At 49.0% G+C, this 134,178-nt stretch overlaps 16 protein-coding genes across 18 annotated transcripts; 9 read left to right on the top strand and 7 right to left on the bottom strand.

Moving 5' to 3' along the window:
* Positions 1-17,154: 17,154 nt before the first annotated feature.
* Positions 17,155-21,095, bottom strand: LOC128277341 (homeobox protein SIX4). Its single transcript, XM_053015788.1, has 4 exons — positions 20,987-21,095; positions 19,227-19,415; positions 18,297-19,149; positions 17,155-17,383 (listed from the first exon to the last, which is right to left on the bottom strand). The coding sequence occupies exons 1-4, from the start codon at positions 21,093-21,095 to the stop codon at positions 17,254-17,256; spliced, it is 1,281 nt and encodes a 426-aa protein (XP_052871748.1). The 3' UTR covers positions 17,155-17,253.
* A 2,098-nt stretch (positions 21,096-23,193) lies between these two features.
* Positions 23,194-24,499, top strand: LOC128277346 (aldo-keto reductase family 1 member B1-like). Its single transcript, XM_053015794.1, has 3 exons — positions 23,194-23,354; positions 23,426-23,568; positions 23,631-24,499. The coding sequence occupies exons 1-3, from the start codon at positions 23,280-23,282 to the stop codon at positions 24,382-24,384; spliced, it is 972 nt and encodes a 323-aa protein (XP_052871754.1). The 5' UTR covers positions 23,194-23,279; the 3' UTR covers positions 24,385-24,499.
* Positions 24,500-32,083: 7,584 nt separating this feature from the next.
* On the top strand, positions 32,084-35,459 carry LOC128277350 (uncharacterized). Its single transcript, XM_053015797.1, has 5 exons — positions 32,084-32,347; positions 32,418-32,515; positions 32,895-33,020; positions 33,192-33,709; positions 33,779-35,459. The coding sequence occupies exons 1-5, from the start codon at positions 32,302-32,304 to the stop codon at positions 33,819-33,821; spliced, it is 831 nt and encodes a 276-aa protein (XP_052871757.1). The 5' UTR covers positions 32,084-32,301; the 3' UTR covers positions 33,822-35,459.
* A 2,793-nt stretch (positions 35,460-38,252) lies between these two features.
* LOC128277329 (uncharacterized) lies at positions 38,253-59,139 on the bottom strand. The gene is made up of 4 exons (XM_053015774.1): positions 56,644-59,139; positions 41,201-43,352; positions 40,941-41,121; positions 38,253-38,744 (listed from the first exon to the last, which is right to left on the bottom strand). The coding sequence occupies exons 1-4, from the start codon at positions 59,137-59,139 to the stop codon at positions 38,528-38,530; spliced, it is 5,046 nt and encodes a 1,681-aa protein (XP_052871734.1). The 3' UTR covers positions 38,253-38,527.
* Positions 59,140-61,889: 2,750 nt separating this feature from the next.
* Positions 61,890-63,065, top strand: LOC128277355 (40S ribosomal protein S12). Its single transcript, XM_053015804.1, has 4 exons — positions 61,890-61,942; positions 62,267-62,286; positions 62,461-62,794; positions 62,896-63,065. Exons 2-4 carry the CDS (start codon positions 62,270-62,272, stop codon positions 62,956-62,958), a joined length of 414 nt encoding a protein of 137 aa, XP_052871764.1. The 5' UTR covers positions 61,890-61,942; positions 62,267-62,269; the 3' UTR covers positions 62,959-63,065.
* Positions 63,066-63,112: 47 nt separating this feature from the next.
* On the bottom strand, positions 63,113-64,621 carry LOC128277339 (zinc finger MYND domain-containing protein 10 homolog). Its single transcript, XM_053015786.1, has 3 exons — positions 64,527-64,621; positions 63,257-64,462; positions 63,113-63,176 (listed from the first exon to the last, which is right to left on the bottom strand). The coding sequence occupies exons 1-3, from the start codon at positions 64,619-64,621 to the stop codon at positions 63,113-63,115; spliced, it is 1,365 nt and encodes a 454-aa protein (XP_052871746.1).
* A 525-nt stretch (positions 64,622-65,146) lies between these two features.
* Positions 65,147-68,811, top strand: LOC128277333 (uncharacterized). Its single transcript, XM_053015781.1, has 6 exons — positions 65,147-65,409; positions 66,237-66,563; positions 66,632-66,919; positions 67,575-68,072; positions 68,135-68,376; positions 68,446-68,811. The coding sequence occupies exons 2-6, from the start codon at positions 66,303-66,305 to the stop codon at positions 68,795-68,797; spliced, it is 1,641 nt and encodes a 546-aa protein (XP_052871741.1). The 5' UTR covers positions 65,147-65,409; positions 66,237-66,302; the 3' UTR covers positions 68,798-68,811.
* An 808-nt stretch (positions 68,812-69,619) lies between these two features.
* On the top strand, positions 69,620-76,041 carry LOC128277332 (uncharacterized). Of its 3 annotated transcripts, none has more exons than XM_053015778.1 (4): positions 69,620-69,725; positions 71,301-71,445; positions 72,567-72,639; positions 74,222-76,041. In XM_053015778.1, the coding sequence occupies exons 1-4, from the start codon at positions 69,655-69,657 to the stop codon at positions 75,889-75,891; spliced, it is 1,959 nt and encodes a 652-aa protein (XP_052871738.1). In that variant the 5' UTR covers positions 69,620-69,654; the 3' UTR covers positions 75,892-76,041. The 3 variants fall into 3 exon arrangements, with proteins under 3 accessions (XP_052871738.1, XP_052871739.1, XP_052871740.1); XM_053015779.1 differs by lacking the exon at positions 69,620-69,725 and adding an exon at positions 70,351-70,598; XM_053015780.1 differs by lacking the exon at positions 69,620-69,725 and adding an exon at positions 70,356-70,363.
* Positions 76,042-76,084: 43 nt separating this feature from the next.
* Positions 76,085-76,745, bottom strand: LOC128277357 (protein anon-73B1). The gene is made up of 2 exons (XM_053015806.1): positions 76,542-76,745; positions 76,085-76,462 (listed from the first exon to the last, which is right to left on the bottom strand). Exons 1-2 carry the CDS (start codon positions 76,704-76,706, stop codon positions 76,358-76,360), a joined length of 270 nt encoding a protein of 89 aa, XP_052871766.1. The 5' UTR covers positions 76,707-76,745; the 3' UTR covers positions 76,085-76,357.
* A 134-nt stretch (positions 76,746-76,879) lies between these two features.
* LOC128277342 (dynactin subunit 2) lies at positions 76,880-78,503 on the top strand. Its single transcript, XM_053015790.1, has 4 exons — positions 76,880-77,011; positions 77,074-77,901; positions 77,967-78,069; positions 78,132-78,503. The coding sequence occupies exons 1-4, from the start codon at positions 76,976-76,978 to the stop codon at positions 78,317-78,319; spliced, it is 1,155 nt and encodes a 384-aa protein (XP_052871750.1). The 5' UTR covers positions 76,880-76,975; the 3' UTR covers positions 78,320-78,503.
* Positions 78,260-81,082, bottom strand: LOC128277335 (mitoguardin). The gene is made up of 3 exons (XM_053015783.1): positions 80,501-81,082; positions 79,545-80,420; positions 78,260-79,474 (listed from the first exon to the last, which is right to left on the bottom strand). The coding sequence occupies exons 1-3, from the start codon at positions 80,546-80,548 to the stop codon at positions 78,857-78,859; spliced, it is 1,542 nt and encodes a 513-aa protein (XP_052871743.1). The 5' UTR covers positions 80,549-81,082; the 3' UTR covers positions 78,260-78,856.
* Positions 81,083-81,392: 310 nt separating this feature from the next.
* LOC128278545 (probable histone-lysine N-methyltransferase CG1716) lies at positions 81,393-89,463 on the top strand. The gene is made up of 6 exons (XM_053017274.1): positions 81,393-82,004; positions 82,074-85,202; positions 85,284-88,110; positions 88,177-88,400; positions 88,481-89,203; positions 89,284-89,463. The coding sequence occupies exons 1-6, from the start codon at positions 81,393-81,395 to the stop codon at positions 89,461-89,463; spliced, it is 7,695 nt and encodes a 2,564-aa protein (XP_052873234.1).
* Positions 89,464-89,785: 322 nt separating this feature from the next.
* LOC128277351 (transmembrane protein 126A) lies at positions 89,786-90,636 on the bottom strand. The gene is made up of 2 exons (XM_053015798.1): positions 90,190-90,636; positions 89,786-90,115 (listed from the first exon to the last, which is right to left on the bottom strand). Exons 1-2 carry the CDS (start codon positions 90,607-90,609, stop codon positions 89,873-89,875), a joined length of 663 nt encoding a protein of 220 aa, XP_052871758.1. The 5' UTR covers positions 90,610-90,636; the 3' UTR covers positions 89,786-89,872.
* A 288-nt stretch (positions 90,637-90,924) lies between these two features.
* LOC128277356 (60S ribosomal protein L27) lies at positions 90,925-92,258 on the top strand. Its single transcript, XM_053015805.1, has 3 exons — positions 90,925-91,032; positions 91,346-91,570; positions 91,648-92,258. Exons 2-3 carry the CDS (start codon positions 91,352-91,354, stop codon positions 91,837-91,839), a joined length of 411 nt encoding a protein of 136 aa, XP_052871765.1. The 5' UTR covers positions 90,925-91,032; positions 91,346-91,351; the 3' UTR covers positions 91,840-92,258.
* A 565-nt stretch (positions 92,259-92,823) lies between these two features.
* Positions 92,824-98,414, top strand: LOC128277334 (protein germ cell-less). Its single transcript, XM_053015782.1, has 4 exons — positions 92,824-93,035; positions 95,664-95,972; positions 96,042-96,414; positions 96,480-98,414. Exons 2-4 carry the CDS (start codon positions 95,836-95,838, stop codon positions 97,608-97,610), a joined length of 1,641 nt encoding a protein of 546 aa, XP_052871742.1. The 5' UTR covers positions 92,824-93,035; positions 95,664-95,835; the 3' UTR covers positions 97,611-98,414.
* A 1,649-nt stretch (positions 98,415-100,063) lies between these two features.
* On the bottom strand, positions 100,064-120,610 carry LOC128277336 (protein unzipped). Its single transcript, XM_053015784.1, has 7 exons — positions 120,212-120,610; positions 102,801-103,143; positions 102,487-102,732; positions 102,264-102,410; positions 102,085-102,196; positions 101,665-102,014; positions 100,064-101,587 (listed from the first exon to the last, which is right to left on the bottom strand). The coding sequence occupies exons 2-7, from the start codon at positions 103,068-103,070 to the stop codon at positions 101,153-101,155; spliced, it is 1,560 nt and encodes a 519-aa protein (XP_052871744.1). The 5' UTR covers positions 103,071-103,143; positions 120,212-120,610; the 3' UTR covers positions 100,064-101,152.
* Between the last annotated feature and the right edge of the window lie 13,568 nt (positions 120,611-134,178).

Raw genomic sequence — 134,178 nt, 5'->3', positions numbered from 1 at the left:
AACCCCAATGCAACCCCCGTGTATTAATGGCAATTCTTGGAAAAGTCTTGTTCCTGCGGGGGGAAGAAACGTTCCCAATTAGGCTGTATTTTCGCTCATTATTCGAGGTCTACTTAAGGGTTTGATGATGGTTACAAAATGTAGAATTGAAGTGTACATGGCCCGGCTGTACAATCAAGAGACATCCAACGCAATATCCAAGAATTGAAAAATGACAAGTTTCTTTTCAATCGGGAAAAAACCTTTATAAAATCTGACTTAAATATTATTCAAGTCAGAGTCGGGCAGCACATTAGCTAGAAAATCCCCACAATTTATTGTTCATCACCACAACCTAGCTAAGCCACCGAGAAACTGAGAAGTTGAACCATTAAACTCCACAAATACGAAAAGAATCTGCAATATCACCTAAAATGCTTATGAAAATAAGATTGCCGCTCGAATAAAATCCTCAACTATGCGCAAATCAAATGTCCGGAAGGATCTGGGTTCGGTGTGTGACATTCGTCCTGCGACCTATGAATACAGCAACAATACTAGGCAACAAGTGAATGGCAAGGCAACGCGATGCAAGGTAAATATTGCTTAAAAAAATATCGGAAATTTGAAATCAAAATTACAACCAGCTGGAAGCAATATAAAGCGAAAAATTCATTAGCGATTTCAAAAGTGTACCTCCGCCACGGGAGACCACCTTATTTGGCGACGGTTGAAGTACCGTAAAAAATCTCAAAAGGATCTCACAAATATGTTCCTTGGTACTGGTACATCAAACATGCAGACGGTTGACTCCGAACGTTGCACCAGAAACCTGTCGGAATCCTCTGTCGCATCCATGGCTTGCTGTAACAGCCATCGCCACAGGGCATCCCGTTTCCATTTCCCAACATCCCAACAACATATGACGTACCATTGCGTCGCGTCACTGCATCATTTCGGTGCCTGGGAAAACTGTCAGCCGTCGACGGCGTCGGAACCCGGGGCCAGCCAGCCAGCCAGCCAGTGGCGTTGACAACCGGTTTGAACTGACAGTTTATGTTGCTACTGAGCGCTTCAGCTGCAGCGTTCTCGTCCCGGGCGTTCGAGCCATTAAATTTAATGGATATTGCTTTGTTTCTTCATTGCTCTGGCCAGCGCCGGTCGGTGCACGAAACTGGTGCAGAGCTTTCTCGGTCCTCGGGATCGGCATCGGGACACATTTTGTCGTTCGCCTGAGCGCAACCTGGTACGTTCTGCATCCTCGGTACATAATCACAAATTTGGAAGCACCCTCCGAGAATGGCGCAAAAATGTTCTCGGGCACTGGCTGTGTGTGTGCACTTTTCCTCCGGATCATATTAAGTACAATTATCAAACATGTTGCCAGTGATTGTTCACTGTTTCGGTTTTTGTGGTAAACACGACATTAAACTTTGATGGCAGTCACTTCAACACAGCTTCAGCCAGGTGCTGTCTCTCCTGCTGTATGCTTTGCCAAGAGTTTTGACTGCAATTGTGACTTCAAAATACAAACTGCCGCTGACTCAAAGAATACACAAAAAAACGAAAGAAACCGTTCGGTTTCCAAATGAAAGACTACAATAAAGAATGAGCGCAAAAAAAGGTGCGAAACAGAAAAACGCAAGAAGCGGAAACGCAAACTCTGGCCACAGTCGGGCGGCCGATTCGGCGAATCATGTTATCTCCGTCGCAATGATCGCTCCATTTGCCGGATGCACACCCCGGGAAGGAGCAAAAACTCGGACCCCGGACCATGGATCGATCGATGGACTCGAGGAAAAGCTACCAAACCCCGACCAGGGCGACCTGTTGGACAAAAGCTTCGCCGGAATCGCTATTGCGGTATCGGGTTTCAGTTCCGAAACCACACTTCCGGTCAAGTGGTTCCGGAAGCAGATGCACAGCACAGCCCGCCGGACCAGTGAAGAGGAAGAATCGGTCCGCTTTTCCTGTTTCCGGTTCGCTTCGGACAGTGGATAAGCTAGGGTCCGGCGATTCTCGAGTGACGTTTCCGATGCGCTTCAGAAGCCGAGACGGTGCGAGAAAGGAGGACTAGAAGAAGACTATCTCAGGCCAACGGCACCGAATCGCATTCCAATAAAAACAAAATACCACTTAACGTTGGATCGTTTCAACGCTTCGCCTCCCATCACCAACAATCAAAAGTGCGACCGAACTGTTTTGGGGTTTCCTGCTCGGGAAATGGAGTTTTCTTTTTCCGCCGGCCTCCGGAATGGACCCGGATCGCGGCTGATGGCCGGCGGATAGTGTGCCGAAATTTTAATGATTATATTTACGATTACATTTATTGCTGTCCGATTTCCCGGGGAGAACCAGAAAATGGGAAGTCCCCGAGGTACGAGGCCATAAAATCGAAGCCATCAAACCGGTGGCACCAACTTTTAAGAGTTTTTGACTGAATAAATGATGTCGTGATTCTTCCGTTCGCGGTTCGGATTGGTACCCGATGGAAGGAACGTCTCATTGTCGGGAGAAAATATCCGTTTACCTAGCGCTAGAGGCAATTTAAGGTTCCAAAATGACGCTAGATCCTACTTTGGCCCTAAGCTGCTGGTTCAAAACTTACAAACAGAAGCCGACACTGCACAGCAGTAGCGGCCCCGCTTGCAGCTGCGGAGTTAACGCTGTAACAATTAAACCGAATGAATTTTTAATCTTCCATGCCGGCCCCGGGTCCGGGCTAGCCCACGCTAAAGCCCACTTAATTATAAAATCTTGACGCGCCCCCCGCTCCGGGTTGGCAAACTTGTTGACAACTGCTGCCCATTTGCGGCGCGTTCGTGTTGTGTCTCATTAAAAATTTAATTCAAAACAAAATGAGAGACTATTTTGGGACCTCGTCACATCGGACCGGATTTGTCTTCGGGGCCTTTTCTTAACATGGCCAACCCCGGGGGCACCGTGTGATGTTTCCGGCGATGCTTCCGTTGTCTTTTGCCGGCCCGCGGCACCCAAAAGAAGCTTCCGAGCGCCAACGAAAGGAATCCCATTAAAACGAGATTTTGGCCCCGCAAAAAAGGCCCAGAAAAACGAAACGCCGGCCGGACGCCTCCATCCGCGACGACGACGATGACAACAACGACGTTGTGTGTCGCGCCCTAATGGTTCCGGCGGCTCAACGGTTCGCCGCATTCGCAGAAGTAGTACCGACCAACAAAGCGCCCGGCCCGGTGGAGTCCGCGAAATGGGAGCGCCAAAGGAAGTTCATCGTTTTCCATCCATTCCATCACCACCAGAAGACATTACAATACACATCGGCACGGGACAGCATGCTTTCGTTTCGCTCGAAAAATCAGCCAGCCCGTTGTCGGGATGTTGTCGCTCGGCATAAAATCGGATTGCTCGCGCCCGACCCCCGATCAACGTGGTGCCAAAAATTGGAGCCACCAAACAGCACACAAAACAATCTGTGGCGCCCGTGAAAAAAGCGTCCTCGGCTCACTCGGCCGGCGGTTTCGGCAGGAAATGGGACGGAAATGAGGACAGCAAGCCCTGACAGCAAGAAGGTTGTCTTAAATGACTGTGGGTTTTTTTCTGCTTTGGTCCACCGGTTTCGTCTCGTATTCATCCTGCTAATTTACTGTTCCAATAAAACAGAGAAAAAGGCACAACGCCTCAAGGGCCATCGGCCGAAAGGCTGCCAACGATCGGGATCGAGCAGAAAGTGGGCCTCTAATTTGACTGCGAAAATATGAAGTGTGTGTCGTTTAGCCAAATCTACACAATGTGGTACCTTATTTGAACATTCAATGTTTCAGTTAACAACATTAAAATGGAGCTTTTAAGGTTACTTTCAAAGCTTACTTTACTCAAAAGCATACTTGTCCTGCAAAGTGCGACAAATATAATTCGATACTTATGCTAAAAGTAAGCAGCAATCTAATCGAAATCTAGTCAGTAGAGAATAAGTAGGATATTGTATAGAATTTTCTTTTTCCCATTTTTGTTTTATTTAACACACAACTTTTTGAGTTAAAAAAGGAAAACCACAGTATAAAAAGCCGTCAAATTTAGTATGAAAAGTGCAAGAATCCAAGGAAAATTTCCATTCCATTAACTACGCCATTTTCCTTACTGAAATTAGAAAATGAATACATTTAAGCAAAAGAACAGGACAATCCGCATCGTTTGGCGATACCTTAGAAGAATATTCCCACTTAGTGGTGTACAATTCAAAAATTGCGAATTAACATTTATGTTCTAGGGCCTTAAACTAGACAATGTAGGTGCGGGCCCTCAATTTTGCGTTCTAAGCTTGCATCAGTCGTATCGTGATGCAACGTGCAGCCTTAAACTATCGCCCCCTTTTAACCAACTTACAGACAAAAGTTTCGGTTCATCTTTTTCCCTACATCACGTCCTTTACCACGGGAGCCAAGAGGGCTCCTGCCCGGCCAAACGTTGGGTGGTTATGTTGTCACGGAAAAAGAAAATCATAACATCGAAACAAAACCCTCGTATAACTTGATTCCCACGTGACCCGCCGTAAAGGAAATTGCTGCTCTAATGAAAAACACACCAACTACGTGGCCATTCGCCCGAAACGTGCCGTCGGTGGCTCGGACCTTTCGCAGTCAACCCTTCAGCACCGCCACCCGAAAAGGCACCGGGCTTGGCCTTTTTTGTCCCCGAAACATCTCCTGCAACAAGCTGTGCGCAGCACCAACGCAACGATGATCCTGCTGCCGACGACAACGACAACGGTGACGATGCTGATGATGATGATGATGATGGTGGTGGTGCACACGAATGCATGAATGGTTCGAATTTTACGATCTGCTAGCCAAAAATTAATGGCATCCATCATCATCACCATCATCGTTGTGTTGCGTGGCGTTGTTTGCCATAATTTTCCTTCTGTTCTTTTTGGAACACACTACCACACCCGCGAACACACTTCACTATTTAAAAAAATGCATTTCGAGTACCAACGGTGCAGCGGTGTTGCATTCATAAAAATCACACCGTACCGTAAGCTGGCACGTCTGGCTGCATCACATCGCGTTACTGTGGCCTAAATGTGGCCCCTGTCTGACGTAAAGGGGTTCCGAAACTATAAATTGTCTCCCCTATCGCTCCCCACTGGCCGACGGTGCTGTGTGCATAAAACATAAACCTGTACGCGTATGACACGGCCCCTTACACGGGACCAACCTGCTTCTATGCTTCGCCGGCCACAAACAAATAGAAAAAGAAAACAGCAACACATTTTGCCGCTGACGTGCCTCAGCACTAGCGTGGCGTTGGTTGGCAGGAGCAACACAGCAACAAATGGTAACATACTTGTTCGTTTCGAACCAATCCCAATCTGTAGCGGCATCTTTCATAAAATATGGCCTTTGACCCTGCGTACGAGCATCGCGATTTTCGGCAAACTTTGCCGGCAAACGGAGACAACCGACGATCAACTCTGCAATACAGGGGTGGAAAAACTGAAAAATATGGCGACGGCCACGGACTGGAACACTTCATTGATAGGAGAGTAAAAAACGTCACCCAAACCGGTGGCCGATTTTAATGGAGCACGGAACGACCGGGGCTCAGTAAAACGTTAAAACTGTGAGATACGTAAGAGTGGTCGGACTTTCTTTTTTATCACCCTCTATTAAATGAATCGGATGAATAGATCCAGGGCGAATAACGAATGCTTCTAATTGTGAGGGAACACCGTGTCCATGTGACTGAACCAGCAGAACCATAAAATATTACATACGTCAAAGGGGTCCAAAGTCTGTCTAAGTTACGGGACAGAATTTTGGGTTGCCCATTGCGCGTTTTGCTTCCACGTCAATCAGATCGGACAGATCGTAATCGGAATCGGAAAAAAGGCGGGCGCGTTCCAGTCACCGTAAATTGCATCCGTAGCATAACTTTAACTGGAATGAATATCCATGGAAAGAATATAAGTAAATAATTTTTTGTATTGAAAAATGATAAAAATCTACCACAGTAACGGTAAAATAATTTCAGGCACCTTTTTCATGACTGGTTTATCTTCACTCGGCAGCTACACACAGATACGATCAATCTCTTCCGCACTGCGCGAGGTCTGAATATGATGGATGGCGAAGGCATGATGCGTAAATAAAACACCCGACCCCAGCTGTCGTATCGGAGGAACTGGTAATAAATTAAAATTGCAAAAACGGCGAATACAACGGAGCCCGAAAAAGGATACATTTGCCACCATCCCACACGGTAAGTGCTTTCGGTCACTTCAGCTGGGGAGTGAAATTTTATGCTTTTAATTAAAATCAAACACACTTCAATTCATCGCGCGTCCCCGTAATACCGTACCGGCGCGTCGCGGGTCGTATTTTCCACCGATTTTTCACACGATTAACGGTGTATGTGAGCGGTGCGACGAACAGTTGCTTCCGTATGATAATTTCAGTGGAAAAGCCCGGTTCACGGACATTCGATTTCCGGCCGATGGAGACGATGGAGGCGCCTGGTGTTTTACGTGGTTTCGATTTTTTCAACTACAAATGGACGTTTAATTAAAGCAAAATGGTGCGATTAGGATAAGACTAAGCTATTGATGGATGGATGGATGGATGGAGATTACGATATTCAACAATCGCAACACTCTCATTTATGATTCGGTATTTATAGAGAGTATTCTCTATACAAAGTGCGCACACACTCAACCCTAGCGCCAATGGCGTTCCGTGACCGCTCTACTGCCCAACAACAAAACTTCTGCTTCAAGCGTGACGATTTGCCAACGAAGCGTATCATCGCCACAGGAAATCACCGCCACTCCATTCATTCGAGAGCACCTTTCACAACGCCGTTTCCGGTTGCTCGAAATGGCAATTGTGATGATAATTTTCAACATAGTCCGGCTTCCGGGTGCGTTCCATTCATATGACAATTTATTCAAAATGTTCATATGTCAGGCACCGAATCGAAGCTTCGAACTGAAACGAAATCGACACCACACACGTACCATCCGAGAATGGTGTATTTATTCAGCAACTTAACTATTTATCCAATCAGGTGCCCTTCCTGTCGCATCGATCCGCCTTTTATTTCGCCCGCACGAGTAACGGAGCTGTGCCCGGATATCCGTAATTTGCCATTTCCGGAATCGATGTCGATAAGGATAATGCATTATACCTGTAGGAGGTATTATTTCCCTTTTGACTTCCCCATGGATCGTACGCTGTGGCGGTGACTTTTGGTGGCCATTTTACTTCACAGCACGTAGAAGAAAAGCGGCAGACCCTTACAGGCGCAAGGCTGAATTGCGGATTGGACCTTACACGGTATTTCTTTGTTTTCATTTCTGAATGCTCCGTTCTGCGATATGTCCCGATGGGGTTCCAATCTATTTAGACCATTTCCGGGTTGTGCTTCTTAAGGCTGTTCCATTTCCACGCATAACTTTCACACAATCTTCTTTAGAATCGAAAAATGAGTGAATCTATCTATATGCGAAAGCGAAAATAAATTGCTGAAGTGTCAAGACGGTTAACTTATAAACTAAACAACGAGAAAATTTAAACTCCACTCCATAAATTAGTTACTGAGCATTGAAATATAAAAGCCATTTGAGTAGTTTACAAGTTTAATCTCGGAGTACTAGCGGCGTTAGATATGAACAAGAGTGGCCCAGAGAAGAGGATCGAGCTCAAAGGTTCAGTTTAGTATTTAGTATTGTTAAAATTGCTTAAACATAACTCAACTGCAAAGAAGCAAAAGGCCACCGCACGCGAAAAGTATTAACACTCCATCAGTTACGAAACAGATTTCACAATTGGCCGGACGTGTATTCCGTGTGTATTCGAATCCAAAAAGTGTTCGGAAGGCACCATAAGATAAGGCCATAGGCACCACCGGAATGATGATAGTCGAAAAATGTCCCAACATGAAATGCACCCACCACCCAAGGTGTGAAAATGTGTCATTTTATAACGTCAACATCAACTTCTTTTGCACCCTCGGAGTGCTCGGTTTGGCGACCACTCACAGAATGCTAATAAGCCGGGTTCTTCCGATGTTGCCGATGCTCCGCCAGTCGATTGCCGTCGGTGACCGAGCCAGCCCGGAGGGCTTCAAGTCCTGTGAAGTCCAAGTCCTTCCCGGAGCCGTCATATTTCCGGAGGCTCCGTCCGGGGGCCACGAAGGAACGAAATGCACAAATCAAAACACCGGAAGCGAATGGCGCATATCAAGCGATTTGTGTGGCGCACCGGGACTGGCCTTTGATTTGTTATGCTGCCGTCCTACACACACACACACACGCGCGGGCGAGACGTGTCGGAATTTGCTTTCTCAAAGCACCACCGACCTCTCTCTCTCTCTCTCTCTCTCTCTGTTGCTTTCAGCCGTCACGACGCCGGAAGCCGGCAAGCAGTTCACCAAACGCCACGGTCCTTCGGGAAGTCCTACTTGGCTCACGGAAGTGCCGCAATCCGGGAGCGTGCGTACGATTTCTTGCTCGTTGGCAGCTTGTTAGGTAGCGGCCACCCCACATGGACTCCACGGGGAATCGGAAATTTTGTACATACATCCATCTCGACAGGGAACCGGGAGAGCGAAGGCGCCCGACTTTATGCCAGACACGTGCGCCCGCTGTCGAGGCTGAGGCGCACGGCGTGCGAGTGATTTATAACGTCTTCGGCTGACGCCTTGGGGCGCCTCCCTCTCGAGCCTCGCGGCACCGGCGATTCGGTGTGGGCTGGTGTGAAAGTATCGAACCGATAGCGATTCACAGCCCACAGAACAAAGTGGTTCGACTCGACTTTGGTGACGCCATCCGAGGGCCCATTTGTGGTGACATCACTCCCCCGAGGGCCACACACAAACGATTTGTGATTAATAAACATAAACTTTAAGCGAAGCGAAAGTGTCAACCTGGCGCAGGCATCACTTGTCGACGGTGCCTTCGATCTGTCGTCAGTTGCAGGATTTGTGAAGTTGTTCCGTCCTAATTGTTAACTGCGACGACTACTGAAGGGTTCTGTTTAAGTAAACGTCAGAAAGAGTAGCGTTCCGATGTATCTAATAGGCTGTTCCAGGCCTATTACCAGGCAGCAGTAGAGCCTTTAATAAGATATGCATCACCAGTTTGACAAAAATGTGCCTTAGAAAGGAGAAAGAAACTTCAAGCGATTCCGAACAGGTTCAGTCTTTAAAGCTATCGCTACGGTACAGTCCACGGTTAACGTCCACGAAAGTTCCGTGCATTTACGATCCATTATCTGAACACCCTTTAATTCATAAGCTTCATATCGTTTAGGCTTAGATTTACATTTAGATTTAGATTTACATTTGGTTAAATGCAAAACCTAAGTTTAGTTCGGTAGAAAACGGCAAATTTTAGTCAAATTTGGATGTGTCAAATTTTAGTTAGACTTCGGACTTCACTGTTGTTTTTGTTTTGTTCTTTCAAATACATTGCAATAGCTAATCAATAGAAGCTGCGTTTATGTCTCCAAATCGAACTCGAGCCTAACATTCAAATTATTAATTGAAAAGAGTAGTAAAAGCACCGTAAAAGCACAAAATGTCCCTGGCCTTTGGAAAACAAGATAATTTATCCTCTTCTGGTACTGCGAACTCCAGATTTTTGGACCGGTTTAAAATTCTTAAACTTGGTACAACTTTCAACCAGTTCCTATCCCGCTCGGAGGAGGGACAACTTATCAGACAACATCACCCGACAACGATCGCCGGAATTAAATCCATCGCGTCTCGCGCAAACACCGTTTTCTGGCGAATGACTGTGAGTCAAATCGAGTGACGACATCTTTAACTTTATCTCCCGCCACTTGGCCGTCGCCATCGTTCAAGGTCATTGTTTTATTTGTTTCGTCCGCGAACGGTGAATCACCATGGACAATATGGCGGCAAGATTTATGACTCCATCAATCGAAAGTGTCTTAAAGTGTCCAAAGCTGTCGGTGGCCAGAACGAAAGTCATCCTCCCGGCACACGACACGACACCCAGCTGGGAGGATAGGAGCGGAAGACGCTGATCGTGACCGTGACAATGATCTGTTTGGGCACGAGGGCTTTTCCGTAACTTTTCGGCGGAAAAGTTGTGAAAGTTGCGCTGTTGGTTCGAAGGAAAGGGAAAATGTAGCCATTTCCGGTCGTCAGTCGTTCGTTCCGTCCGGTCGTGGTTAAAGAAAGTCTCTCGGACGAGTCAATGTGCCTTTGTCCGAGGTAGTATTTTTCTTCTTTGGACGTGCAATTGTATAGTATTGTTGGGAGCGAAAACACAACTCGAAGCTTATCAGCAATAAAAGGCGGAAGGCATGTTGGTGGCGCGGCGGCACAAAGGAAAAACACATTACCGGAAGCGGCCCGCTGCCTCGACGACAACGGGACCAACGCAGCCCACTGTCCCGAAGCATAAACAATCGCCCGTGGTCGCCCATCTTGAACCGGGTGCACAAAGGATAACAATGAAGTGGTTGTAGTTTGTAGCCCGCACTCGCCAAAGGACGAGCCCCACCCGGTGCCGGCTGGCAAACGGATAGTGATGATTCGATAAACATGGCGTTCCCCATAATGGAAGCGGCTCGCAGTAAATGCAACATTAAAGGGATCACGGGGAAAACACGGACAATGCGAACCGAAGGATAATGGACGGCCCTTTGGACCCATCCCGACGTTGAACTTCTTCATTATTTGGTGTTTCGAAACGCAAAGAAAAACAACAACGAGCAAACAACGGTCACCCGGCGTTATCGGAAGTAAGCGGAGAAGCCAAAAACAAACCCATATCTTTGATCGACTGCGGATCGATCGAACAGGCCGGTCCCCGCAACAAAATCTTCAGCCTGCAGCCGGATTCGTTATCATCCAGCCAGAAAAACAGCACCCTTTGCAATCGCTATTTTATCTTCCAACAGTTTTGGTTCCCATTTTCGATCGAACGAGCGGCTACCCCAAATGTCCCTAGGCAACCCGAACGAAGCGTCTGCCCTAGCATGGCCCAAACCGATGGGGTGATGTTGTGTCTTATGGCACCGATAGTAAGTAAAGTTTGGGCATCGCATGAAAAAAGAATAACCCCGGCACAGCGAAAGCGGTAAGCTAACAGGACCAAACAGGCAATTCCAACTCGGGAATCCGGGACCGCGTGAAGGTTGAGATTGTGTGATTTGAGAACAGTTTTTCGATTTGGAGTACTATTTTTGCGATTTTTCTACAGATAAACACAAAATAACTCGGTAGCGGATGGGTTGCACACCCCTTGTACTCACGGCCCCCGGGATCAGCCCGAGCTTCCGGTCGCTGCAGCAAAACACTGAGGCACTAACGGTGGCTATGGGTTGGCTAGCAACACTTTCGGGGCTTCCGGTTCGATTGCAGAGACAGGCGGCCGACCGAGCCAATCCGAGATTTGCATACCCGATTTATCTGTCATCTCTTCATCCGGTTTTACGATTAGCTTCAGCCCCCTTCGTCGTCCGTGTGAGCTTCTATCTGCGGCGCTTAGACGTGCCTCTGGCGAATCTGGCCTTTCGCAATCGAGGTGCCTTCTTTGGCATCGTAAGAAATTCGCAACAAACACCGCGCCGACCGCGGAACGGCTGTTTGACAAATACTAATGCCATCTCGGGGAGCGCGGTCGGCGCAATCGAAATCTAACGAGACGTCGCCACGGCATCCGCAGTTGGTGGCACCGGCATCGGTTGCATGTGGGATTCGAAATATGGAAATATGGTCCCATAAAGTAGAGCAGGCAGGAAGGCCATCGATGCAAATCGGTAGACGCGGGGACAAAAAACACGTCGCACTTTCCGTAGCTCAGTGCTGCAGTGCGGTTTGCATTTCGATGCAGAATCATGTGCATGTGTTTCGAGGATGACAGTCGTTCTTCGGGTCGAAAGCTGCCTCCGGAAGCTGCATTATGCAAGGCAATAATTAAGCCACATGCTGCAGATATAGCATGTCGCCGTTCAATCTATTAAAACACAATCTGTACGGTTGGTTAAAAAATATAGGGATTCTCTATCCATAAGAAAGCTCTCCATTCGCCTAAAAGCAGGGACAAGATTAAGAAGAGGTAGTATTTTAACTTTTACGTTCAATATTCTTTTAGTTTCCGAATGTTTCGATTTTAATATTCTGTTTTTAGTACGCACTTTAGATTTTAGTTCAACATAAAGTTGGTGAATTATTTGAGGAAATGCACTAAGGCGTATACCGAAAAGCTCTTCCAGAACCTCATCTATCGCGACACATCAATCTCCCTTTAGATTTTAGTTCAACATAAAGTTGGTGAATTATTTGAGGAAATGCACTAAGGCGTATACCGAAAAGCTCTTCCAGAACCTCATCTATCGCGACACATCAATCTCCCTAACCCTAACGGGGGAAAACTGGCCAATGTTTTTTCATTACAGTATTGAAAAGGACACTTTTATGATTCACTTAAAGTTATACGATTACACTTCATCGTAAGTCGTGAAGGAAAACGTAAACTAAGCACGGAAACACGTCACGCTGATCTCGTAAATTATCGCAAAGTGCACACCATCAACACCCCGGCGCATGATGTGCTCGCATTTTCCAGTTTCTTACGAAACAATTCATGTTTTTTTTCCTACTTTACAATCTCCTCAAACGGCATCAACAAGCGAATCAAACCCCAAAAAAAAACCTCCACGGGCCATCAAAGGGCCACGTTCGATCAATCCGGCACTGGCGTGGCATGTATTGGGCTAATCAATCTCACCAATAATTGTTCGCGCGGGCCGTACAACAAATTTACGACATCGCAGACCGTAAACTTAGGTACCCGCGTCCTTAAAATCAAGATTCGGGTGCTCTGGCCCCCGTGAATCACGGTCGCAGTGGATGCCGAGACGAATAATCTTCTCGCTAGCATTAGCGCCGATAAAAATCGGTCCACTTTCCGGAGCGTCGGAAGGAAAACCGGGCGCCGCTTTTAAAATTTATTGTCACCTTTTGGCGCAGCGTACGGGCACGTAAATAAAGATAGGTCACCGTCGCCGTGAAGCGATTTTTCCGTTAAGAGGCGGTAATCTGATCGAGAAAATAATCATAATAAAGCAGAGAGGAAAAGATCGGGAAAAGTGGCGAACGGAAGCTATGCGCGCGTCACCCGACCGGACTTTGATTTAATGCACCTTTTTTCACCATCGCACCCACTAGGCCGTGGATTCGAAACGCGGATTATGGCGGAGTTGCGAAAACACACTCCAGAGTACAAAAAAACGTACGAAACTTCGAAAACGATTACAGTTCCGCGCTTCATTCGCGTTCCTGCTTTAAAAGGCCCCGCGCCAGAAGTGCAGCTGCGGTTCGAGTGCACCGGAAATGCGCGATGAAACCTGCAGAAACCCCACAGAAAAATCCATTCGATCCGCGCGAAGATAAATTCTCTTAAAAAGCACGATTTATCATTTGCTTTCGGCTCAAAGAGGACAGAGGACGTTTGCAAAATCCGGTGTTAAATAGACATTCGCGGAATGGGACGGCCCGAGCCGAACGGAATGGTACCGAATGCCAGCCGAAAACCAATCATTTGCTGTCAGCCCACATTTCCCTGTTTGAACGGCGTTCGGAGAAACGAACAAATTAGAAAGCACCACCGAAAGAAACTAATTTTTATGCTCGATGCGCTCCGGTGTGTCGCATTCATTCATTCGAGAGTACCCTCCTTTATGCTTCCGAAAGGATAAAGTTCAACAAAAACCACATCAAACAACGGCGACAGGAAACCGAAATGTCCCGGAATGTCCCTGCTGGATCCGGGGTATCCTGGAAATGTCCTGTTCCCTGGATGGAGAAATTATTGGGAGCTCACAAAACGAAAAGGCAGCCATCATAAATTTAATTAAAAACTATAAGACACTGGGGCACCGGAACCAGAACAGAACGTTTGCCATGAGCCAAGAGCAAGGCATAATTAAATATACCTAGAAAACCCCGAAGGACCCGATTATTGGACTTTCGATTCGAGCAGCCGTATGGCTGTGTTCTGTGCCGGGTGCGATAATAAATCCTTCAGCGCGCGGCAAAGGATTGTGTCCGCGGCGAAAGGCACTGTGTTTAAGACACCGGCTATCCGCAATTCCATTGTTTGGGCTTTCCCGGACTCGGGTCGGTGCACATCGCGGAAGCCGACGGTGTCCTGTCGGGATGTTCCGCACGATGTGAATGGGTTGTTTCGTTTGATTTATGGGAACAGCGCGTTTGTTGTGTGCCCGCTTGCGGAACCGTGCTTCAATCGTCAAATAGCCAAGGTGGGTCTAGCTCAACACAATGGAAAAGGAAAATTAGAATTAATTAGGCAAAGGACACCGCCATCTAGTTTTAAAATTGAACCAAGCTTAAGAAAGATTGCTTTTTGATCTGGATCCAAAAGCAGATTTTTCCCATATTTAACGGAAGGAAGGAAGGAAGATACGCTGAGTTTGCTAGTGGACGATAGATGACTATACTAACTTTACTTTCTTGGCACTCAATTTCCACATTCATCATTACCTTTCTTCGGGGAAAACATTTTAGCACAATCCGTTGGGCGGCACCACAAACATCTTCATTCGGAACTGCCCATCTCCATTATCACCATCGGTATGGTCTTCGTTATGGTCAACGCCATCACCACCATCACTGAGCGGCGGGTTTTGTGAGGTGTTCATTATCGATTCCGGGTTTGAGCCTCTGGCAACGTGCACTCGCGGGAGGGGGCCAAGACTTCCGGGTTTTGTTTCCGTTTCCCCAAAAAATCCCGGAAGCTTCCCGGGGGCTAGCAGAAAGGGCCTTGCAATTGGCAGACCGTAAAAGTGGGCGAATGGTTCATTCCCCTTTTTGGGCTCGTAAACTGACCCATCCTCTGAAATTGGTGGTGGGGAGGTCAATTTTATGCCGCCTTTGTTGCGGGCCACTAAAATACTGCTCCCCGAGTGACCAATTTGGAGCTGGTGGCCAGCATGGGAATGCGGCCGTCAGGATGGAGCGTTACGCTTCGTAGGGTACGGTCACTCATTTGTAGCCTGTTTCTTCGCCTCATTTTATTTACTTTCGCGCTGCCGGGTGTTTTGTCTTATTGTCCCTAATATCGACACAATAACCCACCGTTAGCCGTCCGGTTTCCGCCCAAAGATCTTTCGGGCCGGGATCTTCCGGCTTTTCCCCGAAGGGGAGTCCCCAAAGTCGATCGACCCGAAATGGGCAGTAAAACATTTCGGTTTCGGTGGTTTGGATTTGCTTTCTGGTGCCTTCGGTGACGCGTTCCTCGCCGCTTCGTTATCCCAAGGAAAGGTGCAAAGGCCGTAAAAACGAGCGACCGTAAGGTCGATCACTTCGTCGGTTGGAAAGATTTCCCGGACCCGGAGTGAGCAAAGAGGAAATGTATCCTTTGGTTTATCTAACGGAAAAATAAAGTCAAATAAAGTGGTGCTAGGGCATGTTGAGAAGCAACAGGAAGCTCTTTCCTAGCCGTTTTTGGTCCTCCTTTGGTTGCCCCTTCGAAGTGACGTTGAGTCCAAATAACAATAAGTCAATAAGTCACTCGGCCGTCTGCAGTAAAAGTTATAGTTTTATCAAGCAATGAATTATAATCAGCTACAAAAACGATTACATTAAAACTGGAGAAACTATTTCAAAGAACAAAATCAATATTAATGTATCAATTGCAGTCTCCAAACTGAAATACAATTCTGAAACTGATGTTCAAAAGTCTTTCCAAAAAACGGACAACATTAAAGGTGAATTGCTACAAAAATCCAAATCTCATTCAATCTACAACTGGACCAAGCCTTCCGAGACTAATGATCCCTTTCGCTTATTAGCCTCCGCGAATCTCTGGCCGCCGGCTTAGAATCATACTTAACCCGCCCAACCCGGTCGAAATGCTGGCAATGATTGTAGACTTCGCAAAAAAAAGCACAAAACCTCGTCTGGATCGTCCTTTGTCGCGATGGATGCGAAAGCGATCGTCCGGGCTGACGGCAAACGGACTGCATCACCAGCAGTTGGAGACGGAGCTTTGTTGCATTGTTAATGAAACCTCATTGTCGAGTGCCGCATGGCCAGATTTGCATGGCCAAAGCGAGCCCGTTCCCCTTGGACGCTCAATTCCTCGATTGCGCTGTGTAGAAGCTTTGATTTTAATTTAGCTCACAATGAACGTGCTTCGACGACCCTCCTGAGGTTCGCCCGGTGGTACCTTGTGTAAATAGAAATGAATGAAACCGTCGGCGAATTGAGATGCCAGAACCGTTGCTTACATTCTTGCCCAATATTCGAATGGATTCTGTTCGTTGGACTTATTGTTCCTATTCTCTTGAACAGATGCTGCTGTTTATGTACTGTAAATCGCACACCATATCCCAATTGCTGCAAAACTATCTATCATCTTTAAAATGGATTGAATCTGAAGACTATAAGCCGATTTCTTCTAACATTCGTTTCTTACACCGCCGCTTAACGGGCGTTTGAAACTACACGTGAAATATTTCATGAAATGTTTCACTTCATCGAAACGGGCCAAATCAACTGTGAACCGGTTCAACGCAAAACGCACACAACTTGCTCAGTGCAGTTGCATGCAATCTATTGAGAAATTTTGTTTCAAATTCTTTGTGTGTTTTGTATTAAATAAGTGTTTTAACTTATTTGAAAATATCTCGTTTGCTACAATTAAGTAATAGAGCAAATATGTGAAATTAACAATACAAAGAGACTCAAGGTGCCGAACGGAGCGGTATGTTAGTTTTAAGTCGTAGAAATACTTTTCTCAACCATTTTCTCCGATTTCTGTGGTCTTAGGAATCACGTAATTTCACAGAGTTCCAGTAGAGTGCCCTATAGTAGTCGTTTCTCGTGTCCTGGTTCGAATCAGTTCAGCCGAAAACAAAACGAGTTCATCCGTATTTTGCACATTTATTCGTCACATGTTTTTACACATCACTCACTGGCTTACCGGTTCGCCGGACAACATTTAGCGTATTTACATCCGAGCCCGATCAATTCGGCCTCATTTGATTAGTACTAAAAATCAAAATCAAGAGAGAACCGAGCATGGAACAACCATCTTTCGCCTCATATGTACAGGATTCCCGTTTTTTCCCACCGGGTGACGACGGCGCGATGAGGCCGGGAACACAAAAACACAAACACAAAATTACAACCTATCACAAAGTGATCCCATCCCGACCCCGGGGTACAGGGGGCGCTATCCTTTGGCCACGCGAACGCCTCCGGCCGTTGCCGCTCCGACCCCCGTCGAGGGCCCTCCTACTGCACCGCGTACATATCATTTGCGTGATAACCGTGCGCGGGTCCGTAATTGGCCACATTAAACAGCCGCTGGTAGCCACCGTCCATCTGGTCCGGTCCGACGGGGAGCACCGACATCATGAGATCGCTGAAAGAGAGTGAAACCGAGAAGGACACGCGGTGAGAAGTGCGAAACGCCACCTGAGAGTGAGAAAGATTGAGCCCCCGGGTCGCCAAGTCAAAAACAAAACCGCCCCATCAAATGAAGGATTGTGCTCTCTGGAAGTTCATTGATCGGGCGGGTCGGCCTGATCACCCATCATCCGGTCGATCCGGATGGCGGATAATTAGGATGAACCGCCAAACGCACTTTCGGGATGCACGGCACGGCCGCGGCTAAAAGGTACCACTTTGTGCGCTTTATTTCACGCCTAATGGCACGGCACGGTTGGACTGTGCCCTTTCGGCTTCGGGACGGTACCTCGGGACGTCAAACGAACGGAGGGCCTCCTAATTACTAGCGGCCGTTCTTCTTGGGAACGGGGCCCCAATTGCTCACGGTTCGTGCTCTCGTAGTGCCATATTTAAACTATGTCCTCCCTACCCTTAACTGGCCATCTTCGGCTACAAGTGCTTGTGATGCATAAAAAATAGTTTCGGGAATGTTTAAGTCTCTCAGGACCTTAGGCCCGAAGCTCGAACAGCATCCTCTGAACCCAGCCCGTGGGCTAATGAGCACAGAGAAACATTTGCCTTTCGGTGCCCATTACTCATCGCCCGAGACAGCACCCGACTGGTCCCTTGCGCAACAGATCCCGCGCAGGGGCTTTAAGGACCTTTCAGAAACCGTTAGCAGAGTTAGCGCTTGGAATACATTAACTCTCCGGTCCGCAAGGGACCGGAGTGGTAGGCGAGCGAAAACATGTGTTCCGGTGGGCTGCTGGGCTTGGCCTCTGGCAGGCTAGTCCAAGCGTTACATCAAACATGTGGCGGACTGGACAACCAGCAGGCTCCCGGACGACGGATTTCCACCGAAATGTGGACCCAGACTGGACACTTACGGTCGGCCGCTCTGCGGTGTCCGGTCGCGCTGCCGACGGTTCTTGAACCAGTTCGACACTTGGGTGAGCGTGAGGCCCGTCTTCTTCGCCAGCGTCTTCTTCTCGTCCGGCGTCGGGTAGCGGTTCCGGGTGTAGCAGTCCTTGAGCGCGTTGCGGCTCTTCTCCTTGAAACAGTACACCGTCTCCTCGCCGTCCCAGATCGTCTTCGGCAGCGGGTACTTCTTGCGCAACCGATACTTGTCGACCGCGCCGAGCGGCCGGCCGCGCACCTTTTCCGCCTCGCGGTAGTGCGCCTTGAACCAGAGCGTCTGCAGGTCCGGGTGGTACTTGGGCGAGAAGAAGTGCGACTCAAGCACCGCGTACAGCTCATGGTAGAGCCCCCGGTGGTACGCGACCAGGGCCCGGGCCCGCAGCAGGCTCTCGTTGCCACTGATCAGATCGCTCGGCGACAGGCTCCACAGGAAGGTGGCCAGCTTCTCCAGGTCACCCTCCTGCTGCAGTGCCTCGCACATACACTGGATCTGGTCCGGGCTGAAGCTGAAACACTTGCGCTCCATGTCGGTCAGCGGGCCGCCGACGTGCGCGGGGACGTGTGAGCTGAGCTGAGGCACTGCTGCTACGGCGGCCGATACCGAGGCCGGAGGTTGCACCGGCGGTTGAAGCGATTGCAGGTAGGAGCTGTTGTTGTTGTCACGCGCCATCAACACGGTCCCGGTAGCGCACACCGGAACGCCGGAACCCGGCGCCGCCGAGAGCATTCCACCGCCGGTGCCACTGTGGACGGAAGTGGCACTACTGTTGGTGCTACTACCGCTACTAACCAGTCCACCGTTGACTTCACTGATGGGTTTATCTGCAATGAAGTATCGTGGAATCGGATTATGGTGGGTCTCTTCTTCCAGGAGAGTCGAGGTACGGGACGGAACTCACTCGCATAGTAGATAACGTCCGTCTGGCCCGGGTGTCCCGACTTCAGCGGGTGATACTGGCTGGGCTCGTGGTACTTCCGCTCCTGCTGCTGGTGCTGGTGCGGCTGATGGTGGTACTCTTTGTCGCTGAACTCTTGCAGCTTGTCCGAGAAGAACAGTGTCTTGATGGAGCTGGGATTCTCGCGGTACACTGCGAACGATGGGAAGATGTGAATAAGAGCCCTGGTTCGCGCAAGACAGCCACCTCTTGGGAGCTTTCCTATGCCCCGTAATTCCCCGAGTTAAGTTGTGGACACTAATGTGCCTAAAAAGTGATGCAAGTGCCTTCTTCTTTTTTTGCCCTCCACCGTCACCGACGGCTTCGATGGTGAATACCTTAAAACAATGACGCCTGGTGACCAATTTTTAGCATCGCTCTTGTGATGTACAGGATCAGTCAGCTAATTTCTAAGCACAAGGCGTAAATCGTGATCGTGGACTTACTTTTTAAATAAAGACCTCGTCACACGAGCGATACGAAGCGGTCCAGGGAACTGTGTCAGATTTCATTTCTTATTAATTACGCCATGGGCAACGTGAGTCGTCGTCGCACGGAGTCCACGAGACAGAAATTAAGTAGCACCATTCTAATGGCCAACAGTAAAAGTCCACCGAAGCGGGCGATTTCTCCAGCCCAGCCGGCCAGGCGGCACCAGGCGGACTCACATTTCAACGCCGGAAGCCATCGTCAACCCCACACGCGCCTGGCGGAAGTCTCAATGCCGTTGGTCACGATTGCGCTTTGCTTGTTTGTTTTTATTTGCTTTCTTCTGCCGTAACACGCGGTCCGCGTTCTCGGTTGCGGTCGCGAGCGGCCAGCATCTTCGAGCGAGAGAACATTGTTACGCCGCTGGCCCCCACTGCCTGCCTGCCTCCGCGAACAATAACGGCAACGGTAGCAGAAAGCGAAACATAAACGAAATTATGTTGTATGTTTTTTTGTTTGCAACTTTGCACGCTGCTCCGCGCTGTGGTGTGGTTTTGCGTGGATGACTGTGGCTAGTTTATTGGCAGATCGAACCGCTCGAGAGCCCGGGAATCTCGGCACCCTCACGGATGAGCAACATCGGAGCATCGCATTTCAAAGTCGGCGGGCTCATTAGAAAACTAAATTTGTCCCGTTCACCGGACTACAAGGGCCGATCGATGCATCGACGCAGCATAACGAGGAGCATACTGTTGACAAGGCGGACCGATCATCTGTCATCGTCCCCGTCGCGGTCTTCGCGCTGAGCACAAATGAAATCACAAACGCAACAATCCGTGACCCGCCGGGGTTTCGGTGGGGCGCAACAGTTTCCCGAAACTGCTTCGTCGGTGACTGTGGCCGGGTGTAAACAGATTCACACTTTAGTTTGTTTCGTTTGGAACTTTATGGAAAATCAAATAAATAATTATGATCATGAAAGATCGGCGAAAAGGCAATTGAAAATTTAAAAAAACAAACGGGGATCTGATCGACAGATTGACCGATGACAAACAAGGCCAATGAATAGTGAGGAACCACAATCACGACAAGAAGAAGAATGAAACCCAAACAATTAGTTGAATTGCGTAGGAAACATAAGACAAATGCAAACGAAAACCACAAACATCTGACAATCAAAAGGACAGTTCGATAAAATAACTTAAGACAATCTGTTTTATAGTCCGCCCAGCAAAACAAACCCCAAAGCACAAAAAGACGCATTAACTAACTGTTCCGCCGCGCCAGATACTGACCACTTTGGTTCATGTAGATTGGCTGACCGTGGCCGAAGCTTCCGACACCATCCGATCCACCGGAGCTGGAGTCCAGGTCGGCCAACGGCGACAGTCCGGAGGTATCCATTGTAAGTCTGCAATGCGTTGCCGTAATCTTAACCGTTATTGTGACACAACAATGTTTGAACACTTCGAACACAGCTGAATCAAATCAAGCTCATTGTATCACACTGACACACGCACGGAAGGATCGCTCGACACTCGCTTCCGCTTCGATTTCCTTCGATTGGCTTATCACACTTTTTCCACTAATTATTGTTGAACTAATTGTTTCACTGATTCATGATTATGTAAATCTCTTTCTTCTCGTCTAATGACTCGAATCGGTACGACCGGCTCACGAACAGTGCGCGTCCGAACCGCTCCGATCGAAGGAAAATTGCACACTGAGAACCGCACGCCCGAAAGCCGACTCCGGTCTTAGAAGGACTGCCTTCATTCATAAACCTGCGATCCGCCCGTGCCCGGGACGGGGCCGCGGGGATTGGCCAGGCCACGCCAGGCTAGCCGCCAGTCTGCCGTTCCGTTTCTTCTCCTCTTTTTTGCAAACCCTTCGCGTCCCGCTTTGTCACCCAAGTGTCGGCCGTGAGGGGAATTTTTTACGACTTCGTTTCGTTTCCTTTTTTCCCTTTTCATCATCTCGGCTCGGCGCGGCGCGGGATCAGCTTACAGCGTTTTTAGGGTTCCTCAGCATAAATGATGTTGATCGTGCGTGCGTCGCGAACGAAAGGGAGAGTTGCTGGGAACCGAACGAGCCAGCACGGGACAGCCTATGGTGCGAAAATGCTCAAACGGAGCTTTGCGGTGTTCGAACGAACTGAACAAAGCATATCGAAATGAATAAAAAGGCCAAATTGTTTGCCTTATGCTTCGTCGCCTCGTTGCGCTATGCTTTCCGGCACCACGTTTCGGAACCACCCTGTGAGCCGTTGCTAACCGTTTTCACACCTCTGCCGAGAGCATCAGGCGCAGGCTCCGTCCGGTATGGCGACAGGAAAAGGACAGACGATAGGGCGACCCTAGGAGAATGGCTGCTCAAGCTCCGCCCACAGAGAAAGGATTTATGCTGCCGGAATTGTCCCTCAATTTCCACCGTTTGGCGACCGGTGCGGACAAGCAACGCTAAATGTTTGCAATTTTCCGCTTTTATGCGACCTTTTGGGCACTCGAACGCCCGGGAAGATGGCTACCGGGCGTTGGCGAGCCAGAGGCCACTGAACAGCTGTGCCCTCGGAAAAGGATCGATGGACCCCAATGCGAGACACGCCCAGGCCCAGAGGGTGATTAATTTAATAATGGTAATTCGGAATTCTTATAATTTGTAATCGTTGGCGTATGGTAATGATACGGAAACAAATGCCTCCGGGGAAACGGATGGCCAGGTGGCTCCTGCAGAGAGTTTCGTTGTTCGTGCCATAGATTCCTTGCTAGGTCCAAATTCCAATCTCATGATTAAACAATTAAACTCAGCTTAATTCTATTTCTTCCACCACGCGGAGCCATCGGAACCATTTTATTGGCTTTAAAGCCGTCGTATTGTATGATTAGATTGAACTAATGAAATGTAATACATACGGCCTCGTCGGTTCCTTAGAAACAATAAATGGTGTGGAAACCGTTGAAAACGTGGCGATAAAGAACTTTTCTTAGAAGATTTCAACAATCGCTCTGACGACTTAACGGTTGAAACATAAATGGCGCAAAGACCGTCGGAATAAATAAACACTGTTTCTCTTGCTTTTCCAACAAAAAAAATGTGTTTAAATTGCTATTTGTTGAGTTTAAAGAATGATTAACGTTGCTGTCGTCTAGTGTCGACTGTCGTTAAATGTTAAATTTAACCCAAGGCTTTATTTTTCCGTAGTCTTTATGTAAGAGAACAAACTTTTTCTTCTACTGCGACATTCGGCTGTATGAGAAGCAAAATAAAATAATAAACGAACGTAAAGGACATATAAATCAAAAAGAAACTAACACAAACATTCGAAACTAAGATTTGTTGGGCTCAATTAAATATTTCGTAGTGTCCTTCATTTTGTAGCCGACTGTGGTTGGCAAACTACCCAACTGATAGCTTCTTTATGATCATGGCAACCATCCAATTCGTTAGTCGCTCGCACCTTCACAACCAACCAAGCAAACACTGCTCAGTCTACAGTCAGAAACTGGTGAGTGCGGAACTGCACTCATCTTCAACTGAATCATCTGTTGAAGGTGTTGAAGCTGTCGCCGCCTCTCGCTCTCCCGCAAGATGGCCTCGAAAGTTCCGAAAATACTGTTTAAAAATGGAGCCTCCATCCCGACGGTTGGTCTAGGAACATGGAACGTAAGTTACGCCGTATTCGAGATTAGTGATCGCACACCAAACCATATTAACCGGCGCCGTTGTGGTTGTAGTCACCACCGGGGCAGGTGGCACAGGCAGTCCGAGATGCCATCGACGTCGGCTACCGGCACATCGATTGTGCGCACGTCTACGAGAACGAACACGAAGTGGGCGAAGGGATTGCTGCCAAAATCGGCCAGAATCGCGTCAAACGGTAGGTACTGCCCGTGGTGGCCAAGCGGACAAGCGCCTCCCGTGATACGGCTCTAATTTTAGTGAAGATCTGTTTGTGACGAGCAAACTGTGGAACACGTACCATCGGCCGGACCTGGTGCACGGAGCGCTACAGGTGACGCTGCGCAACCTGGGACTCAAGTATCTGGATCTGTACCTAATCCACTGGCCGCAAGCCTACCAGGAAGGTGACGTACTGTTCCCCCTGCGGCCTGATGGTAAGCGGGTTCACTTTTCCGATGCCGACTACGTCGACACCTGGCCGGCGATGGAGAAGCTCGTCGAGCGTGGGCTCGTCCGCAACATTGGGCTATCGAACTTCAACACCAAACAAGTGCAGCGCATCCTGAACGTGGCGCGGCTCGCACCGGTCACGAACCAAATCGAATGCCACCCGTTTCTTCACCAGTCGGCACTGACGGCGTACTGCCGGCAGCAAGGCATCACCATCACGGCCTACAGTCCGCTCGGTTCACCGGCTCGGCCGTGGGTGAAAGACGACGATCCGGTGCTGATGGACGATCCGGTCGTTCAGAGGGTGGCCAAGAAGCACTCCAAGACGGCCGCCCAGATTCTGATCCGCTACCAGGTGCAGCTCGGACACGTCGTCATTCCGAAGTCGGTCAGCAAGCAGCGCATCGCCGCAAATATGGACATCTTCCGCTTCGAGCTGGACGATGACGACATGAAGAAACTTGGTGCTCTCGAGCGGAACGGCCGTATCTGTCCGGAATCGTTCAGCTTCGGCCATCCCCACCACCCGTTCGAGGAAGAGTTCCGTAAGGCTCGCCGCTGAGACCTCGCGTGAACATTCGAAATCGTAATTTGTTAGGCAGCGTGTCAGCGGTTGAATCCAATAAATTGCGCGCTCGGCACAACTCCCCCCGGGGCCGAAAAATGCCAGCGGGCCAGAGGACTGTAACTGTCTGTCTCACAAACTCATTTGCTGTCGACGAGTAACGGCAATGGCTTCGCAACGACTTCGACGACTCATATTTCGCCAATGATTTATTTCACGATGGCCCCACACTCTGCAATCTCCGGTCACAGCATCACCAACACCAGTGCTGTCGAACGCACTGTGTCCAGTCTTGCGCAGTAGAGGTCTGCATTGCTGGAGTCCTTTCGGTTCCCCTGTTGGCTAGATTCGCTGGGTGTGGCCTAACAAAGCGCCATTGATCCGACGAGAGCCCTTGGAGACACAAAAAGGGGCCCGGCAGATCTCACGGACCTTCATGGTTTGAAGGAAACGGAACACCGGACACCACCGCCACCGGCGCTGCTCATTATTTGGGGGGGAACATAACGGCCCAATCGCAGTTTGGGCTCCCGAAAGTACGGAACGCGGCAGAATTGGCTCAAAACGCACACAGTTCTTCTACTCCGCAGCAGTACGGTCAGCGTCAGCGTTTGCCAGGCAGGCAGTCTGGCCTCGATCCGGGCCCCGATTGAGTTCATATTGCGCAACGGAAGCGTGTGGGCAATGGGCATGTGTCCCATAAAACTCCCGTTATCCTGCCTGCGCTGATAACGCAAAAGGGTGACCAGGTTTTACGACTATGTGCCGGGGTCCGGAAAAGCGACAGCTCACCGAAAACTCCACCGGACAACCGGACACCGTCGGTGCGTGCGGGACCTGGAGAGTCTCATATTTTTGCGTAGTTGGCGCATGGAGCGCCCATCAAAGTTTGGTCCGAGCGATTACGTTCGGAACCGAGGAAGCCGTTGCCGTCTGGGGCGTCTTATCTCACGAGTCGAATAACGACTGTTTCCAGTTAGTACCCTAGTAGTGGCCTATTAATAGCCTGTGGCCAGTGGCCTCTAGCTATCTGTGACACTTTCAAGTCCAGTGTCTAGGATCGTCGTTGGCCCGTCAGATTGTTTTGAGAACCTACAATGGTGGACCCGATTCCACCGGGATGGTCTAGGAAAAACCGACGATTCTAGCCGGCTGGTGCCTGCGAGGTTAAAGACCCAACCCGAAGGACAGGCGGGGCGCAGAAACAGTGCCATTCTTGGATCCTGTGGGAGTTGCGGTCGAATCGCAATTATGAAACTCGCGTGGCAACGGCGAAGACGAAACAACGCGACCGTATCCGATGTCCGCCGCCGGGACCAGAGATCTCAATCGTGGGACCGAGCGCGTCCGAGTGCAGGGAATGCAGAAAACCTGGAGCAAAGCAACGGGAAGCATTGTTTATGTTATGTGCCGTCGCCATCCGTGTCCGTCCAGGGTGTTTGTCTACACAGATTGACACTGTACACGCCACGCCACGATTTCGCTGACGGAGACCGATTTGTCCGAAGGCCGGCGAAGTCTTGGAGGAATGGAATTCAACACGTTATGACGCGATTCTCGCGTGAACTTCAATTGCCAGAACCATCCATCTCTCCGCTGGAGGAAGTAATAAAGTTGTTGGAGGAACTTCTGGTAGATGATACTGGGCGAAGCACATCCTCTGTACCCTGGTGGCTTGTTGTAGTGTACATATTTTAATAGTTAGAATCTAAACTGGTAAATACCGTAACCCAAAATGGTAGACCACCAGCTCTATGCCTCCGTTGTTGTTCTAGTCTAGTCGTAGTTTAGGCCAGGCGCACGATTTATGGCGTATCGCGGATGAAAAGTATCGCCTTTCACGGACCCAAGTCAAGTGGCGCTACGTTCGCTTCCAGCGGCCGACACCGTAGAGGTGTTAGATTCCCAGTGTGGCGCACGGATACGATTTATGGCGCTTACTTTACCATTTTCCCAAAAATGTACATAGCCTCAGCCTGCGCCGTTGGCCGTTCCCGCCGTTCATTAAACGCTTGGCCCTAACCTCAACCGTAACACCCGTTTTGGCTGCCGCCGTCGCAAGTACGCAAGGGGTACTCGAAGGGGTTCCGAACAGAGGGGGATGACAAAAAAAAAACATGCGGTCCATTACGGTACGGTGCGCGGTTCAAAACATGAAAACGGACGCTCGGCCCTGGCCGCAAGTTGGTAGGCTCGTTCGTGATTTATTGCTCGATCCAATTAATCATAAGCCAACCCGTGGCGGTGGGACCCAGGCTACGGACCAATTAGTGGTAAAAAGCACACTTCACGCTCCGTAATGAGCCAAACACTGTTCGTGTGGGGCAAGGTGTTAAGGTCCTTGCGATCGTTTTATGTAAACTGTTGTCTTTCTTTAGTCTTTTTTTATGGGAGTTTCTAAGAAAAAACAAATACGATCTCACGAGGCAGCGAGACAGCCTGGCATGGGACACGTGGTGCGGTAGAATCCTTGAACGTCCTTACGGATCTTGCACGGCTTGCGTATTGTATTCGATCATCTCCCACGACACGATCCGACACCACACAACACTAGAAACAACACTCCCAAAACCTGAAGGCAAGGATAAACAGTAAGGACGAACCAACTCACGGCAGGAGTCGGCCCGGCCCAGCGTGCGCTCTCCGGGTTGCGTTGCGCACTTTTGCGCAGTGCAACATTACAACATTATTCGCTTGGTAAAACCCTCGCGAAGGACGACCACGAAACACCGAAAAGATCAACTGACAGCGCTACGGGACGCGCCTCATAGCTCGATGAATCGAGCTCGAGTGGGGTCCTGCTGCCAATCGGTGGCAAATATGCTTGTTTCGGCACAATTAACCATAATCCCCGTGGGCTGTGAGGACATGCCCTGGGGGGTGAAAGTGCACCGTAATCCGCAAATTATGCGATCATCGCTACCCATCACCTGCTGCGAACCGAACCGGGAAAAGAGGCCAGAGGCCTATGGGCAACAATGGACCAACGACAACAAATGGGACCACCGAACAATAATGTGTGATGCACCGTGTGAGAAATCCTGACCCGAGTGCGGGAGTGCCAACATTGCCGAACAGTCGAACGCACAGGATGCCGAAAGAAAGGACAATTCAGTTCACATTTACGCCTGTCGGTCCGTCCGAACCGACATTTGTCAAATATTTGATTTGCATTCAGCTCGCTGCCGATTGAGGCACGACAAAAGGCAATCGATCGATCGAGGTCCTGGCGTTCGGCCTAAAGTAAATGTTTTGGGTTGCCTCGAATCACGTCACGCACAACAATGCTTCCATTGCGTCCGGTGTCCTTTAAACGATGTTTTGTGTTTTTTCCTACTATTTCCTTTCCTCGGCTTCTACCCGCCCAAAATAAGACATCACGGATCCTTCACGTCAAGCATCGCTTTTTATCCTTCTGTGTGTATGTGTGTGTGTGCAACCTTTCCCTGGGCAGGCTGTTGGCATCCGGGACATTCCCTTAAAAGCATCAACCCCGGCGAGATGTACCACTTGAAGGACCGCAGCCTCGGGACCTTTAAGGGATTAAAGGCAGCGACTGGCAGATTAACATTCTTCCCGGGGTCTGCTCTAGTTTTGCCTCAATCTTCAAGACACCAAACCTAAAGGCTCTGACCGGGCCGTTCCGGGCAATATTTTGCCACTGACCCATAAACAAGGCAGACCCGTGTCCTGCTCTACTCGCCCGCCCGACGCTCTGTTCCTTTTCCCTGGAAACGGCTTAAGACCGCGCGAGGTTCCTGTTTCGGGTTGGGCCGAATATATCTGCGAATAGATAAAGTGGTACTTCCCGGTCGAGAGCTAGACCAGGATCATGATCCTTATCACTAGGCGATGTGCAAACATTCACGCTGTTCCGAAAGGTGCGAACACTATCGGCCCAATCGGGCCCACGATGCCTGCACCATTTCTGGAAGGACGCTAAGCCAACACACTCCGATCGGTAGTCCCGATTTAGCATTCAAACACCAACACCAACCGACGTCAACCGAGTGTGTAATCTGATTTCTGCCCAAAAAACAAATCCCAATCCTGACCCCATTAAACACTCCGATATTCCTGCCGTTCGCCCGGCCTAGTAGGGCCAATTTTTCAATCTCTCCTCGCTCGTTCGTTCCACCCCAGAGTCCCACGAGACGACCCGCCGGAGGGATAAGGATCCGCTTTCCCGGAAGCACGTCCCTTTTCTTTGTGTCCCCTCTGTGCGCGCGCCGTGGCCACTTGAATTTATCTATTAAACTAAGCAAATAATCACCTCTCGAGGGAGTTTAAATGTTGTCGGCGCCTCGACCGACTACCGCGTTGCCAGTTTGCCTGTGGTGAAGCCCCGTGTCGCTCGGCCTAACGCGGAACGGGTTTAACACATGTACCAAACTACCAATAATTGGCCATCCAATTAATTCAATTAACAACCTCGGACGGTGTCGACATAGACCGGACGGCTGGCAGCGCTTAATCCACCCAGACGTGTGCTCCGGACTCCCGTCTAGCGAGGATATCGTAGGATCCGCTGCGATCACCATGGATACCGCACCACACGGTGTGCCTTTGGCGGCCGTTACTAATGGCGAAGGAGTGAAAGCCAATTTCTGTGTTTCGATCGAACACAAACGCGCTCACGTGGCACACGCAGGTGAAACGGATGTAAGCAAACACCGTGCCAGGGATTGCTAGACCTATCGAGGGTGTTGTAAGTCCACCAGCCAACGTAAGCTTATTTGTAATGCTAATCAACCATCATCTTATTACTTTTCACAACATTACGTTAATTTAAAGTTTCGGTTGAAAACCATTTGCATGATTTCTCCTTTTTTAAATCATTTTCTGTATGGTCATTCATGCTAATTTTCGGTGACTTTAAAATTTCTTCTATTTTCTCCTTTTTCACTCTACATATACTCTATTTTCCTTCTATTTTTATTTTCCCGATTAAGTTTTAATATCAAATAAATCATTTATTTTGAAGCATTCAAACATTGATGTTATAAAAAGCCAAATTTGATGTTAGCCAAAGATTCATTTCAATTAATCTTACGAATCACAGAGCGGAATGAAAATGAAAAGGTAAATATAAAGATACCAAACCGATGCTGGATAAAGAGATCAACCGGTCGATGCTTAATGTTATGATCTAAATTTATTAAATTAGTAATAGGCCAATTAATGGTTTTTTAATCTGAAAGAAATGCAAAAGGGTATCGGAATCCAATGCACGAAAACTCCTTTATGAAATGCAGCTTCGTTTCGGAGAAAGTTATGTCCAACACTTTACAATTTTAAACGTTTACGTTTAATGTTCGTATCATTGTTGCGTTTAATGTTCGTATCACACTTCCGGCACTTTTCGATTGAATTAACTATTTTGTTTAAATATGTTGAATTTCAAACTGTTTACCAAACACCACAATATTTATGTGGTTTATTCCACACAACTTGACCAACATTTTTTCGAATTAAGAGCAGAATTCTAATCGTGTAGAGGAAGTGATTTTGTACTCTTCGCAGTGAGCCCCGTGAAGGTGTTGAGTGATTTTTGAAAAATGCACGTTACCCCCAGCAACCGCACAACGCCCCGCTGGGTGCTGGTTTCTTTGATGTTTACTTTGTCCCCCTTTTACGAGCCACAGCCGAGTGGTAGAGAACCGAGCGAGGCAGTTCTCAGCGTCACGCGGAACATTGGTCTCCCACGTGACGTGACACCGCCGCGGCCGCCGCCACCGACTCCGTTGACAGACGACCTGTTCCCGTAATCCGAGACCGGAACGACCGTTTGTGCACGTCTCGCTTTCCCAGCCCAACCCACCGCCAAGGCCATCGGAGGGACGCGGTGTTCAAATCATGGAATTGTTTAATTAAAATCGGATTCATCCATGGTGCTGGATTGCTCTTTTTAAGGACCCTCTCCATTTGCCAGCGCAGACACAGATGAAGTACCGGCGGCATTGCAAATAACATTATTAGAAAGCACAAAATGTGTCGTATCCAGGGGCCTCACTTTTCTAACGTTTAATGGGTCCTTTTAATTTGCTTCCTTCAATTATGTAACACCTTCTCGAGGTCACAACGCGCTAGATCGTTCCACCGCAACCAGCGCACCGTGATGGCGACACTGTGTGTGTGTTTGTGTGTCGGAAACGACCGTCAACTTCCACGAAATCGGCTCGGCACATTCTGCGCCCAGGTTTTTCCCGGTCCGTATGACTAGATTCAGCGCCAAGCGTGTGAAATGAGGTGTTAAATTACGGGCGAAATCCTCTTCAAAAGCGACAACAACAACGACGACTACAAACGGCTAGCGAACGGTGACGCAGGGACGCGCAAGGACGAATCAAATGACAACGAGGCAAAACCCCTCCGGGCTGCACGTCCTTCGGGGACGTGCACAGTCCTCTCGGTGGCGACAAATGGCGACCGGGGCCGGGCTTGTTTGACTCCAGGTTGTCCAGGTGAATGAAATGGCAGCAGAAAGGCGATTTGCTCTGAACCGTAGACCGGATGTGCTTCTTTTTCTATTCACGAAAAAACCGGCAAGTTTTGGTTGTAATTTTTTACTTTATTAGAATATGGCAAATGTTTTGCAATATGGGTGCAAAGCTGAAGAAAAAAGAAGGATCGAGCCATGCAGATACCAACGAGAATCGTAATCAGCAGCAATGCGTCGCCCGAGAACGGTTTCCAAAGGATGGTCGGCCGATCGAAGTCCGAAACGGAAAAATCTATCGTAGTCGAAAGTCTTGGCCGACGAAAAGGACAAGCTTGCTAATTCAAACATCAGACATCGCGTCTCACCCTGGGAAGATTGAAAACCCGAGTAGTTGCATCGATACGGAGTAGTAATTAAAGACTGATTCACCCGAAACTTAGCATCGGTTCGCCCAGTCCGTCGATGACCACAAGTGATCGGGTTGCAACGAACCAGTCAGTGTAACGTCTTTGGTTTGTAGCTTGTGGTCTCAAATCGCCACGGAGTCGAGGAACATAAACTCTGCAGGTAGGCTGAAGAGAAGGTTTTTCGCTGGGGCCTTTTCCAACCTCAAAATAAACTACATACACTTCCGATTTACGGAATCCTTGTTTGATCAGACTATGGAGAAATGTATGCTGAGCAGGAATCGCCATTTGAGGTAACACGATTTATAGATGGGCTTTGCGTCAAATAAATCTAAGCGGAATGCTGCAATCGATGGACGCTTGGAAGGGTTTCAAATATTACCTTAAGCTGTAAGTGTTTCACTTCGTCACTTTCAGCGGGCGCTATATGTTTATTTTCTTTTCTTTTAATTTAGTAGAATCTATGATTTTCTCTACATACATGAACAATGCTCCACTTGCCTGAAGCATAATAAAAATGAGCATTGCACTGCACTAAACATACTTTTTCTATTCCACGAACGTCACCGTTAAGCTTTCGTTTTCAGGCTACTTTGTTGAAATATGTCACCATAGCCTTTTAATGTTCGTAGCACCCGCGAACTCGAGTCCTTTTCGCAGACCAAAACATTCCGAAAGCTTCCAGTTCCAATCACAGCGAGTGACCAACTCGAAAGCTTTCAACACGTGAGTTACCCATCGCGAAACGAAGGTGCCGTCATTTGCAGAGGCGTGAGATCGGAAAATTTTTACCCATTCAAGGACTGGCTGTCGGACGGGCAAGGACCGTACTTCGGATCCGCGGACTAGTCCAATCCCGTAATCAGCTACTGTGCGGTTGTGCTGGCCAGCAAGTGTTGCAGGGGTTTCGGCTATGTCGAAGTGTGCACCGACACCTGTCGCTGCGGTCCATCGTGTACGTGATTGGTGAGCCGTATCAGCAGATTGAGCAGAAACGCAGAAAACCAACCAACCTGCTGAACACACAAACCCAAAAGAAATCAAAAGACTACCAGGGGCCCGAAAATGTTCTCTCGAAAGGAGTTGCCCTGCCTGGGGGCACTGTTTTTCGGTAAGCAAGACTCTAAACTGCGATTCGTGTGCGTGGACCAACTTTGTGTCTTATTTTATCCCGTTTTTAGCGACGTTGCTGCACCTGAGCAGTGCGCTGCAGCTCGAAGGACTCTCAACAAAGAAGCCACGCGTTACGAAATACACCATGAAGCCAACGTTCAGCTCGGTACGTATCTCGTTCGGTGGTCTAGCTAAGAAAGGAAAATTAAGGAAAAACGACTTCTGTCGCCGAAACTGGACCACCTTTCGTCCACGTAATGATTGCAATCCATGCGACCATCGTGCGCTGGGAAATGGTTCGTCGCGACGAACGATATCGATTTTCATCGCCTTTCCGTGTAACCAGACACACACACGCAGCCTTTACACGGCCAGTAGGAAAAGCTTTCCGAGCTGAGCGCCGAACGGCACTCAAAGTGTTCGTGCCACTCATTTTCCAGCAGCGCGCGCGTGGGAAACTCATCTGCTATACTAACATTTGACGTTTCTAACGTTTTTCTTTTGTGTTTTTCTGGTCGTTGTATTTATTTCCACATCACACACAGGCTACCGCCGTGCCGTCGTCGCTGTCCCTGTACCGCCTGAACGCCCCGAGTGGAGCGACGTGCATTCTTATCCAGACGGATGCGCTGCTGAGTATTCAGTATCGAGACAAGTACAACGAGGATAAGGTACGTTGAGTGATGCAACAGGCATAATTAGTGGGTTGTTGAAAGTATTGTGAACAGCGCTACTATAGTGTTGAGGTTATAAAGTGAAAGTCTCAGTGTTCAACCATTGCGAAAGACAGGACTTCTATTCGAGTGTGTTAAGTATAGTCTTATCTTTGCATCCTTCAACAGGAAGCGGATTCGTTCCTGCCCGATCAGATGGACGTGTCGGGTGAGTGCTGGGAGGACGAATCGCGCGTTACGATGGCCTGGAAAGGGTTCGTAGTCAGCATTTTCTTCTCGAAGACGCCAGGCGGCGAGCGTTGGTACGTGAACAGTGTGGACCTCTCGTACTCGTCCTCCAACAAACTGTTCGAGCATATTGACCGTCCCGGGCTGGACGTGAAGCTGTCCACCCCGCCCGGCACACTACTCTTCCCGACACCGGTCGGCAAGTCGTACACCTGTGACAAAGAGCTCACCATCACGATGTTCGCACAGGACGAGAACGACAAGTCGGGTCACCTGGCCAAGCTGTACCTGCGCGAGCTGCGGATGCAGAGCTTCATGTACAAGGCGGGCAACAACTGGGGACCCACGTTCCAGTGCAGCGCCACCGGCACTTACCGGGACGAGACGGCCCCGATCGCGGTCGGCTCGACACTGGCCGTCGCCACCGTCTGTACCGTCGTTGGGTACGGCTTGTGGAGGTACACCGCCGGCCACTGGAAGGTTGCTTCCTCCGAAGGGCTAAAGCAATCCTGTTCTCTTCATTTCAGATACTTCAAGGTAAAGAAGTTCCAGTACGGAACCATGGCTTAAACAACCCGTTATCACTGTAAGCGGAACTGTTCCGGATCGTGGCCAAACAGTAGAACGCACTAGGGCAGCACACCGTAGCTGGAACGAGCTGGAAGACGCAACAAACCGCAGTTCCTGAAAATAACACACAGACACTAACCCACACACACAGTAAAATTTCCTCTCTTTTCCTCGACTTCCGTTACTACATTACGACATTCGTGTACTGAGTTGACAAAGCAACTCCCTCCGCGTCCCAAACCGCCATACCAGATCGAGATTGTGGATCGAAAAAGGGAACCAAATCCTGCGGAATTTTCAAAAAATCAACTGGCACACGTGAAGCGAAATGAAATGTCGATTGGAACTGGCAAACAAACCGAAAAACGAGAGAACCGTATTGAGGAAAGAGAAAAGGCAACAGCTTACCAATTACAGCTACCAATTCCACCATACAAGCAAAATCTAACATATTTACCGACAGTTTTAGATGTAAGGGAAAACCGTAGCCGTATCGAAATACACATAGTACATATACATATATACATATATACATTTACAAAACTTAACTACGATGGATACGATAAAGAGGAGGAATTGCTAGAAGGAGCGAAAATGAAAATAGGCCAAGAAAGCCAGCATAACGACAAGGAAACCGATGGCAAACGAAACGGCGGGAAAGAAAAGCAAGTAAACTGCGAGCGCAGCAAAGCGTTTAAAAACAGTCTTCCATTTTCATTTAAATGAAATAATCGTGTGATTGAATGATTAATGAACAAACCAACCAAACTAAGAGAGAAACAAAAAGAAGCAAAATGAAAAACAAGTAAATAGTTAAGCTTACGGTGTCATGTAATGATAGGGCTACTGGCGCGAGATCGCGATCGCGACCAGAAGAAAGCGGCTAAGCAACGTAAAAAGTTAAGGAAGAAGCGAAGAATGTCGAATCGATCCGGGCGAAGATTACAAATGAAACATTGCATCTTTTATCCTTTTTTTACCATCTCCAAAACTGCACAACCTCTGCAAGCGGATATTTGCACAGTAACTCTTCTGAACGTAACGGAACTCCTTTTTGCATTGCACAGATTGTACATAACGCACGCTCAACGGTGCCGAAATCGCAAAGTCACTTTCGTATTCGAAATTCTTCTCTTCTTCGAACTCGTCACGTTCCGAATAATTAAAGACGTAAATAACGTAAAATAAGGTGCACTCGCGTGCTGACGGCTTACTAACAGACTGGCCAAACATACCGCACTCCCGTAAATTACACAACACGAACACGCGTCAAAGCTGTGCCTAGGAGAACGGCGTTAATGGCGGACCCCATCAGGCGGTCCGTTGTGTTCCCTACCAGTCGGCAGTCGGGCGTAGAAGCTTCTAAATCTCTTTTAAACCATCTGTATGTTGTTGATCAAGTATATCGCTAACCGTTTACACTATCGAACCGTTTACACTGCAGTAATAAATTTACTATTATTTGGAAGTTAAAACCAAACAATTCGGTTTAGCCAGTGAGCTCACTAGCGCAAAAGCGAGCGAGCAGAAAGGACAGCGAAATACTCTCCATACGTTATTTAAAGCTGCAGGGCGAGAACCGCACCAGACATTGTTTCGGTTTTGTGTTACTGTTCAATGTAATTAGCGTTAAAAGGGAATAATAAACAATAAAGCATTAGTTCGAGTGAAACGAAATCGTTGGTGCTGTTATATATATTTTTACAAAGCACAAGTATCGAATTGAATTAGGGGGGAAAAATATCGATCATTGAATGTACCTTTAACAGATGATTGTCCAGTTTCTTTCCTATCAAACAAAACACAACACACGTATACAGATTTGAATTGAAATAATATTTCAATGTTGGTATAACTTTATATACTGTCCATTTTCAAATCGGTTTCGAAAAGTTAGCTACCCTTTTCACATTTAAAGATCACCAAAATACAGCGAACTAAACGGGCTGTCCCTCGGAGACCGCATATAAAAATGCAATCGAATTACGCTTGTTTGCGACAGAAAGATGAATGATACGCACCGAGAAAACTATTGCGCCGGTTTACCTGTTGCTTTAGCTAAGCTTATCGATTTTGATATTAAAAGTCGATTACACACTATCGAATCACTCGATTCGTTTGGCCGGTATATGGTTTTGCGTGAATTTTGATGGCTATGTCTGGTGCGCGTTGAGGTCTTTTCTATTGCATTTTTTGGTATAATTTGCTTTGACTTTATGGGTCTACGTTTTGTTCGCACACTCGGCTAGCATTACACGGTTGATGAATTGCACCAAAGCAAGAGCCCTATTTCGGAACCTGCGAACAAGCTAAGCGTAAACTGAAAAGTACTCATCGCACTGCTCTAGGGCTACGGATATATGTGGTTTATATTGTGTTTATAATAAGAAAAATGTTCGCCATTTGATTGTATAAGTGGGTAGTTAATGTTTTTGAATAATGGTCACTTCATCGCTCCGTTCGTTCCCGCTATGCGTCGTTCCTCTTCTGGTGTATGCCTTTTGTTTTCGATCATTCGGTAATCAGTTGTTCGTATGCTTATCATAGTTGTTTTTCGCTTCTTCCGCCAGTGGATCCTAATTACTTACATCACGGTTGAAACGGTTCAGTTCTAAAGTTTAGAATAAAATTAAAACTCTACAACACAAAGTGTTTCCTGCCCTTAACTATACCCACATTGCTAATTTGTTCTACTGTTCATTCACTCGTCGGTAGCAAAAAATCACATTCGTCTAACAACAGAGAGACATCCATCACACGCGGAGAAGATCGAATTTCAGACACGCACCATTCGTTTTACTTAATTTCCTCGTCAGCATCCTCGTGGCCTCTATAGGTTGTCTCTAATACTCTCCACATCCTCTTGCAAGCTCGCCGTACTTTCCCCAAATCGTTCGAATAAGGACTAATGGTATTAAATTGGTTTCAGTTCGTTTCGAGTGTCGTTCCTCGTCGTTAAAAATCATCTCGGATCGGCCACACGACCACAGTAGTAGATCGCAATATACCACTTGCCCCTCACGTTCCCTTCCATGGACCGCGCCTCGAGGGCACGCAATAAACTGGAACGATAAATTTGATCTACGAATGAAATGAAGCAAGTAAAGCACCAAACACATTCGCTTAAGCAATGTTCTTGTGCGCCACTTGATGAACTACGTGCGTTAACAAAGTATATGATGGACAGAAAGTATCTAAAGTATGAAACGGTCTAAGAGACAGGTATAAAACTAGTCCGATTGATAACTAATTTCAACAACGTGATGTTACAAAGTCTAACACTAAGAAAACCCATAGCATAAGGCATCGTTAACGTCCTGTGGCAAGACCCACGCTTTCTGGAGTGTAACCATGTTGTGTACAACCATAAAACAATGTCTGATTGTTTTTTGAGATGAACCAAACACTGAGGCGTCCTGCCTGTTTCCATCGCTGCTCTCCAACTCATTATGATTCACTCGTGACACATCTAACACCTTACAGAGCATTTTAAAACATTCTTAAAGCCTTTTAACCTATCAAAATGGACCGCGTTGTGACATCACAACAAACATATACTCTAACCCGTTAACTTGCGTGAACTTATAAATCTTCCAAAAAGCTAAATAAATTTTCCTCTTGATAACATTATGCAAATTAATCTACTGTACAACTACTCAACGGTCACTTAATAGCAAGAAAATACTAAACACGAACTGTACACGAAGCAATGAAATCATCAACCATCCTCGTTGCCATAACATTGTTACAATCCAATAGAAGCGTAGTCAAATTAGGTTTTACTCTTCGGTTCCAACATTTTCTAGACAAACGTTCCCCAGTGTATATTCGAAATGTCCTCGGTCCTATATGCTTCGCTCGCACCCCCTTTTGGTGGGCATCATTACTAGTGGTTCGTTATTGCTCGCTGTCGAGCTTTCGGTCCGACGAAATTTCCTTCATTTTTTAGTGTGTAACTAAACAAGTGGAAATGTTCGCCGTAGGTTACCTCAGTCGTACTACAGATTCTAGCGTGCTCCAGAGTTTTCGTTCGTTCGTTATATCTCTATTATGGTAAGAATAGAATAGATGATGATTCGAATACCGGTCCACTATTTCTATGGGCTCGGTAGCGCGATAAAAACTAATCTCTGAATCGTTGTCCTTGTGGCTGGTGGCAGGTTTTTTTCTTTAATATAGTACTAAACATCGGTGGACAGCTAGCTTCTAAACTTAAGGACGCGCAGAACTGCTCGGAACATAAAGATGAGCCGTTGCTCAGTGTTGGTCAGATCTTGAAATCTTGCATAAAGTACAAACTTACAAACAAACGTATAACAAAACCCTAACGATATCTACAATTCACCTCGTCTGCTAGTTTCTAACACTGCAACGCAATAGCTACCGATCCTGATGTCGGTATTTCGGTTGCAGTAAATGGTGGAAAATCAAACTAGATCGATGCATTACTTGTCACCACACGGTGCGTTCCCTAAACACGTTGTTGTTGATTGTGTTCAATAATTAAAAATGGAATATTACAGTTCGCACATCCCAGCACTACCGGTTACACTGATGTGGGTTTGCATATCTAAAGCATTTGGGCGTATTTGACAAAACATGATAAATGGTACGGTTGCAGAAGTGCAGCTACAACTAATGCTGAACGATGGAATCGATTTCTAGGCCTGATCCCCTGTGCGGTTTTCATTTGCCGTCCCGGTATATTAGTTGATGTAATCATCCCCATCGAGATCTTCGCTCGATTCCGTGGATGTCAGCGTCCATCGGTTGTTGGCGTCAGGGTCCGTCGGGTCGCCTAGAGTCTGATTGTAAGCACCACGCAGGTTCGCGTTGCTACTGTTGCCGACAGTACCTTGATACAATCGTCCGCCGCCAACGTTGCCAACGCCACTGTGATACGATTGGGACCTCAGAACGGAGCTGTAAATGGTAAGAAGCGTTGGAAACATTATTCAAAATCAAATGCAACAACACGCGTTCGTGTTACCCGCTGCAACCAACAGTCTGCCATCGATTGTCGTTATAAAAGCGAAAAACCACACAATCTTTGTGATGTTTTATACAGTGTGAAAAAGTAACAGAAGCACTTTTATCAAATACTAGCTGATCCCGGCGCGCGTTGCCACGCCTCATTTCATCCTCATTTCTCGATTATCCGACGTTTTAACGGACTTCCTGGTGACGTATCCGATCAGCTTCCCTTTGCATTTCCCGTCACTTCTACTTTTCAGACGATCGGGCTTCCCGGTGACGTATTTGTTCAGTTTCTCTTTCCTCCTCCCGTTACTCTGTTCCGAATGAAAGGGCTTCCCGGTGATGTATCCGATTGGCTTTCCTTCCCGCTTAACGTTGGATACATGGCAAAACTCGCACCTGCTAAATTTGACTCAAATTGTTTGAACACTTTTCGAATTTTGGTGAAATTTTCCCAAATTTAGTATGGGAGCCCCCCTTTGTAAAGTGGCGAGGGGTTTCAAACATTCACCAGAATATTTCCCCTTCCCAAAAACTCCCACCTGCAGAATTAGGTTCGATTTGTTCAAAAACAACCCGAATAATGCTAAATTTTATGTTACGTTTGCAAGGGAGCCCACTCTCCCGGAAGGTTTGAAATGTATTTTTTCTATTATATGATCCTAATTGAAATCTAGAAGGCTGTAGCAGTCCGTTGCTATCTCTCTCTCTCTCTCTCTCTCTCTCTCTCTCTCTCTCTCTCTCTCTCCCCATCTCTCTCCCCATCTCTTTCTCTCTCTCTATCCATCTCTTTCTCTCTCTCTCTCTCTCTCTCTTTCTTTCTCTCTTTCTTTCTTTCTCTCTTTCTTTCCCCCCATCTCTCTCTCGCTCTCTCTCTTCCTCTCTTTCGCACCTTCTTCAATAATTAAACGCAAACTATGCAGTTCCCCCCAACATCACACTACTTCAAGAAGGGTGGTGATAGGTGGAAGAAGGAAGGAAAAGGCTTTTAAGTGAAACCAATCGATTTAGAGACCACCAAAACCTAAGAAACGATACCCATATTGCCCTAGGGCGTATTTTAAGGATTGGGGTTGTATGGGGACCCCCCCTTCCCCTCGTCCTGCAAGGACCAAATTTTGCCACATGGTTTCTCAGGTGACCAGCAACCACTGTGCAAGTTTTGATGAAATTCGATCCATAACTTGTGGAGTAATTGATGTTTTTAACAGTTAGTTGTATGGGAGGGCAAAGAAAGAGGGGGGTGAGGGGTTTCTAACCTTGACTATTGCACTCCCCGGCCCCAAAACCCCCTGTATACCAAATTTCGAGTCAATCGGTCCAGTAGTTTCGGAGTCTATAAGGGACATACAGACACAACTTGATTTTTATATATATAGATACACTCTGGCAACCTATCTATAACATTTCCTTATTAATGTTTCGTTCGATTGATCACCTAATAAATTTTCTCTTGAATTTCAATGCCAAGGCAATGCAATTTTCGATTATCTTTTTTGTTTGATTAAAAATACCAGAACCTCGCCAACGAGTTGGATATTACGGAGCAGAACATACGTCTCTGTCGTGTAAGGCACATCCGTTATCAACAAAGGCTAACAAAAGCGAAAAATAAATAGACGTAAACCGATAGATAACACCGACGAACCTTCGTTCATTTCCTTAATGCGAACGTCATGAACTGAATGATGTCTGATTGTGGACCAGATACGAAAGTTACATAACTAAACACACAGCAACGCCGGTGAGCATTACACGCTTCGTTCGATTGTTTTTTTACGTTAAGCAATAAAAATCGCCTCTCCAATAGACTCCACAAATTAAACGAATAGACAAAATAGACAAAAGATAGATAAAAAAAACTCAAATTATTCCAAGCATTATACAATAGCACACACAGAAATACACTTCACACATTGTAACGCGCTTTGCCGCTGAGTGCGAAGGGAAGGATGACACGGATAGAGCCAAGGTACGGTAAAGTCAAAAACGGAACCGGAAACAGTCAAAGAAGGTTCCGTAGGGAAAGATATCGAAGTAACGACAGTGGCAGAGAAAGATAGGCGATAGGTACACAGGAGTAGCACGAAACAGTCGGTGTTGTCGAAAGAGGTGGTGAAAGAAGCAGAAAGCGGGGCAAACCTTTCGTGCGATTTACTTTGCCGTTCCGAGTGCTGTTGCTGCTGCTGCTGTTGTTGTTGTGCCGCCAAACGTTTCGCTTCCTCCAGCTGTTTCTTTTTGCCCTCGAGCGCCGCCTTCATCGGATCGTAACTAGCCCGCCGGCGCCACATTTCCAGTTCCTGTTCCTTGGCGATCTTCACAGCTAAAAATCACCACCAACCACGGAGAAGTACAGTTTAGAGCGTGTTTAGAGAGATGGTTTGCCATGTAAATCAACTTACGATCCTTCTTGCCCGCCGAACCTGGGGTGCCGCTCGACTTGCTCGCCGCATTGCTGGCCGATTTGATGCTCCGGGCGCTCATTCGAGTCGGATCGGTACGGCTCATGGCCGACGCAACCGACGCACTGCTGGGGCTCTTGCGGACCCCTTCCTGCCGCAACAGGTAGCTCTTCGTTTCGTCCTTCTTCAGAAAGTTGGCCGCAGTCGAGGGCTTGTACTTCGAGATGTCGAGATACTTTGGCTGCACCTTGGCGCCGGATGCGGGAGTCGCTGACGAAACGGACGATGCGATCGATTGGGTAGACAGTTGTTGCTGCCCCTTGCCACCGAGCAGCGATTCCCGGCCGGCAGACGTTTTACGCACATTCAGATCCTGCTTCATGCGATTCAGGCTCGAGTCGCGCGGCATCGAAGCACGATCACGAACGAGCCCCGCCGACCGTGGTACGGCTCCTCTGCGGGGTAGTTCCGGTGTGTTGGGACAGGCGGCCGCTCCTCCACCGCTTTGCTTTGCCGTGGTCCCGGCACCGCTGGCAGCCGTCGTGCCCGAGGCAATCTTCTTGTTCTGTTCCATGCGCATCAGAAACGTTTTGTTGTAGCGTGTGTTCGTCAGCGGTCCCTTCTCGATTCGTCCTCCGGTTTCGTCGTCATCCTCGTCGTCGTCGTCAACCACTTCCCCGTCATCGTCAATCAGCAGCAGTTCGCCAGCCCTTTCGTCCTCATCATCCGTCAGCGAGTTCGACGAGTAACCGTGCTGCTGCTGTTGGTGTCGCCTATCGCCACCACCACCTCCGCTGTGACCCGATATCATCTGCAGACCATCATCGTCCCCATCGTTGATGTACAGCATCAGCTCGTCCGGATAGTTCGGATCCATCACCAGCTGGTGCCGGTGGTGCGGTGGCTGCACCGCGTGGTGGTGATACTGCTGTGGCTGTACGTTATCCATCGCGCCGATCATCTTCTTGAAACTCGTACTGCTGGCCGATTTCTGAATCTTCGACCCTCCCACCGACCGACGATCGGTGGCCAGCAGCCCACCGGCAGCAGTACCACCACCCTTGCCGGACATGGTTGGCGTCGACGGTTTGATAACGGTCTGTTTCACCGAAAATGAGCTCGAACGTTTGATGGGCGATGTGAGATGTTGCTGCTGCTGTGGCTGAGGTTGATGACCCCCAGCCGTAACCAGAGGCGTCCGATGAACACGATTGGAGGCAACATTTTTCGTTGCTCCGGACACGGTCGCGTTAGCATCCCTCATCAGTCCCGCTAACGCTTGTTTGGCACCTGTTGATTGTAAATTTTGTTTGTGAGATTGCACCGCCGTGTGGCCACCAGCGACCGGAGCTCGCCGAGGTCCGAGCGACATTGCCCTTGGCCTTGGCATATAACTGGTGGCCGTGTCGTTCAGATTCTCCCTTCTCCGCCGCAGCTCGTCGTAGACCTTCTGCTGCACCCGATTCTGCTCGTCCTCCTCGTCATCGTCAATGTCATCCTCGAACTCCTCCTCGTCGTAATCCCGACACTCGCCCGTCTGCTCATCCCCGTCGGCAGCACCAGGAGCACCGCCGGCAGTGTCTTCATCGCCATAGTAACCGACCACGTGCGATTGATCAAACTGCTGGAAGCATTTGAGCGGTTTCGGTGGCAACGAGGACATCACACCCTCGTACGAGTTATGGCGCATGTGGTGGCGCTTGGCAAAGTCCATCTTGGGGCTCCTTTCGGAGTTGGTGTTTAGGCTTCGGGTCATGTGACCGCCCCCAACGGCCCCATTCGCCAGGTACGGTGACCCGGGAGACGTGAGCGGATCCGCTCCATCGAACGAGTGATTCCGCTTGTGGCTTCCGACGTTTTGGTGCAGCTGATGGTGCTGCAGACTGCGCTGGTGCTGTGGCGAGTAGAGCGGCGAGCTGTTGCCATTGTAGTTGATGGCCTTCTCGTGGTACGGGGAGTCGAGCGGCGAGTGGAGCGAGTTCATCGGCGACATTTTCGGTGACATTTTGCGTGAGGCCGGGCTGAGCGGACTCGACGAGGGATGAGATGAGCTGTTGTTGCGCAGCGAGTTGCGCCGCTGGAGATTTTGCAGTGTCGAAATGGCTGCCGCCGTCTTCTGTAGATACATTTCCGTTTCATTGCCGGATAGATCCTGGAAAGAGCGTGTGAAACGAAACGGGTCGTTAAAAACGAAACAAACGATAGCCGACAAATGGCCGCGTGTTGCAGATATGTTTACAGCGTCAAGGACAAGTTTACTGCAGAGCAGCCCCGCCACGTGAAGCGGCGTTCAGTCATCCGAATATCAACCACATGCATTCAAGGCCGTACCCAACGCCGCATGCACAGGTTACCTCGGAGCTTCGACAACTACGAGGCGAGAGATTCGATCACACTATTTGGTCGGCACCGGTGGTGGTACCCGATAAATCCTAAAAATAACTAATTCTGAGTTTCCACACCGACCGAACCGTTGGCCTAGACACACTGACGGTGTCGCGCAGCTGACTGACGGTTCGCTGCTTTACGTTGCCCCGCGAGCGACCAGCAACATCAAGACCTAACATTCAGCGGCCACCGTGTTTTGAAATTGGAAGTCTTCTCGTTTTTGGCATTCACTTCACTCGTTCCCCTTAAGTACCATTCACTAACATCATCTTTTTGCTCTAGCGTTTGCTTGATCACGATCGTCGCGATGCTCCTACCCGCCAAACGAACGTTAAAAAATCATGCTCTTGGCACCTTTCACGGTGAAAGAGCGGAAAGTTTAATGCTTGTGGCCCGTTAATCTGACGGCAACGACGGAACCGCCAATCAAGGTAATCCAATTTTGTAACCAGCCCTTGAAGTACATCAATCGACCTTTTAGAAAAAGAACACTCCGTCGCAAACATGACACCCTCAGGGAATGGGAAGATCGCGAAACATCAACAACTGTCCACACATTGATTGGAACTGAAGGACTAGTTTTTAATTAGAATATTAGCTACCTCTGGCAGACAGATGTTCGTCAGCTTAGGGGAGGGTTTTGAATCATTCTCAAAGATAGTTCTCATCTAAATGGCGAATAATTGAAAAAAACAACACGGTTATGCTAGCCACACGCCCTGGTTTGCCCTTGGACATGGCAATATCCAGTTTGGAGAATGAAATTGAATATTATTGCCCATTTTACTGCCGTTTCATAAGGGCAAAGGCATCGTGCTTCCTACTATAAATCGCGTCTAATATGGCGATGGCCTTCCTTCCTCCGATCGGATGCCCATTACAGTCCACCGATGGACTTTACTACAAAAACATCCCCATACGGTGAATAATCGCAAAGAAAGAGCCACGCGCGCAGTCTTTCGCCATCATTCGCCACCGGAGATCCGTGTATGGTTCCGGAGCCACGGCATCGAATATGCATAAAAATCCCATTATCACAATCCTGCCAAAGTCAAGAAGTGACCAGCACCAGCACGAGGAACGCCACACACAGGATGACCCTCTTACGGAGCGGGCTACGAGAGACCTTCAGCTTCTGTCAACGTAATGAGGGTGTTGCGTACAGCAACTTTGAATTGAAAAAAACTAAGACGGTTCTTTAAACTTGTCACTTTATTTGCATTCCCAATTCGCATCCAGCAGCTTTGAGCGTTTGGCGTTCTAGCGAATGAGCGTTCTAGCAATTCGTGGTGGGGTTTAAAAAAACCCGTCTTTCTTCCGTAACGTTTTCACTCCAACTCCTCGTTTTTTCGGTCTCTCATTATCGGGGTCGTGCACCCCGGTCCAGGTCGCCAGCTGATCGGCCGGTGCGCCACACACACTATTCCCGGGCCGGGTGCCATTACTTGTCGGTGTTGCCGCCGTCGAATTCGCCGTGTCAGCCGCCCTTGTGTGCACTGGCGCTGAACACGGCTTGGCAGTCTGTCACGTCGGCTGTCGTTCGCGACAGAGGGAACAGCGGGCGCGCACCCTGTGGTGTTGGTGTTGGTTTTAACACCCCTTTAAGAAGGTTGACAACAAGTCCTTGGCATTTCTGAGCGACGTAGACGTCCTGAGGGGGGGGGGGGTTGCTTCCCCTTATAAATTGCTTCCCTTGAAAAAAAAACGCTGTATCTTTGGGTCTGAAAAGCCCTTGATGAATGATGTATTGAAGTGTCGCTAGTAATGAGCAAAGGGGCAGCCAATTAGTCGCTCATTCTTATCGTTGTTTCGATTTGGCAAGAGTTTTATTTTTGACGCTCTACTCAAAATCAATCAATTCTAAACCTTTCTTTGATATTTGATAAATTAATTGAAGTGTCCAAACTACGGAGCTAACTTCGTGACGTGTCTGCGGGTCTTAGTGTCTGAATGACGTTCCTTTCAAAATTGTGTTCATCTCGTTAATCCTATTCAAATGGCATGCAGCAACCTTCAATGGCATCCCGGAACAGCATCCACAACCCCACGCAACAGTGAAGCGCCGCAGTTCGGTGATGTTTCATGCCTATTGCTGGCGCCAAAGAAAATAAACTGCTGCTGCAAGGTGATGGTGTGAACATTGCCAGTTGATGGTGGCCTAGGCGCCAACAACACCGCCACACCGTGGCAATCGTTTGCGCCACTTCCGTTCCGTTCATTTCCGGCCACCAATAGCCGCATTACTAGTTTGGAGCATGGAAGTTTCGCTCTTGGGAGATGATGTGCCCATTTTTTCCATGATGTGGGAGATGATGTGCCCATGGGCCAGGCAGAGCAGCGAATTTTCGACCAATTTTATGCAAAACAAAGTAAATAACCTTACAAGAAGTTTGTTGCGAATTAAACGGCTTCCGAGCCCGGTCTGCCCTGCCGACGGGAGCAAGTCGGTTAATTGGAGGCATCCAACAATTCCTCGAGACGCTGCTCAGGAGCACTAATTTAAGTGTGTGACTTTCGGGTCGGCAGCGGTCGGAAACAAAAGATCGCCATGTTTTTAATTAACAACTGAATGGCATTTCCCAGGCATTTTATGCTGCGTTTTGTCACACGTGTACGCTAATTTCACTTTGCTCCTATTGGCGTCCATTAAGCCATGGTCTAACGATCTGTTTTACGCCTTTATAATTTGGAAGTGATTGCAGAAAGAGAGCGCTGTATTGGCGGTTGGTGGAAGAAATTGGTAAATTGTATCGAATTTGAGGGAGACTTGGAAAATGTCGACCAGGGAAATGTCAACTTGCAATTAATTGCAAAAAATTGATACATAAATTGCAGGTTTTGCTTCCGCTAGGCACTGCTACTGCTTCCTGCTCAATTAAACCACGCATTAGGAAACCACACCATCGCCAATCGCCATCGTTTTTCACTGTGTGTTTGCCTATAATTTCCGATAAATAACGTTGTGCCCTCAGTAGCTATCTGTCTATAATTTCCACAGACAAGAACCACAAACAGCCACTAAATGTCGGACCGATTTTCTCGTTTCCTTCCGCGAACTAACACACGTTTTTCCACCAGCATCGAATCGAAAAAACGCATCGATGAAGACAGGCAGTGGTTTTGCTCAAAATACAACAGACCGTCAGCGAACGCGAAGACGAGATTGGCACCGACACGGCACGAAAGAAAGAGTTCAGCAGATGATGCGGAAACTAATCGAATTCGCCATGTCGAGTAAACAAGAAGAGAAAAAGCAAACGGAGGAAAACACATCAGCACCGGACTCCACGGTGGTGCAGCACCGCCGCCGTGGACATAGGCCAACCGGCCACGACGAATGCATTTATATCAGTGTTTGCCCACCGCTGGTCATCGGGCATCGTTTTTTACAACCTTCAAGACACTGGACAGCTGGAGCGGTTGAAGCGGAAAATCATAGTGAACAAACACACAACCCCACGACTCGAAGCCGGGCGAACTCTGGCTGCCGATATGCTGCGACCGTTCCTAGCGATGAACGGAATAGTGACGGAAAAGGTCCCAACCGTGCGTTACAGATGAGAGAAAATGAAAATAAATTACACCCCAAGCGCGGCACAGCGCGACACATCCGCGCGATGCAACTAATCAAAGCCCCGCGACGGGAGCTCGGAAGTTTTTTTTTTTCGACTAATAGGCGACGGAGTTGCAACCCAAAAAAACGAATTCTGCGGACATTTTATGAGGCGAAATTTTGATAACATTACCTGTTTTTTGCGCGTGCGTGACCCAAGTCACTTGTTTAACATTATTTCAGCTCGCGTCGAGCCAAAATAAGGCACAAATTAAAATGTTAAAGACGCACCAAGCGAGTCATTTTGTTTGTTGTCTGCCGGTGCGATAAGAACCTTAATCAGAACAAGAATTATCACCCAATTCATATTGAGGCTAGTTTCTAAAAACACAAAGCGAAATGCCAGAATACCCAAAGTGGGCTCGGTGCACGAAATCTGATGCCTAATGGCCGTCCCCAAAACGAAGCAAGTTGTGCATTTACTGGGGCTCCGTGTGAGAGGTATTGCTCAGTCAGTGAGTCATAATAAGGCATCGGCAACAGTCGGGGGCTTTTGAAAATGGCCTTTAAAGGGAACGGTTTTCGACGCATAAGTGGCGGGCGCTTGTTGTGGGCGCGCAAAAACCCGTTCGCCGATGGCCGTCTACTATGAGCCGTCGCTACATTCATCTCTCGTAGCCCGGGGCAGTGCGTAAGCGGCCAGCCGGCTTCACGTTCTATCTGTGTGTCTGTGAGGTTTCTAATGCGTATCAGTTTCTTTGCTTTTCCAACAGTTTTTAATCTCTAGACAACGGGGCGCGTTAAGCTGACGTGGTGCTACACGTCATTATTGTCTATCTTGCGCCTTTATCTTATTAGAGCATAAATTAAGCATTAATTATAAGCTACGCCTGTTAGTGTTTCTTAACTCCAAGATTCGTCAAGTGGTGCTTATAGCGAGCCTCTACTAGGTTTCAGAATTGGCATAACATCTTTAGTCCCCACTTAAATGTCTAATTTTTACCCAAGTTCCGATTTTTCAGTCTGACCCAGAAAGTGCTCCACAAAGAACTTAAAGAGAAGACGAGTTTTTTTGCAATATTTTGGTTTGTTGCTCCCGTCGTCGCTGACACAACGTCGCTGAAATGCCCACCGTCGAGTTGTACGCATCATCCGTCGGCGAGCAGCAGCATTAAACGGTTGTTCACACCAAAAACCGTTCCACAACTCGCGTCGTTACTCCGTATGTTTACTCATTGGCGAGATTGTGTGTGTGATTTGTTTTACTTTCTGCGAACCACTTCGGGGGCTGCCTGGCACGACGTAATTATTCTTTACTACCTCCTTTCCTGCCGGAGAGCGAGGAGGATACATATTTGATTCATTCCGCCGTTGCTCGACATACTTCCAGATGCAAAGCATGGGACGACAAATCCGGCCCCTTCAGTTTTTACGATCGTCAAGCAAGCACAAGGATCAGCCCGGTCGTTCTCGAAAGCGTCAAAGAAGAGACGGTGACGGTGGAGTCTTGACACTCCAGTGTCTTTGTTCGAACACTGAACGACGCCACGCACCATAAGACGCGCACCATAGAAATACTGTCCAGGCATGAAGGCATTCGAAAACTTTGTTTATAGTAATAATAAGAGAGTTTATCATGAAATTTAAATAAAATCAAAACTCTTCTCGGTAAGTGAAGAAAGAATCGTTCAAAATTTCGTCAAAACCAACAAGAAACAATCTGGCGGCGGACCGAAGTGAGGAGAAAACTAAGACAAGTGCCGCATGTGAAAGTACGCCGTCGTACCAGGCGCTCGCGGAGTAGTGTATTAAAAAGCGGCATATTAAATAACTTTCCGAACCGAATGCGAACTCTTTTCCCAACCTCGGCGCCGTGTTCGATTACATCAATCATAAAATTCCAAATTTCACTTTCACTGATTTGCTCTCTCCCCGCCGCCGGGGCTACCGGAAGGTGCGCCACGAACGTGGCCACCGCACACGGCGAGAGTGTGTCTCCTTTTGGCAACTTGGCCGCACTCTCCTCCGACTCATACTTAATGCCCAATTCAAGCGCAACTGTTACACTTTATCATCGGGTGCGCGGTGCAACGAAAATTAAAACATCTGATCGTTAACCAGCGACCCGTGCGCCAAAGTTAGACGAACGCGCGCGGCGGTGCTGCTTTTCTTGCGCTTTTCTATGCTGTTCCGGCACGACGCTTAATACGAGATGATCGCGAAACCGTGACGACCACCACACAGACTCTTTCTTTCCGGTCGCCGCCACCGTCGCACACACACACAGTTTCGTCTTCATGTCCGGACATCAAAACATTCCGACGTCAAGTTTCACACTTTCGGTACATTACTTTGGGCATTTTATTTACTACCCACACGGGGCGCCACGATCAGTGCTCGTGTGGCCTGACGTTGCATCGACGCGTACGAGCATTACGGGAGCTGAAAGTGGGATTTGGATGAAAGAAAGTATCTACGGAGCGATATTATTGGACGCACATTCACATTCCTGGCAAACAAAGATGTTGTTGAGATGAGAAAATGTTCAGTTTTGGTTCTGGGACAAGAAACGCTCTATATGTTTTAGTTGATGCGTTTGGTGGGATCAGCTGAGAGTTACCCACTACGAATTGGACATTGGACAAGTACCAGACCGCCAACGAGCACCTGACAAGCGAACGTGGAAAACAATCAATCCTTACAGGTCGTTCGTCTTGTTACTTGTGGCACACCTGTGCGCAGTTCTTATCGCGGCAACGAATTATCAGCCGTAATCCGTTGGCGTAAACGTTGCTGGCAGCAAGTGCATCTGCATTCACTCTCACTTCCGACTACTGCTTCCCCTGCACTGCACGGTCGGTGACCGTCGCCCTCCGCGCCATTGACGGGCCGTAAAACCATGACCAAGACAAGCATTATCTCGGCCTTTTTTCATTGTTTCTTTTTCCCACAAGTCTTCGTTCGGCGCCTGTTGCTGGCTGTCACACTGTCTGTCACACCTGTGGCTACACCGAACGTGCCACGAACGCACGGCGGCCGACGAACCGTGCCAATGAGCGCAGCAACCCGCGAGCACCGGATCAAGATGATCGTGATCTTGATTTTCTCGACCGTAGAAGCGCGCTCGGTGCGTCTCGCGCCGTGCTGCTTTTATGGGCCGTTTATTTTCCATCCAAGACCAGCCAACCGCTCTGGCGGATTGGGATTGAGCAACGTGGTTGTAAAACGCGGTCAACCATCGCCAGAGAGACGAATACGAACGGATGATCGTTTGGTTTTTTTTTTTTTTTTGGGGAGTAAACTACGGAAAACTAACATTTCCAAACGCACAGACCTAAGCCCTAAGAGTGTCTGGTTGAAAGACCGCCCAAGATGTTCTTCTTACGCTGGATTGCGTTTTTCTTAGGCCGGTACATTAGCGAAAGCCCATAATTATTTCCTCCTTCACAAACTGGGCCAACTGGCGGCCGAATATGTTGTTGGAGTGGTGGCGCAGTTTATTATGCTCCTGCCGCCGAATAGAAGGGAGCATCGACCCACATGGTTGTAGCGAACAGCCAGAGTCAAGAGGAAAGTAAAAATCATCTGGCCTCAAAATTGCAATCCGTAACCGGAGCCGCCAGGTGGACAGAGACGGTTGCCAAAAAAAAAGGAGCTAGTTTAATTAAAACTTTACAACCATAACTGCAACCAGTTTCTTCTCTTTTTGAGGTGAATTGGGTGTGTTTTCTTTGCTGGCGAATTTTTACTCTTATTCGCAACTCTTTCTGTGCTGCGCTTTGGATTTATAATGCTTTCTCCATTGCTGCGTTCAACATAATGTAGCGTTATTCCACAATTCGATGCTGTAATTTTTGTGTATTTTCTTACCTCTTTTATTAATCACGGACGATTACTTAATAAAAACAGTTCCCCAACCACCGGGTATCTTGTTCGTATGGTGTATGCACGCCCCTCGCAGCCCAATTCCCACGTCCTCTAAATTCGATCACCGGCCTCCCACCGGACGATGTGTGGGTATCGTTGTGGTTCGTCCAAACCACCACCGTCGACACAACAGAGCGCGGCGTTTGGCCCGTTTTGCCCGGATGGCTGGCGTGTAAATCGTTGTAAAACCCAAGCCCATTCGCCAGTCCTCGTTCTTTCTAATGCCTATCGGGCCCACATCCCGCCACCCCCTTCGGGGCCCATGATCGGGAGCATCTTTTCTGCCCGTTCGCTGCAAGATGCACCGTTACAGTGATCGTTACGTGCACAATTTGGTTTCGGAAGCGTACCTTTCTTCATCCGAAAAAGGGCGCAGTACCGTTGGGGCCGATGCAATGGGCGGTGAGTGAGGCAGCCAATGAAACTTGTTTCACTCAGGCGGCACACGGGCACCGTAACGAGGAAAACCGGGAACCAGGTTTCGTTTTCCCTTTTTCGGAAAAGAAAGCCACAAAGAATGAGCACACCACCGATCGGGCGACGATCGAGTGCACAGTGTATCGAGAGCGGGTGGAATATGTGTTAACAATTTAGAGAATGTAGCAAACAGAACATCCACCAGTTAGTGGTTCATTACGGTGGCCGTTTATGACGTCATTAGGTGCGCGTGCGGTGCGCAACGGGGAACCACATAAAATTAGCATAAAATAATTAAAACTACCAATGTTAAACCGTTGCAGCGGGCCATTCACAGCCAGCAGTGTGCCGAGCGCGGCGGGCAGCGCCATGTTTTCGAACATTAATTATTAAAACAGCGCCACAAAAAAGGGCTCCCAAGACAACAACCGAACACCTCTTTGGAACGCAGGGGCGCCGCCGCCGCGCGCTTTTAACGGTAAACCACCGATGAATAAAAACAGAACCGACCACGAATTATTTTCCTCGACATCAATCTTCCACGGCCTGCGGCCGTCACACACATACTTGCCCCAAAATGATTCATTATGCCCACGAGTGTCCAGCAAAGAAAAACAAAGCCGGCGCCCAAAATAAGTGCAACGACCGCGACGCCACTCATCTTAAGTTATCTTTCTGATTTGAGATGGACAGAAAGTATGCTCCAAAAATTAGTCGCCACATGAATAAAACATTTACGCCGAGAAGATAAGATAGGGCTAATTATGAACTCTGGGCCGTATTTGCCATTACGGTCCCAGTCCCTGCCTGAGAATTCCAGCTTTGACACTTGGGATTGCTTCAAATTAGATCGGCATCCACGAATGATAATGCCATAAAGAGAACCGGTGATGCCAAGGTCAGACCAAGGAGCCGGAGAAATCAGTTATGGCGCTGTCTAAGTTTCACGATCAGATTTTACGATGTTTCGGTACGTCAATCATGCCACACCCAACACGGAGACAGTGTGGCCGTATCTAATGGCTCTTCCTGCCCCGTTCAAATGGATCACGACTTAAGGACCTTAGGATGCCCTACCTTCGCGCTAAAAAGAAAGAGCAACAGGTCAGGCGCTCCAACATGCCAAAGGCCAAAGGCTGTGGTTGGCATCCAAGAGGATAACACTTCGGTCGCTCCAGTCGTGCAGCGTGCCGGTGCCGGCAGAAGCGTAACCCGGCACCGGTTCGTTTCCGGGCGGAAGAAATACATCAGAGTACCGGTACCGGCCGCCGGAGGTGCAATAATACAACAAAAACTCTATCTCCCGCCTGGTACGGACGGGCTATTTTTGGTTCAGCAGCAACCAATAAAAATTCCTTCCGAGCGTGAAGAATGTACGTTCGTTCCCATAAAAACGAACCCGGACTGGAAGTTAATTAATGGCCATTATGACATGCGACCGTAAACCTACCGATGGGATATATAAATTCACACGGAAAGGAATTGGAGCAAACCATTGCGGCGAATGTTTTATGAATTTATTAAACTATTTGGCCTATTTCAAGCCAGCAAAAAAATGGCCATAAAAATGTCAACCAATGAATTGGAACTCAATTTTTGGACCAAAAATTAGTTTGACCAATTAGAATTAATTAAATTACAATAAACGATCGCTTAAGAACCTGTTCGTACGCGGTCGAATGGAAGATTGGATCGAGCACGGAGCGGGCCGATTAGTGTGCCCCTCCGGTCCGGTTCTAATCGGTGCATGCATCTATTCAATCCACGTCCTGCCTGCCCCGTCACGAAGTGGTTTCTCGATCAGCCTTGAGATTCCCCCGCTTGGCTCATAACCTTGCTTTCTAGTTTTCAAACAGCACCACAACAACGGTGAATCCCTCCCCCGAAGGGGCAGGGCCTTCAGATCTAACCTGAGCCCAAAACCTGAAACACTCGTCGGCCCTGTTGGCCAAGGGGGCTTGGGCCTTGGGGCTATGCAGGGCCTTCATCGTTTGCAGTTCACAAACATTTATAAACTGTAGCAGAGCATCTGTATCAAACAAAAAGGAAAAAGAGCGCCCCCCCCCCACCCCACCAAAGGGGTCGCAAATTGCTGCAAACGATCATGTCAATTCGGTCCGAAAACAGATTGGTTCCACGTTTAGACGCGCAATTACACCGGCAACCGCGACCGTCAAAGTGTTACTTTCTCTCTCCTCGGCGCAATTTGCTTAGTTTTTCCGACGGGTTCTCTTTATTTTTTAGTTTCCAAACACCACTCTGGGATGCGCGTGGTAACCCCTTTTGCCTGAGGGCACAAAAATCAAGCAAAACTGGGAAACTGAAGTCTCAATCAATACAACCGAAAGTACAGGGAGAAAGAAACATAAACTCAACACAGATCAACAATGATCAGTTAGCCATAGGAAAGAAAGAGTGATCGATGAAGCGCAATTGAGCACGTTGACGAAAATACACCGACGAATAGCAATAGGAACCGTCCACTTGAACGGTCGATCAACTAAAAAGAGCGCAAGCATACACAATCCCCTGGCGCCGGATTCGGAAATGGGATCAGAATTTCAATTCTTTCACATGCAGAGCAGGGCTGTTTACACTACTCCAAACACAGGGTGCAGCTTCTGTTTGAATAATCGAACTTCAATGGGAGGGACGGTTGGTGGGTTGGTTGATGAGGCCATTTTGCTACTACAAATCGCGGCCCGGCTGTCTACTGTTTACGTATGATGCATCATAGAGCAGCTCTTGCTATCTCAATCTAAACACCGCGATCGTGGAGATCGAAGAGAAACCGAACCCTCTCACGTGGAGCACACATTCGAAGCGCAAACCGCGGGTAATTGGTTTTAGGGCTCCAGAGTGTTTGCATTCCGATTTTGCATTCTTCTTTCCATGACACGGTGGAGGGCCTTTCTGTGGCGCTTTGTTATTCCATCACTATAGTACCCCGACTGTGTAGCAATTTAATTTTTGGCTTTCATCGCAAAATTTGGTTAAAATATGCGCTCGATAAAAGTGCGCACGAGGCGAGAAATTGCTGCGATCGGTAGTGGATCAAAATCTCCTGCATATTGAGCATGGTTATGGTTTCGTTTCGTAAGTGACCAGCGGCAAGCAATAATTATCGCTATCTTAAGAGATCTACCTTATGGACTCGATCGAAAGCAGGCAGGAGACTACTGCGGCACGTACATTATTATTTTTCGCAGACCATACCAACCAGACTGCCCGAACCCGAGCAGCACCACGGTGCTCTTCCCGTAATGAGAGATGAAAACAAATAAATCTAATGAATCATCACGAAAACCTGGCCGAAGTCGAGAGTGGTGGGTTGCACCGGCGGTCACAGTTGAGCGTTAGCAGAAAATTGCGGCATGCGCCTAGCCCAAAAAATGGGCGTTAGAAAAGTGCCGGTGGAAAGTGTGATCGCGCGCGCCGAGGAGAAAGTTTCCCGATCCGGAAAGGCTCGAATCGAATCTGATTTCATGCAGTTTACCAAGGCAAGTGTTGTTGATGATTTTGCTCTCGCCGGTTGTCCGCAAAACCCATTCACTCCATATGCCGTGTGCCTTTGGCCGAACCCGAGGAGGAGGGCCAGGCACCAAAATATCGTTGGGTAAAAATAGAGTCTCGATCGAAGTCTGGTTTTGTTTGCTTTTCTCTTCGGCAGCGATTCACTCATCCACCAGGGAGAATCAAGTGGTGGAAAACTAGCACTTCAGCGGATTGTTTTCCCGAAAGGCCAACAATTCCGATCACCTAAACCGAGTTTTAACGGAACCCCAGACACAAGCAGCGCGTCAGTTGTTTGGCGAGTTGCCAATACTCAAAATATGGAGATTGATCGGGCCCCCCGTGCGATCATCGTGCCACAAACGAGAGCCACTTTATGTGAAACAAAAGAGCGAGAATCGTGTGTGTGCGCTCGTTGAATTTGTTTTTAATAGCTACACTTACATTTCCCTTTTTTCTAAGTGAAATGGAAATTCAATCAAGTGAAATTGAAAGCGAAACGTTATGCGTGATGCTGTAAATCATTTTAATGCCCGAATCGGGTCTTGTTAACTCCTGCTCACTTGTTTCCGGTGTAACGGGTGGCTACTTACACTCCACTCACCGTCATTTCGAGTCGAAACGAATCGAAGCAAAAATGCAATCTTTTTTGCAACACCTTTCCCTTGTCACGCGAGAATTGAAAAACAGAATTACATACTAAAGGATGATCTCATCCTCAAACGATCGTTGTGACAACATTCTGGATTGACGGCAAAAAACAGTTACAATCGCATAAACGTTCCAAGCGCATCTTGGTTCTCCAGCATCTCAACGGGCGCCCATCGATGGCCCAGGCATCCCAAGACCGCGAACTATTTTTGAAAAAATAGTTTAAAAAAAATAGTTTTTTTTTTAAATTCTAAAACACGTAGTTTTAGTCTTCGTTACTAAGACGTCAAACGACGTCTAAGACGACACGTCAAACAACACGACGTTCGGGGTTGCACCTGCGCTTCTTCTACGACCAGTTTTTTGTGCGTTAACCGACACCAGCACCGGTATTACATTACGTTTCTGCGAAAACGTCCGAAGTGAGGTCACGTTGGTGTGAATCATCGCTAGGTGTGAATCATCACACAAAAGCGCCACTCGAAAACGTCGCTCATCATCAACGACCAAACATAAACTGATCTTTACTTATTGTTGTTACTTTTACTTATTTGAGTTTGAGTCCCAGCTGGATAAAATCGGTCATTAGCCATGTCTACGAAATTTGAGCTTTGGTTTAGTGAATCACTCCGTTTTAGTTCTCCTACGACACTATTTGGACTTTCTACAACTTTTTTAACCGGTCCGGTTAAAATCTCTGCCCTTCATGGTTAACCTATTTCCGGCCCTGAAACCGCAGCCATTTATGACTTCATTTGCGCCACCAAACAAACGGATGAGTGACACTATGTGGCCCACGCCCCTGGAGAGGGAATCGGGAGAGGAGCCCCACTGTCGGATACCCGATTATGGAAATCAAAAAAGAGGCCGCAACGACGGTCCCAATTTCTAAACGAACCCCGCTCCAAAACGTGTTCCCGTGTTCGTGGGACATACTTGCAACGTGATATGAGGTGTTGGACAGGGAGGGAGCCCCGAGGGGCCCATTACTTACCGAATTGCTGCCCTGTAGACTCCGGTTGCGGCTCACGCTACGTGCCCGTCCGATCGAACCGATCGGTGACGGAATTTTGCTCGGACTCATCGGAGGTTTGGTGGCCATCGGCGCTACCGGCGACGGATTGCTGCTCCCGCCGTACCTCCGCATCGAGCCCCGAGATCCGGCGCGGGTAAATTCGTTCAACCGCTCCTGTGTGGCCGGCAAAGGGCCGCCTCCATACGCCTCATCTGGCGACGCGGTTACGGCACCGGCGACTCCCCTTTGCGCATCATAACCACCTTCCGGGAGCCGGTTGAACTTTCGCGATCGTTGCTGCTGCTGCCGGTGATCGAGATTATCGCCAAACTCTTCGTACTTTTTCGCCTCGTAGTAATCACTTTTCGCCAGGTCGATATCAAAATCGTACCCGAACTGGTTGCGGTCACGGGCCCTCGTCTCCCCGCCGTAGCTACGCACCATAGCCGCACCGGCTCCTCTTCCATAGGCGGGAGGTGGTGGCGGCGGCTCGTGTGGATGCACCTTTGGGCTGGTGGATTTCGAAAACTCGCGGGCATTCTTCGCCCACTCCTCAATCCAGTCATTCTTGGTAGGCACCGACGTCAGGGCGGCCACATCGGCGGACGGTGTTTTCCGCCGGGGAACCGGTGCCGCAGAGGCCGCACCAACCGCACCGTGCTGTTGGGCCTTCTCAGAGTCCGTGTAACAGTTGAGGATTTTGTGCTCCGTCGGGGCAACATCGGCGCCGGCACCAGCACCACCAGTAGCTTCCGTTTCCGTGCTGTGGATGTTTAGCTTGGCCACACCCTGCACGTACTCGGAGCTATCGATGTGCGACTTTGTGAGACTGTTCCGCCGACGAGTAACGGTGGCGGCCGCCACCTTGGGATGATCGTCGAGCGTTGGCTTCATGCTAAGGATGCCACTCGTCGTGACGGACGTAAAGGTTCCCTGGTCGGGTGATTCCAATAACGCGACCACCTCCTTCTGCTGCTGCTGCTGCCGTTTGGCGCCACCGCTGCCACTCCGATTCTGCGTAATGTTTTTCATTCTCGATTTCAGCTTCTCCATGTAGGACTGCTTGCTTTTCGTGCGCTCCGGTTGTGGTGCACAACCTTTATCGGGAACCGGAGACGATTCGTGAAAGTACGAGACCTCCAGAATGTTGTGTTTCCGCTTCTCCGACAGATGACTTGCGGAACCGCCACCCAATCGTTCCAGATCAATCACCTCTAGCTCGTCGCGGAAAGCTGTCGGCCGCACGGGCACAGGGCGCTCCATCACCACCTCCGGCACCAATCCTCCACTACCGATCCGATCGATGTTCATCCGTTCCTTCTGCTCCTCGGTGTAGTTGTCGCCATCCAGCGTATAGGTGCCCGTTTCGCTCACCTCGTCCTCATCGCGGTCCCCCTTATTAGGACGAAAGTTTTCCAGTGGGGCCTCGAGGCACGGTATATCCACACCAGCGGCGTTAAATTCCGAGCTGAAATAGGACGAGTCTTTGCCGGTGCTGGACGTAACTTGTTGCTGCTCGAGCGCCATGGCCAGTGTGGCCGATTTCGGTGCAAAACGACCTTTGCCGCCACCTGCGGCCGCTTTATTCACACCTTTCCCGGGTGTTGTTCCTTCCGGTTGCTGCTGCTGTGGTTGTTGGGCGCGATTCACACTGCCGACGACCGCCGCGGGAGCGGTTTCGGTCAAACTCGTCCGAGGACTCCAGCTGTGCCGCTTCCCGAGCTGATCTCCGCCCCTACCGACATTCCGTTGATTCTTCTCCCTCAGCTTGACCGCCACTGGCCGGCCGGAAACATCAACCAACACCATCGCATCGCCGGCGGTCGCCGCCATGGCCGGTTCACCAGTTTTGTTACGTCGCGGAAGGTTCACACTTTGCGGTGCCCGTTGCGTCGTCTGCTGCCTAGCCGTCGCCGAGGCCAGGACCGACCCGGTGGGAGTCCCGGATGATGACTCCAGCTTTGAGAGGGATTCGCCGCGCCGGTGCCGTGCCTGAAACCGTTCCAACATTTTCTCGTGCCGCTGCGAATCGACCACCCTTCGACCGTCGCCGAAATCGATCGTGAAAGCGAACGCATTACGCACGGAATCGGCCACAGATTGGGGCGTGGAGCACGGTTCCTCGCTAACGCTCCGACCCCCGGGACCAGCACCGCTTTTCAGCATCTCCTGCAACGATACGCCTTTCGGTGCCTCGGAGGCTGCCCGGTGTGATAGGCACCGATAATCTGCCGTTTCCGGTGAATCACCGTCGCTTTTCTTCGAGTTTTCCGGCGTACAATCCGTTTTCTCGAGCTGCTGTTCCGGGTCGTTCGGCGTGCTGGGTGAGACCGGCTTGAGCGGTGGTCCTGCTGGGGGCGATGACATTCCACTGGCCATGGCTCGCGGATGACCCGGTGTGCCCGGCGTCTGGTGACCCGATGCTATGCTATCCGCACCATTCATATTGCACTGCATTTCCCCGAACGGATCCATGGCAAGTTGTTGCACGGAAACTAACGATTCTACTCGCTCAACTTCGAACACTACACACGCCGGCGAAACTTTGCTTCAAGAAAAATCATTTGCACCACACCGCAACCAATGGTTGCTTTGACGACACGACCGATAATTTGTGCTGCTCTGTTTTCGGTGAGAAGAAAATGTAGAAACAAATCACACAACCACTCAGACACCAGCTTTACATTTGCTCACTCTGCGTGCGAAAAACATCTTTGTCTGTGTCTTCGGACCACCCTTGTTTTGACGGGTTTGACCACATTCCTATGCTTGCGGGTGATGATGCATCGGAACGAAACCCAGCTGATGTCATGGTTTCCAAAAATTCACCCCTTTTTCTGCTCACTTATGGCAAACTTTGGGAGCAGCACGCGATCACGGGAGAGGCACAGCGAGAGAGACAGAGAGAATCCGGAAAGAGCACACGCGTTGCTCCGGTCCTGTTGCAGCGATTGTGCAGGATGTGAATTTTCGATTTTATTTCGAACCCCAAAATAACAAGTTAATTGGCATACACAGGAGGTTAATCATGTGCATCACGATTGGCTTCTATCACTTATGCCCCACCTTATTATACATGTGAAGGGGACATCTGAAAAATCCCTGTTTGCTGCACTCTCCCCCGATCACACACTTGCATCCCGTATGCACGTCACGGATGGAGGCACTTGAAATTGGTCGAGAAACCTTCTCCTCGCCAGGAACAGGAAAGATGAAAGGCAATTAAGAATTATTATACTCGCTTCACGCATTTTCCATTCCGCCGGAATGTTGCGCTGTTTTTGTGCAGGCAGAACTTGAAACACTATTGCCGCACTGTCGGCAAACACACTCAACCCTTGAACCGGGCGTAGCACGAACGGAAACGGAGCTATTGTTTGCGCTCAATCACACTCTCAGTTAGACGGCTGCTATAGAAACGGAACGCGTATTTTACGGCTGTGTGAAAATCGCCATAAGTGAGACATAAAACCAAACACGAATCGAAAAGCATAACTTATGCTTGCAGCCGTCCGAAGGATTATTGTTCCGGAACCTGCCAAACGAACTGTCAAATCAAGTGGCAACGCAGAACAACAACAAAAACACAATTGAAACAACGAGTGACCGATTGAACGGGTTACTTTCTGCATTGCTTCTCCGCGGTGTTAATTCGATTGCAATCCGAAAAGTGCATTACCGCTGCTTACACCGATGGGTGATGGGGGTGACAAAAACATTCTTGGAGAGACCCTTTTAGTTTCGCGCTTTGATGACGGTGCTGGGTGAGCGAAGGCTACTACTATCTACAAATAAAGACAACTTTTTCGCGGGTTCAGCGCTTTGGAACCGAAATAATAATGACAATCACTTTCTCTGCCTTCAAGCCACCGTTTTGGTCGGTTGGTGTTGACACTTGACTGCACAGGGAGCGCGGATTCGTTCGCTCGGACTTGGGGATACATTTCTCGCCCCCTTCTGTTTTTTCATAAAACTTTATCCAGTTACGCGGAACAACGGACTGGCAGAAGCTGCATTCCTACACAGCCGAATGACTCACAAGCGAACAGCGCTCCTTCACAAGCGAAAGATTCGATTCCACTGTGTGAGCAGAACGTTCGAATCGGAAACAAATCGCACACAGAACGACGGACGACGGTGTACCTTTACGAAATCACTGTTCACTATCTGACGCCCATTATCACAATCAACAAACAACTTTTTGTTTCCTCGCAGACGCGACTGGGGTAACTTCTGTTGTGTTTTTTATGTCCTTTTCCTATCGCTCCTATAAGCACATCGCGCACCGATCGTAACACTTTCAGCGATGGAAACGAACAACTCTGAAGAACATCTGAACTCCGAGACAGCCAAACAAAAAATGCACTCATTTTTTTAACCCGCTCAGACTCACTCACTAATACCCAAAGTCAGGTTAAACACGGTCCACACGCTACGATAATCGTTTACGATGCGTCGTAGCATGTGGACAACGAAATTGCACCAATTTGGTCGTTTACGACCATCGTTTCAGATAAAAAAAATCTGAAACATGGAGCATTAATTCTTTCCTCGCCTTTCCTCGTCTTTCTTTCTTTAAAAGCCAATTCTTTCCTTTCTTTAAAAGCCATTTCCTCGACCACTGGGACTGATAAATACTCTTGGCTCGTTCAATTTTTTTTTATTTTTAACCAAAACGCACAATGCAAAGGCAGACCAACACAGTGTTACTTCCATGGCTGTGATTGCTAATCGTAAACGATGCATCGTAGCGTGTGGACCGGGCTTTAGATATTTGGGACACATTTTGGGGCACAAACTGACTGCGAAAACAGTATTTATTTAGCAAAAGAAAACACATTAAAATCTTCATTGAGTATTTGATAGATTCTCATGTTTTGAATTGAGGGAATTGTATAGTAAAATAAATTTGAAATACATTTTGGGCGCTATTCTAAAAGAGGATACTGAAATGTACGGAATGGCATGTGATGTGCATATGTTGCATGCTCTTTTGTCGCCACATTATTTAATTTGTGGAAACATTTATGAATGTTGAAAAATATTCCATAATTAAGTCTGGCGATTCGTCGGTTGCTATCTTGGCATAAAATTTCTTGTATAATATTAACTTCACGACGTTGGTGCTGCAATCCGGCTGTCAGCTGTCAACCGTCAGGCCATCATCAACTTCCGCTTTCGCTGTGCTCCGTCCGGCATCCGTCTTTTTCGCTCTTTTCCGTCAAACGCAGCCATCGGCAGTGAAACACATTTCGTGTCGCTCAGCGAAGAAATATCCGTAAGTGGCCGCAAAAAGTGTCCAGCCGGCAGTAAACCACATCGAAACGGGTTGCCAAACCGCTGGCCAATCGGTGCGCTTGTGAACGAGTGTTACAATGTCCCGGTTGCGCTAGAAAATCGAAAGAATATCTCGCACAACTGTGTGTCGGTTACCGATGACGGCGGGCGAGAGGGAAAGCTTTCTGTGATGTGCGGCCAGTGGCCGGTTTCGTTGTGCAGTGCTGTCTGGTGTCACCATAATTAAACTAATGAAGTTCTGTTTTCTTCTTTTCTCCTCGGTCTTGTGTCTTCCGCCTGGTGTGTTTTGTGTTCCGTGCAACAGACAATGTCCGACGTTGAAGTGTAAGTATCGATATCGCAAAGGATGGTCCCTCGGGGCGGGCAACGTCCTGCCTCGGGTGTGGAGGTGCCCGAAAGGGTTCTCCCGTTTGCGCGACAAGCACAAAAACAAGCGACTTGATGCGATGTCTCTACTTACGTGTTTTTTTGTTTCTGTTGAATTGTTTCACTAAATAGTGAAGCCCCGAGCGCGCCCGTCGATGGCACCATGGACGTGAACACGGCCCTCCAGGAGGTGCTGAAGAAGTCGCTCGTTGCCGACGGGCTTGTGCACGGCATTCACGAGGCGTGCAAGGCGCTCGACAAGCGTCAGGCGGTGCTGTGCATTCTGGCGGAGAGCTGCGATGAGCCGCAGTACAAGAAGCTGATCACGGCGCTCTGCAACGAGCACCAGATTCCGCTGATCCGTGTCGACTCGAACAAGAAGCTCGGTGAATGGTCCGGTTTGTGCAAGATCGACAAGGAAGGCAAACCGCGCAAGATTTGCGGTGCTTCGTGTGTCGTGCTCAAGGTAAGCGGATAATCTCAATAACAATCGGCCATAAACAGTTGATAAACAAGAGAACAATATCAAGCCCTTCAATCGCACATTTCTCCTCTTTCGTTTTGCAGGACTTTGGAGAGGAAACGCCCGCTCTCGATGTCATCAAGGAGCACCTTCGGCAGGCGAGCTAAACACACATAACGCGCTACTTTCTTTAGCTGGTTATACATTTATTTGTGAAAAGTAAAGGGAAGAAATATGAATGTGAAGGTGTCGTAACCTTCACGAAAATAACAAATGTGTCTCAGGTTCTACTGCAAGTTAAGCACGCCTGCTTCAGGTTGATTAGTTCAGTTTCAGTTGATGACAAAGTTCTTTGTGGTCCGGCCAGTCACGCACCTGACACTCGCTGTATCGTGGGGATCATAAAAACAAAAAATTAATTGGCAATGTGCAGATGTTTGCATGTTTTCGTTACTCGATACGTACCGTGAGCAGTAGAAAACGTTCAAACATTTAGAGCACTTCTTCTTCGCGCGACATCCACACGCTCCACACGCTTTCTCAGCTCGCTCCTGTTTCGGTTCGGTCACGTCGGAAAGATGGCTTTCGAGGCGATCCAAGCTGTAGGCGGAATTCAGTTTGCTCGCCATTTTTGCTATATCAGTTGGTTCTAGGTCGACGAATATTGTGCGATGTTTCTCTACGATCACGTCGATTCCATCACGTTGCATGTGGCGACGTAGGGTTTCGTACACTTCGGGAAGCTCTTCGAGCAGCAAAACTCCAGGCGAACCTGTTGTCCGGGTATCTCGGGTTACTTGTAGCGAACACAGTTGTTGCTTAAGCACTGCCAACGGTGGCAGTTGGTCGAGAACGTGTTCATTCAGTAAACCGACACATTTGCTGATCACACCCTGTCTATAAGCGTTCATTTCGTAGCCATGCATTAACTCACGATTGAAGACGAGCTTGTGCAGACCAAACCAGGTTTGGGCTTCAGTTTTGCTTACTTTCAAAACTTCTTCACCATGCACCGGCCTCCAAACGTCGTCGAGGTACTTTTCGAATTCTCCTTTCTTGTTACGGCGTAACCATGGTTTGGAATGGAGAACTTCCGCCAGTAGACAGGGAAAATCGTGTACCCGGACAAGTCGCGTTGGCACACTCAGTGGTAAACCGTCCAAATTTGAGAGTAAGTACGAAGCAATGTTGAGGCATTTCATTCCGATGCGGAATTCCATGCCACGCTGCATCCGCACCACTTCCTCCCTGGTCGATTCGTTCAGCAACTCCTCCGGTGGTGGATCATCTTCGCGGTCGTTATATCCGTTGGCCATCAATCCAATCAACCGTCCAATGGCTCCGGCACAGTAGTCCACCAAATCGAGTGTCACGCTGCCAAGTGCCTCGACCGTATCTTTGTGGTAGAGGATGATTTCAAGCATCGAAGCAACATTTGCTTCGTGGTACAGTACGCTGTACAGGACGAAGGTTGTGTCGGGCTCTTTTAGGGCCAGCAGCAACGGAAGAATATGTTCCCGCCAGACAACTACACTGAATACTTCGCGTACCAGCACTGCCAGTTTGTCCTCCATTATTAGGCGCTCCTTGACCACTTCCTCCTGCTTCGTAGACGCCTCTATGAAGGCCTGCTGGCAAAGTTTCAACAGAACATTGTGCTGGTCTATCCAGCTGAAGGAATAAAAGTGCAGCAATAAGTAATTAACTAGTAAAGAAAATCCTTTCGGTTGCTTACCCTGCACTTCCAATGTCTGCCACTTCAAACGGCCGAAGGCTCACGACGAAGGTTTCAATGTCCTCCGGAAATACTGCATACGGATACGACGACATTTTCTAGACCAGTCGTTCTTTGGAAAATGGAATAATTGCTTCACGCAGTTTTGTGCGCTCTTTATATAAAATTTTCAACGGTTGCCTAGCAACAAATGCAAAGTTTACTACAGATTCGCTGCGGTAGCAATCGCTTAAGCTGCATGGCAATCGCGTAGCGTTGATCCTCTGAACACCAACTCTAGCTGTGAGTGAGTAGAGAATAAAATTAAAAGAAAATAAATCTTTTCACTTTAAAAATATTTTTCAATTTCCCTGTACACCCTGTAATTTAAAATGTCCCTGAATATAGCGCTTCCCGGTAAGTATGTCTTTTCTCAGCACCATAACCATAGCACCTTAACCGGTTGGCCCCGTTATTGCATCGGTTTGTATTTCTGTTCTTTCTACTGAAGCATTGAACTATTGGTCGTTGTCGTCCTGGCCCTGTCAAAACAATATGTTCCGTCGATCGGAAAAGAGAAAATTCCACCTAGTTTTTTTTTGCCAAACAACGTAGTTTCTCGGGTTGTCGTCATCTAGAAGACCGTTTCCGTTTGTGTTTGGCGCTGTGTGGCAAAAAAGCAAACAAATATGTTTCAGCTTAATCGTGGCGTGAGGTTGGCATGCTAAATTGTCCGGCGCTAGGGATTCGAGAACTGTTGTCTTCGAGTCATCTCCAAGCCTCGTCATTGTCCAAACGTCTAGACCACAACCTGTGTGGCTGTGTGCCGTGTCTATTACCGTTCCAACCATTATTCTCGCGGCCTAGGGGACAGGGATTGATTGCTTTGGCGGCACGCGATTAGGTAAGAAAGTAAAACAAAAGCACCATCACCGACTGCGTGGCTAAAGACGGCCGCTTTGTATAGTTGGTTTTTCAATCAATGTTAACTTCGTAGGCAGAAGTGCAACGCTGTCGTCGATTCAAAACTCATCTCCATTGCCATTAACCTACGGCCATCTCTCTATCGATTGCCACATCGTTTAGGTCTTATCATATCGCCTTCGCTGTGAATGGGAGAAACACCAGACACACTATGATTGATAAATTCTCTGTAGGAGATCTTCCAATTGAAATCTGTTACGGGACACAGACACAGACATTAAAGCAGTCTAAAAATTCGAATTTGAATACTCAGTGCACCACGTTGATTGGTAGTAGTTGTAGCCATGTTTTCGCACATATTGTGCGCAGCTTGTGATATCTTCTTTCTTTCCTTAATCTCTACAACTACAGTGTTTCATCGGCGGTTCTCTGATTAGACATACCGCACCAAAGCACACTGCTATGTGCAGTCGTACACTCGAGATCGATGATAATTGAAATAAATGAAATGTCACCCATTTCCAGAAGTCCCACATATGGCCACCCCACCAAGGTAAACGGGTTGCTGGTGCGGTTCGCTTAGCGCGTTCTCGCGAACGAAATGCAGTGTTTTCCTTTTTTAAACTGAAACCGTTTACATAGCGCGTTTCCCTTACACACGGTGGCTTCATTTGGTTTATGCCCCGAAGGTGAACTAAGTTTGCCGAGTAGATTTTGAAAATTGGGTGTTCTTGTTTCAAATTATTATAAGTTCTATCATGACTGCCTGCATGAGTTTTCAATAGTTTCCATTTTTTTAATTCACAGTGATAAAAAGGTGCTTAAAAGGTGCTCGCGGTGATAGCCTAGAACTGGAACTCGTAGCAAGCCAGCATGGGAAACCATCACAGTTCCATCTCGAACGGCACAAGTAACCCAAAAACGAAAGCCATAGGAAACGGAGGAGATCAAGCGCCTGGAAATGGCCTGGCCACCGCTGCTACCCGTGGCATGACGCGTACGGCCAGCGGGGCCGATATTCAGGATCGTTCGCAAACGCAGTTCGCACCAATCGAAAAGCTTGGCCGGATATTAGCGAAAAAAAGCGAGGAGCAACATCGCACACACCAAGGCATTACCGGTGATATATTCGCGGTAAGAGCTCCCCGGCAGAATGTAATGCAAAATGATGTGAAACAACTCATATCGTCTCGCTCTCCCAGCGCCACGTATTTCCAAAGTATCCGGATTTAGGTCTAAAGCTGTTTCGCTACCTGCGCCATATGAGCCACGCCAAAACGGAACACCTCGGGCTGGTGGCGTTCAGGCAACAGTGTGAAAAGTTTCTCGGCCTTCTCGACGATTCTGTCATCCTGGAAAGCTACGTGCGTATGTTTGGCGATCTAAACGAGAGCGAACTGATTAAGCCGGAAAATCTGAAGAGTTTACTACGCACTTGCTACAACCTGGCGATGGCACACTATTCAGATGGGCCGCAAACATGTCGTTTGGTAAGTGTGCAAAATAAAAAAGCTCGTCTCTTGGTATAATAACTAAATGATTAAAACAAATATCTCCCACCATTCATATCCATGCCGCATACTCTCAGATAGATGACGACGACGTTTCGGTATGAAAAGAGTACTTTAATGAAATCCGATTCTTTTAAGTTTATTTTAGAGTTTCTTATGTTTTCCTAAAAAAATAACATTGTAGAAAATGTTGAACTTTTTTAGTAATCGTTTTACTACGCTACGCTATACTTTGAGCAATTAATTTTAATAATGCTTGTGATTCTCAGTTGGCGCTGAGTTTGTTTTGCTAGGAGATTATTTTATTCAAAAGTAGCAACGAGATTGGAATTAGCGATAACTGTTTGATGTTACGACTTGAGTGCATTCAAATGTTTTGTCTTGAAGTTGGCACTGACAACGACGGTTGAAAATGCTGTTTATGCTTTTTTCAATTACTTTTTAATTAGTGTTTGAAGACCTTTCACCATGAGGTAGAGATTACGAGTTTCGATCACTCTTGATAATGCCAAACAATGAGTAATTCTTTTTGTGTCTGACTTTTTTTTTTCTTTAGTTCAGTACATTCTAAACGAAATTCCATTCTAAATTAATCATAACGAAACAGATAACTTAAGTTTTTCTCTTATTTCAGCTTAACCGTACACTTGATTCCGTGGTGCAGTCCTGTTTCTTTTCGAAAGAATCACTCAGCCCTGGCTACATATGCCGCTGGTTGGAGAACAACGTACCACGGTTGGTACCTCCGATTCACAAGTACTGTGTCCATGTTCTCAGCACGTCCCACCGGACGATCATCGACAACAGTATGACGAGTAACAGTGAAACAGTCGTCTCGATCAGTGCCATCAATGCGGGCGAAGCGAGCTACGGGCTCGAGCTGCAAACACCCATCCTTGAGAAGGTGAATCCTTTCGCCAAGGAACATGCTACGGGATCGGTAACCGGCGGCAGTGGACCGGCGCCAGGAAAACCGCTCACCAACGACGAGCGAGAACGGTTGAAAAACCAGCAACCACTGTTACCACTGTCCGAGGCGTGGCTGCTTGCCGGTTCGTTGTCCCCGCTCTACAGCAAGCCCCAGTCCGTCCCGGCACCGGTTAACCCAAATTCGGCAAATCTGACGTCACACGTAAGCGTAGTAATTCGGAAGACAAAATGTTGGCTCTTACATATGCGTGTTGTGGGATACAGATATTCCTCGCGAAACTACTGTCGTTGGTGCCGTCTCACTGGACTTCGTTGTACGACTCGCGCCTCGACGGTGCTGGGACAAATCGCTTCCTGCACCACGTGCTCGGTTATCGTGGTCCGAATCTAATCCTGTTCCGCTGCGAGGACGATCTACTGTTCTGCGTCGCTAACCCGAACGAATGGCGTGAAACGCATCTCTACACCGGAGATGAAGGTAGCTGTTGCCTGCAGTTGCTTCCAAAGTAAGTGGTCGAATCACAATTTTGTGAATAGCTCTAGCATTTTAATTTGCATACATTTCGTGCGTTCAGATTTCAGATGTTGGAAAAGAAGCCGAAGAGCCTCTACCTTAATACGCATATCCGCGGCTATCCAAAGGGGTTCCGGGCTGGTTCCGATCCGCGGAAGCCGATTCTTATTGTCGACGAACACTTCGAGCGGTTGGAGTATCGCTCACTGCTACACCGCATACTGTCGATCGAGGTTTGGGGCTGCGGTGATCAGCAGCAGCGCGACGTACAGCTCGATATCAAACGGTGGCAAATCCGGGAAGCGGAAAGGCAGCGAACGGTCAAAATGACGGCCGCTGACTGGATGGACCATCCAGATCGCTATCTACTCGAGCTGGGTGGCCGTCAGAACTACAACAATTCGTCCACGTAGTAGAGTAGTGGACAGTCGCTGTGTTAGCTAACAGAAGGTTTCGTACATTAAAAGTATCAATACTTTTGAACGATGCGGCATACGGTAGTAGGGGACGAGGGTACGAGTAATGTATACACAAGATTTTGTTTTTCATTTGCTGGAAAGTATACCACTTAAATATTGTTCGCGCGACCAGAGGCAACAAGTGTAACAAAGTACTTAGTATTTTATTCGATTGCGTTTTCCGTTTCCCAGATTCGATGATGATCGGACCGGAAGCGCGTCGCGTTTTCTATATTCAGGGTGCGTCAAAATTTTACCTAATTAGACAAAGACAGAGTTAACGATACTTAAGGCAACGTGTTTGCAACGTGCAAACAATGTGGCGGTTACTTTCAAAATGGTCCTAAAATTGAATAGGTAAATGCGCTTCAACAAGTTGGCCACGTTAACGAAGGAGATTTTGTCATGGCGTTCACCGCTCAGTGTACTTACATTTGATTTCGCACAATTCTGCTCGGCTCGGGGTTTACTCTTACCGCAGGAGGTAAAACGAAACGGTGCTAGAATGTGGTCCGTTCCCCGCTTCTTGTAGACAAATATAAATCGATACTATTGGACACGGTACAGATTCTGATGGCGTATGATGGAAGCAGTTGGCGAAGGTGAAGGCACTATTTTTAGGCAAGTGTTGTTTATAAGCAGCCTATTTACGAACGTTGTTAGTTAATCGTGTCACTATGTGCGGTATCTAGTGTTTTTTGGTGCGCATTTTGCTTTTCATATTATATTTGTTTATTTGTTTGTGCACGGTGCTCGTGTGAGGCGCAGAGAAAATTAATGGTGCGGCCATTACTGAGAGAATTGACAATAAAATGGAAGATGCAGTAAAATCACTTGGTTTTGTAAAGAATAAGTATCGTCGTCGTCGTCACAGCTGTTTCTGGTAACGAGGAAAATATTTTAAAGTAATTTATAATCATAAAATTCTTTTCGATATTTTGAAACTGACAGCATTTGCACGCAACACTGACAGTTCTGTGAGTTTCATTGGCAACAATTCAGTACCACTCCTTCTAACTCTCGCTGTCTCTCTTTCTTGCTCACGCACAGAGCCTTATCCATTCAAGACAAGTGTCAAAACCACGTTGTCGGTTGTACGGTGGAGAAGGTGCTGCCTTAACCCGTTCAGCCGTCCGGATTGACCACCGGACCACCGCAATGTGTCTAGGGTCATACCTCAGTTTCGATTCGACAGGTAAAAGAAAGTAACACAGTGAATTTCAAGCTCTAGTATAAAGATAATAACAACAGTTCACAGTGCTTCAAGTCCGGTCTTTTCGAGCCCTCAACACTCAATTGTAGACGCTACTGTCTATCTTTTCCCCTCTCCCGTTTTCTTGTTCGGGATTTTCGTAGGTTGACTCGGATTTGTTCGGGATTATCGTAGGTTGACTCGGGTGTCAGGTTCGTCATCAAAGTTAGGTTCGCAGTGTCTTAGTTAGGTTCAGTTTCATAAAAACAACATTCATACAATTTTGACGTTTCGTGTTTTGATATTTCGTGTAGGACAAATCAACAAAAGTAGGATAATACTTTATTCAAGATAGTAGTTTTATAGTTTATACTTTTGTTAGAGATAATAGTAGTTAGTTTAGAAAAAGAGACGAATGTTAAGCTATTGCAGCTCAAAGTATCTATAATTGAATAGACCCGGACACCGGACCACCCAATTGTTGGAGTCCGCCCGCGTAACGGGAGTGTAGTGCACGTTGTTGGTTGCCTGAGTCTCTCCAGAACCACATTGGTCTAGGCACCGGTTCGTCTTCCTAAACTACTTCAATCGCGTAATCATTGCCTTCATCTTGTGTTAAAATTGCGCGAATGTTATGTAAACATGGGTGGCAACATTTAGCTCCGTAATCATTGTCTACCAAATAAGTGAACGCATTCGTGTGTGTGTGTGTTTGTGTCCCTGTTTATGCAATTCATCAGATCAGCACCCCGAATGTTTTTTGGGTGATAAGCCAAGGCACACGGCGGTGCACAATAGGTTGCATTCTCCAGTTATCTTCACCTCCGGTGCTGCCAGCTACGGCACACTCCATCTGTGGGCGCCGCGAGTTACTTTCTCACGCTACCAGCCCAATCTAACGGGACCGAAGATCCGGGAGTCTGTGGGTCAACCGCCACACAAGACTCCATCATTACCGGGCCAACGACGGCAGGCGATCGGAATGTGAAGACAAATCCACAAAACCGCCCGAGGAACGTGAACGTGGTTACCTTAGTCTTCAGCAAAGGGACAGAGAGACGCATACAGTGGCCAGTGCTTGAGAGGTTTCATGTTTTACGCACGCCGCTGGAACACACTTTCACCTCGCGACCGGTTACGTGGTGTACGAATTGCTGGCTCCATGCGGTGACCTAAGATCGCTCCAATTCGTAACCATTACACAACCCATCGATCACCGCTGGCCTAAACACATAGCACGGACCAGCAGTAACCTTTCGGCTTAAGTTTTTGTCAAAGGTGCCACCAAACAGCCATCGAAAGTCACTGCCATCACCGAATTAGTGCGAATCCTAGCGACAAACTGTCTACCATGAGTGGAGATCTGGAGAGCGCGAAAAAAACCATTCGCGTCGGTTCGCGCAAAAGTGAGGTAAGTTAGTCATTGGGGCCGGCCATTTCATTTATCCTCACAATCCCTGTTTATGACCGAACAAACATCTAAAAGCTGTTTGCAACTGAGTGCAATTATTTGTGTTACAATTTGCGATAGTAGCTCATATTTGAGCTGCGTTTGTCGGATGTCAGTTTAAACACGTTTTATTACTTGGAACGCTTGCAAGTGCTTTTGGTGTCAACACATGATTTAGTTCCCTAAAGTTTTGTTAAAGTTTTATAGTTTCGAATGTCGACCTTTTTATCAAGATAACTTTCACACTCTTTTTGTGCTTAAATAAGAGATATCAAAGGTATCCCTAAATGTTACCAAATATAAAGAGAATGTCTCTAAATTTGGCCTGAAACCTTACATGTTTTAGGAACAAATCAACGGATATCATTGACATGGCTTCGATTAGGGAAAACTAGTTTCTTTCGGAATGTGGTGTCGCTTCAGGACCCAAAAATAAGAAAACCAGAAAAGATGTTGTTAATCTCGGTCATTCTTCAATTAAAAGCAATGATATGGACTTCTCTCTCTCGCATAACTCAAAATGCAATTTAGTTGCCTCAACTTCTTGCAGGGAAAATGAGAAATGTTTGTTAATGTGGAACATGCTCGAGGTTAAAGTTTACCTCTTATTGTGGGTTTTTTACTCAACGTTCCATATTGTTCTTTGAGAATGCGCTGCGTGCAAGAACCAATTAAAGTAAAACTGTCTTTCTAACGATGTTTGATCACCCGCAGGCTGCAAGGCAAACGGAAAGGAAACATAATTATCAATCGTTCCCAGGCATCGTTAGGACACGTCACTAGTCATTAACATTCTTCAGTTCGGGAGCGTCACGATAATACATTAAGTGAATATTGTCCCATCGTTCACATCATTGGGCATGGGGTCCTCCCCACGGGGAAGCAATTAGAATTTCAAAACCGACATTTGACCCTGGGCATTCGATTTAGAGTGGCTCAAAATGGTACTCTGCGTTTTTAATGTACTGAACACGCTCCGACACTGTGAGCCAAACGCTTTTTGGAACCTTTGGAATGTTTTACGTAAACCGAAACAGACTTCTTATGTATAGTGTATGGTTTTGTTTTCCATTTCATTTCAGCTGGCCCTCATTCAAACGAAACACGTCATCGCCCTGCTGCAGAAGCTCCATCCGGATGTGGTTTACGAAATTCGTAAGTACAAATTTGAATCGATTGCTAAAGGAAATCGAATGCACCACGAAGATCAATTAAGGTTGTGTTTGAGGGACGCACCATCGTGTGGTAGTGATATTTAAATTTTACAGCTTAAGCGATCCATTTCGTATCGCGAACAAGCTCCACGCTGGACGAGGAATCGTTTTTCTGAAAGTCATCGTGTCGTTCGCTTAATAATATCGTGACTTAACCAGAAACTCACTCACACTCGCGTTCACTGAACACGTCGTCGTGGCTAGGCCGTTCGACGATAAGTCTTGCGTGGTTAGATAAGTTCGCGATGTTGTTGAGCAAACAACAACCCTTTAAGAACGGGAGCTATCGGGACGATCGGCATCCGGTGAGAAACTCCTTGAAGGCTTTCTGCTTCAACCCCGCACAGTTTCACGTCAAACGATAGTGAATCTTAATGATAGCGTTTCACAAGCTGTTACTTGAGCACGATTTGGCTCTGATAGAAACGGCACGTATTCAATCGTGAGTGAGACGAATGCCATCGATTGGAAAATTCGTAATGATCGTCTTACCGATCAGACTTTCACTATTTCAAATGAAAAGTATTGATAGAAAATTATTACGCCATTAAATATACATAGAAACAAAGTTTATTCTCTGACAAATGGAGAGTTATTTGATTTCAAGACCGTTTTGCAAAAACACGCCTTTTGATGTTTACTCAATGCCCCGACCAGGTGAACCCAGTACCATCAATCATTTCTCACCAACTTTTCAAAAATATCTGATAAACTCAAAAGTCCTTGAAACTGTGGGCACCTGTTGGCCCTAGTATGGCCACCACTACTGAGTTGAATGTGCTCACATTTCTATCGTTGTTGTCTACAAAGCTGCTTCTTTCACTGTAGGTCGGTAATCAACGTCAGTTGAGGTCTTAGAATTATTGAGAAACATTTGATTGCCCCGTGGACAACTCTGGTCAAACCGTTGGACATAGTTTATTGCTGTCCGGTTGGGCCGGTTAGAGTGTCAGTGGTTGGCTTATTATGCAAATGAGGCAAAAGAAGAACATTGCCACACTTGCAATTTGTGACGTTGCTTCTTGGCCAAAGTTTGGGGTATAATAGAAAATTGGACCGAAATTAGAATATTTTTTTATTTATTTAAAATAAAAAAACTTAAACTAACCTGAAAAGGATATATTTTGTAGTAAGTTTCATATTTTTGTTTGCTAACGTTATCTACGTTAAGTGCCGCAAGTTTATCGCCAGAAGAAGGCCCCTTGTTGCCCTCTGGATAAGGATTGCATGCTGCCACATACTCCCTATCTCACAAAGCACGAAACCAATAGCGTGCGATATTTCGCAACTGTCTGACCTCTGTGAGATTCAATAAATTTAAAAAACTTTATGCGCGCCTTCGATCGTCTCGCAAGGTGCATGATGCAATGTATTATTGAAGATTAATTAAAAGTTTCCCAATCATGCCATGGGATGATGTATGTTCATGTGATAAAGCTTCGTAGCGATAGTAAACCGATCGTTTGCAAATATGAAAAATGTACTAAATTTTCCAAATTTTCTTCTTTCTCTTCACTCTTCAGATACAATGACCACGGTTGGCGATCGTGTGCTTAACAAGTCGCTGCCGAAGATTGGTGAAAAGTCGCTTTTCACCAAGGACCTCGAGGACGCCCTTCGGACCGGAGGCGTCGACTTCGTCGTACACTCACTGAAGGATCTCCCGACGGCTCTGCCGCTTGGAATGGCTATCGGTGCGGTGTTGGAACGGGAAGATCCGCGAGATGCACTCGTTCTTAACGAACGACACCGGGGGCGTACGTTAGCCACTCTTCCGCGGGGTTCTGTCATCGGAACGTCCTCGTTACGGCGGTCGGCCCAACTCTCCCGTTACCACCGCCATCTGGTCGTGAACGATATTCGAGGTAATCTCAACACGCGGCTTGCCAAGCTGGACGCAGAGTCGTCAAAGTTTGCGGGCATAATCCTGGCGCAAGCTGGCCTTGTGCGGATGGGTTGGAACCAGCGGATAGATCAAGTGATCGAACCAGATGAGATTTTGTACGCCGTTGGGCAGGGTGCGTTGGCCGTTGAGTGCCGCTCGAACGATTCGTACATTCTGGCGATGTTGGCCAAGCTGTGTCATCTCGAAACGCAGTGTCGAATTCTGACCGAACGCAGCTTCCTGCGGACACTCGGTGGGGGCTGTAGTGCTCCGGTGGCGGTTCGGACGGTGCTGAAGCGTCAGAATGGAAGTCAGCAGGAGGGGGGCGATGCAACGGCGGATGGAACACGAAAACGATCATCGAACGAGAGCGACGATTCTACATTCCAACTGCACGTCGAAGGTGCCGTATGGAGTCTCGATGGTAAAACCGAAATACGGTCAAGTAGCGAGTGTGAACTGGATCTGTCAGCTCCAGGTCACAATGAAGAAACGCCACCGAAGAAGCTCAAACTAACGGAATCGGACTCGGTGCTGGATAGTGGCAACGGAAAGGCGAACAATGAGGCGAAAGGCAGCCCAGCTGGGTGTCCGATCAGTCACCAAGAAGGGAAAAGAAAAAGTCCTGAAATCATCGCCGACAGCGACGTATTGTTGCTGCCTGGATGCTCCAAAGATGGTTCGCGCTTGAATTTAAGCAAGTTCATTGACATCCATGGCGAGCTGTTTAAAAAGTGTCCTTACTCGTCGGAACTGACGAAGATTGTGTCGGAAGCGAAGAAGGCCGATAGCAACGGGAACAATCTCGAGGGAGAATCAAAACCGCGGAAAACAGAAGAACCAGATTTGTGTCCCAGTGCGCGGTTCCCGGTTGGCCAGGAGGTCATGGGTGACTGTCCGTTCGTTAGCACCGAAGAAAAGGTGGATCTGCTGCTGGCAGGTGCGATAGGTGCCGGCTGTCCGATGGCCAAACCGAAGCCAGTGGAGAAAAACGAACAGGCGGTCGACAAGGGTGTCATCGATGGAGAGGAGCCAAGTGTAGCGACACCGGCGGACAAATGCCCATTTCTGGCAGCCAAAGTGCTGGATTACAACGAAAATCTCGACGGGAGACATCTCGGGCCGGAACCGAAGCTGGAGGACAATAGCGACCTGTTGTTCTGCGGAATGCACCGGATGTCTTCCATCAAGCAGACCGTTTTCGAACGGTGTGAAAAGCTTGGTTACGATCTGGCCCATGACCTCATTGCGAGAGGTGCGCTAGCGGTGATGAAGTGCGCGCAGAACGAAATACACTCGAAGGTGTAGCCACGTAGTTCCTAGATCAATCCCCTCCAAGCGGTGCTCTCATGTTGATTTTCTACTTATTTTTGCTTGTTTTCTCTCTTGTTATCTCGGAAAAGGTTGATCAAAAAGGGATCAATTTTTGTCCTGATGGACATTTTTGCAATAAATCAATGTTAGGAAATGAATGATAGAAAAGAAAACACTTTAGTTATTTTCACAGAAAGAAACCCTTGCGGGTAACGCGCTTTAATAATAAATACCTCTACAACACAGAGTTACATTTAAGCGACATATTTCTACCGAGTATTAATGCGGCGGACTAGCAAACGGTCCACCGCTTTCCCAAGTACTGGATTGAGATCACTAAGGAATGGGATTGCTTGATGGTTAATTTTAAATACGTCTTCTACATCGAACGTCTTTATAGAGTTTCGGAATGTCGGAATGTTTAAGTAGTACAGTGTAGCCTGTCCACAAGTCCATTTATCTATCGACGCTTCTTTTTGTCCTGCTTGCGGCTTCGGTGGTACGGTCTTCTCGGAGTGTTCTGTGGCGACGAGTGTTCCGAACTGGAATCCTCACTATCGTTGTTCTGTTCCGAAGAAATAAGGTTTTAGTTCATACATTGTACTCTCTCATAAGGCCTAGCCTTCGTCCGTGACCGTCCTCACCTTCGGTGACCAGTTGCCCGAATCCCCGGTAAAGCTGGTCGAGTCTGGCAGCACAATGCATGCGGCGAGACAAACCATCTGAAAAATGGCCCCAACGTACAGGCCATACCGGATAACCGTCCCGAAGAAATCTTCTTCGGCAATATTCACCAAAGTTGCACTCATATTGCACCGAAATAGAAGTTGTTTTGTTTTGATTGCGTCTCAGACTCTGGGATTTTAGAAATATTGATCGAAAATGCTCGCCCTACAAATTTCTGACAGCTTCTGAAGGTGCTGAACACACTCATGTAAACGAAACTGTACTACAATTGACAGCGAGAAAGCAAATAAATCAACTAAAATCTTGCTTGCTTTGATCGAGAATTTCCTGCGTTCCTGCGTGAGGTCATTGCCGTATAAGTAATCTTTCTACATTCCCGTCGTCGTGCAGAATGGCCGATCCCAAATTTCAATATCTGCCGTATATCGTAAGTGCCGCTACGTGGCAAACTTACTTTAGCTAACAAATTCAATCCTGGTACTCTCGTAGGCCCACGACCAGCCGGATGTGTACGAAACGGCGGACGTAAACGAAGCGGAAACTTCGGATTACGATGAGGAGGAACCGCTAAATGATGCCATCGAACGGTTGCACCTATCGACGAAGGATTCCATTGGCAAGTTCAAGGGCAAATACCTCACGGGCGATGTGGACTTTTCGGACGGCATCGGTCGCAAGAATCGGCTCGGGTACGATGCGCGAAGTCTCGAATACGAGCTGGCCGGCGAAGGGGAGCACGAAACACCGCTGCAACGGTGCCACCGGCTAAAGTGCGAGATGAACGAGCTGATGGAGGAAATCGAAGCATCCCGGTCGGACACTCGGCGTACGGCGGAAGAGAAGGCTTCGTACGAAACGGTGTTTGGGGTCGTAAGCACCGCGAAGAAGGTGCTCGACAGCTTGAAACTGGAGCAGGTCATTGGGTCGGAAGCAGTGTCCGGAGGGGGTGAGGCCGAGGCCAACAAGTTGATTGCACAAATCGAAGAATACAAAAAGACGGGTACGGTCACCAGTAGCGATCCGAAGGTGGTTGCCACCGAGCTAAAGTACTCGGCTCGCGTGGCTCAACTCGAGCATCGGCTGCACCAACTAGAGGTGGCGGTCGGTGCCAAACCGGAGCGTATCAGCCGGCTAGCTGGAACGACCGGCACTGGAAATCTCATCGAAGCGGTACAGAATATCTCCGCTAAGGCTGCGCTGTTGCAGCCTTCGCAGCTGGACACGATCGAGACGAGATTAAACAACCTACTGCAACAGATGAACACCATTCAGGAGAAATCGAACGCCACCGGACAGGATCCCAATCGGGAACAGAAGGTAGGGAGATCGCTGCAACAGCAAAACATTTGCTTTAGCTTGACGGTTTTTCTATCGATTGACAGATTTTGGAATTGTACGAAATTGCGAAAGGGGCGGAACCGATCGTTCAGATACTTCCCGATATGCTGCACCGCATGCAGACCCTGGAATCCTTGCACAAATACGGTAAGTGTCGGCACTTCTCGCTTGTCAACGGTTCGTAATGTCACAGAATACGTCCCTTTCAGCAACCAACTTCAGCAAGCTGTTCGCCGAACTCGAAACGACCCAGGTATCCATCCTGAACGGTGTGGCCGTTAATAAAACGTTGCTCACGGGTGTCCAGGAAGCGTTCGCGCAGAATCTGGAGAATGTCAACAAGGAGGTGAAGAAACTGGAGGATCGTATGAGCAAACTTCAGGCAACAATCAAATAGAAATGCTTTCCACACTCAAGAGAGTCATACAGTGGCCGCTTAAGCTTTGGGTCCCCGTCGCTTACAGTGTAGCTCATCCACGGGAGAAGTTATATTTATTCAAAAGGAAATTCTTAATTTCTAATCGCAATGAGTAACCATAAGATATTCGGATTAAATTGCTACCCGCAACCTACCGCTTTGATCGTGTTTACTTTTGATTCGTTAGCTAATGATTACCCCATTTAAACTCCGTTTGACAGTATCCGCTGCAGGATAGAAAGAGTTTTCGTTCATTTTATTAAAGCTATGTCACTACCTCTACGTCTCTCGAGCTACCGCACACTTTGGGGCCAGTAGGGTTGTACCATTACACTTGGTGTCTTCTTCATTTTTGATGCCGCCTGATTGAGCACTTACCGATCCTACTGCTAACTGCGTTCCCAAACGCAACATCCGTCGAACCCATATACATAAATAAATTGGAACTAAAAGGTTGGATCCACCTTTCGACAACAATTTCGTGTGACCACCACCGGAAAACGTGGTTACAAAGGATTATTGATTGAACTTAACGGCAATGTTGTTGGCGCGCTTATGCATACAGTCCAGTATGTCCTCGGCCAGCTCCTCGACCGTGGTGAAGCGGCACTTCTGGAAGTTGTAGATGTCGCAGAGGAAACCGATCGTTTCCTCCTTGAAGTACTTGCACACCACCTTGAGGGTTTCGTTTGGCCCGAAGAAACCCCACACCATCAGCGGGGACAGTTGCTCGGTGATGCAGTAAAAGTGCGACATAAAGCCATTCGGGAACTTGAGCAGACGCTTCTTGGCTTTCAGCACTGACCATACGGCCGTCGTAAGGGCCGACTCTTTGAAGCTGTTCGACAGGAACCGATTGTTGATCACCGCCAGCACACTGTTGGGTGGTGAGTCGAGATCACGAAACGCGTCCAGGATGATGAAGTCCAAAACCACGTCGTAGAACGTCATCGCTTTTACGTTACGCGACTCTAGCTCTAGCTCGATGTCCACCCAGTTGTTGGCGTTCTGTAGAAACTCGAGCATCGCTTCGTATGCCACTAGGAAATCTTTCGGATCTTTGTCGCCCAAACTAAGCAGATCGGTTAAGATTTGTCGCCCCGTATCCGCTACCCAACGGCTGTTTTTGGTATCCTGTTTTTTGTAGAAAAGGAAGTGTTATAAATTGCCATTTTGGAAGAGGATCCTCGGTAGCAGCGCGTACCTTAAAAAGAAGCTGGAAAGCTAAGCGAATGCAGTGAAGCTTCGCCAGGTACTCGGTATCCGATGCACAGCCGACCATGTCGGTTCGTAGCGTGCGACACGGAATCAGTCGTTCGTCGATAATTTCGAGCGCACTGGAGTAGAGCGGATAGCGCTCGATATCGGAGAATGTTTCCGCGTAATCTTCAAACTCGCGCAAATCGGCCACTTGATCGAGGGCAGAAGCGAAACTTTCCGCCGAATCAAAGTTTGGATCCGAGCTCGATCGGTGCCCATTGGTCAGCATTCCCAGGCCCATTCCGTTGCTTGTGACGGCCTTTTTGCGGCTTTCATCCCGGTAGAGCACGGATCGTTCATCGAGGAACAGCAATTCGCCCTGCTCCTGCAGGGTGTAGGCCGCATCGAGCAAGTTATGTAGTTCCTGGCAAAACTCTTCCTGGTCGCCGTTCAATCGTCCCGGTAGTCCCGTTTCGTCACGTCCGGTCAGAGCATCCTCCCAATAGCTTATTACGTTCTCGAGCGCCTCCATGCCCATCACTCCGAGCTGCTGCGGCGTCAGGGGGGACGCGTTACCGAGAAGCACTATAGAACCGGGTGCAGCGCCGGATGATGTTCCGGCGGCCACGAGAGACCCGGAGGCAAGTGACATACGATCGGAAATGGCATGCACGGATCCGCTTGGACTGTAGGACCGAGCTGATACCTTAGAACCTGCCACCGATACTATATCGTTCGGACTTCGCACACTGTTTCTCGGTCGCCGACTGCACGGTTTGCGTATCCGGCGCTGCGGTGGCAGTGGAGTTCTCCGACGACCGAGATACGCTGCTAGTGCCCCCAGCAATGCCACTCCGGCCGATACGGAAAGAATGATCATCTGCGGAAAAACCGGAGAGTTCGGTTGATTAGTGGAGCTGCAGTTTGGTGGCCATTAGAGGTCATTAGAGTCAGTCAAACCTTTTGCGAGGTAAGAGCGTTCAACGTAAAAAACTTTGAAACGCTCATCTTGATGATTTCGAGGTTCCTGCCCTGGTTCTCAATCGACTATTCGATCAGATTACAGTCCACGAAAGCTCACGATTTCTCTACTGGTTACTGTTAGTTTGTCCACATGGTCGTAAGGGGATTCAATGGGTTTTTGGAAATCGCCTCCGAGGATTATTGCCAATTATTAAAACTCATAGAAACAAAACGATAGCGCACATAAAAACGAATCAACATACAGCGAAATGTACACAAAAACGAGCGCGAGCACTTTCTACTACAGCTTTCTCTTTCGCATTACGCCATTATTGCGGATGATGTTTGAGGGTCCTCGGAGATCGCCAACACAACCGGCAGGACATTCGTTCTTACGTGGGAATTCACTTTTGGCCACTCTTTCCAGAAGAGTGCGTCCAAGTGGTTTTTTGGGGGCAAGGATAGTGCGTAACGAGCCGCGAAAGGAGGCCACAGAGGCGGCAGTCTGTCGGTGTGCGTTTACGTCACTTGTCCGTCGGTAAGCGGGCGGATTGGCCCACTTTTTGTCCGCTGTGTTTACGTTCCGAACGCTTGTTTTGTATGATCGTCTTTTAACTCGGAGGCTCGATTGTCAGATTGACCATCATCATCGTCGACATAGTCGACATCGGCATGCGTCATTGCATTGGTGCTGTCAAATAGAGATTGTTTTGTTTGCACCGACGAAAAGATAAGCCATCTTCTTACTATTCTGTGTGCGGTAAAAAGTTTTACGAAATCTCCGCCATCGAACGTTCCGTTGCGACGCAGTGAATGTCCGGACTCAGGGTGAACTGCCCGGCGGAAAGGGGATAACGTGACAAACTCGCAGCGGACAGCGAAACTCAATATGGGACGAACCAAGCGTGGCGGAACGCTAGCTGGCGCGGCGAACAAATTGGCCGAATCGTTGCTGGAGGAGTCGTCGGACAGTTTAAGTCGAAGCAGTGATGGTGGTGTAAGATCGACCTCCGTAACACCGGTGCAAGAGGTTTTGGTTGGCCGTGGCCGTGGCCGCGGGCGTGGAAGAGGTTTCGGTCGAGGAGGTCGACGGGGCAGAGGTAGAGGCAGGGTTGCTATCGTGGAAACGCCGGCAGCCGGTGTCGAGGTGCTAGAAGAGGTTCGCACGATCGACCCGGATGTATCCGGAGTTGTGGAAGACCGAGAAGAGGAGGTCGAGATTATCGAAATATTGGACGAAGAGTCGTTGGATTGCGGGGATGGGGTCTCCATCGAAGCAGAGGACGACAGGAATCTCGCAGAAGAGTCCTCCTTTCCGGAGGAAGCAGAGCGTTCGGCGGCTGTAGCGAATGAGATGGTGCTCGCGATGGAAGGGGCCGACGGGGAAACCGTCCTGCCCCTAGAGGGTGATGCTGGAGCAACCAGAAAATCGAAACGGCAAGTAAAAGTAACAAATAAGTTTCGTGACTATGTGGTCGATGCTCCGCTGCCAATGTCTCAGGTAATATTAGCATTCTCAGTTTCCAAGCGGTCAGAGACTAATAATGCAATTGAAATTCTTTTCCCCTAGCCTATGCGTACGTACGCGAGCAACAGATCACCCAAGGGAATGGCGTTGAGCGTGGGACCGAGTGCCAGCACTAGCAAACAGATTACACCCTGCTGGAGCGTACCCATGGGAGCGACAAGGGGCAGAAAAAAGCGGTCTACAATCAGCACCATCTTGGATATAGCGGGTGTTGATCCGAGCGATGAAACGATACAACTTCCCTGTCCGGAGGAACGCGACAACTCTTTGATTACGCTCAGGTTCGACGGTACCATGTTTGGGGACGACGACAGTCTGTCCTGCACCCCCGCTAGTCCTGTCTGTAGTCAGCTAGAAGCGTACGAATCTTCTTCGATAACTACCTCGAAACCCACCAGCTCCGGGCGGGGTCGAAAATCACGTGGTGGTGGTACCACGATCACTGTTCCCGAACGTCCCGCCGGTTCCACATTTATTCGTAGATCATACAAAACAACAAGTGTCTCGAACGTCACACAGGAGGACACGCCGTTTCCGGAAGAACGAGCAAAGGGACGACGGGACCGACCGAGTTCAGGACCGGACTGTGTTGGAAGTGATGGTGCGGAAGACGTCGACATCATCGTTCTGCAAGCCGATGAGATAATAACGGATTCCCCGGTCGCGGAGGCATTCGCTGCCGTGGGGCCAACGAAATGGAGAGGTAGAGGAGGTCGTGGCAGTCGCGGTGGACGAGGAGGACGGGGAAGTCGCGGTGGTCGGGGCTCGCGAGGAGGCCGCGGTTCCCGTGGAGGAGCCAGTGCTCCCGTAGCGCAACCTGCTGACAGCGGTGAGCGCAAGCGACGGAGCAAAGCGAGTGCGGACGAGAAAGAAGAGTCTCGGACGGAAATGGAGGTTTCCTGCGAAATGGTGGAAATCCTTTCGCACTCGGATTTGGTGGTCGAAGAAGTAGTTGTGGACGATGAGACGAAGGTTGTAGAGATTGAGAAGGAAGCGATTGTGGAGGTGCCGGATGATGTGCAAAAAATGGTTGAAATACTGACCGGCAAATGTAAAGAGAATTCATCCGGAGGACTATCGTCAATTCCGGTTATTCCCGAACCTTCGGTGGCAAACCAACAGAAGGACGAACAACCAACGGAGGCTAATCCTGTGACGGGTGAAACGGTCATCACCACCACAGCTACTGCCACCGGCAATGTGGATGAACCGAAAGACCGCCAAGATACGTCTCCTGCCGTAGAGATCCCTCAGTGCGCTGCTGTCGTTGCTACTGAAGAACTGATTGAGCATTCTTTCAACCCACCGGAAACACCCGAGCTGCAAGCCCCACCAGACGAAGTACCTGAAGTCGCCAGTGAACAGAAGGAATTAATTAGAACACCTACCAAGTCGGTTTCATCTAAAACGGAAGAAACTATATCCAAAATCGAAATGCCCAAAAAGGATCGACAGCATCAGGCAGAAAAATCTGTCGACAGTCCTACGAAAAAATCTCACAAGGATCGATCATCGAAAGATGATCGTTCTGCATCGAAGGACAAACACAGATCTGAAAGAACTTCACGAGATGATCGCAAGAAGGAAAAAAAGCGCCACGATGACGATGGTGTCCGCAAACGCACGGAAGCGAAGGATCGATACACCGAAAAACACAGACAGCACAGTGAACATCGAGAGAGCGCCTTGCAAACGGGCGATCTAAGCACCGATCGATCGTCAGAGATCGGGGCCGAACAGGACCGCACTAAAAAGAAACAGGAAAATGACAAGAAGAGCGAGGGCGGAGTAGAAAAAAGTCCCGCTGCTGCATTATCGACGTTTATCGAAAATCGCAGGCGATCGCAGGTGATGTTACCGATCCGCCAGGATAAACCTAAAAAATCCTTCGACACAGAACTGCAGGCTCTGGAGATGAAACCGATTCCGCGCAAACCTGCCGACGAATCGCGCCGTCGCGATACGAAAGAACGGGAAGATTCAACGTCCTCTTCTACGTCTTCTTCGCACCACCGGAAGGACAGCCATCACAAGCACGGCAAAAGTAGTAAGCACGCCAGACCCGATTCGGGTTCGGTCCGATTGTCCGAGTCGGTTGGCGGTTCCGGACACAAGTCGCGCCGTTCCAAGGAGGAGGATGACAAACGGCGTAGCTGGGAGAGTTCGAAAGGAAAAAAGAGTACTTCCGGAGACTTTCCAAAGGGCGACAATCAGCGCGATGGGTTAGCGGTGGTGAAAAAGTCTAAATCGAAAGATAAAAGAGAATCAGAAAAACCTAAAGATGTAACGCCCAGGGAACCAGTATCGCCTGTGCATCGCGTTGAGTCTGCTCCGAGTGGCTCCGAGTGGCTCCGGGAAGTGGCTCCGAGTGTTTCGCTAGAATGGCACGAGAAGAAACCGACCGTTGAACCCGGACCCGCGGAACCGATGGTAGAGAGTGCCGTCCATATTACTCCAGCGGAAGAACCCACCCCGGATCAGGTACACAAACCATCTCCGGATGCCCCAAAAATTGTCACAAAAGCCTCACTGAAAATGTACAAAATAGAGGACGACTGCCAGCCAATCATCGATGTTCCAGCGTTACTGCCCATGGATCCAGCTGTTGGGGATCTTATTGCACCCCTAGCAGAACAGGTGAAAGTCGAACATCCGGAATCCGTAACGATGGAAGCAGCTGTAGCGGAACCGTCGCAGGAAGCTGGAATAAAAGCGGAATTGGAGGATATAAAAGTCATACTTCCGAAGCCGGATGAGGAGGATGGAATGTTTAGCGAAACCGAAACGATTCATTCGGAGCGCAGCTCGGACTACGGGTTGGGACTCTCGGATGGCGAAGGCACACTGAGCGGTCTTGCTTCGGAGGATGACTCTGGGCTTCGGAGTGACTTCAGCACACCCTGTGACCTCTCGTCGGGTGATGAAGCGGAACCGGCGAGCGTGTCGGAGGTTCAGGGCAAACCCGCGACAGGGAGTGGACAGGATCCTCACTCGCAGCGTGTCGACTTGGTCCGCTTGATCGAAAGTTACACCGATGATGGTGTGATCCGTCGCTCGACACGCATCAAAACGATCAGCTCACAGAAGCAGCGCACCAGTGGCCATGGGCTGGTGCGGGACAAAGATCGATTGCTGAAGAAGACCAACGTCTCCGTAGGCATCGATTCGAAAGTGCTACGGGATGCGATCACCGGAAACTTTAATGTGACCATTGCCGGCACTTCCCAAGAGGCTCTGGCGTGTGGTGAGCAGCAAGTAGGGGCAGCAAGTGGTACAGCGGCCTTTCAAACAGGGCCGGCAGGGGCGGTATCCGCCTGCGGCGCCAATTGGCCCGTAACAGCGAACGAGGGCGAAAGCGTAAACATTGAGCTGTCGGAGGAGTATCTGCGCGACATGGAAGACAAGCTGAGCCGGTTCGAGACGATCCGTGAAAATATCTACCACTGCGATCGGATCGTGAGCCGCGAGGCGAAGAAGATGACGTGCGATTGCTTCCTGACGCACGAGGAGTTCGAGCGAGGCGAGCACGGTTGTGGCGAAGATTGTCTCAATCGGTTGCTGATGATCGAGTGTGGATCGCGCTGTGTCGTCGGAGATCGGTGTACGAATCGACGGTTCCAACGACAGGACTATGCGCACTGTCAGGTGTTCCGGACGGAGAAGAAAGGTTTCGGCATTCAGGCGAGTGCACCGATCGTGCCGGGAGAGTTTATTATGGAGTACGTCGGGGAGGTGGTGAACGGGGCGCAGTTCGACGGGCGAGCGGAGGCTTACTCGCGCGAGAAGAACAAACACTACTACTTCATGGCGCTCCGAAGCGATGGCATTATCGATGCAACGACGAAAGGCAACATTTCGCGATTCATCAACCACTCGTGCGATCCGAACGCGGAGACCCAGAAGTGGACCGTGAACGGTGAGCTGCGGATCGGGTTTTTCAGCACCAAGTTCATCCTGCCGGGCGAGGAGATCACATTCGACTATCAGTTCCAGCGGTATGGCCGGAAGGCGCAGAAGTGTTACTGCGAGGCGGAGAACTGTCGCGGTTGGATCGGGGCCAAACCGAGCGGTGGCGAAGGCGATTCGGACTTTGACGAGGAAGACGAGGAATCTGATGGTGAGGAGGAAGAGGAAAGCGAGGAGGAGAAGGAAACCGGTCCGAAGGATCCCCGTGAGATCCCCGTTGGCCAGGAACCATCAGTAGGAACGTCGAAAGCGATCGCCGATGATCGCGCGGATTCTCCGGAGCAAGAGAAAGCTTCCACGGAACAGGCCGCGGTCACGGCGACCACGGTGGCGGCGGTAAGGCGAAAGAAAACTCGTAGGCGTCGCGCAGCGGCACGGCAAAAGCGCCACATTGAGCTGCACGAGGACGCTGACCTGGAGGAGGAAATCAACATGCTGCTGAAGACGGGCCTGAAGAATCAGGCCCACACGCTGAAGCTGTCCCGATTGATGGTGCGTGCGAAGGACATCAAATCACGCAGCCGCCTGCTGACGTTGCTGCAGAGTGGTGAACTGGCCTGCCGCCGACTGTTCCTCGACTACCACGGGCTCCGGTTGCTGTACGGTTGGATCTGCGAACCGGCGGAAGCGATCGAGGACCTAAAGTTCCGCATCCAGATTCTGGACACGCTCGATCGGTTGCCGATTCCGAACAAAACCATGCTGAAGGACAGCAAAATTTTGCACACCATCGAAAAGTGGTCCCGGCCGGAGAAGGGGAAGCATGCGGCTCCCAGCGTGGTACCACCACCACCACCACCGACGCCACCGGCAGCCTTAACAGTCGAATCGTCGAATCTCGGCCAGGACGCGGTCGAAAAGGGGGAAAAAGAAATATCAAGGACGAGTTCTCCGAGTGACAGTAATGGTGCCGGGAGCGATAGTAGCAACGCGAGCCAGCGTGCGGACGGGCAACAACAGTCACGGACGAAGGACGTTCTGGGGAGTGTGGACGTGCTGAAGAATATGCCGGAACTGTTGAAGCTGGCCGATCTGGGCAAGCTGAAGGAAATTATCAGCACCTGCGACAAGGAAGTTGAGAACAAGGAGAAGGCAGCGGCTGCCGCTGCTGCAGCGGCCATCAGAGCAAAGGCGGATCTCTCCAGCACCAGTGGTCTGCTGTCGGACATTCAAATCCCGGAACCGGAAGACGAGAACGCTCCCGAGGAGCAGCGGCTTCTGACGCAGATTCGTATACTGTCCTGCAAGCTGCTGATCAGCTGGACCAACCTGAAGGAGGTGTTCCGTATTCCGAAGAAGGAGCGCATCGAGCAGATGAAGGAACACGAACGGGAAGCGGACATGCGGTACCATTCGCTGGGACTACTGGAAACCGAGCACGACGACAAGCACCAGCATCGGCATCGGGATAGTGGGCGCACCGGTTGGGACCGGTCAAGGGAACCGAAGCGACGCCGTTCGCTCGACGATCGCAGCGAACTGCCGTACGGTGCGAGCAAACTGAAGAGGCCACCGTTCGTGCCGCCCCACGGTAGCACGCTGTATCCAGCGGTGAAGCAAGATAATCTGTCGAAACAGGAGCGCCGCCAGCTGTTCGAGATGAAGGTGGCGCACGAGGAGGCCGAACGGCGCAAGAAGGAGATGTGGATGATGCACGAAAACGCATGCTTCCGCTTCGGGCTCAATCCGCATCTGACCGCTCCGATGGACATTCCGGTGCGAATGAATCCGGCCACCAGCGAGTACTTTTCGGAGGACGATCGGCTGCTGCCGACGCCACCGAGTCACGCGTACTTTAAAATTCAACCACCACCACTATCGACCAACCCGGAAGATTACGAGCTTCCGGCGAAACTGAAGTTGCCGGCATACTGGCGCTTTGCGATCGACGATCGCGGCCGGTTGTATTACTACCACGTCAAGGATCGCATCCCGCAGTGGGAACCACCGAAGAAGGCGGGCAAGGCGGTCGGTGCGTTTGCCGACGAAGACATTTCGATGAGTTCCGATTCGAGTACGACCGATACATGTGACTCGAGTGAGGAGGAGCTGACACAGCAGCTGGAGCAGCTACTGAAGAAGAAGCGCAAGCAACAATCCAGCTTCAACCTGGGTAAGCTACACGCATGGTAATGGTTGCGCGAAAGTTTGGGTTAACATGTTTTGTGACAATCTACAGACGATGTTTTGGCGAAACCGGACGACATGAACGACGATATGTCGAAGACGGCACCGAAACAAGAATCCGGCGATGGTTCACCACAGATGTTGACGTTGGAGGAGATCTTTGGTGAATCGTCTGCAGCCACGGCGGCCACCATCGACGAAGCGGCTGCGCAACAGTTGCTGCTGAGACGGAAACGGAAGCACAGCCTAAAGTTGGTTCAAGCCCGGATCATTAGCGTAAGCATGGCGGGACCACAAGGAGCTCCAGAGCCTGTGCCTTGATGTGGTGTGTGTTACGGTTCTTTCTCTTCCCACAGCCCCGCACCGAAGAGGACAAACAGTACGGCCAGATGGAGATGAAGCGCTACAAGGAGACGAAGGAAAAGTTGCGTAAACGCAAGGAGGAAGCAAAACGGTTGCGAGCCCGCAGCATGTTCGACAAAACGTTGGCGGACGGGCCGTTCGGTGGTCCACTCGATAAGACGTCCCTGGCGACCATCGTTACCGGTGGCTCGGATGGAGCAGCCGGCGGTGGCACTGGCGGTGTCGGCGGTGTTGGTGGTGTCGGTGTTGGCGATAGTTCTCTGATCGATGATGATCTTGTCGTGTCGCACAAGATCGTCGAAGATAAGTGCATCGTCGACGAGTTGGACATACTGACGAAGAAGAAAAAAATATCGCCGTACGAGGAGTGGAAGAAAGTGCAACAGCGGTTGGGCAAGAAGCGAAAGCAGACCGAAGGTGCCGCAAACGAGCCCGCGGGGCCGACGGTTCCGGCGGCTACGGTTGGCTCGCTGGGTGATGTTTCCATGGCCATTGCCTCTTCCTCCTCTTCGACAGCAGCCTTATCCGCAAAGCTGCCGAAGCGTAAAAAATCCAGCAAAGGAGATATCAACAGTGAGGAGGCTCGAAAGATTAAGGAAAAATTCCGGGTGGAGATTGCGGGCGTTATCGTGCAGCACCTGAGCGCGTACCGGAAGGAGAGCTGCCAGGTGGGTCGTATTACCAACACCGAAGACTTTAAACATCTCGCCAGAAAGGTAAGAGCGCCGGAAAGAAGGAATCTACGAAGAGTTCGAAGGAAGAATGCTAACCGTTTTTCACCCAACTTTATCCGCAGTTAACCCACTTCGTTATGCTGAAGGAGCTAAAGCACTGCGACAATACGGTACACGAGCTGGAGGTGACGGATTCGGTGAAGACGAAAGCGCGCGAGTTTATCAAAAAGTATATGGCCAAACACGGGCCGGTATACGTGAAGGGCGAAAACGAGCCAGACTATTCCAACGTGGCTCTCTGAGAGGAACCCGGGGGAAAGCCTTCGGAGCCACCGTTGCCCGGTGTGGTCAGCGGCAACAAGCGTCTCTGAATGTGTTTCCCACATTAGACTAGTTCTTATTTCTTTTTTCCGAGTCCGTTTTTGTTAGCTAACTGCGACGTGTGTTGCGTATAACTAAACTGTAAAAATACACATCGGTAGGTAATGTGCAACAAAATTTACGTAACAAACCAGATAGAAAAAGAACTTTCGATATAGAAATAGAGAGTGTGTATAATAAATGCGAAAGTCTTGGACAATACAAATCAAGAATTTTTTTCTTTTTTTAATAATAAATAACCGTGCATGGATATAATTTCTACAAAATCGACTTTGTTTAAAGTAGACCCATTTCCAAGCCTGTGGGTCGAAACTTGCCCCGCATTGCCCATCACGGTGCCGGCAGTAGGCCATCATTTTCAAGCTGACGTTCGATCTCGAGCATCCGGATGTTAACTCTGTGTACCGCTTGGAACTCTTGACCGGTCAGGGCTATCGAAATCGCTAGGTTGCAAGCAAGCAGCACAGTGATCGGCATCATAATGGGCGCCGTAAGCCGACGAAATAGTTTCAACACCGCTATCGGTTGTTCCGTAATCGACGGCAGGCGGTACGTGAAATGTCTTGTGGCGAACTGAAAGGGAAAGGAAAAAGAATTCGACGGATAAATGCTATGAGGGCCAAGTTTAGTAAGCATCGGTAGCTTACCATGAACGAAGACAATGGTGCAAGCAATAGGGGATAGGCAACCGAAAAGCCGCCCTGAATGATAGCTGCTCGCGTTTGTGTGCAAACAGGACACGGCTCCCTACGTAGGATTACATCGGGCTGCACGAAGGCAGTGTGGAAAGCGGTGGCCATGATCGCTGGAATCGCAACGGCCGGTAAATAGCTCGACATTCGACCGTAGTTACCGAGCCTGAGCGCCAGCCGGTAGTGGTTGTTAAAGTAGAATCCGGAAATGGCACTGCATACTCCCAGTATGCTGGCAGTGTAGCGTAGTGGCCATACGTCTCCCTTTTGCTCCCATCCTTTAACGAGCTTTAGAAAATATTGGAGCGCTTCTTCTTCACTCAGTCGCACGGCATCTTGCGGAACTTGGCTTGCGGGTTTATGTACCAGAGCCATGACTACAAATCACCGGATGCACTCAGCACAACATTTGTAAAAAACAAAAACAAACGAGCATTCATATCAAATGTCAGTCAAGTAATCAGTTCGAGAATTCGACTTCGAATTCGAGCGAGAATTTTGTATCGTATAACGTTAGCGTGGAACTTGCGTTTTGTCAACGAAAACAAATTGGGTGTGTGATTTTTTGGCTCTCGGTAGGACACCAGCACTAACTTTCGCAATCAGCCCGACATGAACGCCCCCTTAACGATTAAATTCAAAGGTCGGCCACACCACTAACTGTTATACGTCGGTGAGATTGACGTTTCCGAACTGCTGGCAGCCAGGCTTGCGGCGTTGAAACGTCAATGTTCGCTGTCCCTTACTAGTTCTTTTTCCGGTCGGCCATTGACAGCGACGGTGAACACATTTCACTACGTAAGTAATTTCGGCGTAAATTTGGACATAAAGCGAGGAAAAATAGACTGAAAATCGACCCCAAATGGCAACAGAAGGAGCGGCTGCTGCGGCACAATGGAACACGCCTGGTAAAAGGTCAATTTGCTGTCGAAATTACCGAGAAAGTTCATCCGTGTCCCGGTGGCTCGCTTGAGCTGTTTGTTGCGCTGTCACATTCGGAAATGTCCTATGGGAGCGTGCTTCCTGCTGCATTCGATTTACTTCACTTGCTGTGTGTGATATTGTGAACATCCGTTAATCGTTTGTTGCTTTGCTGTACTTCTTCTTGCAGGCCAATATGGGAAAGATTATGAAGTCGGGTAAGGTGGTACTCGTCCTCGGTGGACGGTACGCCGGTCGCAAAGCCATCATCATGAAAACGTTCGACGACGGCACCGCGGACAAGCAGTTCGGCCAAGCGCTGGTTGCCGGCATCGATCGCTATCCCCGTCGAGTTTCGCGGCGAATGACCAAGGAGCGTCTGCACAAGCGCTGCAAGATAAAGCCGTTCATCAAGGTAGGCCGTGGGTGGTAGCGTAGAAGGGGTTTTGGGTCCGATCGATTAACTAATTACTCATTCATTCCCTCCGACAGATGCTCAACTACAACCATCTGATGCCAACGCGTTACAGCGTTCCGGATGTGAGCATTGACAGCAAATATTCCGCTGGAGATCTGAAGGACCCCGTCAAGCGAAAGAAGGTCCGCTACCAGATCCGTGTCAAGTTCGAGGAAAGACACAAGACCGGCAAGAACAAGTGGTTCTTCCAGAAGCTCCGTTTCTAAGCAACACCCCTTCTACAACCTAATGATGCGAGTCGCGGCGGCGGTTATCAACTAAGGAGACGAGGTTTTCGTTCGGTGTGATGGCCGGGTGTGAGGCGTTGGTGACTACTGTGTCCTTGTTGGTGAATAGTGGAGGAAGATCGCGCGAGCCGCTCCGCAAGGCGTCGTGTCCCGTGCATCGCGGGAAGCTACGAGCTATGGAAACCGAAGAAAACATTTCTGTTGTGTGTAATCGTGGCGTGCTTATTTGTTGTACCACGGGGACACGGCGTCTTGTGTTACTTTCGCGCGGCGAAACCCACACCAGCGACAAACAGTAATCAGCGGCCGGCAGCGGAAGAACAGCCTACATCAACCGTTCTTTGACGGTTAGCACGAGTGAATCCACAATAAATTCGTGTTATCTATTGGAAAACGAATCATGCCGGGTGTAGGCGCATCTTTGTATTCAAGAGGAAAATATGAGAAAACGTACACCTGCAGTAGGATCTCGAATACTGGCTTGTAGTGCAAAACTTTATTGCAGGTAGTGGTCGGCACTGCCATTCATGTTGGAACTTTGGCGACTTCATAAAACTGTATTCTCCAAATGTTACTGCTTCGTAACAAACAAAATAAACCGAGTTTAAAAATGTGATTAGGTTTAAACTCCTCAAACTCGATGCTGTAAACGGACCCAGATTCAATCATCAAGCGATTCGTAGCGCGACAACTTCTTCTTGTTTATTTACCTCTGTTATGCTTTGGATGAAATCATAATTAAAATGATCGAATCATGGTTTAATTTCCTTGGACCTCCTTTAACTGCTCCCACAATCGCTGTTTGTCGTACATTTCTGTAATATTTTACCTTTGCTCGGTGCAGTAATGTTGCCTCGACAGCACGCGCGCGTCGTGTTTTGTAGCAGTAACCCTTGCGGTGTGACGCCTGTGCGTTTCAGCTGTCAGAGCCGTTTTGCATTCATTCCCTCCCAGAAACTTGTTCCGGAACGTATTGTTTTGAAGCGTGCGTCGTGAATCAACAGTCGTCGTGAATGGTTTTTGAGACAAGAACGGGACCAAAAAACAGTGGTGCACGATAATCTATTGTGCGTAGGATTAGGCGACCAGGTGTTGCGTACGATGGCCATAATTTTTTAACGGCAAGCGTGGTTACGACGTAATTTCCGACGATTGCTTACCAGCTACGGAAGAAGGTAAACAGAAAGAGAATGTCACATTCACTCTTGGACGGTTTGCTTTGTTATGTTGTGTTGAGTGCTTCTTTTTCGGATTATTGCATTGAAAATCCTGGAAATCTACGCTGCGGAGCTATGTGTTTTATTTGACCGGGATCGGTTTCCTCGATTAGAGGGCAGTGAACTTTGCAGTGCATTGTGCCCTACCTAACAACACCTTAAAGATTCTACGGAAGTGTTATAAATAGAATAAGAATACTTAGTGGATGGATGTTTGTGCATGGAAAAATACCTAATTTAAATGTATTCTATCGAAAATTTATATGACCAACGACGCGGAACGCTTTGAAAATATTAGACCGTGATGGCGATTGCTATCTGGAGGTTGTGCAGCGTTTAAAAGACCTGTGCACTATCGTATGATCATTGTTGTTGTGGTTCCTGTTTGCTTTGGCTGTGACATAAGACTCTCGTGCAGATAAGGAAGATTGCCAGCTCACATTTGTGGATCACATTTAAAACGATCATTGCAAACCAGTTCGAACAAGAACTTTCTATCTAAGCCATCCCATTATGTAGTGCAGCAGGATGTGCGAACGATCTTGGAACTCCATGCATGGTTTAAGCAGCTGCCGGTGTAACGATGAAATCGAATGCCCGTCTATTTTAATCTTTCTACCATACGACGGCGTCTGTACCATACTCATCACCGTGGTAACGAGAGCTGTGCACATCTGGACCTAAATGCACTCCATAGCCTTGACTCACCCATTTCTGATCGATCGAAGGCATCATTGCAACGGCGAAGCTGCTATGTGAGGTGCAAATTGTGGAACGATTGGCGACTGATGGGACATTTTTACCCTAAAATTCTCTACCATCAATTATTTACATCGGAATTATAAATTCTCGCTCCTGTTCATGCGCATCATTTTTCCTGACCATTTTTATTCCCGCTAGCGTGCTCCAACTCGGGCAAGCTGGCGCGGCCCGATGCCGTCATGCCTCGCTATTTGGCGTGTAAATATCATCCCAGATCACGCTCCGGCGTACACCTACACGGCCGCTTTTTCTTTATCCGGCAACTCGAGGGGACTGCAATGCGATGACATCATTGTAATGGTTGCTGCTGGCGGCGATCGCGTAGATTGCTTGCGACTGCAAATGGCTTCGAACGCGACGCCGTTTGGTGTTGTGAATTCACAAACCGCCGATTGCACAATAGTTAGCCTCTTTTCCACTGAGTGCGTGAGTCCGGTTTTCGGTTGTGGCACCACACTACTACAGCCAGCTGATTGCTCTCGGAGCAACATCACGAAAATCGAAAACGGCTCACTTTGAACGGAGCCGCGACACGATCGCGATGGAGTTGTGTTTGTAATATTTACTTTCGTTTCGCTGTTGGATCCTCTTTCAGGGTAGTGCACGAATCAAGCCACCCAGGCATAAGACCCCTCCCATGTTGGTCGAAATCGGTAGAGCAGCGTCGGAAATAGCGCCAGTTAGTTAGGTCGAGGTCGCACGTGAAACGTGTGTGCTAGTGCTGGAGTGCCTTACTGGCTTCTTCACCACTTCTTCCTTTCCCGGTACTCTCCGCCTATGCTGCTTATGCTGCAGCATGCTCTCGGTATCATAAATGAACACACATCGTTTATTTGTTTTGTTCCTAGTCTATGCCATCGGAATGCACCGGAGGTTAGGAGTTTGTTTATTTTCCGCTCGTTGGTGGTACGGGTCCGTCATTTGTACTAAGAAAGTTGTCGGAACGCACAAAAGCGTTAGCTGGCCAGGTGACATCATATCTGAGACCAAAACCAATTGTTTGTTCGTCGCGTTTGTGGTCACACTGGATAATTTCTACATTTTCACTGTCTCACTCAACAGATAATGACATCATTTCAAGTCATTGGGTGTGGGTCAACATTATGTCCAATTCTATTCTTAACACGTGATCGCATGGTTCGAAATTTGCATTAAAATCCAACGAGGAGCGAAGAAATTGTAGCACATGATTAGCATGCATTGTTGCTGTCCGTATCCTTTTTAAGTTTTCTTCCAAAAAAGTGTCCGTTTGCCAAAAAAATCATCCATCTTCTATGCATTCAGACTCGGACGGAGTGAAACGGCTGCAAATGCGGCGTATGCAAATTGCCGAAATTCTGTACCGTATATTTCTGCTTTTCGCTTGACGCTGTTCCTTGTGGAATAATCTCTCTCTTCTTTGGTATAGACATTCCCTTTTTAGTATAACTTATGTTAGGCCCCGTCTTCAACGTTCTTTCCGATGTCGCTAAGTTGAATCAAGTAGACTACAGTCCATGATGGAATGTTTGGATTATTTTTAGCATATTCCAGTCACCGAACGCATCACATCTCTCCATCTTTGAGTCTGTCCGTTTTGGTTTTCTGAGACGAAGCTCTATGATTTCGTTTTTGTTTGTTTGCTTAAGCACCAGAAGGTTTCGTAAGACAAGCGACGCATCGAACGGAAGTGTACTTCGCGGCACGGCATTTCGACACATCACGCTAGTAGTAAACTCGCTGCCCGATGCTTCTTTTGTGCTAATAGATCTTTTCAGAGTTTATAGAAGCTGCAACTACTTTCTTTCCGTAAATACAACAAAACCTTCTCATTTCTTTTCACAGTGGCGCAATCCTAGAGGTGCCACAATTAGCACTTTGGAAGCAGAGTCTGCGAAAACCATTCAACTTTCTTCAATCGAACCAACAGACATCGGAATCTCAGCAAGCATCGACGGAGCAAATCGAGTCTTGCAGAACAACAAATCCCCGGTGTGACGACGGGGTCAGCATCGCGATGGGAAATGTGCTAAACAAACTGAGCCATGTTTCACAATCGGTTCGTGGTCTGAAGCGCAAACGCAGCGACAAGGATGATGGTGAAAGTGGCGACGGTAGCGATCTGTTGGACCAATCACTTACGTCCCCCAAAAGGTAAACCTGAGCTCCCTATCACTGGTGGGTTTTGCATTTACTAATAAGTGTTGTTGTCACTGTTTGCAGGAAAAAACTAACGTCCACGGCTAAGTACATCTATCAGGCCCTGTTCAAGGAAGAGCGCAACTCGGACATAACGGTGCACGCACTGGGCAAAATGTGGCACTTGCACAAAGTGTACCTTAGCCAAAGTCCGTACTTTGCCACCATGTTCAATGGGTCATGGCGAGAGGCGGACGAGGAGTACGTGCATATTGAAATCATCGATCCGAAGATTACGATCGATTCGCTCTTTTCGGTCTTTGGTTCCCTGTACATGGATGAGGTCGTGCTGGAACCGAAAGATATCGTTTCGACGCTGGCGACGGCTACTTTGTTTCAGCTCGATGGTCTGATCGATCGTTGTGCCGAAGTGATGGTTGAAACGACCAATGCTGAGGTACGCGTCCCTATACGATCATCCCTTCTTCCGTTTGATTAATCCATTGGCTTTCTTCCGCACAGACCGCTGTCCTGTATTACAACGCAGCCTGCGAGTACGGTGTGAAGACGGTCAAGCAATACACCTTCGGTTGGCTGCTGGTGAACCTTCTGAGCAACTTTCAGCAGAAAGCGCATAGACTGCGCACGGTCAGCGTGGAGCTGATGGAACAGCTGGTGGCAAGTGCTGACCTGTACGTGGTGCAGACCGAATTCTCGCTGTACGCGCTCCTACGGCACTGGATGCTTTTGAAGCTGTTCCCCAGCGAACCCGCCTCCGATGGGTTGCCGGATCCTACCCGAGAGCGATACTTTTCCGAGCGGACCAATCCCGTTCCGTTTCTGCATACTCCGGAAGGGGCACCTTTCGTGCGCGTTTTTCGTGCCTTACGGCTACGCAATCTGCTTAACCACCACGTGGACGTGCGGTTACTCCACGAGGACAACATCATTCCGCCGGACTGGCTCCACAAACCGCTGCTCCGGCAGTGGTGTAGTGTGCTGGCGATCGATCAGTCGCTCGATAAGGAAGTCAAGTGTGACGAGCGCACGTTCCTCGAGTCCTGTATCCGGTGCGGACGGGTGATTCCCGAGAACATTAGCCAACGGTGGCGCTGGACCGGCTTTCACTACGGGCTCGATTTGCTACTGCTGTCCGATACACGCACCCTGCGCATCAAACGCCACCATCGGACGGAACACGAGCGGCTGCTAAGCCTGCAGGTGAAGCGACAGTTCCTGATACGCGTCTCGTTGGCCGCCCTCAACGAATTGGGTCAAATCCGGCACCAACAGATCACCAAGATTCAGTCCGTCTCGCTCGAGAAGAACGAAGAAACGTTGCTGGCCGTGTTTGACCGCGAGCTTACGTTTCCGCTGCTCGTTTCGGTCAACATGTTGCTGGACTCGCCGCCAGCCAAGCGTGACAACAGTCCTGCCGTCGCAACATCGGACGAGGTGCCAAAACCGACAGAACCACAGCAAGCGGTGCCACTCCCATCTCCTGCACAACCAGCGGCCAGTTCTTCCAGTGCCACGGCACAACAGGCGGCCGCACCAACCGAGCAACGGAGCCCGGCTCTACTGTCACTCGGAAACGCAGGCCCCAGTGGTAGCGCCTCGCTGGAGCGAATGGCGCTCGTGAACGATTCCTGATTAGAGGTGCTCGAATGGAGGTGAAGACGAGTTGGTAGGAACTGAAGCTTGGGTGAACTCGGTCGCGTAAGTGTACTTAGAACGGAACGGTGAATTTTGAGCCGATGCTGCACAAAATGGCCCTAGACAGATGGAGAGAAAGGGAAAGAGAGAGGAGAGGGCAAGGAATTTAATATAAACACATTATGGTGCCATCCGTGTTTTAAGGGCAAAAAGGAACATTTCCGATGCTGTATCTGTCTTTCCATTTACATCGATTGATAGAATTGTATATTTACAACGTTTAAGCTATCCCAGGGAGCAGACGTGCGATGAATTTAGTTGTTTTTATGAGCCGGAGTCATAATTTTCAACCAATCCGAGAAATATTTACCGCTAGCGAGAAGCTACCGATACCGCAAACGTGAATGGAGCCCATCACGCCATTATGAATTTTTGTTCTTTATTTAATAGGGGGTCTTTAGGGGTTGAGAGAGTAGCGGTGGACAATTTAAATTTGAAATAAGAAATCGTAACAAAGCGTTCCAGTCAATCGCTAATGTAACCCTCTTTCCAAGGCGAGCTTATTGTCGATAAATATTACCAGTGCGGGTCACGGAGCGGTAAGAAGTGTCCGTCTTATCAGCGCTGGTTCCAAATAACCGTCTCTAGCGTTAAACTCTAGTCGTAAGCCCAGCAGAGGACACTATCGTAACGGAGAATTTTCTACCATTAGACGCGTTATTTAACAACGGCAGATTCCCGACGCGAGGATGTGGATCCCCAAACAATAAACGATATGCACGTGTTTTTGGGCTGAACTAGCCTGCGAACTTGTAAACTGGCAAGCACTTGAAGGCTATTATTTTGTTGTATGAGAAAGAAAAACAATGCCCCGAGGTGGCCAACAAGACAGAAGGGGCTCCGTTTTGTGTTTTCGATTCTTTATTTAGCGATTTTCGCGACATCTCCGCAGTTTTCTTCGTTGCGCTCCAACCGGCAGAGTTGAGAACTGACACGTTTATTGGTTACGCTGGTACAACAGTCGCGGCGACCGGCGGTGTTTGCATAGACCGACTGTTGTTTATTGTTTTTACGTTGTTTGTCGCATTTACTATAGTGTTTTGCATTGGTTTGCTTTAATATACGATTATAAAAATATTTTGCGTTCAATATTTGCGATTCGTCTCCCGTTTTTTCATTTACTTTGGCGGCTCTCTGTGGGAAAACTCAATATCCGTAAGCCGTAAAACGCACACGCAAATCCTACTCCACTTTCTTGTTGATAAACCGAGTTCCAATTCCGTTTTGTTTTTCCGTAAACAATTTGCCGTTATTCGAATTCGACCGAAAGAAGCCTATGTGGTGTGTAATTGGCGCGCTTTTATCACTTCGTAATCCAATTAGTTTTCTATTTTAATATTCTCCATTGTTCGCATAATTTCGCTCATCGTACTTTTTTTTCTCGCTTTGCTCGGTTCGCGATCTTCCGAATATTGTTCTTACAAATTATATCATACACATGGCGCGATCGCGGTCGGATTGCGTGAAGCAGATGACGGCGCGCAGTAATGAAGCAATAACAAGCAGCAGTAATTATACAACGACATGTAAAGCAACACAGCAACTGAAGGCAACGATTAGTTAGTCTTTCTTAAGCTTTTTTGTTGGTTTTTGATTGTTTTTTTGTTGTTGCTGTAAGGATTACTCTCTATTTTCTAAATCAATATGCTCTTGTTTCCGCGGGCAACTGAACTGTGCAAATGGGGGACACTTTTCCTTTGACCAGCGTGTCGCGTTTTTTAGGTTCCCCTGTAGAAATGCGCCACCGTTTCTGAAACCACATCGATGGTGCGGTATAGTTCGCGAGCCGTTTTTCGTTGCTTTCCCTTGCCTTCCAGTTCGCTTCTACTTTCAAATTGTGACGTTCTTCAAGCTTTCTTTTGACCGACTTTTCTATTGTTTACGTTTTTGTGTTTCCCACTACATTTGAACTACGATTGCTACCATTTTTGTAGAAATACCACAATGTTCATCACACACGAGCACACGCAAGGCATTTTTATATTGTGTAAGAATACGTTTTGCAGTTTTGCTGTTTGTTTTGGCTTTGTTTTGTGAAAAGATCGTGTTATATCAAGGTTGTGTGTCATGTTGTGTATGGTTGCTGTTTTCTATTGTTCAGTCAATTCGGGCTTTGGAAAGTCACTTTGCAGAGTGCGCATTCAATCGGGAGTTGAACAATTTGTACTTTTCCTGATTCCTAATTTTGCGGCATGTTTGATTGTTGGTTTCTATCTATTTGTCCTCTTTAATTCATGACCATTTTGACCGTTTGTGAATCGAGAATGGGCATTTTCCATTTCTTTTATCTGCTTCTGATCAAGCAAAGTGTTGTTGGGGTACTGGAGCACGAAAACATAAAACAAACAGGCAAAACAATGTGGTTGAGAAATAAGCTGACACTTTATTGAGATAAAAAGGGAGAGATTTGAACGAACTAAAACTCTTAATACATATCTAGTCACAATAAATAATCAATAAGCGTGAGTTCAAAGAAGAGAACTTAATTCATTTTGTCGGTGCTTAGCTTAGCTTTGAATAGTGTTTCGCACGCCGAAAGGTGTGTAGTGAATAAAAAGTGGGTTTTGGTTTTATTTTGGGGATTGAAAAAAAAAAAACCATTTCGTATTTCTATGATACGTGTGCAGTATCGTGTCGGTTGTAAAATTTAGAATTGTGTCGCCACTCTTTTTTTACGCCACAAAAGGCGTCACGCGACTTCCACGCGTCTTCCACGCGTTTCACTTCGCCTAACACTGCCCTACGGCAACACCGTGGAATGTGTTTCACCGATTCTCTGCCATGCCCTAAGCTTGAATGTTTCCACCGAAAACAATCCGACCACCGGCCGAGTTCGAGTATCACTCGAACGCCTGCCTGCCTGCCGGGAGCCTGAGGTTTGAGAAAGCAAATAAAGTTCACGGCGCATGCGGTGATGTGGTGGGACTCTTGAAAGCTTGCCCCCTCGAAGATCAGTATGATCGTGGGGGCATACATTGTTTTTGTTGCACTATATACAAAGAGAAGTAATTCAATTAACCGTTACGTTGTTCTTTTACTTAAATGTTTTAGCTCCGCCAGTTCCGTCGCTTTCTTTTCGTACTAATGCTAAGCTTAATCCATACATCTAAACGAACGAAACCCCAAAACATCCGATCGGACACCGGTTTTCATTACCGGCGGTTTTGGTACGGAATCATGTGCATCGGGATCATAGGTGCACAACAGCTGCGCCAGCACACCATAATAGCAATGGCGGCCTACGGACCCCTGCCCTGCCTATAACCGGTCCTGAAGCTCTTAATACATAAATCCTCAATCCATAGTTCTGACTGGCTGCGACGCTTAAAGGACTAAAAACAAAGTTTTGCTCTTTCGCCGGAAAGGAAAAAAAGCTCGTCAAAAATAGATCTCAACAGATGAGAGAGATCACAAAAAATAAACATGAGGGGGCTGGTGAACAAAGTGCAACACGCTACGCCAAATCCGTCACATCCGCCTTAAGCCATAAGGTGCAGCAAACCGATGACCGGAAGCAGGTGGAACAACGAACGGAGTATGCTCGCTACGGGCCGTAGACTGGTGGCCGCATTTCCGGTGGTGGAGCTACGGCTGCGATGGGAGCCACCGGTGGCGCCTTCGAGCTTTTCGTTGCTCCGATTGTTTAGCTCATTGCTCAGTGGGCCGATCTCGTTGCTCATGCCATCGTCATCGATCACACCACCATTGGCGCCCTCCGTTGGAGTACTGTTGATCGGTACCGGACGCAAGCTGGTCGTCGGCTCGGTGGTTGACGTTGTCGTAGTCGTCGTCGTTGTTGTGGTGGTGGTTGTAGTCGTGGTTGTGGTAGTTGTCGTCGGGACTAGCGTTCCGTTTTGGATCCAATAGACCGGGCTGAACTCGATCTTCACGTCCTCCATGTCACGGCTGACCATCTGCGGTGGAGGGAAAATAGAATAAAGCGTGGTGTGCTGGTTCCGGTAACGTTTTTCACACGATCACCGTCACTTACGGTTGCGCTCAGCCGTCTGCTGACGGGATCACTGTTGTCGTCGTAGTACGCCTTTAGCGTGGCCGAGTACGGTGCCTCCATTTCGGTGTAGTTCCCGAACAGTGTCACATTGATGGCCGTACCCGGGTCCAGCATCGTATTGACCGCTTTCGTCTCGAACCGTCGCTCCGAGTTCTTGATGCCCCACGTTACGTTCGTCGCCTGCGGTGTCCGCGAATCGTACACCTTCGTGAACAGACCCTGCACGACGCCATCGTGCTTGCCCCAGTACATTTCCTTCACAAAGTCGTACGTAATGACCGTTTCCGCCTGGCTCGTTTTATCGTCCATGTTCGAAAGGATCGTCGAACCTGCGGGGGCACAGAGGAGGGCACAGTTTACATTAATGTTTCCCGCGCACAACGCTCACGATCGGCGTACCCAAAACGGTGGTGTTCTTCTTGATGACCGTCCGCAGCTTGTTCAGCTTGATCGCCCGCAGTTCGTACTTGACCGGTTCGATCTCGACCAGAATTTCACCGTGTTCGTGTTCCTGTTAAGGGACAAAAAAATGGCGATTAATTTGTGGACAACACAGCGCCATAACCTATGGGACGTACCGTGCTCGACTTGGACCCGGGCAGGGGAGCGTGGATGCGGCCAACAAGCTTGACGCTTGGATCAAAGTTTCCAACCACGTAGTGATGTCCCGCCGCGCCGCCATGATGGTGCGCCGGCTTCAGCCGGGCAATGTAGTAATCGGAGAACTGAAAATCGGAAACATGCTCGTTAGAATCATGCTGGTGCTCTGTATTGTTCGTCCTAGCGACCGATCGAGCGTACCTTGCCCATTCCGGCACTGACGGCACCTCCGAAAATGCCGGCATGGTAGCGATCCCACGGCCGCCACAGCAGCTTGCCGCCACCGCCCTTGTTGATCAGCACTTCGAACGCGTGGTGGCGCTCCACTTCGGACAGTTGGGCCGCCACGATGCAGATCGTGCCGCCGGTCTCTTCCGACAGCACCGTTTGGCCGGCCGTAAGGATGCCTTCGATCTCCACCCGGCAGATGTAGCTCGGTGGGTGCAGCTAAAAAAGAGAAGAAACGTTCACCATCGTGATCGCTACTGATCGCCATCGAGCCCTCTTCTACTCACATGATCCGTTTCGAGGCTCTCCTTCGAGTGCGGTTCCGGTTCGTACGATCGCACGGCGTAGTCAATGTGGCCTTCGGCGGCACTAAACTTCTCCCAGGACAGTGTGCTGGAAGTGACGGATTGCGTGCTGGCCCCGATGGACAGAGCCTTAAAGACACTGTTCGCGGAGGCTGCTGATGGGTGGGGCACGGCTAGAAACACGGCACAACACGCAAGCACCGTGGCAATACCGCTGACCGGAGAATGTTGCTGCCATCGGACGTTGGCCATTTTGTCGCTGTTGCAGGATTGGTGTTGCTGTATGATCGAGGTTTCGTGCGATAATTTATGACCGTTCGATGCTCTGTAAGGAGTAGGACGCAACGAAAAGAGTTGAGAAATTAGTTACACCCATCGTTTACATTTTTAACTAATTTTAATATAAATAGTATAGATTATAGTATGACCTCTTACTTTAAGTAAAATTCGGAGAAATCCATAAATGATGTACGATTCAAGAGCAATTCGACTGAAGTTTATTTAAAACTTTCTCTTCTTTACCTAATACAGTCATATGGAAAGTCTCCCTTAAGCCTCCTTTTACCAACAAATCATTAATTTTGTGCATTAAGTAATGGGACATTAAGCTTTCAGAAGATGTATAAAATGAAGAAATGGAACAAAGATAAATATTTTTTTAAGATCATCACAATTGCATGGACCTCATATGCAGCAATCATAAGCAATTATTGGCCGTAAAGAATCATCGGACCAGTTATCGACAGCATCACCAAGCGCATGGCGCACCGAAGGGAGCATTAGCCGACCGTAAAAGCTCTCCACTAATAGGGGTGAGTGTGTATCAAAAGCACATAAAATTGTACCTCTTGGCCTCGGTGTCTCGTGCACAGTTGCGCGGTTCAACGGATACGTCTCATGCACGGTCGAGGGCCGGGTTTGACCACCACCGTGTAGAGCTCGAGCAAAATAATTACATCATACACAGCAAGACTGGGAAGTAAATGTAGTTGGGGGGGTGCCGGGGATAGCAACCGGAACACATCAGACGCACAAATGACCAGTACCAGTGCCTGTGACCATTAAACGCGTGCGGCACCGTTGTGTCTCCGGTGGGTGGTGCGATTCGCACATAGCCGTCCATTTTTAGCGACAATTTTCATCACGCAACGCCAGTGTCGGTCAGGGTTCCGTGAGGTGGACTTGCAAAAACTGCACACGGTTATTTTTATGCTCGCCATCTCGACCCGGCGGCCGGAACCACCTTCCTTTCGCCGGTTGGAACGGTTGCAGACGACAAAAATAAAATATCGACCAAAAAACCAGGAGTTTGGCTGCGAACAGCTGGAAACCCTCGAGCTTTTTTATGGTCCCTTCCCCCGGGAGAAGGTGGGTGGTTGTTGGTCAGAGAGGGTGTCTAGTCGTTCTTTGTCGATGATATCGATGATGACGGGCAGACAGTCGGGCGCCCATCAACAGATTCCAGCCGCGGGGAACCGACTGGAAGCCTTTGGGTGGCGACAGCAGACTTTGGAGAGCATAAAAAAGCTTGGACGAGGATGATGATGAAGTCGCGACAATGATTCCGATCCGCTTCGGGTGATATGCTATCGACTGGGAAGCTGTCCGGGGTTTTATGGGGTGCGTGGAGGATTCTTTTTGGACCAGATAGGGGAGCGCGAAAATGTATCGAAAGAAATTCTTCGAAAAAAGAACTTTTCTCGTATTTTATTCCTTACTCGAAGCGGTTTCTAATCGACACAAAGCCACAATTTCGATGTTGATTCCGAGAGCCTCCCCAAAATAAGCGCCATTAGCCGATTAAGTAATTACCGCACTTCCTGTGGGCCATCGGCGGCAGTATAATGTTACACGGGCGGCCTTTCCAATGGAAACCTTTCGCGATACGATCAACGGTCCGTCGGTCAGTGTATCGAACAACTCTACGCCATTGGCCGTAATTGGACCGTTTGTCATTTTCTTATGGGTTTCTCTATTTTCACGTTCTATCGTTTTCCGTTTCTCCTCGGCGTTTGGTTCAGAAATTGATCCTACCATTGGCGGGCGCCATCACAACATAGCCCCCCACGGGAACGGGGATCGATTCTGTTCGCTTTAATTCGACGACTTCAGACTTCAGGCGCTTTCGGCGGATTCCGATTCAATTGATTGGTGTTGTGCACAACACCGACACGGGAGATCTGATGTTTCCGGGAATTTAGATGCGACCCCAGTGGGCAGAGCTTTCGCCATTCGGTGTGGTCCTGGTGTGGGAACCGGTCGAGCGACCGACCGAATGAGCGACATTTAATGATCATCTTTCCTTGTGTCAGCCGCCCCGTTTGCACGATGATGAATTAACGCAAAAAATGGTTGAAGCTGAATGGTCATAGCATACGTGGAAAACGCGGATCGGATAGAAAAAGGGTAACATGAGCAGATCAATTCCCACCGCAGTGGGACTGAACGGGACGCGGTCTTGTTTCGTCGATCGTTAGGAAAGAGGAATAACATTTTTCCTAATCAATAGAACAAAGAAATCGTCGTTTTGTAAATGAACGAAAAACGAATTATTTAAAGTTATGTTTCGCGTCTAGAGTTTCCAACGAAAGTGAGGAAAATTTCATATTTAACTATGATCAAGCACGCCTTCAAGGGTAGCGTGAAAAAGAGGAATGTTGTCTTTAAAACAAACATTTGTTCAATTGAAACAACCCCGGCTCCGGCTGACCAAAGACCAAATTAATCGAACGGCAACCGTTTGGCGAAGCATAATCCATATCGAACCACAAAGCTTTCATTCCCCAACCACGCGGCGCGGTGTGGTCTGTTTTATTTTTCTCGCGCCTTCCCCGCGACAGTGGCGACACGGTTCTTCGACCAAAAGTTCGCAGGAAAGGAAATAGAAACCCGAACGTAGGAGCTATATCTTTCGTCCACAAAACTTTCGCCATGTCTCAGCAATTGTCCTGCCCGCGCTTCGTATCCCGCGGCTTCTGGAAACCGACCGAGAGTGAGTCAGTGTTTCGCAGGTCGCTTTAAGGACGATGATGGTAGCCCAATCAATAGGGATTTGTTGAACTGGCAATAAATTTGCTCGTTGTGTGGTAAGCGGGACCCGTCACGTTATGCCCTGGAACGGACATAAAACGGCCGGGGTGATGTTAATCAGTCAACATTTTTCCGCTAAAAGAATTGTCGAAAAAACGAAGGTTAACTCTATCCATAAATCCCTTCATGGCTGGATTCATGGCTGCACCGTTTGGCTCTTGGGGGGACAGCACTTTCGAAGTTTGCGTAAACGTTCATCGTTCGTTTGATTTTAGGATGATACGCGAATAGGACACGCGAACCACCCTCCCCAAACAACCGTTTTCCATCTAATGGGCAGCCCATCAAGCACATTAAAGTGGAATGCTTCACCAACAGTAATCGTTATGACGTCCGCGGGGGTTGAGAAATTAATTAACAACCCACCCGGCCCGACCCGGCAGCATCGCAAACACGGAACACACGGGCTTCATCCCGTTCAGCTGGGTGGTTGGTTTCCACGTCGTTCCGAGGGGGGCGGCGGCACACGTAGTAAATGACCAATTGCCGCGGCGACATTCCTGTTTTATCCGTACCGCCGCCGCCGCCGCCGTCGCGTAACCTTCGGTTCAATTGAAATGCGCCGGGGAACCGATTGGCGGCCTCTTTTCGCGACGCACGTGCAGTGCGCAAACATACGCGGAACGATGGGGCCGCGGCTGACATGATCGCGTCAGCTGATCGCTAACGTAGAGAAAAGTCCGGAGCGGGATTAGGCAAAAAATGTAATTAAAATGCCTTAGAAGTCGGATAAAATGTCTCTCCCAGCGTGGCCAGAGCCCCACACCGAGGTGAGGGACAGAGACGGCTGTCGGTAGTTTGCGGTAGCCTTGCTCGCTCGTTTGATGAATGATGGCGAACGGATATGCAAATTGCGAGTGTCATGTGCGTTAAGTGAGATTTTACCGTCCAAGCGATCAATGGGGCGGCCCGTCGACGCGTTGCCATGGGGAATGGCACCCCGCTCGGTGGCCGCGTTGCATAACGAGATTCATCTAGTAGCAGCAGCATCAGCAGCAGGTTGGTGTTGGTGCGGTGCTTCGGCGATGATCACTAGATGGCGTCTGGCACATCTCGATTGCGAGCGCTCTTCAACCAGCGGAACGAAGTGCAACGCTCAGTTGGCGTCGACCGGGCGGCGTCACCGACGATGGCCTTTCGAGATGGACCGGTAAATTTGGAGCAGCACAGGACCCGGAGGGTAATCGATTCGCGCTGCCATTTTGATAATTAAATGCGACGCCCCAAAACTGTCAAGAAGTCATGTTGTCAGGCGCAGCACCGTGTCTGTGTCTGTGCCCGGAATGGGGCCTCTGATGGGACGCGTGATTGCAATATAAATTTTCTCGAAGGGGTAATAAATTTAATTTTGCAAACATAAACACCTCTTACGCACAGCTCTTTAGCATGGGCTACACACACCCCCGGGCGATGCGGCGGTGTCTCCGATCGACCCATCGGAATGGGACACGCCAGACGGGGGGACAGCAATTTAACGATCGCCACACGTTCGATGAGAAACCAACGCGCCTTGACATAGCGTAGGGATACGAACCGGAACGTGTGCCCCGCGCGCATTATGTATGCGAACAAAATGGCAGATAAAATGTGTGAGATAAGAAAAAGTGAGGGCTAATCTATGCATAATTAAGTGTTAAGGCCCACAACACCTCGCCGTACCGTTCATTGTATGTAAATGACGCACACGGAGAGCACTTAAAATTAGTGCAACATACTTGCCGCAGGTTGCGTAAGACACACGCCTGGGGTCACAGGAAAACAATCGATATTTAATGGGAGGTGTGTCGTGGGGTTCACCATTTTCTTTGTTTGATTTGAAGATTAACCAGGCGTTGCTTTGATGAGCGAATGGCATGATTTATAGCATTTCATCACTTCACCACCACCGAGTGACAAGAGGGACTTCTTAAAGACAGATCCCTAATCAGTGGGTCCTACGTGAGAATTTCTGCCTTTCTCGCTGGTGCCACCATCACACCCGTACCAACAACAACAACAACGGACAGTGAAACAATTACCAGTATAACATCGACCTAATGAAGCCCTGTTCTGGGGTGAGATTTTTATGCTAATGATCAAAGCATTGAGTTCTTATTAGCGGTGGGTTCGTGCGCATAAATTGACCGTAGACCGTAGTGACCGTTAAGAGGCGTAACCAGCATGCCCGCCCCAACATTATTAATAGACCACCGACCGACCGACCGACCGAACACCAAACAGCCCCCCGACCAATTTGGTCTCTTGTTCTTTAGTTTTCAATTTCACTAATTTATGCCATCCCATGTTTCCGTAAGAAGATTGTTTTCGTGCCTTTGGTCGCCGCGTGTCAGAATGATGAATGATCCGCGCCCGTCTACGAGGAGAGTTTTCTATCGGGGTTTCTGGTGGGCTCTTCTCCCCAATTCAACAAACCGCGTGTATGCAAATTCGACACGTTGCGGACTGACGACGTGTCGGGAAAAGTGTGTGCTTGTGTTACAGAAATATATTAGCATATGCGAAAAAACGGCCACCACAACAACATTTTAGCGACAATGTGAACACTTGTCGCGCGCGTATTGATCACCTGGTCAAAAGCTAAGTATGGTGCAAATGGTTCCCAGGAATCCTCTGAAAGAGGCCACTCAAAGTGTTGTTCTTTGCACGCTATTGTTCTTATGCTTCAAAATTGGTACGCATGCTCTCGCGCAAGCGGTCCAGTTGAACAACTTCCGCCGTGTTCCGCACGTTTTGGAAGCACTCCAACTGTGCCATTTGTTTCGTGGTAAAACTCGCACAAAACACTATGCCCCTCGAGAGGAGAGCCACACTTTCCTAATTCAGGCCAGTTGGTCAGATTTCGAATCTCATTTGTGGTCTCCGCACCGGCCACCAGGGGGGCTAGATTTGGTTTAATTTAAATAAGAATATACGACACACGGACGTGCGCGGTCTGGCGGCAGAGATCTGCCGGTCCAGATTTCCCGACGAGTACGACGAGGCTGCCCGCCGCTTCTGATGAAACCGATATGGTCTTTCGCAATTCGATGGGCTGCTGATGCTGCTGGGCTTGCAGGCAGTGCCGTTTTGTGCAGCATTCTGGAACGGATGTTCGCAGTCGTCGACCGGAACCACGACCGAGCGCGGCGGCCGGTAAACCTCTAGGAGCGAGCGTCCGGAGGGCAGAGCATGGGCAACACAAAGCCAGGTTACACTTGAGAGCCAGGGGACTTTTGTGTGGCAGGGCGCATTCAGCCGGCAAATCTGAAGTGGCGAAACTTCCTCGTCCACGCGACCCAGCGCGAAAGGGGAAGTGTTGATGGAGAGAAGATTTATGACACCAGCCAGGCGGGGACTCCGGCTCCTGCGTTTGGTGTGAATTGGCAAAAAGCACGGTGGGGTTTAATTGCATCAACTCGTTCGCTTGCAATTCTCGGGAAGTCGCGAATTTTATTTTCAAATACATTAACGTGGATTGCGGAGTGGAGTGTGGTTCGCCGATTCCGGCTCAATTCGGATTATAATTCACAAACTGCTCCTGGATTGCACACGGCTCGGTCTATGTTTGCCTGGATTCCTTTCTGTGCGCGGATGACAGTAGCTGACAGAAAATCTCGGAAGACTTGATGACTTGACGCGCCAAATTATGGGCTACCTGACAGTAGTCTTTTTATTCTGCTTGGAAATTATTTGAGATAAAAATTGAAGTTTGGGCAAAATAACAAAACTCGACAATTCTGCATACGCGGTGAACTGTCATTATGCCATCTAAGGTTGCTTCGTTTTCCGGAGGTTCACTGCTTCAAGTATTGTTTGCCACTACTTTAAGGGTCTGATGAACAAAATGCATTGATTAAGGGCATAGCAATCTATGTACATATTTTACACAAATCCATGCCTGTATTTAACTGGACATGTAGCCTGTTCCGGTCCTAGATTTGTGGCAGAGACCAGCTGTCATTTTGTATTTGTGCCCGTGAAAAGTCAACCAAAAAAGACTGGAAAATTAAAATAATACCGGTCGGGGGCTCCAGAACCCGGCCACACTTTCCAATTCGTTCAACCGTTCCCAACCTACCACCCAGAGCATAAATGCGGCCACATAGAAGTAACGGGGGGAGCTGCGATGTGGAGCGCCCTGAATGTGCTGCACAGCACAGCGGTGTGGCATTTTGGCTGACCTTTCGCTCGGTGCTGGCCACGATGGAGACACATAGGGAAACAGAACCCGAAACAATTACCGAACCGGGCATGATAGAAAGCGTCCACAGATTAAATCGGGCCCCTGGCCGGCTGGGTCCGCGACGCGACCATGGCCTATCATAAATCATCAACACGGCCGGGGCCTGGCCTGATGGCTTTCGCTGTGCTGCCCGCTCCCTGTCTGCGAATGCAAAACTATTCCACACAAATGCATACGCCGAGGGTCGGTCGGTCCGGGATTCGGGGAGCCCTTAGTTTTATCGTACCTTTTCGTTGACATACCCGATATTTCGTGTTTATCTCCGCCGTGTCGTTTTCCGTTCCCCCGGTGCACGTGAAACATTCCGTTCGCTCGAACCGCGTGTACCGACCCCGTTCGTTGACTTACCGGTGGGTACATTCCGTCCGAAGGGAAATGGCTGTTTCTTTACACTTTGGGTCTCCAAGAATGGCCAAGGGCAGGAAAAACACACACACCGTCGTCGGTACCCAAAGTTTGCACAAGACAAACAGCCGCCGATAAGTTTATCTTCTCGCCCGCGCCAAGCGTCGTGCCAAGTGGATGAAGCGGTGTTGAGCAAGGCACAGTTCCGTCTTGGGAAAAAAACGAAGTTTATGCAACGATTTTTTATTGGAATTCTGATAAGAAAACGAGATTTGTCTCCGAGAGGGTTGGGGAACCATTTGTGGCTGCAGCCAAGGCGGTGTGTTGCACCGGAAAGGACGACATTAAACGCCATTCAATAAGCGTATCCTCCCTCGCCCGGGTCAAAATCAACTTCCTTCGGCGAAATGCCGGCACGGATAGGGCACACAGCTGGAGAAGTCGAAGAGCAAACACGCTTTTTCTGCCAACCGAAGATTCAAGTGGCGCCGCCTTCGGGTGTCACAAAAAAGAAACGGGGCCACGAGCAGTAACGGCGATGCGCGATATGATCTGCGAGAAGACGGTCGTCGTCGCCGGAAAGGCTGTAAAAAAAGGGCCGATCACAGACATACGGAATCAATGAATCACTCAGAGAGTGACACAAAATAAGTACGCTTCCATCAAACTGTCGTTTACTTTTTCAACCCACGGGGGCTCCGTTGGAATCGTCGGTGGCCAACGAAGGAAACGAAATACAAAAGCCTTTAAGAGGAAAGGATATCCCTTGAACGTTCATTTTTCACTCTGCTCCGTCCCGGAGTCGTTGAAGTCCGACGTGCGACCGAATTTATATGGCAACCGTCTTCCGAGTTCGAGGGCTTTCGCTGGAAAAGGCAAAGGTGGAACACTAAGAAAGAAATTCATCTTGCGGGATGCAATAATAAGCTGGCAAAAAAGGGACGCATTGACGCTTTTTGCAGACGTAAAATGATGCCAATGACACGTTTGTGGAGGCCCACAAACGGGTTAAATTTTAAACCAATTGTGGAGCGGAAGATTGTGGATTCCTTTAAAGGCGGAACGCACTCCCCATTTGGATGGGAATTCCGGGCCGGTATTTGACAAAAAAAAAATGGCTCAAACATGCTCGACTAGTCCCCGGCCGGCATTATCTGTGGGATAATCTAGTGAAAGGGAGCATTTTTGGTGAAAATCAAATTTAGTGCCAGAACACGGAGAAGTCCTTCGTTCGTTGGGCACAGCAGCGTTCCAAAACGTTCCGAACGAGCGGTTTTCGGGCCGGATCGTTAAACGGATTCCGGACGTGGTGAAAAAAAGCGAAAGTTCTTTACAACAGCCGGTCCCCCGTGGTGTGCTACAAAAGACTTCGGTTCTCCGGAAGAAACGTGACGTGACCCGGAGAGCATACCTTGGGTGTGGCGAAAAATCAACGCTAATGATGTTTGCCGTTGATAAGGAGCATGGGTCGATACCTACCGCCGCAACAATGGCCTAACCCTTAGTCGGTTCGGCTCGGGAGTTTCCAAAAGAAAGTAGGAAGCATCACGTACCTCGTTCGCGGATCACCGGAGTTGATCTTCGGGTAGATGGGTAAATGATTCAAGCGATTCGACATGTCCCTGACAGTGATCTGCATTGGTGAACGGACGCAATGTCAGCCTCACCGAAGGTCGGATTTGATTAAGGAGCGTAGCGAGTTGTCGCGAGACTGTCCTTGTGGCGCCAGCAACCGTCGGAGAATGTATGCAGCATTCGGTGCGATGCGGCGTTGGAACGGATCCAAAACCGGGAGATTACGTCATGATGCCGTCAGAAGTTCGGGGAGTGCACTGAGGCGACTAGAACTTCATTACCGTCTGCCCCGGGGGGTGGTTATTGAAAGCACACCACTGACCTTGACACGGGTCGTGCTTGAGACTTGAGGCCGCGGATGACTGAATGGCGCTGGTGGTTAGGCAGCGCGGTGTGCCGTCTGGCTTAGAATATGTCAGCATAGGACATAAAGTTAAGATACCCTTTGCTTGTTCTGTTTAACACTTTGCGAACTAACATTGACGCATTTGCATATCGAACCCGGTTCGAGAGGATTATAAACTGGACCCAGATTGTAATCATGCATACATTACCGAACCGGTTATGGGGACATGTCTCGAAAGGGAGAACTCCTATCGTAGCGAAAAGTGAATGAAAGGTGAATTTCATGTTTTTTGTACAGAAAATCAGATCTCTGAAGTCGTAGGATAAGATGGAGATACCTCCAACAGTGTTCAGAACTGTCAACTGCCATGCTTAACTGACGATTGCACATTGAGTTGTCTTGTTGTAGTTATACCGTCAAGAATAAGACTCTCGTGGGGGCCCCATCATAATGTTTCCGGTCCATAAAACTAATCAAAATATACTACCGGAAATGTTAACGCAGAGAGCAGCACCACACATTATTGGTCGAATTTCGACAACGATCCGCGGTACGAGAGGCCCCAAAATAAAAAAGGCCTCCTTATCTCCGCAGGGAGAGAGAGACTCCTACGCTCACCAGGGATCACTCCACAACGAGATGTGACAGCCTCCGCCACCGCAGCGCTGACCGCAGTGGAGCAGAAGCCAAAATTGAACGCATCAACGGCCAATCCCACTAATCCCATCGTTTCTTGGCGGGTCGCCTTCGTTGCCTTCGTTAAAGATTCGTTGCACGGCGGAGGCACATAGCAGAGAGAGAGCAGGAATTGCAGTGACAAGTAGCGCGTCCAGTAGGGGGTCATAAAAAAATGAGGGTATGGCACAGCGCTCTGTCTCGGATTCGTAAAAACGGAATCGGGTACGGTACATCAGAAGCCAAGTTGAATATGCCGGCACAAAGGTGGAACCGGCCGGCGCGCGTTCGGTCGTTCGTTCGCGTGCAAGGACGTACCAACCACCAGCATCACCGGTTTTTGGTCAACCGGTTTCGGGAGCATTTTGCGGTCGATTTTTGCCGGCTTTAGCTGGTCCCGGTTCTGCCGCTGCACGCAGTCAATAAATTCGGACCCGATGCCGTGGCGGTCAGAATATGCAAAGCGAAGGAAGCAAAACAGGAGGTTCCATCAAACATGCGGCAATACGGTATTCGGCAAATATTTCGTTGGTTGCTGCGCGCCGTCATGTTGTCCAGCGTCCAGACACGAGCGTCGTCGACGAGCATGATGTCGCGGACCTTTTTCGCACGTTCGACGGACGGGCCCCCTTTCAGAACAATGTCCTCAATATTCGCGTTCGAAACGTACCCGAATCGCTGGCCCTTTTCACGCCGAACGATGTTCCGCGAGGTTCTATGGTCCTAATTAATAATCCTCACAGCATCGTCGTCGTCACCGTCGGGTGCTTCAAACTCGTCAGCACTGTCTGTCTGACATTCTCCGGTTGCCATTGACAATGAAGCGGTTGGTCGGTCTCTGATGCAGATGATGATGTGATGAGCTTATGAAATGTGCTTATGCGGATGGAAAAGAGAGTTTCGGTTACACCAAGCCTGAAGTGCTACTGGGCCTCGTGTCGAACCTGCTCCAACCGGGCGCACTTGACTCCGAGAGAATGCGAAAGAGATCTCTAAGTATGGAATAAAAAAAATAACTCGCGGTCAAGGCTTACCGAAGAAGCGCAGCGCGCGCACGTTACCGTGCATAATTTTGCGCTTTATTCCGCCACGGTCTGCTGCGACCGCTAAGAAAGGGGTTCGCCTTCTCTAAGCCGGTAAGCGATATGTGATGACAGGCCGGGGGAACAAGCATGACGTAATGTGACACATTCTGCAACAAGGCAAGCTGCGCACTGTGGCCATGGAAGTTTGTACAATTATTCTTTGGGCTGGCTTAAATTATGTCATACGGCAACGGTCATTAAATATTCAACAAGTCGTCCCCAAAGAAACCACAGCTGCAGACATTTTTGACACAATACCGGATGAGATCACGCATTCATGTACGCCCCGCATCGAGGAAGGCTATGGGAAGCGTGTACAGCAATAAAATTTAGTTTCCTACAGGGTCCTCGTTTTAAAAATGGCCCAAGCAGTTCCATTACGCTCTGGAAACGAGGAAGGCTGCCCCAATCAAATCGACTCCAGTAAAAGGCCAACAGCGAACTGGAATCGAGAACGGTTTGATACGCGGCGCCCGTACGAAAGGAAAAATTATGATGTCCCGTTTCGCCCGCTACCAAACTATTTGGCACCGTTCGGAGGGCTTAACGTGAGGCCCAGGAAGTGTGCACCCCCGTCGAGTGCTTTTGCCAGGCGAACGCCCGTTGAGGAGGTATTTCACAAACGCAATCCAGCGACCACTTGCCACCGCCGCCGCCTCCGCGAACGACTTCCTGCTCTGGAGCGCTGCGTCGATGAGGTAATCGTGGCCGGCAACCTAAGTTCCGGCGAAAGTGGATCCATCATCGATGGTAGCGACGAAGAGATCGACGTGACCGAAAGTCGTGGCTCTGTGTCGAAAGAGTGCTACAGAACATTTTTCCGTGCCCGAAAAGCGTTGCTTCGGAGTGAGCTTTTCGAGGAGTACTTCACGCGGGCGCCGACAACGACTTCGACAGTGCAGCAGACTGAAGTGTCAGATGTTTCCGAGGACGAGCAGGATCTACCGACGAACGTTTCGAGTGCAGGGGCGGATTTGTCATCAGACCGGGAACGGGAGCCGCCATCAGGTTCGTCTTTTGAAGACCTGATTGAGAACTCCGACGAAATGCCGACGATAGTTCACCGGGACAACAAGCCTCAGGCCGTGGAGGCGCAGGATGCGTTCTTCAATCGATTGAGGATTCATTATTTGGAAAAGTTTGAGCGCGTTAACCGCGAACTGGAAGAAGCTGATCGGCAGCGCCGCAAGCCACCGGAACCGTTTGACGAAGAAAAGTACATTGCCGGCTATCCGGCGATTGACATCAAGAACGAAGGCAAGGCTCACTTCCGGCAATCGCTTGCCCAGAGGCTAGCCGAACTGAACCAACAGCAGCAGCGTCCCGTCCGTGTGTATCCCAAAACGGTGAAACAGTTTGCGGAGTACAAGGCCGAACTGTTGGAAAACAAACGGAAGTTGCGCGATGAGGCCTTCCTGGTGGCGGACCACTTCCGTAAGGCCAACACTCCAAAAGAGATACCCGAAACGAAGCTAGAGCTTCAGCGTTTTCGTGTGGCCGATTTTGGCCCGGATCCGGATCGGGAGTCGGAGGATGACGAACACGAAGACAAGCCGGCCGTGTACGCCACCTGTATGACACGGGCTGAGTGGGGCAACTGGATAGCGAGGTCTGCGAAAGTGGAGAAGCTAAAGCTCCCGAAAGTCAAACTGTCCTCCAATCTTGCGGTCGTGCTGGAGAAGTGCCTTGAAAGTCCAATCCGTGCGTACATCGAGGGACGAGTCGAAAAAACGGACGCCACCACCGGTCAGCCGGTGAACCAACCGCGACCCGAGAAAGGAAGTCTTCGGCCGAAAAAGATTGTCCCGCCGGTGCGACGGCCAACCGGGACGATGATGCGTGACCTGCTATTTGACCCGGTGATGCCTGATGAACCTGAAACCACCGCTTACGTTCCGTACACGGCGAACCTCCGCCCATATTCGGACATCATCGAGGAGCGGTCCCGTGCCAGTAAAGGGCGCCAGCAGAGGCAGCGTCGGTTGCGCAAAAGCCGGATGCGATGGATCGAGGAACTGGTGGACGATATCTGCCGGCGGAGAAGATGCTGAGGCAAGACGGGAAAACGAATCCTCCCGGAGAGGTCACATTGTTGTGCTGCGGGTTGTGTGTCTGTTATTCGAGATGTGTGGCGCCATTTTCGGGATCGGTGGAGAAACTACGGTCGCGAGGGCGACCTGAGTGCGAGATCGGTCGGGCCGAAAGATCGATTGTGCCCCGCGTTGTTGGCAAGTTTTGATGGATTCCCCGGGATACTTCGTGGCCCGCAGCAGCAGCAGAAGCAGTAGCTTCCATTCGCTTCGGTTCGCATTCCGGATCGGGCGCCCACGTCCCGATAACCGGATCGTAAATCTTTCGGCCAGGCTAAAAAGAGAAATGGCCGTCGGTAGATAAAATCGACTGCGTGTTGAACAAATTGATATGCTAAAGAGGATGAGGGGCCGCCGCTGGACCCGATGGCCGATGTTTTGATTGAGCATACTTTGCAGACGTCATCAGATACACACGACTTATGCTCGCGCGGCTCCGAGAGAGATTTGTGGTCAATATTTTCTTACAACGTACGTTTGCCGGCGTTCAGAGAAGATGGTGATCGGTGATATTTATTGTTCAACTTCTTCTTTATGAAGGGGGTATAGCCGTGGCCGTTATAGCTGGGAGAAAGTATCGGCGCTGTGAACACACCTCCGATATAAGGCGCCCTTTTTTGCTCATCATCCCAACGGTTTGTCACGGTGTTTTGGAGAGTCCCACGGCTGTACTGCAGTTTAGGTTTCGGGTGTGAAAATTGGGAGACAAAAATGTGAATCAATCGCCGCGTTCGAAAGACTCAGCCTAATGGGCTAATCAATTAGACCACCAAATTCGTTTCTGGCGCGCACCACAGATGTGCTGCCGGGTGCAATAAATTTATTTAGTCATGGTGGTGGCCCCGGTTCCGGACATCAACATCTGGTGGGGTCAACGAGAACCAGGACACGCTTCATTATGGACGCAAGTTTGACACAATAAAATGTTTCATTTTGACTACCCCCGGAAGGAACATCAGCTTCGCAACTCTCCAACGCCGCCGCCCGGTGTGTGCTCGCGCAGCTCCCGGGATAATCACGATAGAGACCGAAGGTTACGAAGGAGCATATGTTTGGCCGCCGATGTTGCCGTTAAATCATTGGGCCATTACGTACTCCCTTCTTCTGGTTTAATTCAATTAGCTTGTGGCCCCGAGATTGTCGAAAACATTTTTGACCAAATTTATCTGCCGCCTGGACCCGCTGTGCACTGTCCGCCGCAATTGGGGGAATAAATCAAATAAATTTACCATTAGTGGGCGCACCCGTTCCTGGGTGCTGTCCACACCGAGATCTCGCCAACATTCGATACGTGGTGTTCCGCGACGGAGTGTAGCGTTTTCGAGCGCCGGGTCAGGAACATCGTGGCAGTTAATCCGGTCGGCCACGCGTGCCACAACGGCACCGCCGAATCGGAGGAACTATTTAATTTTCATATTTACCCTAAGGCTTCCGCCTCAGCAGGACGCACACACCCGGGGCCTAGGCCGCCCGGGGTTCCTACAGCGATGGTGGAAAGCGAAATGTAGAAGTCTCACCCTAAAGGGCACGGGACGACTTCACGCTGGGCGTCCGACGGCCGCCGCCGCCGCCGCGATTGTAATGACGTCCGAGAGGAATCGGGTTTCGGGGCCTCATCCATTCCACCGAGGACGCCTGATTGCTATCTCTGACCAACTATGAGAGTCCAGTCGGTTCGCCCATCGCGTGATGATGGGTCGTGGCTCGGGTTTCCTTACACAGCGTGCCACGTTCGAAACGTAATCCTCGCGTACACGGTCCCTCTCTCGGCGTGTCGGCGTCTCGGCGCAAAATGTAAACAGAACGGGTAATGATCCAGCATCGCCAGCGGGCCTTCGACACTGTGAAGCGGTCCCCGTCTAGCACTGAATACATTGTTTGAACGTGTAATTGAAAATTGAAGATTAATTTTTATTACTATCCACACGTCTGGGGTGTGCAATCCTTGGCGAAAAGCCTGTTTTAGGGCTCGGTTATGCTTGTGGCACCTACGGGAGTTAAGGGGATGCATGTTTCAGGAATGCCGATCATTAAGGGCACAGCTGCTGTAATACGAAGCGCGCGTTGAGAGAAAATAAATATAGAAGGGAAAAACCGCTCTTGAAGAGCTTCTCGGGGTTTAGGACTCGTCCATATTTCAAACGGTGCCAACACTAGAGAGCGTCCAACTCAATAGGCATCCTGGTTTCGGAGGACGCAGACTCTTTAAAGTTGGTATCGGTTTCAAGTGACTTCAACAATATCCTCGTCAGTCGGCAGCAACCGGGCAACACAGCCGGAGGACAATACTCCGGGGTAAGGACACGGAGGCGCAATCCATGCTTGAATGGAGTGCCAAAACACCGAATTCCGGTTGGTCAATCAATTCCATCCAGTTGGCCGCGCCGCACACCATTGTGAGTGTCAAAAATGTTGTCCCGTTTTGTTCCCGGTCCGCCTGTCGCCTGTGATGACCAGCGGCGGGGCCGTAAATCTTTTTCCACAAAAACCTCATAACTCCATCGTCGTCGTCGTCGTCGTCGTCGGTTGACATGATGGCTCGGGAGTAGCTTCTTTGTTGTTTTTCATGGACCGCCGCGCGCTCGGGAATGATGATGAACGGTTAATTGCGTCCTTGTTTGCCATTTTTATTTGCCGAACCCACGGCACGGGAAACAAATGGTATCCAACCGTCAAACTGTTGTCTCGTAAAACGGTTGAGTTAATCAACCTCGATTATCAAGCGGGGCTAGGAAGAATCCGCGAAGGCGCGAAGAAAGGCAGCCATCTGGATAAACGACTGTTCAGGTTTAATGACGTTCATGTTGGAGCTCTAAAATGTCATTTCTTTTCAAGTCTTGAAACGTTGTACCCAAATTCCAACCGTGATTCGAATTGTTGCTGATCTCATAAATCTGCTCTTAATATTTCTGACAGCTCCTCAGCCTCAAAGACGCACATTTCATCATCGTCAGACGGAAGAACGTATACAATTTTCGTTTTCGTTGTGGAGTTCCGGACTCTCTCTCTCTTTCTCGCTGTCTCGGGCGTCAATTGCTGACCTTGTACCCATTTTCCTTAATTCCGGGAGATTCGGGTGGCAGCTCTGCTCTAACCAGCAACCGTAGCAAAAGTTTCTAATCAACTTACGCGCGCGGTTGGTTGCTGCTCCCCGGATGGACGCGATTTCCGCTTCCCGTTAGGGCGGTCGGCTCTGTTGTTTGGCTCCGTGTGTCTGTTTGGGAGTTTATTTTCAGACCAACCATGGAGTAATCGAGTTGGTTGCCTCGAGGAGCTGTTCACCTCTTCCAGTACCGGCCGCCATCGTTCTAAGTGGTTTAGTTCGGTTGAAATCGAATTTAAATTGGTTCTTCCTCGTTCGTTTGTATGTGCCCTGGCAGGAGTTTCCGGTTTCGGAGGTTCGATTGTGAAGTAACTGTCGTTAATTGGAGGGATGCTGCTGCGTTCTCCGGGATCCGCACTTCCGTTTCTTTCGAACGTTTCGGGCCCGGTTTGCCACCGAGTTATAAATCAATTTTTGGTGGCAAAGTTTGTCAGCCAGACAGCGTTAGGGAGACCGATTAACTGAGACACCAGAAAAGAGCAGATACAACCGACGGATAACAACAACCGACGGATGACAACAACCGACAGATGGGACCGCCGCTTAGGGCAAAAGTTGTCTAGGTTTCCCGCAGGCTAAGTAGAACACATCTTAAAACTATCCTCATCGCCGCGCAATCTCGGAAGACCTAAAAAGCGATCCGAAGAGGCGCACGTCTTGACTGGACCCGTCGGAGCATAAACACGTAAGACCACAACCACCTGCTTGTCGCACACGGCTTGTGGCTCCGGCCAGCCCCTTCTTATTCGTTTCAAAAAATCTTATAATTGCTTCTCTACTTTACCATCTGCTCTAGGCGCCGGCGGTGTCGGTGATGGTGACGGCGAATAAATTAAACGGTGGCCAACACGGGGCTACTCACTTCAGTTAGAACGCGTTCCGCTCGTTGGGCCGGGGACCGGCGCGTCATTAGACGAACACGCCACCGTCCGCAGTTGCGTGGGCCCCGCGTGCTCTGGAAGAAGCTTCGGATGTTTTTTTGATGGCGTGTCGCTCGTGCGTAACACTTGACGGTAAGGTGACGCGGTATATGCTGCACCTCGTGTGCCTTTTTGTGACGGCTGGTATCGCACACTTAAACGCCGTTTTTTCTAATGCGCGTGATGCGTGTGCTTGGGTGTCACCTTGCGTAACTGGCACCTAAAACAAGTGAAACACTACACCACCGCGGAGCCTCGGAGGCTCACCTCTCTCGGAGCGGTCACTATGTATCACCACAACACCGATCGCCTTTTTCTGGAGATTCACTTCACGTTCCGGACGCGTTCTAACCTCGTTAGCCAGCCCCCCCCGAGAGCGTGGCGCGGCGGCTGTTAGTATTCAGCAATTCAGCGTTGAAAGCAATTCGAATCTAAATCCACTCACACTACTGGCACCTCCCTCCTCCCTGATGGCTCACTGATTGCTGGAGGCCAGCACCACACATCCGCTGCCAGGAGAACGTTCTGAAATGATTCAGGGAGAAAGGGAAGCAGAAATTAATGACTGGCTTCGCGGATTGTATGAGTAGCAATTACCGCCCCGTACGTTTCCCAGTTTCATTCCGCCGGTTACCGGATTTGCCATCGCCACAGGTGGTTCCTTCTTGGCAACCGCGTAACGCGCTAGAGACGGGCGCGTTCTGGAAACGGGTGCCGGTTCAATGGCTGCCCGGCCATATACCGGAGCGGATCGGTGAAGGAAATCGAAAATCTTCGCTTCGGTTTCGGATTGATTGATCGGAAACCACTATTTCTGAGAGGCTTCTGGTTGATCGTGGTGCTACCGTTTCGTGGAATTGGCAACCAACCCAGGTGTGAGCGCGGCAATCCGCATTACGGTAACTCACTTTATGCTAATAGAATGCCACGGTCACCGGTTCCGTGTATAGTTCTGTAATCCGCGCCGTGCTAGCACAAGTGAATGCTTTTAGTGGCTTTTAAAACCTTTTATCCTGATTTTCAACGGAACCGATAAACCTGTTTGCTGTTAGAAACGTTGCACATGCAACGCTCAACTTGAATGGTGTTTTATGCATTGGTGGATGTTCGTGTTTCTCGAATGATGTTGAAACTCCGCCATTCTTACAACCGAGAAAGGAATGTCATTGTCGATGGGAACCTTCGACGAATCGCGGCTCCGTTCCTCGGGCTAAAAGTTCCCACATGACGATGGCATCTTCGTTGAGAATCATTATGCTAATGAATCATCGGATCGATCGAAGTTTAGTTTGATTTCATTCCAACATGCAGCTGCCAATTGCAGCACCGCGGAACTATTTCCCTGTTCCGCCTACGTCCAAGTGCTGCTGCTGAAAGGCTTTCCAGCGATGCACAACCAAGGAGTGTGGCCCCGGCATACAGTGTGCAAGAATTTGACCTCCGAGGTCTCTCCAGGGCGTCCGAAAGTCGGGGGAGCGTTACGGACACGACATGCACACGATTTGCAACGACCCTGGGGTGGCGACAGCATTAGTCCGCATTGGCAACTAGTTTCAGTCCCAGACCCGCCCAACGGGTCATTGCGGAGCATGATGTTTGAGGCCACCCGACTCACTGGACCCGACGTCGGGCCCGACTTTTAGTCGTTCATTTGAATTAATTGAAATGCCGCACCACTGATGTCCTAGATCAATTTGCGTGTCCCCGAACCAGGGAGAGGATTATGACATCATCCGTAGAACTGTGTGTGGCGCAGTGTTTAGCTCACCACCAGAGCGCCACAGAAACCCAGATACGACGGTGGGGGCCCCTTAATTTGGTCTCGAGGACGTCGAGAAGACTTATCAACACACGCAAGGAGCTCTACTGTTTTTTCAACTATGCTCTCCTCGCGACGGCTCACATTCTTCATCCGCTGGGCGTTGATAATCATTGAGCACAGTAGTTTGCACCGAGCACGGCTGGAAACTGGCCAACACACACATACCCCACCCCACCACGAGAGAGTTGATCGATCCGGTGGTGTGATAAAAATGCATTATAATGCCGATTCGGTCCGCCGGCTCCGTTGGCTGTAGAAGCTGCTGATTACAGTTTCGCTCTACAACGGTGCGCTGCCACTGGTGACGCCACTCGGTCCTCGTGCGCCAGAAGGTCTCTCGCGCGCGAAGCGTGTTAATACATTCTTGGCATTTTCCGAACAAGGTTCTCCGGCGCGGAAGGCAATTGTCGTTGCGATGCAATTAGACGGTGGCAAATGACGCCTTCTCGTAGTCACCACCGCTCGCGTCTTGCGAGACGCCGGCCGGGCAATGGACTAATAAATTTTTGAATTAATTAGATGACCGTGCGGCGGAGAGAAGAGGTGACGACCACATGATAGGGCCCCGACCATTTTATCGCGAGATCCTTTCTCGCAAAAGGTCTCCCCCGTCTTGCCGGGGTATTCAATTAATGGCTGGTTGTAAAATGAGTGGCATGATGGCGCTTTGTTGAGGCGCAAGGGTCTGCGCCTCCTCTCGGTGTATCTAGAAAGTGGCCCCGAAACATGCTGCTCACTTGGGAAACGCTGGCTCATCGTCGTCGGTACGGTGCGCTGCCGGGCTATCGAGTTCACGTCCGTCCACCCGACGGACGGCCCATTATTAGCCTAACCTCAATTTCTCCAACATCGATCATGATGAGTTGCACTGACGTTACATTACAATCACATTACCCCCGGTGTCCTCGGCGCGTCCTTCTGGTGTTGGTTTTGCATGCCACACAGCCCATCGCATGTATGCTGGTGGTCACTGGTGCGGCTACTGCTGCTGCTGCTGGTTTATTTATGTACTCAAGCCCAACGGGCGGCGCCACATTGGTACGTTTGCCGCCCCTGGAATCCTCACTTCTGACCGACCACGGAAAGCTCGGGTTAAAAGCAATGCAAGGTCGTTGCGTGGAAATTATTTTTATGCCGCCCCAAGCCACCGTCATCGGGTCCGGTTGACGTCAACCATGAGGCAACAGAAATCCTGGGAACGGGGACACTTTCGAGCGTTCGGTCGTAGTTGGGTAGCTTCCAAAACGGCTTCGTTAGGACATGGTTTCGAGAAATCATGGAATTTTTTCTATGTTTACTAGATCGAATTTGGGCCCGGTGATACTAGCTCCGCTTGATTCTCTAGGAAAACTTGATGTCATTAAAACGAAGACCCATAGTGTGCTCGACAATAAAGAACAGACCGCTCGATTTGTGCTCTTCGCAAAAAAAAACACTTTAATCGATTGTCCAAATACCAGAGACACACTCCTGTTTGGTGAAAAGGATAATCCACGAACGGAGCCACACAAAGTGCAGCGAATGGAAGAAAAGTCAACGCAGTAAATGGATTTCTCGAATAACGGGGCGCTTGAAACGAAACGATTGGGGCCGATGGAGTTCCGACTGAACCCTCGACGTGCCCCCTTCACGTCGGGGCGAAAGGATTAAAAAGCCGGTGATAGTTAATTTATGCCTTTCACCCACGCGATGACGATGTTTTAATGTTGAGGGGTTGAGGGGTTGAGGTGTGTGCTTTTTTCTTGGTGTGGCCACCGCGGGTCACAATGTATCGAAGAAAGGGTTACTGCTGCCACATGCTGGACGGATTAATTTATTTGTTTATTTATTCTGACACTTGAAGTGTTCCACGAATGGCGGGTTTTCGTAGGTGGGAAGTTCGCCAAAAAAAACGAGGCCGCGAAAGCAAATCTTCGGACGCAGAAACTTGTCACTGTATCCGTCGAAGCGTTCTCGATTTATGCGCGCCTTTCTTTTCCGAACTCGGCTAGTTTGTAGCCTGCGTTGTGTGATCCGTTTCAATAATAAAAAGTAAATTAAATAGTTCGAATTTACATAATACCTCAGTTCGATTGTCAATAAGCCGATTGGGACCCATTCGAGCCCTTTTCCCAAGATAAACATTTGAATTAAGCTCGTCGAGGGCACGACTGCTGCGTTATCAGCTCATCGATAGGTCGTGCCGGCGTGCTGTCCCCGCTGCCTGTCACTCTGACAGCCGATCGTAATTTTACAAATCAAAACAAACTATCGAAAACCGTTTCCGACATAATGCGCTCGCCAGATTGTCCCACGTCCCACGATCCGTGAGAGCGTGGTCCAGAGCGCGCCCAGATCCCGATATGATAATTTAACGCTTACATTTTGTGTGATAATTGAGTGAGAAGTTTTCCGCCTGCGTCCGAGTGAGTCCACTGGCTCCGTCCGTCCGTCCGGATTTATCCGGAGATTATTGACTGCGTGATAATATTTACTTGCGGTCGGACAAACGGTCAAACACTCAAACATCTCTTCCTGCCAGCCAGCAAGTTTGTGGCCATCTCTTCCAGTTGGATAAACGGTACTCTGGATGCCGTCCGCCCGACCTCTGATGGCCGACAGAAGATAAGGAGCGACGCGGCGTACCTATGTTCTTGTGTAATCCAAAACTCACGGAGTCGGTCCCCGTGGGCTGTTTGGGTGTGAGAAATTAATATTCAAAAGTTCGTGGCTCGACTTTTGCCGGGTTCTGAACCCATCCATCTGCGTTCGGTCTGATGATGGTCAGTTGGACCCTTGGGAGGGTTGTGTTCCTATTTGACCACACGGAAATGGAAACACTACCTAAGCCCGGTCCGTCCAGATGCATTCTAATTCGTCGTCTGTAGTTCCCCAGTGGCACTTCAATTCGTATGATACGCCACACACTTTTTGGCCTTTTTTGAATGCTGAACTTGAACCACCGGTTCCGGTGCTGTTGAACCCTTTTCCGGTTCACCCCGAGCACACTCCCCAGCTCAGTTCCGGGGCTTCGGGAAGGCTCCCGGGAACGGACCAAACCCGGTGTGTTTTTCGGCAAACCTCAGCACTCTCAATGGCAAAACGGCACCAGAGCATTCCTGAGAGTGGCTGCGTGAGTGTTAAACGGTTGTAAAAATAGCTACCCATCCCGGGATGTGGGGGTTGGGTGTGAATAAAAAGACCGCAATTCGACGGTATTCCAGCAGCAGCATCCAGCACTTCCGCCGGTAAGAGGGGGAACCACCGTCCGGATGGCAGTGGTAGCGGTGGTATGCGAATAATAAACGAAAATTAGATAAGGGATCGGGAGGGAAGGCATAAAAAGGGAAGCCACCACACAGAGGAGCACACCGGGATCCAGATTGTCGACTTACGCCGTCGTCACGAGGGGGGGAACAGAATGTTTTAATTTCGGTCAGCACCGCAACGTAGTTTGCTCTTTTTTGTTTGATGTTAACAAGTAACGGGAACGTGTTTGGTAAAAGAGCTGAGGGTTTTTACAAGTCAATCGACTACTGTCAACATACGAGCAATAAACTCTCTACCAGACCGTGGACTTTTTTCTGCGACACAAAAATTTGGTAGCACCAGCAAACGCGGCATAATCTTACTCCGACGAGCCACGTTTTACGACCATTTTACGCCGAGGCCGAGTGAGCGATTACATCGGATTATTCGTGTCTGAGGAGGTTTGGTTGATTTAAAATTTAAATTCAAAACTCCACCAGCGAGTTTGGTGTGTGTGTGTGTGTAGGGGGGGAACAATTTAACGTTTCTTTTTCTGGAGGTGACGAAAAAGCCGTTAAATTGACTGAGTCAATAAACAATCAACCGCCGGCACGGCCTGGAGAGCGTTGCTTTATTGCACGTGGGCAGGGTTCATCCCTTAAATGGCGTTGCCATCTCTTCCGGGCCGACAAAAAAACCCGAAACTTACAGGAAACCGATTTCCGATTTGGGTCACGACCTTTCGCTCAACGGCAAAGAAATGGTCGCCCGAGAAGGGCGATTGTCCCTTTGGAACCGGACCGGGAGAAAAGTCGTTTCCTTCCGTCACAGAAAAGATAATCATAAATTGCTCATAATTTGCGTCTAGGGATGATTTGGCAAAGGGTTCGGGCAATCCCAATTTGGGCCGCCGGAACGTTACCCGAAATTGTGTTTGAGAAACGGGCATAAATAAATTAAACCCGGCTTTGGGTGTGGAAATATCATCATCAATGCCCTGATGAAGAGCTAAATGAGATTATAAAGGGATCACTAGAAGGATGGGGCGATCGTAATTATCTATTAATTATTGGAAGTGCAAACACTCGTTAGGCATGCGAGAATTCAGCTTAATTACCGCCCTACCGTTCAGTTACAGCGTAAGGACCTCGTGTTGACCTCGGGTTGACCTAGTGGCACACATAAGTGCCAGGAATGGAGTTAACCGCTGCGATGAATCAATTAAATGCTTCATTCACACAGCAAACATACAACGCATCGAATGCAAAAACAAACAAAGTTACACTGACTGGTCGTTGCTGGCGGATCGGCCGGCCGGCCGGACGGATAGTGGTTACTTAAGCGGTAGCCGGCAGTCATTAGGCGCGCGATCCGGAAAGTGATATTCCATGTTTACCGGAATCGCATTAACGCTTTCGACGGAACGACGGAACGGCCACGGTACACCGGACACAGCAACAACAACAATCGGTCGGATCGATTCCGCACGATTCATGAATAAATTAACACTTTCCGCGCGGCTTGAGTGAATTCACACAGCAACACGACGTGACGTCGCCGTCGTCGATCGGCGAATCTTGATAAGCGATCGACGGAACACCAAGAGAGACAAGGCAACAAATCTGGGCATCAATTTGGACACTAAATTGCCGATCGAACACCGTGATGCGACGGTGATATGTTTGGTGGGAAAATGGCTCCGGTCGTGTCGCGCGCGACTCACGAACGGAAGTGATACTCCGAATGGGTTAGCCCCGTTAGGAAAAGTGTCGTGGGTATATTAGTCAAGCTAATGCTCTCCACTAGCAGTGTCTAGCGGAAGGGGGCCCTACTCTAATGAGCAGGAAAGCACCCTGTAGGCTCTCCTGGCGTAAATCTTCACGAATGGTTTCCGGTGGAACGTAAAAAACGCATTCCATTTTTCTCTTTCGCCTTGTTCGTGTCGGTGGCCAAAGGTGTCCGATTTTTCGAAACGAGATCGGCGGCTAATGGGCTGATGCTGGCTGTACGGAAACAGTAACGTTTTATTCGGGCAATGTCTGCCATGGAAAAGCGTCACAAATCACTTAAGAAATGCGCCTCGAGGACGTCAAGTTTTTGCTTCACCGCGAAAGCCCACAAATCTCGGTTCCCAGCTAACGGTTTCTCCGTTCGTCTTGACAGGGGGACCCCCTCTTTTTTCTGCTCTGCTTTCCCCATTTGTCACACGCGCGCCCCGAGGGGCCCCGAGAGCACAACTGGGCAAGACCTTGGCCCTTGTGGAGCATCGCCTTCTTCACTTTTGACGGAGTGTCCGCTCCGATCGATCCAATTCACGAAACAATAACCAACGCCCGAGGGAAAGAGTTAAGAGCTGACCATCAGATTAGAGAGATCTGAGAGGGGAGGACTTCGGGTGGGTGGGATTGGCCGGTATCGGAACCGGTTCCGTTCCGCGGCCCAACCTGACAGTGATTGATTATTTGGTCACGGGATTTACACAACCGGACGCGGCCACGGGAACCAACAGCAGCTAACGATTAGTGTACGCAACGACCGAGAGGTGTTTCGAGTTTTTCGGCGGGCGTTTGGGCTTGTTTTCTGAAGTGTTTTTCTGGTGGACCACAAGGACCCACTTGTGGTCGCCCACTCCAGGTTGTTGTTTTCGATTAAAACGCATTTCATCGTTATCAGGCCCAAGTGGAACACGCGCAACTTTGACGACCAACGGTTGGCGTTGAGCTGAACACAAACATGCCATTTAGTGTCCAACGGTAGCCAGTCCCCAGTTCGTGTGCGTGCACAACCTTTGACAGGCTTGTGGACAGGGTTTCACCTTTGACAAACATGATGGCTTATCGCTTTTCGGCGGCTTTCAGCGCTTCAGAGCCGTGCGAAAACAACCCAAAAGAGTGAATTAGATTATGGGTTTTGTTTCCGAACGTTCTCTGGCCAGCTTGTTGGTTGCGTGTATGAGGCTTCTTCGAGGGCTTAAGCGGTTCCTTTAGGTCCTTCCACGTGAACCCCTCCTTGTGCTGATGGCTCCTAATGAAGTGGACGACAGGTTTGATAAATGGCTGTGCCACAGTTCTCGAGTGGACCTGAAGGGAGCAGTAATAGCCCTCGGGAGCGTGTGTGTCGCACGATTGGTCCTAATTGAATTGTAATTTATATCCATTTTTGCTTTTTGGGCTCAAGGCGGAGTTGTGTAACGTTACAGTCAGAAGGTCAGTCATTAGTGGGGAGCAGCAAATTTACGGTTACTGGTTTACATTTGGGCCCTAATAGATATAAATCTTCTTTAAATGAAGACCCTAAAACACACACTCTAGCGGTGATGGTGATTGATTCGTGCTGTTATCAGAACGTGGTTAATTTGCGATGACACCTCCGGAAAGGAGTCATTTCCTGTCCTCAACATAAAAAGCAGAATTGCTTCGGACAGCAATAGCACTGACAACCGAAAGAACCAACTCACTCTTGTTCAGCTCCGATGGAGTTTAATCCACTAATCCTGTCACTGAGTGACAATCGAGAGGAAATCAACTGTGTCCAATCTCCACTGGCTGACACAGAGCACCAACAAAACAACGCCTTGCGCTACATGTCCCGGCCAGCACCAGCTCTAAACACCCAGACAACACTCCTAGCAAAAGTGGACACTAGACGTTTGGCCCACAAGTTACGACCCGCTGGGTGGCGCGTCAGCAGGATGGCAATTTACCGAACCGGTCTCTGCTCTGGCAGTGTATTTGCGCGCACACTTCATAAGCACACAGAAACAATTGACTTCAATCTAGGTTGAATTTATTTGTCATCAAAGTCGAAAGTGTTAAGCCACCAGCGGCGGCGGCGGCACACGCTGTTGGGCCGGCAGCACCGAACGGATTCTCTCCACTGGACCAGGACTAGAGCAGCTTCACATGACAGCATGACCTAGCACGATGTGCTTCGACCGTTCGCCGAAAGAGAAGCAGCAGCATTGTTGCCTACAATGAACAGGGGGCGACTTGTTACGCAAATGTCTTCTTTAGTCAGCAATTTAATCCGCATCGGTTGTCCGCACGTCTACTGCCCACGAAGGATCAGAGACCGAGGGAGAGAGAGAGTCTTATAGAACAGATTCCAACCAAAAACCCATCGTAGGGCTGCGGTGTCTGTGGTTCGCTTACATCGTTTCGATCGGAACGCTTCCCCGGAGCAGACCCAGCATTAAATGTATGATTTATGTTCGTGGCAAGTAGGAATTATTCCGCACCAGCAAACTGCATCAGGAGAGCCACAGTTACGCCTTACGACGCCCCGTAACAGGATCCACTTGTTTTGCATAATAAATCGTACATGTTTGCAACAACGTCACCCTCAGAGGTGGCCTCAAAATGTTAGTTGGGCCGGCCCTCGACAAGTGCCATACGTCGCGCCCCGTTCCGGTTGAGCTATTGATTTAATTGTTGAATCACAAAACTTTAATTCGATTTCGAACACACAGAGTTCCGTGCACAGTACTACAGTAGGCCCCGACAACGGTCGGTCGCCCGATGGTGTTCGATGTTCCTCCAGTGAGTAATATAGTTCAATCAAGTTACCATGGGATCAAGTTTGGTGAACAACGAAACGCCCATTTCAAGTCGAATCTAGAAACGAAAATCTAGATCAACAAATAATGGGTCAAAGTGAAATAAACGGTACGTTTATCTGGATCTGCTAAATTTCCAAACAAACGTTACCAAAAATGTGTCCAAATGAAAAGATCTAGGCAGACATCTGCGCTATTTTTGGGCACCAAGATTCGGTTCCTTCCCCCGGCATTGACCAGCGGACTCAATCTAGAAAGGCACATAAAACTGATCAGAACACATCGCCATCGCGCGCCTCGCAAAACTTTGCTCGCCTTCGCTGGACGCTTGATTTTGTTTGTCTGATTTAATCGACCAAGATACCGCAATGGTGTGCGCGCGCAACAATAACCGTTGTTGACTACTGGGCGCCGCTCGCCATTCCCGATCTAGTTTTTGTTTTGTTTTCGGTTTTGAAAACAGGGACTCAACGATGGATAAATTGGGCGAGAATAGATTTTTATCATCACAACACCCGTACGGCCAAGGCCTGCCAGCGGGACCGTTTTCTTGATTGGCTGGGCACAATGTCGATGGGGATGCTGTGTAGCGCCGGTCGGTCAGCAATATGTGTCAATGTCGGGAGCATGATTTACTACTCAGTTGACCCCCTTTCCGTGCCTTCGTATGGGTGCCGGGGCGTTGTGTTTCATAATAAATGGGGGGGGTGCGAATAAAGGTGCATAGTTGGTGGTCACATCCTTTAACATACCTTGAAGCACTTGATAAAACAGGAGAAATCTGAAATAGATGAAAAAGAACAAAACAAAACGTTTATAATATCTTTTCGATTAACAAAAGTTATGTTAGGGATGCTGGGAGTTTGTGTAAAAAAATACCCCAAAAAACCTTACGCAAAATCAAAGAATAATCTTGATTCCTGCATACTAAGCTCCATTGAAGTGTTGGTGTAGCGAAGAATTCCAAATTGGCACGTTGTGGCCTTGGAATGGATCGTCGAACAGTGAAGACCCTTTTCCTTCACACAATAGCCCATCATGGTGGGGTGTTACTACTGCACGGCCCGTTAGCGTTGTTTGCCTTCTTGTTAAAGATAGATTGCACGTGATACCCGAGACTCATTGAACTTGTGGGTTTTCTTCTTTATGCTCCCGCCGTTCGAAGGACAAAACGTGGAAGGGACTACTACACCACCACAGCCCGATAATGCCCCGTGTATTGGTCGGTAGGGGATGCTTCAACGCCTGCCATAACCCTCGCGGAGGGGAGTCTTCCTATCAAAAGGTTCAAATCTTCTTCGAGTGTGTGGCAGCTTCCTGTCCTATCTCGCAACAGGAAGGGGGGCAACACGGGGCCACACTTCAACACAGCAGTAGTCAGCAGTAGCACCTTTGACCATAAATCGGTGCCCCTGGTTCCTGGAGGGACTACTGGCGCTGCTTTGCTGCTGATTGGCTTGCTCTGGTGGGACTCCCACTGGGCGGCAGAGCAGACACACGCGTTTAACCGGCGGAGCGGATCGGAAACTTGGCGAATGGTGGGGAGCAGCTCATCAACAGCCACAGCTGGCGGGGCTGCGATCGGTGGCGCCCAGCATAGTAGTGATAAGCGGTGTAATGAGAAATACCACCAACCGGGGAATGAGCGGTATTAAAATTAAAATCATAGGGATGCCCAGAAGGATGATGGCCCTGCGCTGGGCGATAAAGCCGTATCAGAGATGCCCCTCTACGGACTTCGGATGGAATGTGTTTATCTTTAATTAAAATTTAGCTCTCTTTCTCTCTCTCTCTCTCTCTCTCTCTCTCTGCAGCCACCGCCAACGACTTACGGAATGTTTGCTCGATCCATAAAGTTAATTTTAAGATGTAAAAAGTATTGTACTTGTAATGGAAGTGGAATGACATCATCACTGCCAGCGCCAACCAGTTGCTGATTGCATAAGAAGGTTTCACAACTTTTTACCGGTGGGCGACTAATCTCGCTTAATAAATAGGACGTTAATCTCTAACCTAGTTTCGTCTGCCTTGAGCTCTTGATAAGGTTTGAAAATAACTGTCACAGCCGCAGCTTCACATGATGAATGATTAACAGAAACTTTAATACTGAGGCTACTGAGGGCAGGTTCTAACCATTTTATTTCCGAATAGTATATCGTATTTAATACAGGTAATCGAGAGCTAACAATTTTCTCAAAAAAATTTGGCTATGGGAACCTGAGGCTATTACAATCGCGGCATTGGGATGCCATTCTCCCCGGGAGCCTCCAACAACATTCCAACGAACCGTAAAACCACGCACAACAATACACATTCGAGAGTGCGCTTTATTGTCCCGTCAACATAGAAATGTGGCCGGCGAGGGGAATATAAAAAGCTTTTCTACATACCGGGCGGTTGCCGGCAAACATTACACCCCACCAGAGGCCCGCTTCTAACAGGCAGAACTTGCCGTCAGGCACGCACCATCACGCCCTAAAAGGGTGTCCCGGGTGTGTTATCCCCAAAAAAGTGGCCCCCAAAATCGGCCAGACAGCCGAAAAAACGGGAGAACGGTTTGAAAACGTTTCCCCCCGGTTGGGTTCCAGGTGTCCAAGTTTAGAGTAGTCCAAACGCGGGAGCCCACCCAGAAATGAGCCCTACGTACGTGCCTACGACGGGGTGCGCGATAATTAAATTAAACACTTTTACGCCCGATGAGCTAGCTTCAAAACTTGGCCGCCGTTTAGCTTCCATGGCCTTTGGTTGGCTTCTTCATCGCGGTCCGAACACCTCGGGGGTTTGGTAATTTCCAGAGGTCAGTTCAAACATCGGGACCGCGCTCCAGGTGACCCCTTGCGGCCGACAACCGGGAACAGCGCGAGATCCCGATACCGAGTAGTAACAGAAAACCCCAAGGAAAATACTTTCGCAATGCCACTGGGCCAACTTCATCCTTGGTCCGTCGTGGCCGCGGGACGGTATGCGGCAGAAAAAAAGAGAAAGTTAATTGGTGTAAATCAAGTAGGTCAACCCATTGACTACTGCTAAACTCCGGCGGGCACCGCAAGGCGGAACTCGCCGGACATCAAATTGTTCATAAGCGCAGCGATATGTTTTCTTACTCTGAATGGATCTCCGCAAGTCGCAAGCCGAGTCAGGGGGCCACAACAAGCGCCAGCAAGCGGAGCGTAATTCAATTTTCACCCCGACTTCTCGTCCAGGCCGCAGAACCCGAGCACGGGTATTTTACGGAGTTTGTACACGTCCCCGCGTCTGCAACGTTCTCGTCCAGAGGAATACACTAAAGAAAGCATCATGGCCGATGTTGCACAAAAATGCGAACTGGTTAATTGATTTATCACTTCTGGATGCGTCTGGCCTGTCGGAGATCGCCCCGCTTTCGTCGCACCCAAAGCCTGAAAAATGGCTGAATATTTTATTAAATTACTCAACTCCGCTCTACCCATGGAGCCATCGGGCGGATTCGGCGGAGCTAGCGTTATTGCCGGATCCTGTTTGAAAGTCCTTTGGCAAAACACAGGATTCAATCCACCCCCCCTTCTACTATTTATGTGTTTGGGTTCGCTGCGCACAAACGCTGAGTTTTAGTTATTAAAAGTAAATTTGAGAAGCTCGGGGCGAATGAGATTCGAATGTAATTATGATGCCGCCCGTTTGTCGAGATGGCGCTACTAATTAATTCATTTTGCGGAAGGGCGGGACGGGTGCTCAAATATGGTCCGGGGTTCCGGGCTGATAAGATATGAATAATTAAAACCGCTTTGTTTGGGTTCACATCGGCTTCATTTAGGGTCGCTTTTTTCGGATATGGCACTAATGGTTATCCTAAACTGATGAATATCGCGCGAATGGAAAATGAACCGAAAATTGTTAAAATAAATTTCATTTCTTGCCCCAGTTGTTCGGTGAAGGGTCATGTGACCCCGTACCCAGTCAGTCGCTTACTAGTCGCCTAACGCCTAAAAAAGGCCAAGACCCTTGTAACCTCAACATTCGATCAGTTGTTGCCAACCGGTTCGGTTCGTGCGTTTAAGTGTGTCGAGAATTGTGTAAAATAAAAACACTTTGAATAAATAACACTCCGTTCGTACGAATGCGGGTGTGTGCTGAACACGGACGACGCCCGGGGATTCTTTCCGGCCACATCGAAACACCCTGACATTGCCACGGGTGGTTCACGGACAACGTTCCGAAGGCGAGGGTAATTTGGGATACCCATTCGATGTTTGTTTGCGTGTCAAAAGCCCGTGAGTGGCAGGTTCCGTATGTCCTTGCGCACCGTGCCGCATGAAAAATAAATC

This window comes from Anopheles cruzii, chromosome 2 (genome assembly GCF_943734635.1).
Source record: "Anopheles cruzii chromosome 2, idAnoCruzAS_RS32_06, whole genome shotgun sequence".
NCBI lineage: Eukaryota > Metazoa > Arthropoda > Insecta > Diptera > Culicidae > Anopheles > Anopheles cruzii.
Note: the sequence above shows the minus strand (reverse complement) of the source record. Positions and strands in the feature narration are given on the sequence as shown.

Coding starts and splice junctions, on each gene's coding strand:
- LOC128277342 (XM_053015790.1), top strand. CDS start 76,976: ATGGCCGATCCCAAATTTCAATATCTGCCGTATATC. Junction 77,902..77,966: donor ATCCCAATCGGGAACAGAAG/GTAGGGAGATCG, acceptor ATCGATTGACAG/ATTTTGGAATTGTACGAAAT. Junction 78,070..78,131: donor GGAATCCTTGCACAAATACG/GTAAGTGTCGGC, acceptor CGTCCCTTTCAG/CAACCAACTTCAGCAAGCTG.
- LOC128277357 (XM_053015806.1), bottom strand. CDS start 76,706: ATGAGTGCAACTTTGGTGAATATTGCCGAAGAAGATTTCTTCGGGACG. Junction 76,463..76,541: donor CGGGCAACTGGTCACCGAAG/GTGAGGACGGTC, acceptor TCTTCGGAACAG/AACAACGATAGTGAGGATTC.
- LOC128277335 (XM_053015783.1), bottom strand. CDS start 80,548: ATGAGCGTTTCAAAGTTTTTTACGTTGAACGCTCTTACCTCGCAAAAG. Junction 80,421..80,500: donor ACGCTCTTACCTCGCAAAAG/GTTTGACTGACT, acceptor GTTTTTCCGCAG/ATGATCATTCTTTCCGTATC. Junction 79,475..79,544: donor CTTTCCAGCTTCTTTTTAAG/GTACGCGCTGCT, acceptor TACAAAAAACAG/GATACCAAAAACAGCCGTTG.
- LOC128277336 (XM_053015784.1), bottom strand. CDS start 103,070: ATGGCCAACGTCCGATGGCAGCAACATTCTCCGGTCAGCGGTATTGCC. Junction 102,733..102,800: donor AGAGCCTCGAAACGGATCAT/GTGAGTAGAAGA, acceptor TCTCTTTTTTAG/CTGCACCCACCGAGCTACAT. Junction 102,197..102,263: donor CCGGGTCCAAGTCGAGCACG/GTACGTCCCATA, acceptor GTCCCTTAACAG/GAACACGAACACGGTGAAAT.
- LOC128277355 (XM_053015804.1), top strand. Junction 62,795..62,895: donor CTTCGTGTGTCGTGCTCAAG/GTAAGCGGATAA, acceptor TTCGTTTTGCAG/GACTTTGGAGAGGAAACGCC.
- LOC128277356 (XM_053015805.1), top strand. CDS start 91,352: ATGGGAAAGATTATGAAGTCGGGTAAGGTGGTACTCGTCCTCGGTGGA. Junction 91,571..91,647: donor AGATAAAGCCGTTCATCAAG/GTAGGCCGTGGG, acceptor TCCCTCCGACAG/ATGCTCAACTACAACCATCT.
- LOC128278545 (XM_053017274.1), top strand. CDS start 81,393: ATGGGACGAACCAAGCGTGGCGGAACGCTAGCTGGCGCGGCGAACAAA. Junction 82,005..82,073: donor CTCCGCTGCCAATGTCTCAG/GTAATATTAGCA, acceptor CTTTTCCCCTAG/CCTATGCGTACGTACGCGAG. Junction 89,204..89,283: donor TTAAACATCTCGCCAGAAAG/GTAAGAGCGCCG, acceptor CTTTATCCGCAG/TTAACCCACTTCGTTATGCT.
- LOC128277334 (XM_053015782.1), top strand. CDS start 95,836: ATGGGAAATGTGCTAAACAAACTGAGCCATGTTTCACAATCGGTTCGT. Junction 95,973..96,041: donor TCACTTACGTCCCCCAAAAG/GTAAACCTGAGC, acceptor CACTGTTTGCAG/GAAAAAACTAACGTCCACGG. Junction 96,415..96,479: donor TTGAAACGACCAATGCTGAG/GTACGCGTCCCT, acceptor TCTTCCGCACAG/ACCGCTGTCCTGTATTACAA.
- LOC128277333 (XM_053015781.1), top strand. CDS start 66,303: ATGGGAAACCATCACAGTTCCATCTCGAACGGCACAAGTAACCCAAAA. Junction 66,920..67,574: donor GGCCGCAAACATGTCGTTTG/GTAAGTGTGCAA, acceptor CTCTTATTTCAG/CTTAACCGTACACTTGATTC. Junction 68,377..68,445: donor TGCCTGCAGTTGCTTCCAAA/GTAAGTGGTCGA, acceptor TCGTGCGTTCAG/ATTTCAGATGTTGGAAAAGA.
- LOC128277332 (XM_053015778.1), top strand. CDS start 69,655: ATGGAAGATGCAGTAAAATCACTTGGTTTTGTAAAGAATAAGTATCGT. Junction 69,726..71,300: donor CGTCGTCACAGCTGTTTCTG/GTAACGAGGAAA, acceptor TTTCGGCTTAAG/TTTTTGTCAAAGGTGCCACC. Junction 71,446..72,566: donor TCGGTTCGCGCAAAAGTGAG/GTAAGTTAGTCA, acceptor ATTTCATTTCAG/CTGGCCCTCATTCAAACGAA.
- LOC128277339 (XM_053015786.1), bottom strand. CDS start 64,621: ATGTCGTCGTATCCGTATGCAGTATTTCCGGAGGACATTGAAACCTTC. Junction 64,463..64,526: donor GCAGACATTGGAAGTGCAGG/GTAAGCAACCGA, acceptor TTATTCCTTCAG/CTGGATAGACCAGCACAATG. Junction 63,177..63,256: donor AACGTTTTCTACTGCTCACG/GTACGTATCGAG, acceptor CCCACGATACAG/CGAGTGTCAGGTGCGTGACT.
- LOC128277351 (XM_053015798.1), bottom strand. CDS start 90,609: ATGGCTCTGGTACATAAACCCGCAAGCCAAGTTCCGCAAGATGCCGTG. Junction 90,116..90,189: donor CACCATTGTCTTCGTTCATG/GTAAGCTACCGA, acceptor TTTCCCTTTCAG/TTCGCCACAAGACATTTCAC.
- LOC128277346 (XM_053015794.1), top strand. CDS start 23,280: ATGGCCTCGAAAGTTCCGAAAATACTGTTTAAAAATGGAGCCTCCATC. Junction 23,355..23,425: donor TTGGTCTAGGAACATGGAAC/GTAAGTTACGCC, acceptor TTGTGGTTGTAG/TCACCACCGGGGCAGGTGGC. Junction 23,569..23,630: donor GGCCAGAATCGCGTCAAACG/GTAGGTACTGCC, acceptor CTCTAATTTTAG/TGAAGATCTGTTTGTGACGA.
- LOC128277329 (XM_053015774.1), bottom strand. CDS start 59,139: ATGGATCCGTTCGGGGAAATGCAGTGCAATATGAATGGTGCGGATAGC. Junction 43,353..56,643: donor GTCTACAGGGCAGCAATTCG/GTAAGTAATGGG, acceptor CGCTCTTTCCAG/GATCTATCCGGCAATGAAAC. Junction 41,122..41,200: donor TTCGGCGGGCAAGAAGGATC/GTAAGTTGATTT, acceptor GGTGATTTTTAG/CTGTGAAGATCGCCAAGGAA.
- LOC128277350 (XM_053015797.1), top strand. CDS start 32,302: ATGTTCTCTCGAAAGGAGTTGCCCTGCCTGGGGGCACTGTTTTTCG. Junction 32,516..32,894: donor TGAAGCCAACGTTCAGCTCG/GTACGTATCTCG, acceptor CATCACACACAG/GCTACCGCCGTGCCGTCGTC. Junction 33,710..33,778: donor GTTGGGTACGGCTTGTGGAG/GTACACCGCCGG, acceptor TCTTCATTTCAG/ATACTTCAAGGTAAAGAAGT.
- LOC128277341 (XM_053015788.1), bottom strand. CDS start 21,095: ATGGATACCTCCGGACTGTCGCCGTTGGCCGACCTGGACTCCAGCTCC. Junction 19,416..20,986: donor AATCTACATGAACCAAAGTG/GTCAGTATCTGG, acceptor CATCGTTCGCAG/TGTACCGCGAGAATCCCAGC. Junction 19,150..19,226: donor GGACGTTATCTACTATGCGA/GTGAGTTCCGTC, acceptor ACTTCATTGCAG/ATAAACCCATCAGTGAAGTC.